Below are 144,163 nucleotides of genomic sequence, written 5' to 3'. Positions count from 1 at the left end.
CAATCAACAAACCTACAAAATAAATAAAACCATCCCAGAGGAATTTGTGAGAATAGAAGACTTTATCAAAGATCAGGACAACGGCAGGACATACAGGACAGACATGCAAGTTAAAATTTCATGACTGATGTCTCTATTTCTAGAAGTCTCTTGGCCACTTCTCAAACTTGGACTCCAATCTTCCACCACATTACCTCACTCTCTTCTCTATTTTCTTTCAATCCCACTCCAAAAATTCTGTTCATTTCTAATGCAGAAAAGGTCAGTTACGTCTTTTGTTTCTCTGGCTCTTACTAGTCCATGTTGTTAGGGGCTCATCTTCTACCACAAGAAGCAAGTGTTGCCTTGTTATACAGAAGCTTAGATCTGCTGCATAGGCTATTCTACAGCCCCAGTGAAAATGTCATTTCAAAGTTTATTGACAAACTATTTATTTAGTGCCTCCTATGTGCCACAAGTTTAAAGGCACTAAGATGTTCATATAACATTTTTAATAATGCAAAACTGGCAAAACTGAAATTTCCAACCAGAGGGGAATGGGTGAATTCATTATGATTTAGTTACTCACTCAAGTAGTGTAGTCAGTAGGGATAACAAAATTTAACTCACATTGTAATTTGTATGTCCAAAAAGCTATAATTGCTTTATTTAACCTCTAACTCCTCTAGTCTTACTGCAGTGATTAGTGGGGGAAAGACTAACTCACTGTCCAATCTGATTTAAAGCTTAATCTGCATTGATAATTTAGGTAGTATCCAGTCTCCTTGGAAAAAGAGTTACATTTCTCACATAGTTCTGCTTCCCTTGCATTTCTCATTAAGATGGCATCTGGGTATATGGCAGCATCCTACACATCCTTTTGATAGCAGTAATGAGGAGGTACCCTTAAGCATGGCCTTGGCTTCCTCCTCTGGTCTCTGAAGCTGACCCAAGACTGCTCTGCATCTTGCTGACATTTATTGATGCAGATTGATGCTCGTTTAGGTCAATCCCACCTTGGCTTGGCCAAGCTTCTGTGTTCTCTGTGGCTGAATAGGCCCTACCTCAGCTTCTGATGGCTGAACACCATAAGAAGTTGTCATAGACCCTGGCCTACAGTCCACCCCCAGGCTTCGCTGCTGGGTTACTTTGTTCTACCACAACAAAGCATTACAGGCTCACTGGCTTTCAACTCAGTATGGACACTGAGAATGTCCATCTGGGAATGGAGAGGTGTTCCAGAAAGTGCCAACTAGACCCTTCTCCCCTCCAGTTTGACCACACAGCTCCTCTTCTTAATCATCCAGAGCTGCCTTACTATGCACAGAAGTCTCCCCCCAAGATCCCAAACATAAGTGGCAGGAATAAGGGTGGAACATTCCTGGAGGTTCTTTGCTCCCTCTAGTTATAAAACATGCAGCAATGTGGGACCTACATTTAATCTTTTCATTTCTCTCCCTTCCCCTCTCCTCTCTGTCCCACCTTCCTCCGAGACAGGAAAAGAGTGAGCTTTTATTTTGATTCCTCTTGTCATAAATATACCCCTGCATATACTGAGCAGCAAGCCTCCTGCTTTGCTGTTGAGGACAGGAAGAGCATCTTCTCCACAGTACGGGAGAACTCCACAGTCTGGGTCATCCTGGCTTGGTTGCAATGTGCAAGAGAGGGCATCGGCCCAAGGAATAGCAAGTCTTCTCTTCTGCAGTGTAATTCTATTTGCTTGTCAGAAACTAAACAGCACCTCAGTCTTACTCTGGACATGATTCCCATGCCAAACAGGATGATATCTTGGCCAAGCTGAAAAGATGAAGTACGCAGAAAGACAAAAGAGAAGCCTATGTTAATAATTAAAATTTTATCTCTCTTATAGAGTAACCATTTAAAAATAAGCTTATGAATTTCTTAATAATATAGAAAATGCATATATTAGAATGCTATTAGAAAGAAAGCAAGATAAAAAGTTATGGGAAAAATAAAATCACAACTACATTAAAATGTATACACAGGAAAGGTTGAAAGATACCAATATGTTAACAGTGGTGGTCTCTGAGCAGCCAGACTATGATTCTTAACTTCTCTATTTTCTCGATTTTTCAAAAATTTTATAAGGAGGATATATTGCTGCTGTGATGAGAACAAATTTAAATTTTTTTACTTGTAAATAAAAGGCTTTTAAATAGTAAGTTTAAACAAATATTTTTCCTGCAATTTATTCACTCATTCAACAAACATTTATTGAACACCTGCCATATTCCAGCTACTATTCTAAGCGCTGTGGATTATGGGTTCAAAGAAGAGAGAGTCCCTGCTCTTGTGGAGTTTTACATTCTAAGAGGAAAAGGGGAGGATGATGGCGATGTCAAAATTAGACCAGTCCAAGGTTAAATGAATCATGGAACATCAACAAAGGGACTGTTATGCAGAGAGTAGTGTATACTATAGTATACTGTATTTTTTTGTTAGAGCCGTCAATTCAATTCCAACTCCTAGGGACCCTGTGGACAGCAGAGGGGAACCTGCCCGCTCTTTTTGCACCATCCCCACACCTTCCGGTGCTGTATCAGACACGCTCCACTAGTAGTCATAGGGTTTCCATGGCCAGAAGTGAGTGGTCAGGTCCTTCTTCCTAGTCTGTCTTAGTCTGGAAGCTCTACTGAAACCTGTCCACCGTGGGTAACCCTGCTGGTATTTGAAATACTGGTGGCAAAGCTTTCAGCATCACAGCCATATGCAGCCACCACAGTATGACAACCAAAAGATGGGTGGTGTGGTTCCCTGACTGGAACGGACTCCAGGTGGCAGCCGTGAGAGCACTAAATCTTAACCACTAGACCACCAGGGCTGGCTATAGTATACTGTATACTTTATAATATAAGACACTATATTATAATACATATAATTATATTACATATAATATAATTAAGCAATGATACAAAGAAATTTTCAAAATATAGTCTTTAGAACAGTGTACATAGCACGTTGCACACATGCATACTTGTTTAGGTGTATCTCTTTCTGGAGGAACATTAGAAGCTGTTAACAATGGTTGCCTTGGGGAGGGGTCCCTTGGGAATTAGAGGACAGAGGTAGGAGGCGGATTTACTTGGTATGTTTGAATTATTTAATAGGTACTTATATTGCCTATTTTTAAAAAAGAATAATTTAACCTACGTTTTAGAAAATCCTCTCTGTCTATATGAACCAAGCAGTTTGTTCCATCTCTTTGGAACATTTAAAGATAATTTTGACTATCGTATCACTCAGTTCTATTTACGTTATTGCTATGAAAAGTGTCAATTTTCATAGAATGCTGTATTTAGAGGCTATTGCATATGCATGTAGTCTCCCAAGGCAAAAAACTTTTAGACTCTTAAATTATCTTTGTCTGCATATTTTTATTCAACAATCTGCTTAGTAAGCTAAAAAGTTCTCGGTGAGGGAAAGTCATCTCGAAGGGCTTGAAAAACAAGCTTTGAGTAGGAGGGGCTCTGCAGGGCATGAAGTCTAAGCCTCAAAGCGAGAAACCCCTTAACGCGTGGACTTCTATTCTTTATGTGAATTCCACAGAAGCTCACTCTCTCATCAGGCCACCCGCCCTGTCTGGGGACAGCTCAAGTTATCATAAAGGCCCTTCAGACATTAGCCAGAAGTCTACAATTGCCAACTGAGTTTTTTCTGATACCTGGAATATCCACCCCTCTGGCACCCCTCTTTCAGAATTCTACCAGTTTTTCTGGATGCATGTCACATGTCACCACTTCTGAATGTTGTGTCCCCAGTCATAGTCTGCCTCGGGTTTATCACTGATAATCACCCCTGCTAGACAGCCCCCTCGCCCAAGGAAAGATCTGTGCTTCCTTCTTCTTTGAAGCTCCTTTTGTAACTGGCCCACCGTAGGTGATCAATATTTGTTCACTGGCTCAAGAGCTCTCTAGTTCCAATTGCCCTCTAAGCCCCGAAAGTACTTAAGCGAATGGCTCAGCAGCGCAGAAGAGAAGGTAGCCAGGATGTGGTAGGACCATCCCGACTGCAAGGATGAAAGGGGAGTGTGACAGACAGGAAAACGGTGATACGCTTCTGATCCTTACAAGGCTGGGCAGCTTGCTTGAGCATCTCCAGCAGGCGAGCCAAGTGGAACAGTTTCCTGTGGCGGCCTGCACAACGGGTGCTGCATTTAATGTTCTTCAGCTGTGCGACAGGACCGACAACTATGATCCTGCCTTCATCCTTATCTAATCATTTTATGGGGCATTAAGCTGCCTTTGGCTGAACCGGTTGCCAGCTGCAACAACACTCCAGGAAAGGACACGGCCCCCTCTCATGATAAAGCGCATTACACTAACAGAACCCGTCTATATGTAGCTCTGATCAAGACCTTATGTAACTGAGGCTCATCCTCCTCTCAGGGGCTGGAACTGCACCCACTCGCTGGAGGCAACTGCTTTTTGAAGACGCCTGTGCTGTGCTAAAGCATTGTTAGGTTTTTCAATAAAGTTGGTGAGTCTTTTTCCCTTGGCAAGGTAACTTCCACAGTCTCAAGGTGAAATGCAGACAACTCCTTGTATAACTTTAGGGCCAAGTTTTCCATATTTGTAAATGGTAATGACCCTGGTTTTACTACAAACAGTGGTTACCTTGTTTGCGGGGTCAGCCTCCATCTGTGGGAAGACACAGAGCCCTCTGGTAACCCGAAGGCATCTCAGACATGCCTTTGCTTGAAAGGATAATTGCTGCGTGCCTCTCTTCGTTCTCGCCCTCCGCTCCAGGGGCTTCGCTTTGCTGCCAGCATATGTTCGGTCTGCAGCTCCTGGCAGCTGCTACTCAGGGCAGTAGGATTCCAGCAGGTGAGGAATGTATATTATGCAAACCATGGCAACCAGAAACACCAACATCTCCTGTACCCCCTCAAAACCAATGGTACAGCTTTTGCAACAAAGTGCATGTAATAGAAGTGTCCGTGTCCTCGGAATGAGCTGAAACTTGAAAGAGGGAGGCAGGGTGGTGAAGTGGCTGTAACATTGGGACGGCAGCCAGCCTGGGTTTGGATCCTGGTTCTAAGCCTCACTAATTGTTTTACCTTGAGCAAGTTGTGGAAGCTCTCTGTTGCCTCAGTTTCCTTGTTTGTAAAATGAGGAAACTATCTCAAAAGGCAGTTATGGGGATTAAATGAGTTAATACAAGTAAAGTGCTTAGAATTGTGCCTGGCACAGAATGAGCCCTCACTACCTGTTAGCTTGTCTGGAAGGCGATCTCATCCACGCCTGAGCAGTTATTTGTAAACCCACGATGCCCAAAGTTCTAACTCCAGAGCAGACTTCTCTTGAGCGGCTGCTGAAACTTCTCCCCCTGGCTGTCTCCAAGGCTCCTCAAACTCAGCACATCCAACAGGAAACTCATGATTGCTCCCCACCAACCCAGGTTCTCCCCTGCACTCTCTGCCTTGGAGAACAGCACACCATTCACCCCGGAGACCCCTGCCTCTCCCTCGGCCTCCACACCCACCTAATCTGAAATTTCATCCAGGCTCTCACCTAGGCCATGCCAGCCCCTCCCCACTGGTCTTCCCTCATCCTCACTCAACCCTCTCCAACCTGTTCTCCATGCAGCAGCCAGAGCAATCCTCTGATAAATCAGAAAGCTGCTCCTGTCACCTACACACACACACACACACACACACACACACACACGTCTGCACTGCCTAAAATCCTTCAGCATCTCCCCATTGGCTCTTAGCATGAAAGCTAAAATCCTTACAAAGCCTTGTAAGGTCTGGCCCAGCCTGGTCTTGTGCTGCTGTCTTCTTGCTCTTTGAGCTTCTTTCAGGCCCTTGAACACAACATGTGCCATCCTAGCCCAGGGCCATTGTACCTGCAGTTTCCCTTTATGTAATTAACTCCTGCTCATACTTCAAACTACAGCTCAGGTACTTTCCTGGACCCCTGGTTAAAGTCAGACTTCTTTGCCTTACATTCTCAAGGAACCACCTGCCTTTCTGGCCGTGCTTGTTAGATATACAATTAGATAAATATTAGTATGATTATTTGAATAGTGTCTCTCTTCCTAATAGACTGAAAACTCCATGAGACCAGGGACTTAGGATAGTAACCAGCCCATGGAAGGTGCTCAGTAAGTATTTTTAGAATTAGCCAGTAGGAGAGTAAAATTGTTTAGCGCTTCCCCATACATTACCTAGTTTAACCCTCAAGCAGACCTCTGAAGTTGTGTGAGTGTCCTGTTTTAGCAGATAGGGACACTTAGGCTGAGAAACTAGGTGATCTGTTCAAGGTCATGCAGAGAGCAAACAGAGGAACTTAAATCCGAGTATTCAGACAGTAGAAGAAAGACCTCTTTCCACAAATTTTGGACAGCTTCCCTTAAACAGTCCTTTTTCCTAGTCCAGAATCTTCAGTTAGAGAGCTACTCACATCTGCACTGAGATGCTGAGCTGGTCTAAACCAGAGGCCCCATGTACCTCAAATCATGGCTGTCCTTCTGACAGCTCCATCTTGCTTGCATGTCCTGGCCCTGAGAGGGAGAGAGCTCTTGCCTGAAGAAGGCGGGGCCTTTGATAATCCTGACATAACTGCCCAAGTGTCTGAGGCTCCCCGTGTGCCCCCGCTCCCCATGCTCCAGTGTGGGAAGAAGGGATAAGCTGCATGTATTCATTTCCTATTTCTGCTGTAAGAGATTACCATAAACAAAGGTAATTTGAGGCAGGGAATTTGTTACACAGGTGACAAAAGAGGCTAATTGGCCAGCTTGGGGACAGGGCGACATCCAGAGGTTAGCAGCAGCAGGAAACCATTGCTCCCCCTAAACCATAAGGACTAAGGGAGCAGCAGACTTACCAGAGCCCAGGGACCCCAGTCACCTTGAGAGTGGAGGGGTAGGGAGGACAATGGGCCCCAAAGGTGTCAATGTTCTAATCTGCAAAACCTGTAAAGATGTCCCCTTACATGGCAGAAGGGACTTTGCAGATGCGATTAGGTTAGGGAATCTTCCGATGGAGAGATTAGGCTAGATTATTTGGGTGAACCCAATGCCATCACCCCTTATAAGAGGGAGGCAGGGGGATCAGACTCAGAGAAAGCAACGTGACAACGGAAGCAGAGATTGGAACGATGTGGCCACAAATCAAGGAACGCTGGCAGCCACTCGAGACTGGAAAAGGAAAGCAAACGAGTTCCCCCGCGAGCCTCCAGAAAGAATGCAGCCTTTGCCCACACCTTGACTCCAGTTGCATAAGACTTGTTATTTCGGATTTCTCACCTCCAGAACTGTAAGACAGTAAATTGTGTTGTTTAAATAACTAAGTTTATGGTAATTTCTTACAGCAGAAATAGGAAACGAATACACTCAGTGTATCCCTTCTTCCCACATGTCAATCTTCTAACGAGCTGAACCCGACAAGAAGTCAAGTGACAGAGAAACCAGGGAAATGCTGCCTGCTGGAGAAGGACAAGAATAGGAATGGGGTTGGGGGGACACGCCAAGGACCGCTGCAATCACTTGACCACCCCCGTGGGAAGCTTGTGCTAGGATGTACATCTGAAACTCATTCTTCTGACTCTCACTTTAAGATGCTACGTACATAAATCTTCCTAAATTTGTTCTAATCTAAGTGGAAAAAAGACTGCAGCAAGAGGAACAAGTGTATAATAAAAACAAGGCTTATTCTCTCCTGATTTATTCAAATTCCTCATTAATCATTGGAACCAAGGAATGACGTTTGGTCAAGGAGTAATTTCCATGAGATGGTCTAGTAACTTTATGGACTCCATTTGATTTTTCTTATTTTATTAGCATGTAAATCAAAACAGATGACATCACTTCATGTTAACTGCACAAGTAACACAATACAATCCATCAAATGAAAGTATTCCATAAAAAAATGAGCACTACTCGGGTTATCACGTGTGCAAGCTGCTGCCCACTGCTCCCTTCTCTGAGTCATTCCCCCGATGTGACTTGGCAGCCTGTCTCCATCAGCTCTGTGGTTGAAAAAAAAATGGGTCATTGCACTGCGACAAAAGGACATTCACTGAAAATACAGCAATTAAGGAAAGTTTGAGCTCCAATAGTCTCAAATGCCCAAAGGAAGCTTGTACTTGCAGTGTGTAGGTGCCAGAAGCAGACGGACTGACAAAGCAACACAGCCCTGCCAGCAGCCCCCCAGGGACGTGTTTAAGAATTCAATCAGACAGGAGGAAGTGAGGCTGAAAGCCAGTGATGGAGGGGACATGAAGCCTTGGAAAAAGGGTGTTTTCTACATTACTAGCATTTAATTGAAACATTCTGGAACCGTCAGCCCCAGAACCTAAAAATAGGGCGTCATAACAAAAGACTCAACAGTAGAGTTTTCATTTATGGAATTTTATTTTTGCCTAAGTGATATGGAAATAGATAGGGCTCATATTATGGAAAGTCAAGTTGTCACTGGTTTCACGTGTGCACCTGCACACACACACACAAAGTTGGAAGAGTTCATAAATGAAACTAACTAGCCAAAAATTAATAGTTGTCGGAGCTGGGTGATGGGCACACAAGTTGTATTGGTCTTTGCTTAGTCTTTGTGAGTGTCTTAAAATTTCTATTAAAAAAGGGAAAAACACAGTGTTGATTTCATCGGCTACAGAAGATTTTTCATAGTTATTCTTCCTGCACCCACCTCATTACATAAAAATTTTCACCAAACGTTGCCACGTCACTAAGACGTGGGAGCCAGAGGCACTGCAGATATTGCCAAGCCCTCTGATTCTCTCCCGGCTTGCGTGGAAAGCAGAAGCCTGCTCCAGCAGAGGAAGGGCAGCGCGCAGGCTCGGGTCCTGGGAAATGAGTGGGCAGCAGGCTGAAGGGGGTGAAAAACCAGGGCAGGAGAAGCCCCTTCACTGAAATGCCCTGTGAAGGTCCACACTCTGGGACCAGCTCACCTGTACTAGAGGGCCACCAGGACCCCAAGGACACTTAGACACTAATTCAAGTTCAATTCACAAAGCAGTTATTGAACACCCATCATGAGCCAGATCTGGGCGCTAAGTACCAAACATATCAAGATGAATTAAACGCTGCCATCTGCAATCGCTCAAGTTTAATTGTCCTCAAAAGTTGAAGAATGTTGACTAAATAGTCCGCAGTCAGTCATCTTAGCAGTGTCAAGCTAATGAAGAAAAATCTTAAAAGACAAATTCTCCAAATGTTGCTGCTCAGCCTCACCTTCACCTCCGTGCAAAGCAGGTGAGTTAATGATACGCCAGCTTCATTTCTTAGCAACTATTTTTAAAAAACAAGTGAAACTTTGCTTTTCTAGAGAGTACTAAAATGGTCAAGATATACACTGTTGATGGGCTGACTAATTTTCAGTGTTCCTAGTACATAACAACAAAGTGGAACACAGTGAGAAAGAAAATCATGCCAATCCCATTTTGGAACAAGTGTCTGAAAAATCACAAGGGTCATTAGCTCCAGTCTTGCTTGGTTCTGTCTCTGTGGGGAATGGGGCATGGAGGAAATAAGCCAGGACTGATAATGGACAGTGCAGTGTCTTATCCTCCTAAAGCCATGCTCCCTTCCCCCTTCTTTTCCTTCTTAACAGCTGGCCCAAAGAGCCTAAACTTAGCAAGGGCGAGGTGTAGGAAACTAGATAGTGCATTCTACAGTTGGATAGGAAATACTGGGCTCAATGTGTTTAAGGTTAAGATTAATTCCTCACTTCCTCTGAATCTATTTTAAAAACAGAGCAAAGGATGGCAAATGCTTTCTTCTAACGAAACGACAGATGATCAAAGGATGAACATGATCCCTGTGTCAAACCCTCCTACTGCTGTGGCCCTTTGCCTACAGAATTAAAAAAAACGTATTTTATCGCTGCGGTTAAAGCTTGGGTGCTTGTGTTTATTGAGAAAATTCAGTAGTGGCAACAGCCAGAAATATAGTGAATCGTGATTGGCTGGATTGACACGAGCCAGCAGAACAAAGGAAAAATTTAGTGGTATTGTTCTTAAACTTCTACTTCACAGCAATAAACAAAGACCACAAGGCTCTCTCTTTCTCTCTCTCAAGTCTGTGAGATTTGGTGTCTGAAAGCAGAAATCTGCCCGCTGTCAAGGTGGAGAATCCATTTTTCTGATTTGTAGTAACAATCCTAATTAATGTTGGCTCGTTATTATTCCCCATACTCTGTAAACAAGAGCTCTCCTTCTGCATAGCCACTCATTAGGGCTGATTTAATTGAATTTCAGGAGGAAAAGGATGACTGCCTTGGGAAGCAAAGGACTGAAGGCTCCTGAAAGAGCAGGATTTCACAAGTGACATACAAGCTACACTGTGTCAGACACACGCAGAGGAAGAATGAGAGCTGACCCTCTCCCTTCCTCTTTTTTCTCCAGAGGGGTTTAGTTGCTCATCACTAATTGTTTTCGCCACAGTCTGTCTTTGCCTTGTTCCTCTGAGGTTGTCATTTTTTATGTCCCTCAAGCTATGGCCTCCTTTGAGTTTTTCAAGACCCCATCTATCCAGGAGAAATGCTGCTCAACCTACCATCCTTTAAGTATGAAGAAAATCAGCTCAAAAATTGGCAGGCCAGAAGATTCTATTGATTCCAAATTCTGTTGTTCTTTGAAAAAGCACTTTTTAATTCTGGATGGAACCTGATCTTTCTTTGAATAGGGTGTCATTATCAAGACCATTCAATGGTTCATTCGCTTATTCTACAAATACTTCTTGAGTTCCTAATATGTGTCAGGCTCAGTTTTGGACAGTGGGGCTTAGTGTTGAACAAGACACAAAAGCTGCCTGGTCTCAGGGAGTTTATACCCCAATACAGGGAGACAGACAATAAACATGAAATCAAATAAATGAAGAGGAGGATGGTGCCACATAGAAAATGCAATTAGAACTGCCAGGTGAGTCACTTGGATTGGGTGTTCAAGGAAGACTCTCTTAGGAGGTGCCATCTGAGCTGAGAGGTGGATGATATGAAGGACTCACCCATGTGGAAATGGAAGCAGAACATTCCAGGTGAGGGCACAAGAAGCACAAAGGCTACAAAGGAAGTTGAGGGAGCAGCAAGCAGGCCAGGGAGGCTGGAGCACAGGGAGTAGTGACAAGGATGGGCTGCCATGGAACGGGTAATGCCAAATCCCACAGGGCCTTCTGTGTAGACCATAGCAAGGATTTGGTTTGGGTTTCATCCTCAGTACAATGGGAGAGCAGTAGTCTGGGCGGGCCTTAAATGGGAGAGTGACATGATAGGGTTGGAATTTTTAATTTTCTGGCTGCCATGTGCAGAACGTGTTGGAGAAAGAGGAAGAGTAGAAGTAATGAAGCCAGTTAGGAAGCTGTTAAAACACACACAGGAAATAAAGATAATAATATAAGAATAACAATTAGCAAGTTTTAGTGCTGACTGTATGCCAGGCTTTGTGCTAAGCCCTTTGCGTGTATTTTCTCATGTATGTCTCCTAAAACTCCTCGGAGAAGTTACGAGAGATTAAGTAACTTGTCCAAGGTCACCAGCAGTAGATTTAGATTCAACTCAGGTAATCTGACTCTCACATTCACATGCCCTGGAACCTCAGCGATGAATGCTATGTGAACCCTGGAAAGATATCCATTTGACCATACACACCCCCTTTTATACATCTGACAAGGTCCTGAAATTAGAAATGATTTGTTCTGATAATTCTGATTTAATTATTATTATATTGTGTGTCTTTGTGGATAGGTATATAATTAAATAATTTACACACTTTTCTGCCTAGGGACAGCTTTAGCTTTGAGTGTTTCCCCAAGTGACTTGATTTCCTCAAAGCCTCTCAGCCATTTTTTTAGCCCAATCAGTGGCTTAATAATCTCCACCTGGGTAGCACCAGGACAGCAGTGCCCACTTTGGCGTGTCCCCCATGTATTCCTGGGGTTCCCTGAGGACAGTACACACACTCTACAATCCCGCCGGGGCTCATTGGTCACCTCTGCTGGACAACCGCACTCCAAAAAGTGCCTGTCCCAGCGCTCTCAGATCCCCTGCTGTTCGCTCCCTCACCTGGTTCCCTAAGCTGGGCCCCATCGCCTTCCGTAGCTACCAGGACCTCAACCCAATCTGAGGGTGCCCAGCTCCCAGCAACATTACCTGGCCAGCCTCACTAAGAGGAGACCCAGACTCTCGCCACCTGGGAAGGCCGTCCACCTCCCAAGAAGATGGGAGTTATCCAACGTAGAAATCCTTACCATCTGAGTCCAAAGCATTTGCCTTTGCTTTATAGCACTAACTTCTGGGTTTTCCCAGGAATAATCAGTGAATATTTATCCTAAAATTATGTGACTATTGTGTGATGGGAAACAAGCAGGTGGGCTCCTCTGGGAGTGAGCTGTCCCTTCCATACCTGGAAAATGTTGGCAACCTTAAATATGGCTCTCTCCCCAAAAACCACTTTAAGTTCCCTATTAGCAGACATTCTGCCCGATTTACAAGAGAAAAATCCAAAAATACGATCCAATTAGCAAACACTGGCAAAATAAATTATGGTATAGCCTTGCAAGAAAATATTAGGAACCATTTAAAAAATTGTCACAGAAGAATACATAACAACACCAAAAGATGTTTATGACGTGTTGGAAAGTGTAAAAAGCAAGTTACAAAAAAGTAATATATATCCTTTATAGGTATATGGATTTCTGGTCATTTTTATTAAGATTTTATTGTCAACATTGTCTAACATTTTATAATGAAAATGCTTTATTTATAATATGTAAAAAATCAATAAAAGTTTTTTTTTTTTAATTCACAAAAAAGCCTCAGCCAATACACTGAAATCACCAAAAAGCTGAAGGAAAACTGACAGACAGGAACTGCTATCCACGTGGGACTTGACAGTGCTTGGGCTACTGCTGGTCAATACAAATGCAATGATGGGAGGCACAAATAGGACCATCTATGTTCTTTAAATTGTCCCAATAGACACATTTAAAAAGCAAAGCGAAACAAGTGATCTTAGTTTTAATGATTTCTTTTAGCCAGCATATCCAAAGTATTATCTTATTTCAATATGAAATCACTATAAAAATATTGAGACATTTTATATTCTTTCCTGTGAAGACTTGGAAAACATTTACCCCTACAGCACATTTCAAGTGTTTGATCGGCACCTGTGGCCGGTGACTACCATTTGTTTGTGGGAGCAGCGAGGAGACGGGAGGGGGCTGCAGGACGAGCCTCAGAGAAAGAGAGGGTTTCCCAAGCAAGTACCAGAGAAAAGGCGCAAAGGGGAGCTAAGAGAATGCTCCTGTTGCCTTCCGACTCTTTGGTTTGGGGGGCCTGGGAGAAAGAGCAAGCTTTCTTTTAGATTCCTGCCCTTGGGGGAGAGCTGGGTTTCAGTTAAGGTGAGGAAGTGGAGGAAACATCTGTGACAAACAAGTGTGTGAGGGGGCGGAGGGTTTACAGCAGCCGAGTGGGGAGTGCAGAGGACACGCTGGGAAGATTGGCAGAACGCACAGCAGTGGGAGGATGAGTCAGGGGCTAAAATGCACAAAACAACACTGGAATGAGTACAAGCAAGGATGCGTGTCCAGAGGGCTTGCATTTTGGGTCATGGCCAGGTCTAACAGGGATGTGAAGCAGGAGGGTTATGGGGCCTGTGGTTCCAAGCAGAACTTTGGCCAACAGGTCTCTCTCTGCCCTGGTGGAGGAGGACTCCGGTGCTGGGGAAGCCTCTGCCGCCAGTTCCCAGTGCGCTGTCACTGACCTGCCTCCTGTCCGCCGGCGTCAGGACAACACACATAACATACACCCTTGAAATGGTCAAAGGTCCCAAAGAGCTCTGTAGATATAAGCTAAGAACTTTGAAGTGAGTTTTTAGGTCTAATCCCTCAAAACATTCTAGATCTTCCTCCTCTCTAGCCCTATATCGATGAATAATTTCATCACAGGGAAAACCTAATCTTAATTTGGAAAATATTACCAACTAAAAAATGGTAACAGAGAGCAATGGGATAAAATGGAGCTAGACACTGGCCAGATTTTTCTACTTCTCTAAAACATGATCTATATACTTGACAGCTTAAATTACTTTAGCAATTTTCCCAATAAATTCAGGAACTCACACAGTGGTTATTAAGGTAATCCTGGTATATAGCAAGTGCTCAACAAACATTTGAAAGAGGAACGAAGTAAATTTGCCTATGTCCTATCCCTGATTGCATCAACTGACTGCACTGGTTATTGGAGGCTACTGCCACTTTCTTCAGGCAGGTTATGGGAAAAAAGTCCAAGTCAAATAAATACCACGTTTGTATTTGTTGGCAAACTCCAGTGGAGAACGTTGTTCATTACATGGTTTGACTTTCCTTGTAAGATCCCACAGAGAAGTGTTAGAAATTGACTCTCAAAATCTGTAAGTTTTTTTAGGAACTGATATTTTTCTTCCTTCATGATCAGAAAAGCCTCGGAGTAAAGGAATTCTCATGTTTCTTCCTTCGTGATGGTGAGAACTTCTATTTATACAGTTTCTCTTTTTGCTCTGGACACCAGGAAACTCAGCAAAATCTGATGTTCAATCAGAAGGTCATATCATATTGGTTACCCTGGTAATCCATGCTCCTAATTTTTCTTTCTAATACATAATTATATGCACACATGCATGCAAGCCCACACCTTTGTAGAAAAGAGATGGGACACAACTGTAAATTTTTTAAGTTCATTGCTGCACAACGGAGAGCTGACCCTGAGGCCCAGCTTGCCAGACACCAGCTGGGTGACCTTAAGTAGTTCATTTACCTTCTCCAACTTTCACCTTCCTCATCTACAAAAGAGTCATATCGTCTCTCCCTTACAAAATTTTGAAGCTTAAATTAGATAGCATATATGAAAATAAGTAACAGATGGTGCTGCATCTCCCAATACTCTTCTCATTCTATCCTGGCCGTTTGCCCCCACCTGGTTACACTCTAGAACCAGATTCAGCAGGTGCCACTCCAGAACTACAAAACCAGAATCTGAGGGTTTTGACTTAGGCATGTGGAACTTTTCATACATTTTCCTTAAACAAGCACCAGAATTCAGTGTTTGCCCAGAAAAGGTGGTCACCTAGAAGCCTCTTGATACACACTATGTGGGCAAAAACCCTACAACTAAATGAATAATAGCTGCTCTGGCTCTTTTCAGGACTTCTGGAAAAATGGGTATCTTCTATTTCAGTCTCCCTCTTGGGTGAACGAGGCTCTGAGAGCTGTGGCCCCACAGAGGTGTGAGGAGTGAGCTCTGGCTACTAGGTATCATTTCCCCAGGGAAGACTCTCATCCCCCTCCCTCACCGCCCCCTCCAGCATAAAGTAAGTGCCCCTTCTAAGTGCTCACCTGCACCCTGTGCAAGTTTCTGTCAGATAGGAACTCCTTCAGACAGGAACGTGTGTCTTAACGCATCTTAGAATCCCTAACACGTGTTACAGGTGTTCAATGCGTGATAGAGAAATCACTCCCTTCCTTCCATCTCTCCGTTTCTTTTTCCTTTGTCTTAGAATATTGATTTATACTCTTCGTGTTATTTTGGGATGGGATTAGGGGATGGTCCAAAACAGAGGGTGAGATCTTTGCTGAGAATTTTACAAAATGATAATTAGGAAGAAGCTAGATAAGCCCACTATGAGCTAGCCAGCCTTGAAGGTCTAGTGGTTAAGATCTGGTGCTCTCACCATTGCAGCCCGAGGGTCGTTCCAGTAAGGGAACCGCACCACCCGTCTGTTGTGGTTGTCACACTGTGGCGGCTGTGTGTTGCTGTGATGCTGAAAGCTATGCCACTGGTAATTCAAATGCCAGCAGGGTCACCCGTGGTGGACAGGTTTCAGCAGAGCTTCCAGACTAAGACAGACTAGGAAAAAGGACCTGGCCACCCATTTCCTAAAAAATTGGCTATGAAAACATTATGAAGAACCGGGAGCGTTGTCTGATACAGCGCCAGAAGATGAGAGGATGGTGCAAAAAGATCGACTTGGCAGGGTTCTGCTCTGCTGTACACGGCATCGCTGGGAGTCGGAATTGACTGAAGGGCGCTAACAACACTATGTGCTAGGAAATACGCTAAGCAGCCTCACCCGCATATCTCACCTAATCCTTCCAGTCCTTTGTTCCTGAATGCTCTCGTGACAGCACGCACACATCAACCCCCGCAACGACCTCAAGTCAAAAACTTGACTGAATAGGGGAGTAAATTAATTACACATTACAGGGATACCAAAGTAGGTTTTTAAAATAGGATGACACCCATTCTGCTGATCCCTAATCCCAAGAAGGCAAATCTAACATCAGAAATCAAGAGCCCATTATTTGTATCTGGATCATCCACCCTTGAGCAATAGGTCAAAGAATTAAGATAATTATATACTTTCTAGTTAATTATCTGAGATGAAACATCCTATAGATGTGTAAATTGTCGGTGGAGCTGCACTTGGTACAAGCTGTCACAGGAATCTGTTACAAATTTCCCCCCTGCTCAGACCATATAGCAGAGCATGTGGGACTAGACTCCCCACACACCACTGCCGGCTCTGCTCACAGCCCTTCTGCTACCGTTAGCCTCAGCCCAACTCTCAGCCTGCACTTGGGCTTCCATCTGTCCATTCTTTCAGTGTGGGTCTCTGTCCCTTGCTCTTATGTCACACCATAGGCTCAACCTCACCTTTATTATGGCTATCGTAGCGCCCCTGCAAATTAAGGGTAGTGGGTTAAAATGTGACGGGGGTGGGGAGAACACCTCCTGCATATTTACATGTGAACAAAATACATTCTATACCTTCCCTTCCAATTAGATCTGCTGTCAAGTTTTTGCCCAGAGCAAATGAGGCAGACATTTCTGACTGCCTCCTTAACGTATTCCCACCGCCCTCTCTTGGGCTAGCAGAATGTCCATGCAGCCGTGGGCTCAGGGATGTAACACAGTACTGGCCTATAAGAGGAAGTCTGCTGGAGGCTTCAAGGAAAGGTTTCCTCCTAATGAAAAGAGGCTCATGGAGAAGAACTCTCTCTTCTGTCTTTGGACATTGTCGTGTGAAGACATGATGCTTATAGCTGCTGCAGCCATTTTGTGCCCATGAGAGGAAAACCAAGAAATACGAAAAAAAAAAAAAAAGTTTATGTAGAACCCATTAACCAATACTTGTGCTATGTGAGAAAATTAATTCTTTACTGGTTAAGTCACTTTTAGTTAGATATTCTGTCACTTCCAGCCAAAAGCATTCTCATTGACTCAATGGAAAAGCCAAGAACTTCTAGTTTATTATTCACACTAAGGGGCTAGAGAGAAGATAAGGCTTAAGCAATAGGAATACATGTCTAATTAGGACATTTCTGGTCTCATGGCAGGTAGAAGAGTTGTTTGAGGACGAAAGCCATCCTTAGACCAGGATCCTCCAAAGAGCTTGTAGAAATGGTCAAAAACATGCCAAAACAGTAACTATGACCAGCCTCTATCTGGCAAACTCAGCATCTTAAAACCCAGTACAATATTGAAAAACCAGGTTCACGTGCCTTACAACAAGTTTTTAGTTGGGAAAGGATTCCATCCCATATGCATCAATTATATTTGAACCTTATTCCTCTCGGGTATGGAAATCATGACAGACTACAGAATCCTAAAATTTTAGAGTTGGAAAAAAGTTGGAGATCATCTATAACAAACATTTTGTTTTAAAGATGGGGAAACAAATTGCCTGACCCATTTCCTACAGATAATTACTGAGATCATTAAAACCAACAAAATCCTCACGTTTTAGTATGAGGCAGAATTTCTTCAATAATTTGAAAGCATCCCCTTTAAACAAGACAGTTTATTTCTACCAGGTACTTGGCATGTAGAACTCTCTTTATAAATATTTGTTGAATTATGTGGAAAGAATGAACTCACACAAAAGAAAAATAATCTGGCTTCTCTACTCTCTTGAGATGTTGTCATGTGAAAGAGACCCTGGGTTGCTGTCCTAGGCTGCCATGTTTCTGAATTAGTGTCAGAATAAAATTATTCCTTCAAATCACTCATCCAGAATGAATAAACTAAGTTTGCATTTAGGCATAGTTTTCTCCTTTCCCTCTAATATCTTACAAACACGTGAGCATACGTTTATTAACTGTACGTAGAATGTTGTCTTCCTATATCTATTTTACCAATTACTTACACCTCCACTCACTGGGGGATCTAGTGCCCTTCTCTCCCCTTAATTCTAAAATGAAATGTTTTTGTGGCAGTCTTTAAGTCAAATTCAGCTGTTTATTTCACCCTGGGAAACTGATAAGAGAACAACCCCACCCTCAACTCTATTTCCTGCCTCCTTCTCTGGGCTTTTCCCAAGGAGCTGCCTGCCCTCAGGAGTCAAAAGTCTCAACAGCTGAAGGAAAGGCAAAGCCTAAATAAAGTTTTCAGACTTCCTAACAAGCAACATGGGCAGAGTTCAAAAGAACTGCATTTGTATTTTGGCAAGGTATCCCCCTCAATATCCCCCAGATTGGTTCCAGGACCCCTTCGGATACCAAAACCTGCAGATGCTCAAGTCCATTATATAAAACAGCATAGTATTTGCATATAACCCACGCACATCCTCCCATATACTTTAAATCATCTCTAGGTTACTTATAATACCTAATACAATGTAAATGCTATGTAAATCATTGTTATACTGTATTGTTTAGGGAATAATGACAAGAAAGAAAAGTCCATACACGTTCAGTAAAGGCGCAACCATCCCAGGCCTTTCCGTCCGCGGATGTGGAACGCGCGGATACAGAGGGCAGACTGTACATACACACTAAACAGTTGGAACGAATTTGAGAAGTTTTCTGATCCTACAGTTGATAGATTTGGAACCAAGATAACTTATAAAGGGTAGAAAACCTAGAATTATCACCGACCTTTTAGCGAGCACAAACTTTGTGCTTGGGAAGTCACCACCCTGGGGTAATCGCAAGAGTATAAGGATGTGAGAAAATAAGGCTGGAGGGCAAACATCTTAGGGAGAGGTAACATGCTGATTTAAATGTATACGCAGATCAAATATGAACAAGGTTATTCCTGAACTCTAGTTCGGATAGTAGGGACAGAAGAAAGCCCAGGCTGGGAGAAAGGATGTGTAGACGCTAAGAAGTGAAGAAATGAACAGCAGAAACAGGATCTGAAATAAAGGAGTGCTCCCTTCAGCCCCCTCCCAGTTTTTTACCTGTGCACAGAATTGAACATGACGCTTCTCAGGGATTTCAGAACAGGAGCTGGAGGAGTAGACAACGTGTTCCCTCCAAAAATGTGGTCCCTCCCTTCTCTCTCTAGGCAGCAAAACAAAAGCATTTGAATCCATCTCTAGCACATAGTTATTAGCCAAAATTTGGAGGTGTTTCTTTGAAGGAGATGTGCAAATGGAATATGCGAAGACTGTTGTGGTTAATAAAGAGTATATCTGGTCTCTGTCTCTGGTTCCTAGCACAGAGCTTCAAAAACCCTTGAGTTTTCTCAGTGTTATGGGCTAAATTGTGTAACCCCCAAATCCATAGGTTGAAATCCTAACCCCCATTACCTCAGAATGTGACTGTATTTGGAGATAGGGTCTTTAAAGAGGTACTAAAGTTCAATGAGATCTTAGGGTTGGCCCTAATCCAATATGACTTGTGTTCTCACAAGAAGAGGTGATGAGGACACCAGCACACAAAGGGGGAAGACCATGTGAAGACACAGGGAGAAGAGGGCCAGCTACAAGCCAAGGAGAGAAGCCTGAGAAAAAACTAACCTTGCTGACACCTTGATCTTGGACTACTACCCTCCAGAACTGTGAGAAGATAAATTTGTTTTTTAAGCTCCCCAGTGTATGGTACTTTGTTATGGCAGCCTCAGCACACTAACTCACTGAGTAATAGATGTGTCTTTCTAATGAGGTGACTCCTGGCGGGTGCTAGATCCCTTCGGGATAGGGGCTGGCTACTAGAAAGACCAATTACATGATTAAAGGGTTTAAACTTTGGGCAGCTGGACCACCAGGGAGGGCAGGAGTGCTGGAGATTAAGTTCAAGCGTGTGGCCCATGATTTAATCAATCATGCCTAGACAATGAAACCTCCATAAAAACTCTGGACCCAGGCTAGGAGGAGCTTCGTGGTTAGTAACATATTGGTATTCTGGGAGGTGATGTGCCAGGACACGGTGAGGAGAGGACCACGCTTCCCCAGACCTCGCCCCCGTGTGTCTTCCATTTGGCCGTTCCTGATCTGAATCTCTTATAATGAAACTGTGTGCTAAGTATAATGCTTTTAGTGAGTTCACTGAGTCCTTCTAGCAAACTATTGAACCTGAGGGAGTCATAGGGACCCCCCAATTTATGACTGGTCTTCAGAAATGGGGGTGGCCCCTGAGACTCGTGGTATTTTTATGATAGTACCTAAAATTTTATGATAGTACTGAGATCACTTTTCTTTCTAGAACAGGCATACTTCTGCTGAACATTTATGTTGGGAAACAAAAGATTCAAACTCTAATGTTTATCGTTGGTTTTTAAAAATAAAATAAGAACACAAAAACAAAAAAGGATGAGGGTTTTTAAACTAATTAAAGCCAGAAGTTACGCCAAAAAGAAGAGAGATTGCCTGAGACAAAAAAAGATGTAGATTACTTTGTAAAATATGTTAAATAACAAGGCTGGTAGAATTTTCCTGTAATCATTAGTTAAATTGAAGTCTAAAGTCTTGAAATGGAAAGAGAGTCTAGAGTTTGAGAATAGACTTTGATAAAGAATAGAAATGGATTTACATTTAGAAACACAAACCATTTTATTAGAATAATGACCACAAGAATTCTCACTTAGACACAGGATGCAGCCCCTCTGTGAATCTTCCTCTGAACCAGAAGTGGAGAAAACCAGGAAGAGAGTGGGAGAATACCCACCAGTTCTAGCTCCCAATATTTTCTTGAGCAATAGGCTTTGCTCATCCAAACAACCCAAATTGCTGGTAACAGCAACAATCTGACTTACTACTTGCCAAAGTCTCTAACTTTGAGATTTTGGTGGAATTTAAATTTTTGAGTGAAAGTTGTATGAGTTTGGGAAATGATGTGTTGCTATTTGAAATGGAAGAGTTAGAGTAAAAATTCCAATGCTTTCTTTAATTGAAAACTATACTTTCATCATTCCTACGATGGGCATTGGGTAGTTCTAATAAAGTCAAAAATTCTTAGAGATAGTGGAGAAGAGCACCCATGATTCCATCAGCAAGGAAATGTGTAAGTGGATATTAAGTTAAATTATGTCCAAATTCTTTTTTCTGGGAAAGCAACAGAGCAGCCAGAAACTGGCACAAGTGTGGTACAAATGTGACAGGATAGAAAACATCAACCCCAAAGCAATTGCTCCTTTCGTCTCCTAGCACACAAACGTTGCTGTAGCAAGTTGGAATGAGATTTGACCCCAAATAAAAGGAGAATTAAGTGATTTTTTCCAGGAAACTAGTTAAGAAATTTAAAAGAATGTGGAGGCTATGGTTATTGAAACAAAATCTAGTCAAAGTCAATTATGTGTTTAAAAGAGAACAGCGATTGTTTCCAGATGTTCTAGTGGCTAAGAAAGCCACGGTCTACAGTGACCTGAAGCTCGTCAGAAAAACAAAAGGGAACATCCATAATACAATGAGGTGTCCTTCAACTCCAGCCATAATTTGATGAGTCTCAAGAAACAGAGGAAATGTACATAAATTGCCACTTTTTTATGGAATTGAATAAAAATCAATTATTTGTAATTTACATTAAAATGGGTTGGCGAAAAAGAAAATCAAGTATATATGCATATGTTGCTCAGTCTAGATTGTGGGTATATGGGTATTCACTGAACAATTCTTTCTACTTTTCTGTGTGTTGAAAATTTTTTATAATAAAAAGTCTAAAAATCAGTTAATCAAACAAGAAGTATTTTAAAACAAACTGTATAAAGGCTAAATAATTCAAATATCCCATTAGTTAGTGTCAAAAAGAACCAAATGTCATTAAGACTTTTCCTAAAACTTGGTTAAAAGGCACTAATAAAGACTGCTTTCTATCTTAGGCTTATTGTAAGAGTTTATACATTTTTATTACATGATAAGAACTGAGAGCCCTGGGAAATAAGAGAAGTGAACAAATTTTCATTGCGGTGAATTAAACATAAAGATGTCTTTGCGTTTGTGTTTACACCAAAGAGATATACAGTGTTTGTCAATGAAAAGAATGAGATTCTGAAACCAACAGGTATGTGCCCAGCTCTGTGGAGGATGAATGCCCCCAGGGGATTTATACTTGGGCAAGAAAATGAGACTTACACACAAAATAATTGGAAACTATATAAAATACAGAGCTAATTAAATACAATTGTGGATTAAAATCTATTACAGATATACAAATGTAGGGCATATCTGGTAAACAGAATAATGTTCTCCCAAAGATGTCCACGTCTTAATTCCCAGAACCTGAGACTACGTTCCCTTCCATGGCAAAAGAGACTTTGTAGATGTGATTGAATTAAGTATTTTGAGATGGAGAGATTATCCTAGATTATTCTGGTGGGCCCGCTGTAATCACAATGGTCCTTATAAGATGGCAGAAAGACAGTCAGAGATGTGACAAAGAAGCAGCAGTTGGAATGGTGTGGGGCAACAAGCCAAAGAATGTGGGCAGCCTCTAGAAACTAGAAAAGGGAAACAAAAGGATTCTTTCCCAGAATCTCTGCAAGGAACACAGCCTGGCTGACTCATTTTAGATTTCTAACTTCCAGAACTGTAAAATAAAAGATTTCAGGCCAGCCTGGTGGCGCAGTGGCTGGGTGTGCATGTTTCACTTCAGCAGCCTGGGGTTCGCCGGTTCGGATCCCGGGTGCGGACATGGCTCCACTTGGCAAAAGCCATGCTGTGGTAGGCATCCCATATATAAAGTAGAGGAAGATGGGCACGGATGTTAGCTCAGGGCCAGTCTTCCTCAGCAAAAAGTGGAGTATTGGCGGCAGACGTTAGCTCAGGGCTAATCTTCCTTAAAAAAAAAAAAAGAAAGAAAGATTTCTATTGTTTTAAGCCACTAAACTTGTGGCAATTTGTTACGGCAGCAATAGAAAACTCATACACCATATTATAAATGGGGGTGCTGTAGTAGTCAGGAAGGACAGAGACCAATATTTATTAAATAGAGAGACCTTCATGGGGGAGATGAGACATGTGAAATGCTTGGAAGGCTATGTCAGTTGGCGATTGCCTTTGTCTCCATGTAACAGAAAGCTGTTACAGTGATGTAAACAAATACAGCCACTTATTCTTTTCACACCAAAGAGTCTGAGAGTGGGCAAGCCAGACTGGTACAGTGACTCTACCATGTCAAGTCTTTGGGCTCCTTTTAACTTTAGCTTTCTCCATCCTTAGTGTGTGGCTTTCAGCCTTATGGTTGCTTCATAGCCACAAGATGGCTGCTCCATCTCCAGCCTAACATCTTCATCCCAGATAAGAAGAAAGCAACAAAGATGAAAAAGTGGTAACTGATTCAGGAAAGCAAAAATTTTCTGGAAATCTCCAGCAGATAAGCCAGAACTGTGTCTGGTAACCATTCCCAGCCCCAAAGAAAGCTGGCAAAGTGTAAATTAATGTCCTAAACAAAACCAGGATTCTGCTATTAATGAAGAAGAGGAGAATGAAGAAGAAAAGTTTAAAGTAGAAACATCTGCTTTAAACTTTGTGGGAGTAAGAATTGAATCTTTATTATGTTAAGCCTCTGAGATTCGGTGATTTGTTTGACACAGCAGCTAGTATTTCTTACCCGACATAATACCACTATATAACTTCAAATCTAAGGATTTATAATATTTTAACAAAAAAAAATTGGAGGGGGTGCTATATTTCAAAGCACAGGGAATAGGGAACAGGCCAAGAAAACAGGGAATTTTAATGGAGTGCAGTAAACACAGTCTGAGACTTGTAAAGAGGGAACTCATAACCCAATATTGGAAGGGCTTATCTTATTAATAAAAAGCAAATACACAAGAAAGGAGATAGAGAAATGGCAACACTCCAGAGTAAGTCAGAAAAGCCCTGTCTGAGAATCTAGGATTCTGATAATACATGCAAATGAGAAAGTATTGAGTTGGGGCTAGAAAGAGAAGGAATGCAAATTAAACGTCTGTGGGCATGCTCCATAGAGCACCGAGCTAGATGAAAGTCACTGCTTCCCTAACAGAGATTAAAATTCAGGGTGGAGTTCAATTGTATTAACGACAACAGCTTCTAAAAGTCCCCTTCTGCTGAAATTCAAGTATCAGACTCAGTCTTTACTTGCCCTGCTGGAATTTTCATTTCTTGGAAGACACAGGAAGCCACAAGGGGAACTGATGGTCCAGACCTAATTCTGAGAAATAAGGGAAATGTGGTTGGTGATTGGATATGACAGCAAGTGACCATGTCATTTCCGAGTCTGTTACAGGGAAGGAGAGGAAGGCTTTGGACTGTGGGACATGCACCACAGGCTTGAGAAAATAGGATATTTGATTCTTTTAGAGAAAAGATCGAGACTACCAGAGATCCTGAAGAGGAATTTGGCACAAGAGGGTTCAGATATCTTTAAATTATGAAATTCTAGTTATATAGTCCTGAATGTCCTGCCCTTTGTGGGAGAAAATGGAGAGACGTTTAACAAAATCAATGAGATTCCATAAGAGCTCTTTGATTAGCTCAGACTTAAAACTATGCATTTGAAAAACAAAAAAGGATAGACATATAAGCATAAAACCTGGAGTAAATACATACAAGTATAGACTTTGTGAGGCTAGAAATGACACCTGTTTTCCTTAATTCTGTATCTGTAAAAATTGTGTCAGAAAGTCTAAAAAGCTCCATAACTAGTCCATAAACTCTAAGGGCAATTAATGCTGGGGAAATATTGTGTAACTTAATGGATGGTAGAGAGGAGACACCTCCACTTCTGCTTCCATATTTTCCATCATTAAGAACGGTCTTCAGGGACTGGCCTGGTGGTGCAGCAGTTAAGTTCACACATTCTGCTTTAGTGGCTTGGGGTTTGCTAGTTTGGATCCTGGGTGGCGACCTACACACCACTTATCAAGCCAAGCTGTGGCAGGCATCCCCCATATAAAGTGGAGGAAGGTGGTCACGGATGTTAGCTCAGGGCCAGTCTTCCTCAGCAAAAAGAGGAGGGTTGGCAGCAGATGTTAGCTCAGGGCTAATCTTGCTAAGAAAAAAAAAAAGATCTTCAAATATTTAAATTAGGATAAGCAAGTTAAATATTGTAATGAAGGGGAATGATGCTTAAAGTAAATGAGAAGACAGCAGGAAGTCATCCAGATGTTTTTCAATACGTTTAATTCAAAAACAATTCAAGAGGACAGATTGGGAACATGTTTGGCTTCCTTTCTCCTAGATCCCATTGAAACAGAATAAAGATATACGAATGTAACCCAAATAAATGCCTAGGCCCTAAATTACAGCCTCAACATTGTGTCTTCTTCAAAGAAAAAAATTCTGACATATAAGTAAGATAATGGGGAGTACATTATTAACTAATGGCAAACATCTGTAATATCCTCTTTTTCAATCACCTCTCTTCTCTATCTTCTCCATCTACAGCAGCATCTGTCCCTAATGCTCTCAATCTCCCATTTCCCTCTCTGTCCCTACCTCACTTCTCCACATGTGTGTGCGTCTCAACTTTCCCAATTACCTACTCCCTCGGGTTGTTGTCTCTCCTCCATTCTCTACACTCTTCCTATAATATCTCCTCACAATAAGTGGCAGCTGGAACATCTGTTCTTCCCTATGAGCTGTGTCAGGTCACTCCAGAATTTCTGGAAGATCTAGTGTCTCTCCACTTTTCTCCTCAAAGAAGGAAATGTGTAGAGCTCCCTAGGAAGTGTAATTTTCTCACACTCACAAATTTTCAAATCTTTTTGGAGAATTTCTAATGAATAAAATCCTCATTACCTAAAAATAGAATAAATCTATAGATGTGATAAAGTAAGACAAGGTGGCATCAGACAAATATTTTTGGCAGAGTCTTTGATGGAAATTGAGTTGAATCATACTGACGGCTAGAGTTGGAAAAAAAAATTAATGGGCAAACAAACAAAAATCCCAGAAGCCTAAAATACCAGAGGCAGCGGAAGTAGAGGCAAAGCCATTCTTCTTTACAAAACTAAGAGTGGTCCAGCTCAAGGCTGGCCAGTCGAGAATGAAGCATTGGCTCTGGAACAGAAATCAGATAAGAAGATTATGAGATGCACCACTGTCCCTGTCAGGTAAAAGCAAACTGCTCTGCTGGTCTTTGCTGCTCAGTTTAGAGAAACAAAGTATTTTCCAGATCAATAGCTGCATACTAGGTGTGAGGGGCTGTGTTGCTTGATTCTAGCAAAGAAAAAATATTAGGAACCATAGATGAAATTAAACTCGCCACTTGATTACGTTTATGATAGTCTACTCTCACTGGATAATGATCCATCTGTCTTCTGCACAGGCCAAACAGAAAAGACAAAGAAGTAATAGGAATCACCACCCATGCGTCTTTCAAGTCTTTGATGGTAGCATTAATCTCTACAGTTCCCCTAGGGATTTGATATTGCTTTTGGTTCACAAATTTGTCTTTTCTACTATAATAAACCTTAAACTATACATCAAAGTGAATATTTTGCTAGTTTCTTAATATGTCTACTATCCATTCAGGTCCTGGGGAAATAATCACAAGATAGATCTGTGGCCCCATTGCGCCTACTGTGATAGAGACTTGGGGCAAAACTCCATTTAACCTGCATTAGTCAAGAATGGTCTATGTTATGCAACAATAATAAATCACCTCAAATATTGGTGCCTTACAAAGACAAAGCATAATTTCTTATTCATGTTACATGCCATCACTCATTGGGGAAGGCTCTATCTCACATTGTCTTCACTCCAGGACCCAGGCTGGTAGCTACTATCTGAAGCATTGCCTATCTTGTGGGAGAAGGAAAAGAAACATGGCAAAACGTTAAAAAATGTGTCTCAAATCTTTTGCCCAGAACTGACATATGTCTCTCTTGCCTGCATTTCATCAAACAAAGCAAATCACACGTCACTGCTGAGTCCAACATGGCATAATATAATCCCGCCATCTTGAAGGCACTGCAGGGAAAGAAAATGGAGTATTTGGCAAATAGTAATAAAATCTACGACATCATCTGATCTGCATGGACTTCCACCCTGAGTGGTGGACCACAGTGGCATTTTGGAACCCTAGGAAGCAGTGTTAGCTCAGAGGCAGCGTACAGTAATCCTGGAAAAGTCTTGGAATGTCTCTGTAGAAGTTTACAGTATACAGGTGTAACGATGTCACAGGATTCTTCCTCCAGGAGATGGGCCTTCCCATCCAGTAAACAGGTTCCAGATTTGAGAACTAGCTCAGGTCTGGAAATAGGGTGAACAGCATTAACCCTCCATTGTGATTAGAGTCAAGCCTCTACTCAAAGACTTAGAACTTTTCTATTTTATATATAAAGTAAAACGTTGTCACATAAAAGTAAAGCTGCCCAGTCAGTCTTAGGGATATCATAATCAATTAGCCATCTTCAAAAATGCCTGTGGATTAAACCATTCTAAATATCACTATTCAGTCTCACCTTGTCTTAGCAGTATCTCCTGCCACTTAGCCTGTCACTCTGAAATCCATCATCCACATTGATATCAAAGCATGCATGTCTATGGCAGCATCTTCAGCTGTCATCTTCAACCTTCAAAGATAGACACTAGACAGCTTTCCAAGAAAGCTGGTGCTCCCCTGACTAACAATGTCCTTCCTCAAGTTTTGATAAAGGTAGTATCCTCTGAGAAGATGTATTAGTTTTCTAGGGCTATCATAACAAAATACTACAGACTGGGGCCGGCCCCTTGGCCAAGTGGTTACGTTCACGTGCTCCACTTCAGCGGTCCAGGGTTTCGCTGGTTAGGATCCTGGGCGCAGACATGGCGCCACTCATCAAGCCATTCTGAGGCAGCATCCCACATGCCACAACTAGAGGGACCCACAACTAAAAATATACAACTATGTGCCAGGGGGCTTTGGGGAGAAAAAGGAAAAATTTTAAAAAATCTAAAAAAAAAAAATACCACAGACTGGATGATGTAAATAACAGAAATTTATTTTTGCACAGTTCTGGAGGCTGGAAGTCCAAGATCAAGGTGTTGGCAGGGTTGGTTTCTCCAGAGGCCTCTCTCCTTGGCTTGCAGAGGGTCGCCACATGCTGTGACGAGGTACTGCCTTTCCTCTGTGCCTGGTGTCTCTTCTTCTTCTTATGAGGACATTAGTCATGTTGGATTAGGGCCCCACCCTTATGACCTCTTTTAACCTTAATTGCCTCTTTAAAGGCCCCATCTCCAAACCCAGACACATTAGGACTTAGTGCTTCAACATTTGATTTTGGGGGGGACCCAGTTCAGTCCATGACACACTCTTTCCTAACATGTCATAACTTTCACATAGCAGACCTCGTGAGGCAGTGAATTCACTTGTTTTGCAATTCTTCAATGTGCAAGATCAAACTTTTGGTCTGGTTTTTTGCTTACAATAGTCTTGTAAGTCTAAAAGATAACATTTTATTTTGGGGCAGTCGCAGAATCTCCTTGGTTTTCTGAGAATATCTTAAGCAGACATTTTCCAACCCTGAGGTCACCGTTTTTTTCTCTCCAGTGCACTCAGAAATATCCAGTCTACTCCTACACTCCCTGTAGTCCTCACTCCAACAATACCCACATATTGTAGCAACCACTTGATTTCCCAAAACGGTACCTTTACTATTAGGTACCTCATTCTATGCAAGTACAGGTAATAACTTATCTATTTTGCCATTAATTAATATCACTACTAAGTAGGTCATCACTAATTCAAATCTTAGCAACCTCAATAACAAGCCTAAATTCCTATTTTTGAAGTCTTCTTCTTAGAGCCACTCTTGGTGAATGTTCAGTGAGAAAATAATCTATTATAGGTAGTCCAAGCAGGAAATGATCTCATGTAGTGATCTCATATTGTTGAAAGCGCTGGAGGGGTGGGAGGGAGCTGCCCAGCAATCAGGAAACCACATAAATCTGCTGGTAAAGCTACAGCTGCTAGGCGTAATAGTGAAATGTGAGAAAGCCACTGGAGAAGCTCATGTTATCTGTCACTATTTCTGAAAGAAGAAGAATAAACACTATCTCACTTCCTCCTTTCAAATCTCACTTGAGTACCTTTCATTGGCCTACTCTAAAAAAAAGAACTTTGCTAGCAAAGAATTCTGGGAAATGTAGTTCCCAGGCTTCTAGCTTCTATCATACAGAGGGAGACCGTGAAAGGCACTGAATGCCAGCAAACATGTACCTGGCACACATCTCTTTCTGGAAGCTTTTGGAGGATATGCTCCACAAAAATGAATGACTAAACCAAAAAGAAGGTCATGACATCCTAGAAACTGAGAATTCAGGAAAGAAGAGAGGCAAAAGAATTTTCCAGGATGATGGAAACAGGAAGTCCTAGGATGACAGCTGTGTGGAGCAGCCAGCCCAGATTAGATCAGGAGGATGTAGGAATTTAAGAAAGAACTTCAAGAAAAACAATTGGAACTGATAGAACAGTTTTACTATATTCAGAGGATTTCTACAGTTCTGTTGGAGAGGTAAGCAAGAATTAGGTATAGATATAGGTACATAAAAATCTAAAGAAACTTAAAAAGCAAGGTAATAATTAACTCCAGGAAAAACTTTTTAAAGTACACTACTTGGTTTAATGAACAATGTTTATATTCATAACATTATAAACACTAAATATTAGCATAATTAAAATTGTATTATAGTTATATTAGAAGGAAAGGAAGGAAGAAAAATCAAGGTGGTTATTTAAAAAGTTAAATTCTTACTTTCTGTGATAAGAGGTATAGGTTAGTTTTAAAATAGATCTATAAATAGTAATATGATCATATTAATTTTAGAGTTGGCGGTAAATATTAGAAGAAATAGCTAAAAGATGTAAAAGTGGTTGATTCTAGGCAGTAATTAGTGGGGGTGGGGAGGGATAAAAAGGAGTCTGCCATTTTTCGTTATGAACCTTGTAGAACTATTTGACTATTAAAACTGTATACAAGCACTAGTTAGTTATAAAATACAATAACTCTTTTTAAAAGACTGAATGGAAGATAAGGAAATGGAGATACAAGTTGCAGCCCAGTGCTTCTCTAGCTTTAACATACACAGAAATCACCTGGGGATCTTGAAGTGCAAAGGCTGCCTCAGTAGACCCGGGTAGAATCTGAGAGTCTGCATTTCTCTCAAGCCACTTGTCCATGGGCCAAGTCTTGAGTAACAAAATTATATGCTCTTCTTTGTCTTAGGGGAAGGGAGAGATAGAGAAAGAATTAGAGGGATACCAAGGGCAAAAGTGAGGTTTTAATTGTGAGAGGTTCTATTATACCCCATTCTCACCACCCTATCTTTTCTGTCTGAAAATCTACTCATTCTTTAAGAACTTAATCATATATCGTCTCCTCTGCGAAACTTCCCTAATCTTTTGCCCCTACCCAGTCCCAAGTGAAATATAATTATTTCCCAGTTTGGGGGCTCCCAGAAAAATCGACACGTGTAAAAGCATTTGTCTCATTGTGTTGTTGTGGTTGGTATCTTGCCTTCTTCCCCCACTAAGGTGTGGGAACATAAATCATGATTTTCCTCCCAAACCTGTGTAATCCTTATATTTAGCATAGGTGTTAGAAACGTTAAAGTTTAAATAAATGCTTAGCAGAAATAAATCACTAATGAATTAACATAGCACCAATTTATAGTCACTAGAAGTGTTTGGAAGACAGATCCATGCTCATTGGCAACATCATGGAAGAGATTATTTTATTTTGTAGGAAACTGATGACCCTATAAATCCCCTCCTAAGATTCTGTGATTCTATGCCCTGGATGTTATGAAATAATAAGAAGAAGAATATAAGAAATAATATTTCCAAGGGAGATATGTTATCATGCTTTCATTCATTTATTTTGGGGAATATTTTAAGCTTTTAACATATCTGGGTACAGTTGACAACCTAAGTAACAGAAAAAAACATCCTTTAATATGGTAGAAATAAGCTTAGGAAACTACACAAGGTTTTAACTGTTAAGGTCACTTTGATAAGATTCAGATTCCACAAACAAAAGTGACTTCAACTTGGCAGCTTCCACACCCTAAATTATAGGACTGAAAAAAGAGTCAACACTCATTCTAATTAGGGTGATAACCAGCTGTTAGCAATGAGCAAATGGGCCCAGAGAGGCTACTCTGCCTGTGCAATTTTTAAATAGCAGGAAGTTCATTCAACTGATAAGGAAAGGGCAATAAGAGACTGACACATTTTTCCAGCTGGTCCTGGGAGCTGAGACTTGCCAGATGTATCATTCCAGATCCTGGGCTTAAGGCTACAGATGTCTGCTGAGGCACGAGCCAATTATCATAACTAGAAAAAAAATAATTAAAAAATAAAGGATCGCAAAGGGAAGGAGCTGGGACAGCTAATGGTCTGTCATCTGTCAAAATTTGGGCTTCAATTTGTAGCCTAAAGTCTGGAAGGGAAATTACAGATCAGTTGTCAGTGGTTCCCATGCCTGGATACACATTAGAATCACCTGGATGCTTCAAAAAAATTACTGATGCTTAAGTCCCACAAACAGGGACTCTCATTTAATAGACCCTGGCTGGGGTCTAGGTCTCAGGGTCATTAATTTGCTCAAGATGACTCAGTTTTTAGTTAGTTACAGGCCAGAGGTGATCATTGTCAGCATCCGGGTCTGCATATGCTTTCTCCCATCCAGCTTCTGTAGCAGCCACCCCCTGATACGCTGCAGATGCAATGGATAAACAGCCTGGCTCAGCATTTCTAGAACATCTTTCATGGTGAGATCAAAAGCATATTCAAACCGTGTGTGGCTCAGTCCAACTGGAGAGACCATGTCAAAAGAGCCTTGTTTCTATCAGGTAGAATCTTGTCCATTCCTCTTTACTCACACCACAGGCCAATCTTGCAGAAGCCAGGAAGTTCTGAGTAAGGTCTGGGCAAAGAAATAAAAATTCTCTAATTCCCTATTGGTCCGCTTCACCCTGGAACCAAACAGCCGTCGTCTGCTTGCTGAGTGTGCATGCCCACACACACACACACTCACATGCACTGTAACTCACACTCAGCTGTAACGACACAGCTCTCTCAACCCATTGGCAGCTGCCCCTAAAATCCAGAATGATTTTATCATGGATGTGGCGGCACTTTCCTTAAAATGTCAATACTTAACTCCATCTAACCCTGATAAATACCTTGATCTATATTATAAATAAAGAAATCTAGCTGGCCATAATTTTTAAAGATATTCCAAATGGACAAAACCGCACCGTGCTAATCATGACTCATCACGTTACCGTCACTGTGGCGTGGAACCTGCCCTCCCGCTGCAGAGGGAAGTACGGCGCCCTTCCCCCACCTCCACCTGGGGATTGTCCGGCACTCAGCGGGGCAGTCTGTGGGCTCTCCTCAATTCCTTCCCGTTTCTCAGAGATCCCTGTTCTTTGTTGCCAGATGTTCCAACATCATGAAAACTATTTCGCGCATTTTGTTCCATTTTTTAATCATTTCAGGCAAGAGTTAAATATAGTCCCTCTTATTTTATCTTGACCTGCAGTAGAGGCTTAGAATACAGTTTTACTTAAAAAGAGCAAATATTACATTTATCATCTTTAGAACTTGATGAAGAGAAAATAAAATTGTTTCCTCACTACATTCTCAGCGGAAAATGATTCGGAAGCTGTTCTCTTCAGCTTCCACCGCATGTGCTGACTGCCGGATTTCCTCAGCTTTAAGACGAGGCAACTGTAAGACACATCATTGATTTTAAAGTAATTTTAGAGGATTTGGTGAGAACTTACTACATTGAATGTACACGCCAATCATAAGGTGCATCTTGATTTCAGAAATACTAACTTGTGAAAAACTACCATAAAATTGAAGAAACGTAGTGATTTCCCTTTAACCTTGAATTTTTGATACTAGGACAGCCCTTCTCTCATTGCAAATACACTCTGGAAGGCCAAAGCGCTACTGATGTGGAAAACTGACAGGACAGGACCCTGGGGTCCAAAAGTCCTAACTGGTGGCTAGATTGGTCTGAGTATTTCAGTCACGTTGTCAATAAAAGAAACTGCTGTGGAACTTCCTAAGATCCTAATCAGCACATGTAACATCGTTTGAAGGGAAAAATTGTTTTTGGGCTGAGACAGCAACCTTCTTCCCCCATCCTCCCAAACTCTCTCAGTTGCTTAGGTGGCAGGAAGGGAATTCATGACACCAAGAGAGCAATTCTTCCCCGCCCACTGGATTAGTGGTTCTCAAACTTCAGTATGCATCAGGACTTCCTGGAGGGCATGTTATCAAACACATTGTTGGACTCCACTCCAGGATTTCAGATGTGGCAAGTCTGAGGTGGGGCCCTGATATTAGCATTTCTAACCAGTTCCCAGGTGATGCTGATGCAGCTGGTCCCCCACACTTTGAGAACTAGTGCTCTGGAGCTTTGTTGGCCACAGGCCACACAGCATGCAAGAGGAAGAGAACCCAGTGTCTGAGGAACATCACTTCCTCTTCTAGATTGAGTGGTAAGCACGGGCTTACCTTCGTAGATAGTACAGGGCACTTAGAAGTCAAATGTTCCCAATTGGAAGAATCTTCATCCTTAGGGACACATGATCGTCTATCCTATAGTTTTGACACATTTTATCTGTGTTGCGCTTTAAGGAAAAAAAAGAATGAGTTTAAGGTTGCTATTTTCCATTATAATACTGCAGAGGAAAATACGTAAGTTGCTTTTACCCAAGAAGAGAAGATGCTAAGCCAATTTTATTTATTTGCTTATTTATTCTCTTTCAATTCTGTCATCCTGTCATTCAATAATCAATACGAGTGGTGAAAATGGAAACTGTTGACTCCTGGAAGCTGGGGGTGTTTTTACTATTACCTATTGTTGATGACGATTTTAACACAATCTCATACAGTAGCAGACAATCCCGCCAGACGTCTCCAACTGCTAAATTGTGGGAGGCTCAGAACCCACACGTCTCCCTCAACTCCTCGCTGCAGAGCTGCTGTCTGCTTGGCCTTCCAGCATCAGACGGCTTCTGGCACCTCATCCATTCAGCCAAGGAGAAGGAGGTCAAAAAAACCACATGTGCAAAATTCACGAAGATCTCGTTTGCTTTTTAGTATATTAAAAAAAATTATTGACCCAGTAAAAAGGTCTAGAATTTAAGCCTTCTCCTGGTTTGGGAGCTTTTTTGAGATAAGTCGTTTTTATACTATGATGTGTCTTATAAACATCTGGGGAGTGGGAGCTGGGAATGTGTATTTAAAAAAATTTTTTTTATTAATAGACTTCATTTCTTAGAACAGTTTTAGACTACAGAAAATTAAGGCAATAGTACAGAGAGTTACCATATATATGTGCTCCTATTAACATCTTACATTAGTGTGGTAGATATTTGTTACAATTAAGGAACTGATATTCATATTATTATTAACTAATGTCTGTAGTTTATTCAGATTTCCTTAATTTTTACTTCTTCTGTTCCAGGATGCCATACATGTAGTTGTCATGTCTCCTTAGCCTCCTCTGGGCTGTGACAGTTTCTCAGACTTGTTTTTGATGCCCTTGACAGCTTCGAGGGGTGCTGTCAGGTATTTTGTAGGAAGGTCCTCTGTTGGCATTTGTCTGAGATTCTTCTCATGATTAGACTGGAGTTATGAGTTCTGGGGAGGGGGATCATGGAGGTGAAGTTCCATTTTCATCACAGTGTATTAAAAGTACATAGTATCTACACGATTTATGATTGTTGTTGACCTTGATCATCTGGCTTAAATAGTGTCTGCCAGTTTTCTCCACCATAAAGTTACGCTTTTCCTCCCCTCTCCATACTGCTCTCTTTGGAAGGAAGTCACTATGCACAGCCCACACATCAGGAGGATTCCTACATAAGCCCTCCTTTAGGATGGAGAATCTACACAATTTACTTGGAGTTTTTCTGGATGGGAGATTTGTCTCTTTTCCCTAGTTTATTAATTTATTCAATCATTTATTTATGTTAGTGCGCACTCATGGACATTTATTTTATACTTTGGGTTATACTCTAAAGCTACTTTATTCTATTGCTCAAAATGTTCCAGCTTTGGCCATTGGGAGCTCTTTCAACTGGCTCCTGTGCACCTTTGACCTACCCCGTTCGTGTGTGTGTGTGTATGTACATATCTATAAATAATTCTATAGTAAACATCTGTATGAATATTAGCATGTGTTTTTACCAAAGCCTCCAATTCCAATCCATGACTGCATGGATCATTCTCTCCTTTATCTGAAACCTCCCACTCCAACGGGAAGAAACTTGGCTCCCTCCTTCTAACATTCATTTACTCAACTGTTCGATTCCAGCATACATGTACAGCAATATCAGAATTGTTAATGCTTACCTCCAGGAGAAACAACGTTTTTAACTAGGGTTCAGTTCTTATGTGCACTCCCTTTTGCCTTTGGTCTTACAGACCCCACTCATTTCCAGAGTTACTTAGGTCAGTACCTTTTCTCTCACCCTTCCAGTGAGGGTGTTTCATATGTTTATAATACAGTTAGATTCTCCTTTCACAGCCTACATTCTTTCCTGGGACCCCCCTGACCTCTTAAATGACTTTTTAAAATTTGCAAACATTAAGGTTCACTGTTTGTGTTGTAAAGCTATAACAGGCTTTGACAAATGCATAATATCATGTATAAATCATTACAGTATCATACAGAATAGTTTCACTGCCCTAAAAATACCTATGCTACACCTGTTCACCCTATCCCCCCACTCCCCAATCCGATCTTTTTACTGTCTGCATAGTTCTGCCCTCTCTAGAATGTCATATAAGTGGAATCAAATAGTATGTAGCCTTTTCAGACTGGCTTCTTTCACTTAGCAATATATATTTAAGGTTCCTCCATGTCTTTTCAAGGCTTGACAGCTCATTTCTTTTTATTACTGAGTAATATTCCATTGTATGGACATACCACAGTTTGTTTATCCATTCACTTATTAAAAGACATCTTGGTTGCTTCCAGTTTTGGCAATTATAATTAAAGCTGCCATAAGTAGTTGTGTGCAGATTTGTGTGTGGATATAAGTTTTCAACTCAGTTGAGTAAATACTAGATTGCCAACTCGTATGGTAAGACTGCATTTTGCTTAGTAAGAAACTGCCAAATGGTCTTCCAAAGTGGCTGCGCCTTTTGCACTCCCACCAGCAATGAATGAGTGTCCCTGTTGCTCTGCATCCTCACCAGCATTTGGTGTTGTCAGTTTACTTGAATTTTAACAATTGTGATAGTCACATAACGATATTTCATTGTTGTCTTAATTTGCAAGTCCCTAATGACAAACTATTTTGAGCATCTTTTCACATGCTTCTTTGCCATCTGCATATCTTCTGTGATAGCGTCTGAGAATGTGTATTTTTTAACAAGCCGTCTAAGTAATTGTGATGAAGACCAAAGTTAGAGGGCCATCATTCCATACCCAAGATTTGCCACTCACCTTTACTTAGCTGCTTGTCCCCCATGACAGTCATCCTAGATAACACCAGGCACATTTTTCCTCTTGCCTGATTTCAGAGCTAAACATTTTTTGTCTTTGAAATTTCACCGCTTACCTGTTCTTTGACAATCTATTTGAATAGAAGAGTGATCTACTCCCAAAGGCCTGAGATGGAGGTGAACTGGAGGACACTGCTGCCTGAGGGTCGGCTCTTGGTTTCTGCCTGCAGCTTAGAGTCACACTAATTTCTATATTTTGATGAATTTGTGCCCAGAGAAGTGTGATTCTATGAGCCATGGTCACTGGTCCACTTGTCCAGGATCTCCCCAGGTGGGACTATCTGGTGCCATAGCTTTCACTTCACAGTTCAGATCCTTTTTCTGTAGAAATAAAGTTCTTTCATACAATAGAACATCTAAGTCCATTTGTAAACAGCGTGACACTCAATTTAGAATAAGGCTTAAGACTTAAGTAGAAATGAATAGTTTCCCACACTATCAACATCAATTCCTAAACAATGACCATTGAATCCAACACTGTTTCTATTTTTTAATTTAAGAAGAAACTTTCTACTTTCTCCTATGCTTCAGAAGTCTAAAGTCAGGGCCTGTGCAATCCAAACTTCCTGGAGACTCACCATTTCCTGCACTGCTCTCGGGAGCCTCAGAAAGTGTTATCTTTTTCACAGAGAAGGATCCTCGCCTCCTGACCTCTCCGCACCAGCAGCAGGCTGTCCTTACACCCGCCCAGACCCTCTCGGAGGTGATTAGTGGTTAGCCCCATATTTTCTATTTACACTCTTTAAAATGTCAAAACAGACAAATATAATAATAACCTGGTTCCCTTAGGCATTCCTAAACACCTGCAGGTATCACTAACTGCCTTCTCCTTGCACCCTCAAAAAGGGAGGGTTTGCATCCTGGGGGACCAAGTAGCTTGCAGTTCCGGGCAGCGGTGAGAGTTTTTGCATCTAATTGCTTACGATTATCTAATAATTAACTGAACTACCTCCTCCTAAAGTCATCTCTGGGTTGTCCTTTGTATTCCAGCATTTGACCAGTTATTCCTTAAAACCTTTTTTTTAAATCTTTCCAAAATTTTAAATGTGTTTACAGCAGGGCCATTTTTTGAGGGTTGTAATGTAGTTTCTTTACAACGTCTTAAAGAATCCACAAGTCAAAACGAAGTTATGTCTGCTGTCTCTCCCTGAGGAACATAGCCCGCCTTCATTCTGTATTTATTGTCGTCTGCCTTGGTTTTAGTGGGAATCCATTTGAATGGGGACTGTATTTGTCTATATGCTCTGCATTATGTATTCATTTTGGGCTCACTGTTAGAGACGTAAACCTGTCAAGTTATGGCAATTGGTTCCTCTTGGCTGCAGTGCTGACTTAAGCTATGACCTTCCTCGAGTTGCATAAATTTCTCTGTTTTTCAAGTTTCTCCTCCTGTGACAATAGTGACCTACTTAGATAGAAACACTGTGAGGATTAACTAATAGATTGTTCTGAAAATGTCAGGGACTATAAACATTGTTATTAATGTGTTAAGCTATAAACATATACATTGAAGGAAACCCCTGATTTTTAATTAAGAAAAAAACTGTCAGCTTGAATAGTTTAATGTAGTTACCTCTATTTCCCAAGTATAATGCTAGATTTAAAAAAAAAAAAAACGCTAACACTTTGTTTTGCCCAAGACAATGACCAATACACACCAAGAAATTTTTAGCAGTTTTTAAAAAAAAATTATCTTTTTTTTAAAATTTTTTTATTAATGTTATGATAGATTACAACCTTGTGAGATTTCAGTTGTACATTTTTGTTAGTCATGTTGTGGGTACACCACTTCCCCCTTTGTGCCCTCCCCCCACCCCCCCTTTTCCCTGGTAACCACCGATCAGATCTCCTTATCAATATACTAACTTCCACCTATGAGTGGAGTCATATAGAGTTCGTCTTTCTCCGACTGGCTTATTTCGCTTAACATAATACCCTCGAGGTCCATCCACGTTGTTGTGAATGGGCCAATTTTGTCTTTTTTTATGGCTGAGTAGTATTCCATTGTGTATATATACCACATCTTCTTTATCCAATCATCAGTTTCTGGGCATGTAGGCTGGTTCCACGTCTTGGCTATTGTAAATAATGCTGCGATGAACATACGGGTGCAATGGACTCTTGATATTTCTGAGATCAGGTTCTTAGGATAGATACCCAGTAATGGGATGGCTGGGTCATAGGGTATTTCTATTTTTAACTTTTTGAGAAATCTCCATACTGTTTTCCATAGTGGCTGTACCAGTTTGCATTCCCACCAACAGTGTATGAGGGTTCCTTTTTCTCCACATCCTCTCCAACATTTGTCCCTCTTGGTTTTGGATGTTTTTGCCAATCTAACGGGTGTAAGGTGATATCTTAGTGTAGTTTTGATTTGCATTTCCCTGATGATTAGCGATGATGAACATCTTTTCATGTGTCTATTGGCCATATTCATATCTTCTTTTGAGAAATGTCTGTTCATGTCCTCTGCCCATTTTTTGATCGGGTTGTTTGTTTTTTTGTTGCTAATCAGTGTGAGTTCTTTGTATATTATGGAGATTAACCCTTTGTCAGATAAGTGGCTTGTAAATATTTTTTCCCAATTAGTGAGCTGGTTTTTTGTTTCAATCCTGTTTTCCCTTGCCTTGAAGAAGCTCTTTAGTCTGATGAAGTCCCATTTGTTTATTCTTTCTATTGTTTCCCTCAACTGAGGAGTTACAGTGTCCGAAAAGATTCTTTTGAAACTGATGTCAAAGAGTGTACTGCCTGTATTCTCTTCCAAAAGACTTATTGTCTCAGGCCTAATCTTTAGGTCTTTGATCCATTTTGAGTTTAAGGTGTGTGGTGAAAAAGAATGGTCAATTTTCAATCTTTTGCATGTGGCTGTCCAGTTTTCCCAGCACCATTTGTTGAAGAGACTTTCTTTTCTCCATTGTAGGCCCTCTGCTCCTTTGTCGAAGATTAGCTGTCCATAGATGTGTGGTTTTATCTCTGGGCTTTCAATTCTGTTCCATTGATCTGTGGACCTGTTTTTGTACCAGTACCATGCTGTTTTGATCACTGTAGCTTTGTAGTATGTTTTGAAATCGGGGATTGTGATGCCTCCCGTTTTGTTCTTTTTTCTCAGGATTGCTTTAGCAATTCAGGGTCTTTTCTTGCCCCATATGAATTTTAGGATTCTTTGTTCAATTTCTGTGAAGAATGTTCTTGGGATTCTGATTGGGATAGCATTGAATCTGTATATTGCTTTAGGTAGTATGGACATTTTAACTATGTTTATTCTTCCAATCCATGTGCAAGGAATGTCTTTCCATCTCTTTATGTCATCGTCAATTTCTTTCAAGAAAGTCTTGTAGTTTTCATTGTATAGATCCTTCACTTCCTTGGTTAAGTTTATCCCGAGGTATTTTATTCTTTTCGTTGCGATTGTGAATGGGATTGAGTTCTTGAGTTCTTTTTCTGTTAGTTCATTGTTAGTGTATAGAAATGCTACTGATTTATGCACGTTAATTTTATACCCTGCTACTTTGCTGTAGTTGTTGATTATTTCTAATAGTTTTTCTATGGATTCTTTGGGGTTTTCTATATATAAGATCATGTCGTCTGCAAACAGCGAGAGATTTACTTCTTCATTACCTATTTGGATTCCTTTTATTTCTTTTTCCTGCCGAATTGCTCTGGCCAACACCTCCAGTACTATGTTGAATAGGAGTGGTGAAAGTGGGCACCCTTGTCTTGTTCCTGTCCTCAGCGGGATGGCTTTCAGTTTTTGTCCATTGAGTATGATGTTGGCTGTGGGTCTATCATATATGGCCTTTATTATGTTGAGGTACTTTCCTTCTATACCCATTTTACTGAGGGTTTTTATCATAAATGGGTGTTGGATCTTGTCGAATGCTTTCTCTGCATCTATTGAGATGATCATGTGGTTTTTGTTTTTCATTTTGTTGATGTAGTGTATCACGTTGATTGACTTGCGGATGTTGAACCATCCCTGTGTCCCTGGTATAAATCCCACTTGATCACGGTGTATAATCTTTTTGATGTATTGCTGTATTCGGTTTGCCAAAATTTTGTTGAGGATTTTTGCATCTATGTTCATCAGTGATATCGGCCTGTAGTTCTCCTTCTTTGTGTTGTCCTTGTCAGGTTTGGGGATCAGAGTGATGTTGGCTTCATACAATGTGTTAGGGAGTTCTCCATCTTTCTCCATTTTCTGGAACAGTTTGAGGAGAATAGGTATTAAGTCTTCTTTGAATGTTTGGTAGAATTCTCCAGAGAAGCCGTCTGGTCCTGGACTCTTATTTTTGGGGAGGTTTTTGATTACTGTTTCTATTTCCTTACTTGTGATTGGCCTATTCAGATTCTCCATTTCTTCCTGATTCAGTTTGGGGAGATTGTAGGAGTCTAGGAATTTGTCCATTTCTTCCAGGTTGTTCAATTTGTTGGCATATAGTTTTTCATAGTATTCTCTTATGATCTCTTGTATTTCATTGGTATCTGTTGTGATTTCTCCTCTGTCATTCCTAATTTTATTAACTTGCGATTTCTCTCTTCTTTTCTTGGTGAGTCTGGCTAGGGGTTTGTCAATTTTGTTAATTCTTTCGAAGAACCAACTCTTTGTTTCATTGATCCTTTCTATTGTCTTTTTTGTTTCAATATCGTTTATTTCTGCTCTTATTTTTATTATTTCCCTCCTTCTACTGACTCTGGGCTTTGTTTGTTCTTCCTTTTCTAGTTCTGTTAGGTGTCGTTTGAGGTTGCTTATGTGAGCTTTTTCTTGTTTAGTGAGGTGAGCCTGTATTGCGATGAATTTCCCTCTTAGGACTGCTTTTGCTGCATCCCAAATGATTTGGTATGTCGTGTTCTCATTTTCATTAGTCTCCAGATAAAATTTGATTTCTTCTTTAATTTCCTCAATGATCCATTGTTTGTTGAGAAGCGTGTTGTTTAGTCTCCACATTTTTGCACCTTTCTCTGCTTTTTTCTTGTAGTTGATTTCTAGTTTAATAGCATTATGATCAGAAAAGATGCTTGCTATTATTTCAACTCTCTTGTATTTATTGATGTTTGCTTTGGTTCCCAAAATATGGTCAATCCTTGAGAATGTTCCATGTGCACTTGAGAAGAATGTGTAACCTGCTGTTTTTGGATGAAGTGTTCTATATATATCTATTAAGTCCATCTGGTCTAATTTTTCATTTAATTCTATTATTTCCTTGTTGATTTTCTGTCTGGATGTTCTGTCCATTGGTGTTAATGGTGTGTTGAGGTCCCCTACTATTATTGTATTGTTGTTGATGTCTTCTTTTAGTTCTATTAAGAGTTGCTTTACAAATTTTGGTGCTCCTGTGTTGGGTGTGTATATATTTATAAGTGTTATGTCTTCTTGGTGTAGAGTCCCTTTTATCATTATATACTGTCCCTCTTTGTCTTTCTTTATCTGTTTTGCTTTGAAATCTACCTTGTCTGATATTAGTATAGCGACACCTGCCTTCTTTTGTTCATTATTAGCTTGGAGTATTGTTCTCCATCCCTTCACTCTGAGTCTGTGTTTGTCTTTGGGGCTGAGGTGTGTTTCCTGGAGGCAGCATATTGTTGGATCTTGTTCTTTGATCCATCCTGCCACTCTGTGTCTTTTGATTGGGGAGTTCAATCCATTTACATTTAGAGTGATTATTGAGATGTGGGGGCCTACCACTACCATTTTGTGTCTTGTTTTCTGGTTTTCTTCAATTTCCTTTGTTTCTCGTCCCATGGTTTAATCTGTTCTGATGTAGAGCTGCTACTCTCTGTTGTTGTCCTTCTACTTATCTCCTCTGCTCTTGGTTTTGTAGCCCCTTTCCTTTTTTGGATCTTTCAGGAATGAGGGTTTTCCTGAGGATTTCCTGTAGAGGAGGTTTTGTGGCAATGAACTCCCTTAATTTTTGTTTATCTGGGAAAGTTTTTATTTCTCCATCGTATTTGAAGGAAATTTTCGCTGGGTAGAGAATTCTCGGCTGTAGATTTTTGTCCTTCAGATTTTTGAATATATCATTCCACTCTCTTCTAGCCTGTAAAGTTTCTGCTGAGAAATCTGCTGATAGCCTGATGGGGGTTCCTTTGTAGGTTAGTTTCTTTTGCCTGGCTGTCCTTAGTATTTTCTCCTTGTCGTTGACTTTTGCTAGCTTCACTACTATATGCCGTGGGGTTGGTCTTCTTGCATTGATAAAGTTTGGAGATCTATTGGCTTCTGTCACCTGAAGATCCATCTCTCTCACCAGATTTGGGAAGTTCTCAGCCATTATTTCTTCGAATAGGCTTTCTGCCCCTTTCTCCTTCTCTTCTCCCTCTAGTATACCTATAATCCTTATGTTGCATCTCCTAATTGTGTCTGATAATTCTCGGAGAGTTTCTTCATTTCTTTTTAGTCTTGCTTCTCTCTCCTCCTCTGCCTGCAGCAATTCTATATTGCCATCTTCCAAATTGCTAATTCTTTCCTCCATATTATCGGCCCTACTGTTCAGAGCATCTAGATTTTTCTTAATCTCCTCTATTGTGTTCTTCATTTCCAATATTTCTGTTTGGTTCTTCTTTATCGTATCAAACTCTTTTGTGACATAGCTCCTGAACTCGTTGAGTTGTCGGTCAGAATTCTCTCTTAACTCATTGAGTATTTTAATGATGGCTGTTTTGAAGTTATCATCATTTAGGTTATATATCTCATTTTCTTTGGGATTGTTTTCTGTGTATTTGTTACTTTCTTTCTGTTCTGGAGATTTAATGTATTTTTTCATATTGCTTGATGTTGTTGATTTGTGCCTCCGCATGGAGATAGAGTTTAGTTGCTCCTTTCACTTGTTTCAGCTGCTGCGGTGGGGGAGCAGCTGTTTATACTGCACCAACCAGGAACCCTGTCTGCAGTTGCTAACTGGGCCTGGGCCCCTCCTCGTAGTCACAGTGGTCCTTTGGATTCCCTCTTCTGCCATGGGGGCTGTCACAGGGGGGCTTCAGGCTGCTGGTGCCTACTGTTGCAGCCTACCTAGATGTGCTCCCTCCTTGGGGTCTGCAACGGTGTTATGGGCTTTTCCAGCGGCCAGGGGTGGGATCACTTATATTTGTCGCTCCGTTGCTGTCGGCACCCACAGAATCTCACTTGTCCTCTATGGGTCGCAGGAGAGCTATTGGCATCTTCTACAGTCTGTGGTTAGTTCACCTAGCTATGCTGCTTTTGCCCTGGGGTCTTCCAGCCTTGTGGCTGCCGGCTGGGTGCCTTCTACTGGTGCTGTGCAGAGGCTTTCCCTAAGGCTGCTGTGAGCCTGTAGGGTTTCCCCTAGGCTACGGAGCTGGGTCTCTGGAACTCCTCCCAGCCCCAGTCCTCTCCGAGATCTCCGGCAATCCCTAGTCCCACGGGGCGGGCAACGGCAGCTGGGGGTCACCCCACCCTCTGGGAGTCTCTCCGGGACTCTCCCGGAGCCGTGAATGCTGGGCGTGGCCCCTCTGCTAATGGCAGACAGAGAGTTTTGTCTGCTGCCTGGGCGGAACTCCAGAGCTTCCCCTCCAGGTCGCAGAGCCGGCCTTTGAAACTTCCCCCAGCCCCAGTCCTCTCCGAGATCTCCGGCAATCCCTAGCCCCACCGTGCCGGCAGTGGCAGCCGGGAGACCTCCGTACCCTCAGCGACTCTCTCTGGGACCCTCCGGGCGCTGCGAACACCAGGCGGGGTCTCCCCGCCAATGGCGGGGAGAGACTCTCCCCGCAGGCCCAGGTGTGCAACTCCAAAGTTTCCCTCTGCGTTTAGGACTAATTGCAGGGGGTTTAGGTAGGGTTCTGGTCACCTGTTTCCACCGTCGCTCCTCTGTTGTGTGCTCGCTCCTGCCCTAGATGTGTGTAGATCTTCTGGGGGCGTCCATTGGAAGAAAGCCGCTTGCGGGTACTAGGCTGCTCGGTCCAGGTCAGAGAGTTTTCACCTATTTCCACATCCTCCTGGAGGAAAGTCTATCCGCCTTCCGATGTATAGTCGCGTGGGTATCTCAGACGTCCTGAGATGCTGTCTGGATATCCTTTGTTAAGCGATAAGTGTCCAAATAATCGTAGACTCGAAGGGGGAGAGACAAAGAGGACTACTCATGGCACCATCTTGGATCCCCCCTCTAAAAAAAAAATTATCTTTAATGTTCACATCGAAGAATCTTCTAGAATCTAAGACTAGGAAGAAATCATGAAGGTCATGATATCAAGCCTCCCACCTAGAGCAGGGCCATAATGTTATTAAACCGTTTAAAGATCTCGTCCTCCAGCATCTTAGTAAACTCTAGAAGAGAGCCACACTTCATATGGCAACCCTTTCAAGTGTAAGGGAAGCTAATCGTTAGAAATGTCTTCCTTTTCACCGAGATGAAATCTTCCTTTGAATCCCTACTCTCTGTTCTGCCTTCTAGAGCTAAACACAGCAAATCTAATACTCTTCCACCGGACAGCCTTTCAACTCTTTCATGATGGTTGTCAGAGCCACCCAAAAGTTTTTCTCCTGCTGGTTCCCAGTTCCATCTTTCACTCCTAATGTGACACAGTTTCCTCAACTCAGCCTCCTTCCTGTTTGCCCTCTCAAGACAGGCCCCAGTTTCTTGTGGTACTTTTATATGTAGTGCCAAGGACTGATGACAACTCTAGAAGTAGCCTCCAGTGGGAAATAACGCTGGGGCCTGCCTCCCTTCCTGTCCTCCTTCCAGCGGCACCAGCGCCCAGCTGCAGGCCATGATAAGATGCTCTGCACCTGAGCTCTGTTTCACTTCCTGCCCGCCCGCCAAGGGCTTCAGCTGAAGACAATCAGAGCTCCCCAGATCCGGGATCCCTACTGTACATCCTGCCCCCTGGGTGCCAAATGCAGGTGCCATTCAGCACCCACCCCCCACCTCCAGCTCCTGGCGGTCCCCATCAGCTTCAGCACTGAAACCTCTTTATGCCCAGGGACTCATTGCTCATCAGTGATTCGCCAGCTGGACTGCACATTGGAAATCCCTGGGGGACTTTACAGAACACTGATGCTGCTACCCTACCCACAGAGATTCTGATAGAATTGGACATGCATAAAACTTAGGCACGGTACTTCTTAAAATCTCCCCAGGGGATTCTAGTGTTCAGCCAAGGTTAAAAACCACTGAGGAAATATGAGTCCTTCCTAAAGCTGCTCCTTTCCATGTGAAGATGTTTTATCTCCCCGGCTGCACTTATCACTGAGTCAGTAGGTGACTACTACTTCCTCTAGTCATGCTCCACCAATAAATACTCCAAGGTCATTATTGTAGGCACATACTATTGAATGTTGAATGAACAAATAACCCCATGTTCCTTTGAGACCCACACTCTCTGAGAATGACAACGTCTTCTCTTCTTCATCCCTGTAATATGCCAATTTCTTGTCTACTCCCTCATATTCATCATAAACTTTGGATTATCATCTTTCTCACCTTTTTGTCATTATCTGCTAGAGGATCAATGCCCATATAGATCTTATTTCTACATCTTGGCCTCCACTTCCTTGATCTCAACTCCAGTGACTTCATCTCCCCTCCCTTGCAGTCCCCCACTCCAAGTCCACACTCAGACCTTGGCATCATTTAGAATAGCTCCCCCTCTGAAATTTTAAATCCTGCTATCCTATCCCAACCATTCTCTGTCCGCTTCTCAAACTCTTTTTTCCTCCTATTCCAATTCTCTCTTTTCTTTCACAGTCAAGCTGCAAAAACAGTATAGTTTTCACTCACCAATACCCATTTCACTACCTGCCATCAACTCCCCCACTCACTTTACTCTAGCTTCTCACCCCAATGTGTCACAATGTGTCACAGAAACTGCTCTTTCTAGGGATGCTTCTAAGTCTTCATTCACTTGAATGCTTCACAGCATTTGGTACTTCTCTCTCGAAACCATTTCTTCCCTCAGTTTCTAGAACAACACTCTCCTGGCTCGCCTGTTGCTTCACTGACCAGGACCTAAGGTGTCCTTTGCAGGCTCTCGTTCTCCTCTCAGACTCAAACATTGCAGGTCCATAAGGCTCCAGTCTGGTCTCTGAATCACTTGAAACCCTTTTAATCATGCTCGTCAATTCAACTACTACTTTTACAGAGATGACTCCCAAAATTAAATCCCAGCCTAGATGCATTTCCTAATATGTGAATTGAATTTCAATTTACTACATATCTCCAAAAGAATATCCCACAGTCTTCCCAAATTCAGAATATTCAAAGCAGAACTCATCATTGTCTCTCCACTACCGCAGAGTTCTAAAGCCAAAAGGAACTGCAGAGTCTGTCTGGTTCAATCTCCAATCCTACAGCTTCAAGAACTCTCTGAGAATACAAGGATTACAGCACAAGAGGCTCCTGCGGTCCATTCAACTCATCATAATCCTGGGAAGAGCCTTTCAGGAAAGTACACCCCAAACCAATCTCTCGCCCAGGTTCCTTATCTTAGCATATGGCACTCAGTTGCCAATGGCAAAAAACAGGGGAATCCTGTTAGTTTTACCCTTCTCTCTTAATTCCACATCCAAGCAATCGCCAAGTTCTATTAATTCTGCCTCCCAAAGTTCTCTCATATTCATCCTCTTCAGCGTTTCATTCAAAAATATTTATTGGGGGGGCCAGCCCTGTGGCCCAGTGGTTAAGTTCGCATGCTCCACTTCAGTGGCCCAGGGTTCGCAGGTTCGGATCCTGGGTGCGGACCTATGCACCACTCATCAAGCCATGCTGTGGCAGCATCCCACACAGAAGAACTAGAGTGACTTACAACTAGGATATACAACTATGTACTGGGGCTTTTGGGAGAAACAAAAAATTATTGAGCACCTATTATCTTCCAGGCACTGTTCTAGACTCTGAAAACACATTGGTAAATAAGAAAGTCACAGCCTTGCCCTCATCATCTTCATCCTCGATATCAGTCAGAGTTCAGTGAGAAAAGCAGAACAACTCAGGTGATTAAAAACCCTGTTGCAGGGATTTTACCATATGCAATTTGGGGAGCCGGTTAAAGAGTTTATGTAGTTGCTCCTTCTTCATTTGGTGCTGGCCTGAAGTCAGCAGGGCAGGCAGTCAGGAAGGAACAATGGACAGGAAGAGGGGCGAACAAGGACAAACTGGAACCCACAACGGCAAGTTGGAGCACAAGAGGACAAAAGGAAATACTCATCAGTCTCCCATCCTCTCTGAGCCTTCACCCTTTGTCCAGAATCTAAGCCACAGCTGGCCCAGAAGTTGGAGGAGCTGAAGGAGGAGATCAGCAGTAGGTGGAGTAGCTGCAGGCCAGGCTGCTGCCTCATGCCAAAAAGGTGAACCAGCAGATTCCCGACTATGTGTGCGAGTTGTTATAACAGCTAAACACGGCTGCTGTTTCACTTCCCTTTCCAAATCCTGTGAAAACTTCTCTTGGGGCCAATCTTAACTGAGAGCCACACAAGGAAGGGAATTCTGGGAAGTCTAATTCCAGTTGAGCTGAGCTGACCCAGTACAAAGCCGCTACATTATAATTGTGTGGCTCTTCCCACCTCCCATCTGTCCCATTCTAATCCATCCCTCTCAGTGTCTCCAGGAGATGCTTCTCACGTGCATCTCCAACCATGTTGCTGCCCAACTGCACAATTCCCGTCTCAAATTCCCCACTGCCTCCCCATCAGCAACGGCAGAAAATCTAAACTCTTTTGCATAATGTATAAGTTGAGATTAGGTGTGTTTGCAAGAGACAGAAAACTCAACATAATAGCTGTTTAAACAGTATAGAAATTTATTTCTCGCTCAGATAGAAATCTGGGTGGGTGGTCTGGGGCTGTAAGGTTTTCCATGGCACTAGGAATCCAGACTTTCTATCTTGTTCTGCATGGTTGACATTATGTGCTTTCCAGAATTTAGATGGAGAAAGTGACAAAGACAAAACAAACAAACAGAAAGGATGCTCTCTTGCTGCATTGTCTTTAAGGGCCTAAGGGCGGACTCCTTAGAGCTGCCATGTGACACCCTGTTTACAGAACTTAGTCATCTTGCCACACAGCTTCAAGGGAGCTTGGGAATTGTAGTCTTTAATCTGAGCATCTAGGTGCCCAGCTAACACGTCTATTCTAATTGAAGAAGGAAGAAAACAAATATGGGAGGACAATTAACAGTCTCTCCTACATGTGACATACAGGACCCCTCCTCACCTGTTCCTGCCTAGTAACCTCATTTCCTGCCCATCCACCCTTCATATTTTATTTTATTTATTTTTGTTTTTAATTTTTTTTGAGGAAGATTAGCCCTGAGCTAACGTCTGCTACCAATCCTACTCTTTTGGCTGAGGAAGAATGACCCTGAGCTAACATCCGTGCCCATCTTCCTCTACTTTATATGTGGGACACTTGCCACAGCATGGCCTGACAAGTGGTGCAGAAGTCCACACCCGGGATCTGAACCGGCGAACCCCAGGCAGTTGAAGCAGAACATGCAAACTTAATTGCCTCACCACCTGCCAGCCCCCTCCAACCTTCATATTTTAATAGCAAACTAAAATACTTGATGTTTCACCCAACACTCCACGAGCTATTATAATTTCATAACTTTGCATATGCTGTCGCTTTGCCTGGAATTCCCTCCTCCACTTGCCTCCTGGGCAAACACCTATTTATCCACCAAGAGCTCATTGGCTATCTGCCCTGGGTGTTGCATCTCCTTACACATCTCCTGCCTTTTGAACAAATATCCATTAAAATAATTACATCTTCATATGACAATTGTTTGTTGCCACATCTGTCTTTCTTTTGTCTAAGTTCCTTAAGTATGGGGACTGTCTTTTTAGTCCTGAATCCCAACATTGGAGTGTCCGATGCCTACTATGTAGGAAATGTTTGCAGAATGGAGACTTGCAGAGCACAAAGAGATGGGTATTTTATTCAGTCCACATGCTATATTTCTCATTAATGCAGTCTAAAGTTGCTGGGGGCAGCAGCCAGCCACAGGCTTCTATGGTTGTGGAATTGCGACATTGCTGTGACTGTTTACTAAAGAGAGATCAAGGCAGAGGCTTCCCGACAGAAAAAGAGCTTGCCTGAGGAGAGAAGTAACTGCTTCTTTTTCTCTTAAACACAGTATTGAGGGCAAGCACAGATGGTTCCCTAACTCTGCCTGTACCTTTGGGGAAAAAAGACAAAATGTCACAAGCCTAGAGCCAAAGCACTACAGGATGCATAAGAAGGTTAGAAGAGGGTCCCGGGAGACAAACTGAAAGCCAAAATGACAAACACACTATCACTAAATCATAGTGTTCTTCTTAAGGCTACAATCTGATGGGGGAGATAGCCAGCCCTACCCCCAGTGGTAAATACTTCCTGGCCTCTCCAGAGCATCTCCACAAGAACAGGAGGCCCTTTGAGATGCAACTTTGTCCCCACGCTCACCCCACCGTATTTGCTATTCTTTTGAAAAGTTAAAGTCTCTTCCTTTGACACACAAATACTCAGAGCATTAGGGAAAACCTTTCCTGGCAATTATTAGTATTACAGCTGTCATTATGTTTTGCTGAAAAGCAAATATTAAAAATATATTCCATAAAAGATATTTTTGAGAGAAAGCTGTTAACTAAACTGTGCTATCTAGTTTGTTACTCAGGGATTGAAGTAGCCGTGTGTGAACAATTCTAAGCCTTGATTGCATTCTTTTATGGACCATTTAAAAGAAAAGCCACAGGAGAATGTCTCCTGAATTGTTTCGGATGACTACTGACAGCCCTTTGCAAAGCCCCACATGCTGCTGGTGTTGGAGTAACCTGTAATGCCTGTTTACCCAGCAAATCCCACTTCAAGGAAATCATCCTAAGGAAATGATCAGTGATGCACACAAAGACGCTCGTAAAAGCATATTCATCTCACCACTGTTCACGATAGTGAAAAACTGGAAATAAATGTCTCATCCTACAGGATCAGCAAAGCATATGTGCAACCATGAAAAATGGCACAAGAGAAGAATATTTATTGTCATGGGAAAATGTTCGTGAAGTTAAGTAGAAACATGAAGGTTGTAAAAGAGAATATTCAGTGTGATCCAAATTTTGTTGTAAAATGAGTTATTATATCGTATATTACAAGATCCTTTGGCTGGGCATGTGCTGGCCCAGGCTCAGGAAGATTGCAGATTTATACGATGTCCCTCCAAAAATATCCATTTGTGTTAGAGCTTGAGAATTACTCCGACCACAATCTTTATGTGCCCGTAAATTAAGAAGGAAAGAGTAAAGACTTCTGGAAGACCCTATTTCCTTCCTTTTGATATGCAAAATTTTTGAAATCATCTGATGGATTGGGAGTGAGAGGGTCTGAGTTTGAACCTTAGGAAAGGGTAGTGAGAATCCTAAAAGCAACTTACCATGTAGGTGGAAGGAATCAAGAGCAGTGACCTGGTCTTGGCACCAAGGTCTAAGGATCCGAATAGCAGCCTCTATCTTGGAACTCTCCCCAATTCAGCTACCCTGGAAGTGGACTCCTATTAGAAGAGCTTTAACCCTTGGGGCCCAGGGTGTATTTCTGTGAGACACAAAAGATGAGGCAGAGAGAAGACAAGTAGGCCCTCATCTCAGGAGGTACCACTGCAGTCATCTGTCCAGCGGTGGTGGATAATGGAGCAGGGCAATGGGGCCGGGAGGAATGGGGGAGCCAGCTGGCCAGATGGCTGCAGGGCTGCCAGGGCCTCCAGAAGCTGGCAGTGACTACCCAGCTTGTCCCAGTGGTAGGGGTAAGAGCCACTTCACTCCAGAAACAAGATTCGCTGGGGCACAAACAACCTTGCTTGGAGGCTTCCCTCCACCATCACCCAACTCTCACTTAGTTGAGCTATCACAGAAGGAGCTATCCCTGCGAGAGTGAGATTCAGATCTCCGGATCAGTAGGCAACACCAACATTCCTTCTCTGCCAACTTCAGAGTTCTCAGCTGGTATAAACTAGTGCCAGGGCCAATGGTAGCTTCACGGGGCTGTCTGAGTTCCTACGCTCCCTGCAAGTAATAGAAGGATCGGGACAATTTTTAGGTACAAATTAGCCCCCACAGTAATTCCGGAAATACTATGGAAGAAAAAGTCTGAGAAAAGCTGGACTTTTGCTAATTTTGCTAATAGGATCTGGGAGTCATTACCATTTGAGGTATCAATGTGAGGACAACTGCGGGAGAGCATTGTTTAGAATGGTGACGAATCTTTGTCCAGAATACGCTGCCCCTGTAGACTAAGTAGTCTGTCTAGAACAAGAATTATTGGATGTTTGGGAGAATTGTGTGTACTTTTAGTGTACAAGAAAAAGTGTAAACTCTCAGAGGTGACTGGCGGACTCCAGTGAAAATGAAATTAGAGTATTACAAACTGCTTTCATATGTGTACTTATAAGAGGTTCAAGAGAAACAAGGAGGAAATTTAGCTCGATTAGAAAAATAGAAGAGATTTTGTACTCTGGAGGGCTTAACTGTGACAAATGACCATAATTTTGAAATCATCCTGATGACCATCTAAACCCCTCCCTTTGCAAGCTTTGTACGGATTGGGATTCCACACCCGACTCCAAACGCCTCCCTCTACTTCGGGTATGTGAGGGTGGGATCTCCTGAAGGAGGGGTGGGGATAAGGACAAGAGGGTTGCACAGCAAAAGCATGCTGGATTGGAGATGGCCGTGTGAGGGGTGGTTCACCAACAGAGTACGCCTGGCCCATCTGATGTACTTGCCTGATCCTCTAGGTAAGAGGCTGGGGAGCTTTTGGATATTCTCACCCTTGTCATGAGTGCAGATTCTGCCAAAAGACAGAAACAGCTTCCTCTCCTGAAGCTTTCACAACTGGCACACCTTGTTTAAATCTTGAAAACTTTTGATTTAAAAACTGTTCAATCCCCAGAGAATGGAAGAAGAGACTGAGGAGGAAGATACAAACAAGGAGTAAGGTTATGTCCTTCCTGAGTAAGAGAATCTGTTTTGAGGACACCAGCAGAAAACAGAGATGTAAGAACCTTGACCTGGGGCTAGCCCGGTGGCACAGCAGTTAAGTGCCCACATTCTGCTGTGGCAGCCCGGGGTTCGCCGGTTCGGATCCCAGTGCGGACATGGCACCAAGTAGCAAGCCATAATGTGTTAGGTGTCCCACATATAAAACAGAGGAAGATGGGCACGGATGTTAGCTCAGGGCCAGCCTTCCTCAGAAAAAAATGGAGGATTGGCAGATGTTAGCTCAGGGCTAATCTTCCTCAGAAAAAAAAAAAAAAAACCTTGACCCTGAAAATAACACCATGGAAAGAGCGCCCTGCCACACGTTAACATCTGGTTAGAGCCAGTAATTAATGACATCAATATCTCAAGGGTGATCTTACTCTTTATTGTCCAAATCAGGATAACTTGAGCATGAAAGGGGATCTTATTAATATTTATACCCGAATAATGGGCATAAAACCAAGACTATCTTAGACCAACCAAAATGTGTGGTTATCTAATGGTTTCTAAGTCCTATAGTCCATATGCTTCTTTTGAGTTATTGCAGAAAATCAAGGCAAAATTTAGATGTAATATGAACTACCGCATTCTGAATAGATGCACCAAAATAAATCTGTGTACCAAAGCCACACGTCCAGAATACTCCAGACTAAATGCAAGGAAGCCAGTTTTTTTCAGTGATTTTTTTAAAAGAAGTGAATATTATCAAATACATAGGACTAATCAGGATAAAAAAAGAATGATGGTATTCTTCTATCTCCTAAGGGTCCAATTTAAAAGAATGACCCAAGGGATCTTGGAGCTACTGCTATTTTCTAGAAATTAATGGTAAAACATTAGTGGCATACATTATGTGAAAGTTTGTTTATATGACCTAATTTTATTTGGCAAGACCTTGGAGGATCATGAACATAATTGCTCTCCATCTGGAAGATATAGCTTTACAGTTACATCTTGACAAATATCAACTCTGCTAGGTCCTTAGTTTAGAATCATGTAGGACATCAAGAATTGCAGCCATGATTAAAATCTCTCTGCCATTGCTGTCAGCCCAGGTCCATCAATGGTAGAGGATTAAAAACCTTCTTCAGGTTCAGGGGTCTGAGTCACAGTGATTAGGTCAGAAATGTGACACTTAAGCAGAAAGGCAAACATGAAAGGGACAGCCCATGGGCAGGAACTCCGAGAGGAACCCTGTTGCCCCAGACCTCCTGGAAGCACCGTGGGGAAAGATTTGTGAGCATGCATTCAAGGCCTTGGCAAACTTCTAAATCGAAGTTCATGAGCTGGCATTTGGTGACATCCCCTCCCCTAAATCTTTTGTTTTGCACCCTTGCACTATCTCTGAGGGTTAGGAGCTGTGCTTTGTCCAGATAATGCAAAGGAGAAGAAGGCCAAGGTTTTCGCCAACTAGTCTATCCAAGATTGAAACTCAATAGGCTTATCATAAATTAACTTTCTTGCTGTCAAAGCACGAGTACAGGAATGTGTTTATGGAGAGCTCCTCTGGGTGTGGAATGATAATCCCCTAATGTATGAGCTTATCACCAGTGTCAGACTAGATATTATTGGGAGATGGCAGAGCACACTTCAGGTAGAAGTTGAAAAAGCTGCTTTTACAAACATAAAGGGAAGGGAGAGTCCTAAATTTGCTTTAGGACTCAGCTAAGAATGTACAACACCACAGTCAAGGAAGTGACTCTCTCCACTTCATGTTAGACAAGATGAACTGTTGCCTCATCAAGGACACGTGAGGGGTGTCAGCACAACAAAGCATGGACACAGGAAGATAGACGGACAGCAGCTGGAGACAGCCACAGCAGCAGGGAAGCGCCCGCCCAGGGCTTGCTGGTCAACTGTAGCCCAAGCAGCAGACATACCCTGGGAAGTTAGATCCAGAGCAGCAGAAGAAAATAGCATAGGAAATGCTATAGACTGAATGTTAGTATCCTCCCAAAATTCGTATGCTGAAACCTAACCGCTAGTGCGATGGTATTTGGGGGTGGAGCCTTTCGGGGGTGATTAGGTCATGAGGGCTTGGAATAGGATTAGTGGCCTTATAAAAGAGACACCAGAGAGCTCTCTTGTCCCTTCTGCCATGTGAGGACACTGCGAAAAGACAACTGTCCAGGAACCAGGAAGTGGGATCTCATCAGACACTGAACCTGCCAGCACCTTGATCTTGGACTGCTGAGGTCCCCAAACCGTGAGAAATAAATTTCTGTTGTTTACAAGCTGCCCAGTCTACAGGACATTGTTATAGTAGCCAGAACAAACTAGATGGGGGACGAGACAACAGAGCTCGCTAGGTCCTCCAGCACCTATGAGGCGTTCCAAGGGCTCCATAAAGAGATGTAAGCCTCTTTCAAACACAGAAAGAGCAAGAGGTGTAAATTTTAAAGTATTGTTCTGATGTGGCTTGTTAAGTACAGGTCGCAGAATTAAGACACTCTTTCTTTCCTTTTCCTCCAACTTGTGTAATTTTATGAATAATGTTTTTAGTTACAGTTATATTCAAAAAAATTCTGTTTTGATTATAGTACTTGTTTTTTTATCTCCTATTGCCAAAATGAAGTCAGAATACAAAATGATGTGTGCACTGTTATTACAACTATCTAAAAATATGCAAGTGTAAGAACAAAGACTACAAGGTAAGATACACAGAAAGAAAGAATTGTTTTTAAAAACTTAGAGACATGATATTTAAAACCAAAATTTGTCTTTATATATTTCTAGTCATGATAATTCTTAGTCACTGATATTTTAGAACAAGTTTTATCCAGAAACCTTTTATCAAAGCAGTTTAGCAATAAATAAGGTTACTTTTCTCCATAAAAATGTCATATTTGGCAATTAATTATATACTAATAGCTCGGCGAGTCCCCCCCATTCTCTCAATGTTGGATGCTCATTTCTAACGTGTTCAGAAGTAGGATGTGCACCTGAGTGAAGAAGCAATGGTTCTTAAAGGAAAAGAAACCTTTCTCTTAGAACATTATCTCTTGATAGATATCTGTTGAATGTTGTAACTATTGATAGTTACAAAAGTTTTATCCAGAAATGGGTTTTAAAAATGTAACTCAGAGTTCGTTGATTATTAAACCAAAAGGTAAAGCAATGGCCCTCGTCTCCTATCTCCTAGCCCAGCACGATTACAAACCCCTCCACTGCTTTGAAGCACAGACAAACCCTCTGCTCTTAAACAATCCGAGAGCGGAAACATTCTTATTCCAAAAGCTGTATACATTCCTCACTGGACCGTGCCAAACCTAGCAAGCAAATACTACAGAGGAAGTTCTTGTGCCTTTCACAGTGAGAGGTTTCTAAAAATGGGACACATCCATTCAACCCAAGTAGACTAACTCAACTGAGAACGAATGAACAATTTTGAGTATCAGCATACTGAGACATATGGGAAATCCTCCAGAGATGGTGAGCTGGCAGGAAGACTTTCCTAGGAAATGCATCTGTTTTTAATATTAGGAACCCAGGGCACTGATCTAATGAGAAGCAACTTACGTCATTCCTTGCTTTAGCAAATAACAAGGCCCAAAGGTTGAGTCAACAAATGGAACTCCAAGGAATTGTCTTACTTCAGTGCAAGGTCAGGGCCTGAAGACAACAAGCCATCAGCTGGATGTTGCACTTGGAAGTCTAGCATGTAAGCCAGCATGAGTCTCAATTCCCTTGCCAAATAGTTAGTCTGGATTCTTCTGCATCCGTTTGAATGTCAGATTCAGGAGTTTCCAAAAAATCAAGAATTTAAGACAAAATAAGTTAATTGATAAAATAATTGTATTTCATTGTATTCGATGCCTGTCACAAACATTTGACCTTAAGGAAATGAGAGAACATTCCTGCAGGAAGAGAATGCAAAACTGAAGTGAAATCAAAGCTGTTTTCAGGGATAGGGAGTGGCAAGGCCCACTCTAGATGAGCAGTGACCCAGAGAGGCAGCTAGAAGGATGAGGGAACCAAAATATTTTTATGTTTATGTATAAATTAATCCTAAACCACCACTCTGTCTGAATCCTCTCTCTTTCTTCCCTCCCACCCACTGCACCACACACCCACCAATGTAAAAAGGGACAGTGGAAGGAAGTTAGGAATTAATCTTTATTACACTAAATGCCAGAAATTATAATAAGTGCTTCATGCATGTATACAAAAAAATATTTTAAAGCATGTTCTAAATATGAGGCATGGTGCCAGATCCTGTGAATAAGACACAATCACTGGCCTCAAAAAGCTTACACAGGAAGACAGATTGGTAAATATGCATACAATACAATTAATGGTTGCTTTCTTGGAAGCGTATACAAACTATGGTGGGAGCACAGAGGAAAAGAGTACTTGCCCTTGGGAAGTCAGGAAAGACTTCTCAAGGGAAGCAGTATTTGAATTGTTATTTAAACAGCAAGTAGGAGTTTTTACAGGTGGACAGTATTTATCAACATTCTTGAACTTACTCCTTAAAACCCTGTGGAGAGTATTTTTATCATCCCCATTCTTCAGGTGAGGGAACTGAAACTCAAAGACATTGTCTAAGGTCACCTAACTAGTAGGTTGCAGAGCCGGGATGTGAGGCCAAATCCATCTGACTTCAAAATCCACATTACTTCCACTAGGGGGATTACTTCTTTCTCTCCAAAAATATGTGTTCAATCATATGGTTTTGTTTTTGTATTTTCTTTTCTCTTTTATAATTGCTCTTGATGTTCATTTTGATCTAATTTTACTTTACAAAGGACAAAAAAAGGGATGATCATGAAGAGATATGTGGTGTGGTTAATCCAAGCTTATATATCCTAAAGATAACCCTGGACCCAACCTAGGAATGGTCTGGAATGAAATATCCCACCCTACAAAACCAAGATATCTGATGGTGTCAACGAAAGCTTTACTTAACTCCCTTTCTGTACCTGGAGACTCTCATGCCTGAAAGTTGACTTCATACAACTATTGCCTACAAATCAAAGAAAGTGTAGGACATAAACTGCAGCCAGAAAATTTTTTCCTACTTCCCAAAAAATCAGCTATTCCAATCTCCTCTTACATCATGAGGTTCATAAAACAAGATCCTTAATATAACAAGTTAAAAAAATAAAAAAGAGGCAGTGGTGACCTCTGTTCAGTTGTCTCAGTAACTGTTCACTAACTTCCACTGTGGGGCTAATGTTGGCTTGATAGTATCTGAAAGTAATTTTTCCAAACCCCAAAACTCTTTAGGATTTCTTTCTCACACAGATCAGGAACTATTCTAGTGACCTCTTATTTTGGAAAATTAAACTAACCAAACATGCAAGAGTCAAGTATGATCCTAAATTATCAAACAACTGTTAAAATAATGAATGCCAAGTCTTGATCACATGGGTGTTATTAAAACTTCTGCCAAAGAATTTCTTTAAAATGTCTTACTGTAGTATGCATTTTGTTTGTCCTTAATGTGAAAACTCAATATGCGAAAAATAAAGAGAACTCTTTCCTGTTCATTTATCCAGGACAGGTGACTATGTGTTAACGTGGGAAGCCAGAGGCAAGAACAGAGACGACACAGCTAACCTAATGCTGGAATTTCTTCACCTCCTCCTCCTTCTTTTCTATCTCTTCCTCTTCTCCTTCTTCTCTTCCTCGTCCCTTTCCCTTTCCCCTTCATCTGTATGCTCCTCCTCCTTCTTCTTTTTCTGATTTTAATTCTAGCTGCCACAGAAGTTAAGATTAACATCATCTTGGAGAGAGGACTCCAGTAGTATGGCTCAGTAATCTTGGCCAAAAAGTTTTCCCTCTTGATTCTAAACTCAAGAATGAGTTCTGATCTGGAAATATCCCTGCCTACCCTGACTCCTCCACCCATGCCTATCTCCACCCGGATAAGAATCCTAGAGTCCATCAATCCCATCCCCAAATAAATAGGGAGAATACTGGCAAATGGTTACTTTCCCCAACCCACCATAAGCCTCCCAGCCACTTCAAAGCACCATGATTCCATCAGAAATAGGGTGTATGAATGACCAGCTAATGTATCCCTTAATTTCCTGGTAAGACTCTCTACAAGAGATAACCAAGATTCTCACCAATAATGGCTGCTCTTTGCTAACACGAAGCCTCTACTACTCCTTCAACCTCAGCTGCCCATGCCAAACCCCCTTGTCAAGTCTAGTCTAGCCTAGCTATAGTACCTATAAGTATAGATATATCAAGTAGAGTATGGATAACCCATGACACCCATCTCGTTCTCAGACACCCTCTAGTCAATTCTCAGTTCTCATACCCTAAGAGCACACACACTCTGTTGAGTCTCCTCCACACCCACTCAAACTCTCAAACTTTTTCATTACTTTCTCACTTAACTCCCACAACCCATCTTCCTCACGACACTTTTTTAACTCTCCATTGCAACATCCACACCATTTCCTTTCTACCATCTTCCCCAAACTTTTTCTCCTAGGATACTCATGCTGCACTACATTCTACCCCTCCTCCTTGCTTTTATTTAGCGATGCCCAGGATCATCGACCCCCCATCTTATACTGAGGACTTCAGAATCTTGTTATCCTCATGAATAACTTTGACCCCCGTGTGATCATCCATTCAACAATTTAGACTCAAAATATATTAATATTCTGGATTGTAACAACTTTCATTCATACCTCACTTCAATAACTCACTCTGAAAAATAAGATTATTCTAGATAAACATTTGACTCTGAAGCTCTAGCAAAAATAAAGTGAATGTTCCTAGCCTATCTCCAGCCTGTCTTTTACAGGAACTGAATGGGGCACAAAGTGACAGAACAATTATTGAAAGAGTCAGGATCGTGGCCTCAAAAATAATCTCTCTTCCATTAAACTGCATAAATAATCACTTCAAGAAGAGTCCCCCCCCCTCACCAAAACAATTGAATCAGTCACCAAAGTCCTGCCAACCTTATCTCCTAAATATTCCTTTGTTTCCTTTGCTCACTATCCCTACTTCCACAAAATCCAGTTAAGACCTCATTATCTTCTCACCTACACTATGTTAATAATCTCCTAATTTCTCTCTTACTTCTACTTTGTCCCCTCAGATCTGTTCTCCAAGTAGCCAAGAGCATGGTGTATTGAAATTGTAAACTGACCATGTCAGCTTCCTGCTTCAGTCCTGTTCTGAAGAGCCTAAACCTTGCCCCAAGATGACGAAAAGAATTAAGAAGTATAAGTAATAGCAGGAAAAAGTTATCATTACTTTCAGATGTCATAATCGTCTATCAAGAAAATAAAATCAACTGAAGAATTATCATAACTAATAAGAGAAGTCAAAAATGTGACCAGTTACAAGCATAAAATGTGAAATTAATAGCTTTCTTATGTACTAGTAATAGCCAGATAGAAAAAACTAAGAATGAAAAGGAGGCACCATCAACACTAATAAAATAGATTATAAAATGCCTAGAAATAAATTTAAAAAGAAAATTGCGGGGGCTGACCCTGTGGCCGAGTGGTGAAGTGCTCCGCTGCAGGCGGCCCGGTGTTTCGTTGGTTCGAATCCTGGGCACAGACATGGCACTGCTCATCAAACCACGCTGAGGCAGCGTCCCACATGCCACAACTAGAAGGACCTACAACAAAGAATATACTACTATGTACGGGGGGGCTTTGGGGAGAAAAAGGAAAAAAAAAAATAAAATCTTTAAAAAAAAAGAAAATTGCGTAAAGTTTATGAGAAAATAAAAACATAAAACTTGACTAAAAAACATAAAGGAAGACTCAAAAAAATGGAGATTCAAGCCATGCTCCTGGATAGAGAGCTCTGATATCATAGCAATATCAACTACCCCCAAATCCACCTCTAAATTTAGTGTAATTCCGTCACAACCCCAATGGAATAGAAGGTGGTGTTGTAGAGATTGCTAGTTTTCTACCCCAATACACATTCTTCAAACTCTCTTTCTTAGTAAGAAAGCTTCCACATTTAGGCTGGGCACCTGGCCACATAGAACAAATAGTATATTTCCAGGTTTCATGACAGTTGGGTATAGTCATGGGATCAAGTTTTGCCAATAAGATGATAGTATAAATGTTGTGTGACAGCTACTAGAAAATCCTCTTAGAAGGCAGCTGGCATGTTCCATTTTCATCCTGATTCCCACTTACTTCTTCTTCCAGATGTTATGGCTAGCAGCCATTTTAGACAATGAGATAGAAGCCAAATGTTGAGGATGGTGAAGCAACAGAATAGAAAATACTAGTGTCCTATTAATCATGGACCCACCATAGTCTACCTGGACCAAGTTTTGTTTGCACAGAGAGAAATACACTTTTTTCTAGTTTAAGCCACTCTTGGCTTTGGGTTTTCAGCTGAACCTGGTTCTAATCAGTAGCATGAACAAGAAGAGTTAATGCATGAGAACAGCCGAGAAATTTTTGACAAAGATGAACGGAAGAAGATTTGTCATCTCAGATGTTAAAATACCTTCCAAAGCTCTGGTAATTAAACAGAGTGGCATTGACACAGGAATAGAGAAAAGCTCAATAGAACAGAATTTGGAGCCTAGAAACAGACCCATGTAGATATATATATACGGATGTAGTATATGACAAAGTAAATATCTCCAAGTAGTAGGAGAGAAAAAAATAATCCAACGGGAAAATAAATAAATATCATTAAATCCCAACCTCACATCATACACAAGAATTTACTCCAGATAGATTAAAAAAACAACCTAAATGTAAAAGTAAATGACTATAAGAAAATATAGAAAAATAGTTAAAACTGTGAGAGGGACAGGGCTCTTTCAACAAAACACGAAAACCAGAAGTCATAAAAAGAGATAAATTGATTTCACTACATAATTTTGAAAATTCTGTATAGTAAAAAAGATACTATAGAAAAAGTTAAGACAAATGACAGACCTGAAGTAAAGAGTTAGAACATGTTCAATAAACAAAGAGTTAATATCCATAATTTATGAGTGACTTATTTGGAACTAGGGTGGTTGCAAATGTAATTAGTTAGTTAAATATAATTAGTTAAGACTGGGGTAGGGTGGGTCCCTGATCCAATGTGATTGGTGGCCTTATAAGAAGAGGAGAGAGGGGCTAGCTCGGTGGTGCAGCGGTTAAGTTCACACATTCCACTTTGGGGGCCCGGGGTTTGCCGGTTCAGATCCTGGGTACTGCTTGGCAAAAGCCATGCTGTGGTAGGCGTCTCACATATAAAGTAGAGGAAGATGGGCATGGCTGTTAGCTCAGAGCCAGTCTTCCTCAGCAAAAAGAGGAGGATTAGCAGTAGTTAGCTCAGGGCTAATCTTCCTCAAAAAAAAAAAAAGAAGAAGAAGAAAGAGACAGAGAGAGAACGCCACGTCACCACAGAGGCAGAGATTGGAGGGATGCAGCCACAAACCAAAAAACATCGAGGATTGAAGCCACTACCAGAAGCTAGGAAGAAGCAAGGATTCCCCTCTGTATCTCAAAAGGCACAGGGCTCTGCTGAAACCTTGACTTCAGCCTGCTCGCCTCCAGAACTGCAAGACAACAAATTTCTGATGCTTTCAAGCCACCCAGTTTGTAATACTTTATGACTACAGCCTTAGGAAACTAATAGAGCCTATCTTCAGAAACCCATAGTCTAACAAGAAACAAACAAGCAAATATTTACAACGTGGAATGATAAGACCAAAACATAAAATTATGTACAACATTCAAGGGTAGTAACAAATAGTGGTTAACTGTGCTGAAGATCTAAATTGGGGAGAATTCAGGTAAGGCTTCAGATACGGTGATGTTGATTTTGGGCACGAACGATAGCTATATGAAAGCCAGTGATAAAGGTGGGGCTGGGGAACGAGAGAATATTCTTCTAGGCACAGGAACCAGCCTGTGCAAAGCCTGGAAGTTGGGAAACGGCATTGTGGGTACAAGAGTTGCAAGTAATTCACTACTGCTGATGCCAGTGCAAGTAGAATGGGGAGAGAAAATATTGACCAAAAGAAAAAAAACTGCAAGAAGCAAGAATCCGATCCTGCAGCACCTTGTATGCCTTGCTGGAATTTGTCCATTCCATCATGGGAAGTGCTAGAGTTTTGAAGGGAATAATAATCAGATTAGAAAAGTCACTCTGTGGGGCAAAGTGAAGAAGGAATTGGGACAGAACCTGGAGTGTCACAAGCCCAACAGAAAGACAGATTGATAGGGTGACTTTTTTCTATGCCTCATGATGCCCTCTCTTTCCACCCACACCTTCCACCCCTCACCTCCTACTCCCAGTCCTCAGTGGACCACCATACACCGGGTTTTTATGCGGAAAGGGGCTTACTCATTTTTCTCTGTGGCTCTGGTTACAATGAAGACTAATTGGTGTAAATGTAATAGAAATACAAAAACAAAAATTTCTCTCATTTTAAAGAGCTTTATAATTATTATAGCATTTTCCCAAATATGCTCTCAGATCACTTCTATGAAGAGAGGGAAAATGTTCCATGGTCAAATGTTTGGAAAATTCTGGGTTAAACAAACTAGAAAATTTCCCCCTCTTGATTTTTGCAGTGCTCTTAATAGACTGATTTATATGTGGATCCCCAAGAGGGGGCAATTTTGTAAAATGTTTCCCTAATGTTTTTGACCTCAGAACCTTTTTCTGCAAATTATCACATTTTGGGAAATGTCAAGTTGAGTTGGAATTTTCTAATGAGATCGTGATCCCCCCTTGCAGGCATGTTTTGTGAGAGATCAGCACTCTTAAGGATGATTTAAAAGATTTCTCCACTGAGAGGATGTTAGATTAAACTACTTCTTGAGTTGAAAGTCACTTTCAACTCAACATGCCATTATTCTGTGGCTACTGATGATTTCCTCATGCCTGAAATCTGAGGAAATCGTTAATATTTCATTTTATTATTGATTTTTTTAAAAGGGGAGGAAGATTTACCCATTAATTAAATGGTAAGCATAATTGGAAAATGATGATTGGCTTTCTTTTTCCTTCAACCAACATAAGGTCATTCACTCCCAGGATCAGACTACAAAAGCTTTCTTAGTTAAGAAACCCAATCTCTTCACCCCTGGAGAGTTACCCAGCTCCACTCCATGCCCAACTGTGTGACTTCTTTCAGACACGTGCCCGTGAGACTCGTAGTAATTTAAGCTACTCCTGATTTTTTGTAGGGAAAATGAGAATCAAATATTTTACTGTCTCAAAGGAATGCTGTCAACAATAATGTGAGAAGGGCTGGAAGGGGACAAAGACAGTCACTGTCTAAGGGCATGGTGGGAGGACATACCTGCTGTCACCAGAATAACCAGAGAGGCTATGTGGAACAGAATCATTTAGAACTGAGGATGAGGAGCAAGAAGAAAGGGCAGAAAGAAATCAACGAAGAAAAATAATTTCTTAGCTGACTGAAGAACCTGCTGCTCTAACACAATTCCTGTCAGCCCAACAGAGGCTTCCGACCTTGACACTCTTCCCACTTAACTCAGATCTGAGTTACATAAATACCTCTGATTGGCAAAACCTAAATTACAAGCAGAGCCTTAAGAGACTTAAAAATGTGATTTTTAGCTTTCTAGACTCTGCTGTTCAGGAAGGCATTACAACGGACATACAATGGACATTACAAGAAGGACATTACAACGGACATAGAAAAGGCCAAAAAAACTACAGTATCTGTCACACCACACACAGATACAATACTTAGAGAAAGCAGGTATTTTTGAAAGGAAACAAAATACAAAATAGAGTCAAGTGGAGTTCAATGAGAAGATGTAATGTACTTCAGGAAGCTCCTGGTGGTCCACTTACCCTACCAGTCATTAATAGCCAGTCACACCTAAGTTGAATCTGAGTAAGGATGGAAGATATATAGCATACATCCTGCCACTTCTCCTTCCCAATCCTGTGGCAGACGTTAATAATCAATCACATCACTTTTGTGCTAAACCTAGACTCAATTTCAGATTCCTTTTTAGAACAATGAATCAGGGAGCTAGTAACATCAATTAGAATTAACAGGCAAGTTGGAAATTGTCATCCTTCATTCACAGTCTTTATAATATTTTACTTTTAAAAATTTAGGAGTTTCTTGTCTGTCAGCTGTTACCACAAAAATGATATGCAAGATACAAACAAACAAACAAAAACTCTCCAAAATTCAGTGGTGTAAAGCAACACTCATTTATTATTGTTAATGCATCTGCATGTTGACTGGGGTAGCCAGGGCAGCTCTGCCCCACATGTCCCTCATCCTCCTTGGAGCAATGGACTAGTCCAGGCATGTTCTTCTCATGGTGATGACAGGCCACAAGAGGGGCTGTGGAAATGCATAGCTTAGGTTTGGAACTGGCACATTATCCCTTCTGTGTACATGCCATTAGTAAGAACAAATCACAAAGCTGAGCCCAAAGTTAAGGGGTAGGGAAATATGTTTCAGCCACAATGAGGCCATGACAAGGGTGTGGAAGCAAGGAGCAGTAAAGAATTGGGTACAATAATTCAATCGAACACAAGCCCTCATCAAGGATCATTGTCAGCTTCTGATAAAATTGAGTGAAATCTCTAATTTTCCTTGCCAACAACCTTAAAAAAACTTTGCCCTAGTTTGTAAGACATTGGCCTTTGTCAATGAAGAATGTAGATCCACATAGAAGTGCACTTTGAGATAAACATGAAATCTGCTGGTTTTGGAAGTGGTACCCTTGGAACTCTAAGCCAGCACATTAGAACTGTGGCAAGAGTGGTAGTCACATCAAAGTGGTTGAGCCAAGGGCCATAGGTATTGGGAGCAGCTCTGTTTGCTCCCAGCGAGGCACTCACCGTAATGATACTGGCTCAGCACAAGGTTGACAGAAGGGAAGCCATATTGTAGAAAAGAAACCATGTTATAACTTGAAATGACTTCTGATTAACTAGCACAGACACGCTCCATAGATTTTATGGCCCCTCCCAGCTGCGAGAAGATGATAACTTTGCTCTTTTGAGTTCTCTAGGAATGTGATGACTCCCAGGCAGAGAGCCTATGCTGATAGCCATCATCAATGATGACTGAAAGATCAGGGTTTAGGGCATTGTTCTGGTCTGTGATGCATATCCAGTAAAACGAAGGACTATCAGGAACTAAGACTAGATATCTGTTCCTACCTGGAGACCAACTGCCTCCTCAACCTGGAGACCAGCCCTGTGTATAATTGGCCAGTAGTCTTTGTTCTGTAAGACGGTTCTTTTGGACATTAGTCGGCCATCTTCCGCCTTGCTAGCAAGCTGTAATGAAGAAACCCTTTCTTTCCTACCACCTTGCCTCTTGACGAATGGCATGTCTTGTGGCGGGCAGACGACCCACCTTGGGCAGTAACAATAATGTCAGAGGCATGTGGCAACAGTCACTTTCATTTGAAGGCACCAATTTGCTCCATTACTTAGTGCTATTTATGAAGGAGATCAATATGTTTAAATTTGTGATTTTGATAGCCCTGAAAAGCAAATATAGCTTAATGGTAATAATAAGTACTAGAGTGTATCTATCTATCTATCTATCTATCTATCTATCTATCTATATGGTGCTGTCAATTCTTGGTTTATTAATGGTATGACTAAAAGAATTGCTAAAAAAATGTTTTAACCATATAATATTAGGAAAATATACCATTTTAACTATAAATCTTCACAACATGAAAAGCAACTGTATAATTTGATGTTATATATTGTATTTAGAATCACTGTTTTGGCACCAGTTAAAAGAAAAGTATGAATACATTTGCTGGATCCACCAATGCTATAAACGCCTTAAATAATTTTTCTAGCAAAAAAGTTAAATTTCAAATCACTTGGTGTTCCCAATGCCTTTCAACACAGCTTACTCTTAGTACCTCCATTGAAGATTTTTCTTTCCTCTCTCTTCCCTCATGCTCACATCTATAATCACTGAAGATCATGAAGGGTGGGGAGGAGGGAGGGAAAAAATGTTGGTTTAAAAAACTAGATGGCGAATCCTTCTAAGAGAAAATGATCTTTTATTTATAACATCTTGATTGGCCTTTGGTTGTAGAAAGATATCCCGTAAGAAGGGTGCAGGATGGGCCAGGAGTGAAGAGAAGAATTAAATTGCTCAATGTAATAAGGAAGAAGTTTTTGTGGAGAGGAGGCGGGGCAGTCTGAGAACAAAGTAGAAACTGAGGGAGGAGATAAAAGAAGATGGAGAGAGAGATCAGAGAACAGATGGCTATGCAGTAATCCAGAGTTGTGGGCATAGTTGATCTTGAAGCACAGGGATAGCTAATGTTCTATTTTAAATTGTTTGCTTGGCTCTGATGTAATATCACACAAACCTGACATCAACTTCCAAATCATCAGTAAAAGTCTACAATATATTTTGTAGAAATCAGAAAAAGGAACTGTTCCCTTTAGGTTAACCAAGAGCAAAGAGGAAGGAATATCCATGAGAAGTGAAAGAGAGAGAAGAATTTGGTGCAAGTGGAAAATGTGAGCAAGAGGTGACCGGGAGAAACGCAGACAGGGTTGCCGGATAAAATACACGACGCCCACTTAGATTTTAATTTCAGATAACAAAATTTTTTGGTATAAGTATATGTCAAATATACCCTGGGATTAGTGTTGTTATTTTCTAAATCTAGCAACCCTAAATGCAAGCCTCCTCACCCAAGAATCCTCAGATCTATTGTAGCAAGCATCTGTTTCTCTTTTTAATTTGAGATGAGGTTTCAAACCAGTTTTATCTAAATTCATTAAACATCTTCCCCACCCTCCAGCAGACAGGAGGACCTGAGGAATTCCAGATAAGTGAATGATTCATTTGCCTACTAATTTACCTTGTTACTAGCTAATAATCAGTACTAACCCAGTCTTCTATTTCCCATGTCTTTTGGTGTGGTCATGGCACTTTAAAATGGGGACTTTTAGGGGCCAGCCCCAGTGGCCCAGTGGGTAAGTTCAGCACGCTCCACTTCAGTGACCTAGGTTTGGTTCCCAAGCATGGACATACTCCACTTGTCTGTCAGTGGCATGCTGTGGCAGTGGCTCACATACAAAAAAAATTTTACAAAGAGGAAGATTGGCAGCAGACATTAGCTCAGGGTGAATCTTCCTCAGCAAAAATTTAGTTAATTAATTAAATGGACACTTTAGTCCCAGTGACTGTTGCCTCCTGTGCTACAGAAAGGATAAAAAGTAAAGACTAGAAGTAGGCATTATGAACAGATTTTCTGTCTTTATGGACAGATTAGATACTCTGAACAACTCTCCGAATTGAATCAACTAAAACGCAGGATAAAACGTTCCTTAAAATATTTTAAATGCATCACTGAGCTGGCACAGAGGAATCTTTAGAGTCTGAAAGTGAAATGAGAGTAGGAATTCTGAATGGGAAGCAAGTATGGAACTCTGCATGGAGGGTTTGTGCTAAATCCTGGAGGCATGTTTAGTAAAACTGCACAGTGCACAGTGGAAGGTAAATCCCAGATACCACCCAAGGGAGGGCATCAGATGGAATACCCCTCACAAAGCCGAGATGGCAAAAGGTTACACCCTCAAAACAAAAGTACTGAAAAACAAACCCCTCCACGCAGAAAGGGGGCATCTGCCTCCACCTTGATGCTGAGAGGAAGGGGAAGAAATACTCCCTTTGCGATGTCATAACCTCAGAGGGCTCCCATGGGTTCACAGCCTAAATTCACAGCATCTCTGTGGTTCAAAAATTCAAGCAGAGAATTTAAAGTGGCCCCAGGGGACTTTCTGAAAAAGAATGATGGCCACAGTGTGGAGTTATTGAATCTCTCCCAAACTCATTCTGAAACCAAACCAAACAACCTAAAAATGCTGGCAAATGCTCACCACCAAAAGAAGACCCCACCCCGGGGGAAACCTGGGAAGCAGGCCTGAGAACAACTGGTGACACTGAAAGGAGCCCTCACAGGCTTCAAGTCTTGGTGCAAAAACTACACATGCAGATGGGCGAGGATCAACAATGTTACAGTAGTCTCAGCCCTTCGAGTCTCAGAGACATTCATTATGTTTCCCACCAGTGCCTCCCCCTGGCAAACCCACCAGAAGCCGGCTGGCATGGGAACCTGTGAAACAAGGCCTTAGGTGTCAGCTTCCTACACTACAGAGCAAAGCAGGGGAGGCGCAAAGAATAGGGCCACAAGCAAACAGGCAAACGATCAGCACAGCCATGTTTTTCCTTACCACCGTGATCACGGCTGCACTTGTCAAGGAGTGACTGAGGAGCAGGGCCTCTGCCGACCTACACAGACGTGGAAAGCTGTGTTAAGCCAACTGAGGTTTTGAAATTGTTGGTACTGCAGCACAGCCTACACTTACCTTGACAGGCACAGAAATTGGTATCAGAAGGGGACTCTGCTAATAACAAAAAGTTCTCAATAGGTTACACTGGATTAGTGGGCAGTTGGTCAGCAGCAGCGAAACCAATCAGAGGCCAGAAGGGCAATTTATTGTATACAGTGGGGAGCATTTGGTACAACTGTCACTACTGTGACCTGGAAGGCAGATCATATATCTAGTGAATTTATAACCCTAGGGGAAAAGTTCAGAAAACAAAATGTTAGTTTTATGTTTTGGTTATGACTGGCTGCATTCAACAAGGTGTCACAGGGAAGAAAGGAGCTCAGAGGAGATTTGACCAGTTTGCAGAACGGGGTGAAAGAGAAGAGAGTCCATGAATTCAGGGACCTGTTCAGGGCAGGAGGCAACCACCTCTCAAATCTAAACAGTGAAAGGTAACGTTGAAGAAGCTTTGGCACAACAAAGGCCAATTAAAACTCAGCTTTGGGGCAAGTATCTGGTCAAGGCATGGAGATCTGAATTCAGAGATTAATACCTTCAAAATGATAACAATGGCCGAGAGTAGAGGTTGAACTAGCAGTGTGGTAACCAATAAATCTTTTCATTGGAAAAAAGGCTCAGTGTAAAGACATTGTGTCCATCAGGGATTTGGGACTTCTTTTTAAACATAGATACTAAGAAGGGGATATGATGAACAACTTTTTGTAAATACCAGATGAAACATATTAATCTCAAGGAGGAAGAAAGTCCTTACCAACAATAACTGAAGATATAGAGAATCTGAACATTTCTGTAGCCATTAAGTAAACTTAACATTTAAAAACTTTCCCACAAAGAAAGACCCAGAGAACTTCATAGGCAAACTCTACCAAACCCTCAAGTGAAAAATAGCTCTGATCTTACATAAACTCTTCCAGAGAACACAAAAAGAAGAAATATTCCCCACCCTGTACTCTCAGGCTACCGTAATTCCACACTCAACCCAAAGACAGCACAAGAAAGGAAACTGATCACCTAAGTCAAGCTCTACTCATGAACACAAATGTAAATATTCTAAGAAAAATGTTATAACCTTGAATCCCAAAAGGTATAAAATGATAATGTAACGTGATTAAGCTGATTTTCCTTCTCAACAATGAAAGTTTGGTTTAAAATTAAACATCAATTAATCTCAATGATTATTTCAATAGATATAAGAAAAGCATTCAATAAAATTCAATATCCATTCATGATAAAAAAAAAACTTAAGAAACTAGAAATAGGAAGTCTCTAACTTATTCAAGGGTATCTAAAAATAACTGATAACAAACCATACTTAAATATACTGCTTATAGCATTTCACTTCAGGCACCGTCTGGCACAAGACACGGATGTCTACTTACCACTGCTTCTATTTAACATTGTTCTAGAGATCTTAGCCTGTACAATAGGACAAGAAAAATATTTTTAAAAAAAGAATTCAAAAAGGGTAAATATGTCAATATTTGCATATAATGACAGTCTACATATAAATCCAAAAACAGCTACAATTGTTAGAGTTGGCAACAGAGGTTAAGCAGTTGCTGTTTACAAAACTCACACAAAAATGTCAATTGCATTGTTCTACACCCTCAACAATCAGCCAGAAATCATATTTTTTAAAAGACACATTTTAAGATACTTCTTAGAAAAAGATACATTAGCTGGGGAAAAAAACTAACAAAAGATGTAAAACCTTTTACAGAAAAAATAAAACTTTATCGCAAGACTGTGAAACACTTAAACAAGTGGAGAGATATGCCATATTCTTGGATAAAAAGATTTAATATCATAATGAAGTTAATTCTCACCATAGTGACCTTTAGATTCACTTACATACTTTTCAGATTTCCAAAATATTGTTCAGAGAAACATGAAAAAAGAAAACAACTAGGAAGAAAATAGGCAACATAAATTTCAGGGAAGTTACCTTTGAGTGGGGCTGAGAAGGGAAATAAGTTGGGGAGGGGTTCACAGGAGGTTTTAGCAATTCTCTGCTTCTGAGGTTTTAGTAATGTTCTGTTCCTTAAACTGAGACATAGCTATGTAGGTATCTGTTTTATTATTTTTCATTAAACTGTACATTCACATTTTCTACGCTTTTCACTATATGTTTCAAAATAGAGATTTAAAAAATAAAAATATTAGTAAATAATTTACCCAAATCGTTCACTAGCCTACAGTCCTCTAGAAAATTCCTGGTAATGTTAACTCGTTAGACTTTGTAAGTAGCTAGAGAGTCGGCACTAGGTCTTGCTCTTCGTCCCATTTTCCATTGTCTAGTACAGTACCTGGGATAGAAAAATTGTTCCATAAATATTTTTTTAATGAGTGAATAAGCAAAGCCATGTTAATTCTCTATAATGGCATGCGTCCATGCCAAAGCCATGTTAATTCTCTATAATGGCATGCGTCCATGCCAAAGCCAATTATTCTCATCCTCAGCACTATGCTTCGTGTTCATGTATCTCTAAGCCCTGCTGGTGTTCCTATTATTTCCTGCCCACTGTCTACTGGATTTCCTCTCTGCTGAAATGCTTGACTCACTTCCTCATATAAGTTTAATGAAGTTGTCAGCAAAGCTCTATCTCATCAGACGGCCTGGCTTGTATTTCACTTAAGATCTTATTAGCACGCCTAATTCTACTTCCAGATAACAGTTAATTAAACTACCAGTTCTGTGAGTACGGCCCAGAATCACTCTTGGTATTTAATTTGCATTTACACACGGAGGGAAATTGGGCAACCAATCTCTTTCCTGGGACTTGAGTAGCATGGCAACAGCACCTGGGGCTTTGTTGGGGTCGATGAAGAAGGAACTGAGGCAGTAGACCGAGCACTGTAGAATCCTGGGCTCAGACAGCAGCAGCAGCAGCGACAGGCACCAAACTCCTGGGCCCGCCCTGAGACCCAGGCCTCTGGGCTCAGGCCCCATGCAAAGCTGTCATTGCACAGATTATTTCTCCCCAGAAGGTTACTGCATTTTTAAAAAGAGATTTATGGCACCCTCCATACTTCCCAGGGGCTCATGCTTATGAGTGGCTTTGGGATGGAGAGTCTTCCCATGACCTTGACAGAACAGCACCAAGCACCTCGGGGATTTCCATGCCGTTTTGGGAGAAATTGGGGGCCTGGGAAAGATGAGGCAAAGTTGACACACATCCAGACTAGCCCACTGTCAGGCAGCCACAGAGACCACCTGACTCTATCAGAGGCTCTTCCACCTGCTCCCCTCCCACCCACCCCTCCAGGGTCCAAGGCTGCACAAGTAAATTGAGCTCCTTCCATAAGCCCAGAACTCCCCAGGGAAGATATGCAGATTAAACTCCAAATGTGATTCTGGGCTAATTAGATATACAGACATAACAAATTCAGGGTAAGAAAATAAACTTAGTAGAATTGTAGTTCTTAGGTACCAATTGCTTCCCAAGCTGATTTATGCCAGAATCATGAAGTTGAGGCCACTGCTTGCTTCCAACAACATGTCCTTCTCTAAACAGCACCAGCTGTTTACGGCCCTGGTGACAGAATTCAGGTGACATCATTTTGCCTGGCAATCCATGCTGCCTTCTGGACTCTGAAGAAGTGTAACACTGAGCATGTCATGTAGCCTCTCTCAGCCTCCCTTTTCTCATTTGTAGAATGAGGATCACACGGTCCTCCTTCTGGGGATGTTCAGCAGGTTAATGATATGACATATATAATAATATACACAAGATGAGTTGCACAGAGTAGGTACCCCACAAACTGTAGCTACCTGTATAAATATTGTCATTATTAGTCCGTTTCCCTCTCACACTGCCTTCTGGCCTTCCTGAGATGCTCTCTCCTCTCCTTCCCAGACATGCTTGATGAGTCTAAAGCATTGACTCTGAGGTCAGAATGTCCTGGGTTCCAATAGTGACTCTGCCAATTAATAGGGGTACAACTTTAAACAAGTCACTTACCTTCTTGAAACCCATTGGAATAATAATAGCACCAACCTCAAAAAATCCTTATCAGATAATTCATGGAAATCAGTTCAGTTTTCAGTAAACAATAGCCATTACTATTACTTCCTCAATTTCTCAACTCAAATTCCTAGTACCCCAATGCAGATTACCTTAATTTATACTAAGAAATACATTATTAACAGCTTGAACCCTAAGAACAAGTTATTTGTCAACAAAGAAAAATTCCTAATTAGTGGGATCATTGGAAAGCTACTTTTGAACAGGAAGACCTCCCCGCCTCTTTGGTCCCTCTCTCCACACCCACACGCTTTAGAGCATGGCCTATGAACAGCTCCTGACTTCTGAGAGGAGCTGAGCTCTGCTCTGAACCCTCGGGAACCACAAAGAGTGTTCCTGTTCATATGCCAAAAGAGTAGAACAGCGTGGGGTTATTAAGCAATTATTTCCTTGATGGATCCTCTCTTCAACTTCTTTTCTGGGGCAGGTGCTCCTTCTTCTCTTGACTTGTCAATTTAACATCTCTCATTAAAGATGCTTCTGTAACCCAGAATCACTATGAGTGTAACTTGCGGATCTCCCTGGGGACACATAAGGGAGTTGCCAGGACTCACTTTGCACGGTGTCCCTGTGCCTTGCGGGAAGGGGGGTGTGGGAGGGTGTCTGAGGCTGTTTGAGGGCAGGCTGATGTGGTTGAGCAGCAACATGACTCTTATAGCACTTTTCCTTCATAGTAAAATTCCTTCACGTTTGCAGTGAACTAATCGGGGGATGATATGTTTACTGACTCCTCCCGCTACACACGTACACACGCTGAATGTCACCTCCATGACGTGGGATTCGGTCACCACAACATACCCAGCACCCAGCGCTATATTGTCCACCTAGTATGCACTTAATAAATATCTGTTAAATAAATGAGCAAATTTAAAGTTTCCTGTGGAAGGAGATTCTTCATGCTCCTCTCTCCTTAGGAATAAGTTCTATTGTTGGGTTAGGACTTTAGGGGCCAATAGTTCAGAACCATGGAGAGACGGGGGAAAAGGCATCAGACAGCTTTATCACTGATGTAACAGGGTTGAAGCATGTGGCCTAGACCGTAACTACCTAACACCCCCAGAGTGAGCAGACTTACTAGCGCCCACCCCTCATCCCAGCTGAGCAATCAGAGGCGTCCCTCACTGGGTCAGGCCACAGGGTATACGGCAGAAAGCAGATCAAAATGAGCCTGTTCTGTGGAGAGGTGGCTCCAAAAGACAGTGAAAAGTGAAGGGGGCTGGCTGAGCCCCACGCGTTCAGCTCCTCCCAAAGTCCCTCAAATAAGTTTCCTCCTCCCACCCCCCACGCACGAGGAGGAATGAGCCAAGCAACTGATTCAGAACAAGGCCAGAGGCATCATTTCATACAGGAAAGACCAGCCTCCATCAGATCAGCAATCAGTTGGCGAGGGTCCTGTCAGCCCCAGACTGGGGTCATGATGCTGAGCCTACAAAGGGCCAACCCAACTCACTGTGACTGGTGACCAAGAGAGGGCCCTCCAGACCGGGCCTGGGCTGCCCCATCAGGAGACAAAGAGGATGAGGTTTTCAGGTTGTGAACCAGGCTGATGGCTTCCACAGTGCCATCAGCGACAGAAAGGCACACACACACACAGCATTAACGCAGCTCCTAGGGCCCTGTCTAGCCAACTTCAGAAGTGTCCCCAGGTTCCCATGTAAGTGGCAATGAAGCCACTCACTGGAGCAGGCAAAAGAATGGCCACATCCTGAAGGTCAAACGACAGCTTAGGCTTGTCTGGAAAGGGGTCTCTTATCAAAGGTCACTGAAGGGTGGGGAGGGAGCAGCGCAGGTCCTACATACTTCCCAGCAGTGATTACTCACCTTCCGCTTGTGGCACCTCCCTCATTTCCCTCCTTTCCTTCTGGCACCTGGTCTCCCCACCCAAAGTTCCCAGGGCTCTTGTACATCCTTTCCTCTGGCTTCCCAGAGCCCATCTGACCTGCTCTCCCTGAAGTGTCCCCCAAATCACAAATAAAGTCTTCATTTTTCCCGTCATTATTCCCATCCCCAAAACTCGATCTCCCTCAGGAGAGCTAAGTCAGATATCAGGAAGAAAACATCCCATTGAATTAGTTCACACAAAGCTCCCCATTTTTGTCCAAAACACAACTTAGTAGAATTTTACCAGAAGGTGTGTCCCCTTGCTGCCTCTGCAGGGGATCACCTCTGAATGTAATACCTGGAAAGCTGCAGCAAGTTGCAATCCCAGGGGAAACCAGCCTTGGGCTGAAACTGATACTGAAGATAGCAGAACAGAAGGTGAGAGGATGGATCCTCAATGACATAATCGAGCTGATGACTGTAACATGCCTGGAGCCTGCCCTGTTCTCCCTACAGACTTCTCCTTATGTAATATAGTAACTTCTCATTGTTTAAGGCCCAGGAGTAGCAGGAAATGAGGGAGTCAAGCAAGCTCAGGATCAGATTCTGTCTTTATTTAAAATTTTGATGTTTTACTCATTGTGGATTTTTTACATTAACGTTGATTTTTTAAAACATTACATTAAAATGGTATTAATCTTAATTACTGAGTTTTCTGGTGCTCCACCCCCCTCCCCCAATTTGCACCCAAGATGAGTCCCTCAGTTGCCTCACCGCTAGTCTGGTCCTGCTAATTTCAGCTGCAATTTTTGTTACTTGTAGCCAAAATCATCCTTAAGCTGAAAAAAGAAAATGGAGAGTTTGATGAAAGCTGTTAGGGACATTGGTCATCCATATGGGATAAATGTTAAAGTGAGATCCAGACTTCAGATGGGCCTGAGGAAGAGCCTATGCACTAACCCTACGCTGTAGGAAGGAGGAAGGAGGGAGAGCAGGCGCATGGAGGTGAGTTACTGAGCTGGCCACAGCTTTGCAACCTACACAGCTCATTGCTTCGTCTGACAGGACGTCTCCAAAAGGCCATAGGAAACCACTTGGAACACTGTGGGAGGAGGACAGGCAAGCCATCTAAATTCTGGCTTTCCCCTTCCCCTCTTCTCTTTCTTGGCAGAAGTCCACGTTCTGGGGCTTTGACTTTCTCACACTTCCTTGTTCTGTTCCCCTCCAGACAGCCACTGAAGCCCAAGGCTCCACAGGTCCCATCTGACCAGAGTGCAGGTGTGATGGACTCCCCTTGTCAGTCATTGTAGCGCAAAGGGCTCCCTAGTCTACAGCATCCGTGGCCGTGGCTTTATGACCATGAGAACAAAGTGAGCCATTGCCAGGGTCACTCTGGCTACAAAGCAGGGCAAGTGGCCAGGATCCAGGCAGAGACAGGCAGATCTGGGATGCCACATAAACTGACTGTGCTACAGATCCCCACCTCCCATTTTACACATAAATATTTTGGGGGGCATCAAAGACCTAAATATTTTTTATTTAGATAAATATTTTTTATTTATATTATAGAACAATAAACTATAAAACTACTAGAAGAAATAAAAGAGGATATCTTTATTATTTGGAAATAGGAAAGGCTTTCTTAAACAAAACACAAAAAAGCAAAATCATAAGAAAAAGCCTTATCAATTTAATTGTACTAAGAATTAAGCTTTGTATAAAAAGTGGTTCTCAACTGGGAGCAATTATGCTCCCCAGGGGACATTTGGCATTACCTGGAGACATTTTTGTCTGCCCAAACTCAGGAGGAGAGGTGGGTAACTATTGGCATCTAATGTATTGAGGACAGGGTTACTGGTAAACATCCTACTGTGTGCAGGACAGCCCCCACAACAAAGAATTAACCAGCGCAATATGTCAATAGTGCCAAGGTTGAGAAACCCAACCAAAAACAAGATTAACAGATAAGTTAAAGACAGGGAAAAGTTGCTTGGCAAATATACCCCTGATAAAACATTAGAGTCTACTCTAATCTGATTAGAGAAAATTACAAATCAATAATAAAAAAATTCAACAGAAAAATAACATAGCATTTCTCATCCTCTCGGTTGGTAAATTTTTTTGGTGGGGGGAGGTGAGGAAGATTCGCCCTGAGCTAAAATCTGTGACAGTCTTCCTCTAGTTTGTATGTGGGATGTCTCCACAGCATGGCTGATGAGTTTGCAGCCACACCCAGGATGCAAACCCATGAACTCAGGCTGCCAAAGCAGAGCAGGCCAAACTTTAATCACTCGGCTACAGGGCTGGCCCCATAAAATTTTTTTAAATCCAATAATATCAAGTGATAATGAGAATACAGGAAAAGGAGACTGTCATATACTACTGGCAACCATGTATATAGGTACAACTGCCCAGTACAGGAAATTATTTGACAGAATTTTTAAAATTTGAAATGCTATATTCCACCAATGGAACGTCAGCAAGAGTGAGGTGTGCCCCTTTTAGGCGTGTTCCTTTCAGCACTGGGTGTGAGCTCCTCTGTGCATTTCCTCTCTTCCTGACATGGAATTTGGGGCTACCTTTGACCTAGCTTCACCCATGCTGACAAGGCTAAAACAGAAGGATGTTCTAAGATTGGGAATACGGACAGACCCACCCTCCTACCAGAACTGTCCACGTTGGGACTATTATGTGAAAGAATATAAATGTCTCTTTCTTTAATCAACTATATTTGGGGGCCTCTTTGCTGAAGTAGCTTGTTTTTACTCTAACTAATAAATACAATGTAGGTGTGCACAGTATGTGTAAAAGCATAGAGAAAGATCTGGAAGACGACACACAAAATTCATCGTAGTTTCCTCTGGGCTGGGGGATAGGTTTGGGGTCAGTGGTCAAAGGACACTGTCTGTGATGTTTTTCATTTAAATAAGAGAAGGTATTGACACACTGTGAGTTTTTAAAAATATCTTTCTGAAACAATTGACTGAGATGATGTTGCCAAAGCACATTCAACAAATGGTAGCTACTGTTGGTAAGAGGCAGGCACAAGGTAAGTAAGAGCAAATACTTCGCTCTCAGGAGACCCGCGTCTGCAGGCATGTTCCCAAGTCGGCTGCCGGAACTTGGGCAAGTTGCTTTGTCTCTGAGGCTAAGTTTCTTCATGTATAAAATAAGGACAATAATAGTTCCCTCACGCAGCTGTTGGGAGGAATAAAGGAAGTAAAGTAGGTAAAATTCTTAGAATGGTGCCTGGCCTTTGGAAGCACTTGATAAACGGACGCTCTCGTTACTAGTATTAGTATTAGTATCAGTATTATGGTCTGTTTAAAAAGCAAAAGCTCTCTATTCTACTAGAAACATTTGTGAACATAAAAATGAAAGGGCTATATAGCTGGCAAAGAAGGAAAGAATGAAACAAAATTCAGTTCCATTTAATGTGCATATCTTGAGCGCCTTCTCCAAGCTAGACACTAAGATAGAAAAATGAGTCAGACCTAGTCCCCTGCCCTCAAGAAGCTCAGAGTGTAATCGTGGAGATAGATGAACTAAACCTGTAAATATGAGAAGAGTAGGACAATGAAATTGGAAATGCCTTCTACAGTAGGTTGGGGAGGTTGGAATAGGAAGGCTTTCAAAGTGAAGATGATATTAAGTATGGATAGAAGTTCCAGAGGCAGAAAAAGTTGGGACAAGGGCAGTAGAGGCAAGCAGAAGACATGTGCAAAGGGATGAAACAGGGAACCACCACTGTTGGCTGGGATCTAGACAACAAAGTAGGAGAGGTGAGAGAGAACACTCTACAGGCACCAGAGGCCAAACAGGAAGGGCCTTGAACGCCATGTTGAAGAACCTGGCAGCTGTGTGGAGGGTGGGAGTGAAGGGAGCATGGCTGGGAAGCAGGAGAAACAGGAGGGGGCTATTGTGAAGTTAGAGCAATGAGGGTAGCAAGAGCAAAGGGGACTAGAAAAGAGGCTATTTCAGTGACAAAATCCAAAATTATAGATGACACATCAGACATGGAGGAAGAGAAAAAGGGAGGAGCTGAGGATGGCTGCCAGGTTTCTAGTGATGTGACTGATTGTACCTCTGAAATCCAAAGGTCAGCAGGTGGCGGAGAGAGCTGTGCATGGTCTATTCATAAGTTCCATGTAAGGACAAGCCAATTCCTGTGCTACCAGTTCTGATGGTGTGAACACTTGGGTGGCATTGCCAGATCCCGTTGAGTGACACTTATGGGCAGGATTAGGAATAAGTGAGAGGAGGGAAAAGGCAACTGCTGACCTCTACTCTCCATAGAACCCTGGAAGATGGCATCCACCTCATGGCCAGCGATCAAGAGCTTACACATGCCCCAGAATGGCCCTACTCACATCTCACTCAGCCGGGTCTTTCACGAGCGTTTGTATTGTCCTTTAACCCTCATAGGCTGCAAGTGTTGCCGTGATGACAGACGGAAATGCGTTATCCTATATTAGAGTCCCTGGTATCTGTGTGCTTAATTTTTAATATTTGCAATTAAATCATGAGGAAATAATTATGCAAACCATAATTTCACCATCCACAGGGAAATGATTAGTTTATTATCCTTGAGAGGTTTGTACCAGGGCATCTAAATCTTTAGATAAGGAGCTAATTTAATTTTGGCTCCCCTTCTGCTAAGATTTCATACTCTGGGGTAATATACACAAAAATGAGAAAGCATGTGAGGTCTCTAGGTCAAGGAAATTAGCATGATTATCAATAAATAGAAATTTGGCTGTTTCACCTCTTAAGTCTCCAACCTTCTTTCTCACGTGCTATCTCATTTCCTCTGAAAGATAATATAAAGCAAAATTTCCAAAAACAAAGTACCTCAGTGATAGTTGAGGCAAATTTTATTTTAGGAAAAGTCTTATTTTTATATGTATATATTACCAAACTTGTAACACTTTGAATCGTAGACTGTTATGGCTGAAGGAGACCATTCCACCAGGCTTCACTCATTTTTGGTGAAACAAAGCCTCAGAGCAGATCAAAGCTTGGGGCAACTCACACGCTTGGTTGGCAGCAGAGCAAGGACTGGAACGCATGTTTTTTAATCCTCGATCCAACTCTCTCTTCTCCACCCCACACTATTTCCCTTACTGTCATCTATTCATTCTTTAAAAATTCAAGTTTCAGATTCAAAACTAAACACCACACCTAAATTTTAATTTCTAGTCCAACCCATCTTCCTTATTCTAGGTCTGCCTACTGGCTTTAACCTCTCCTCTCCGCCAGTCTTTCTAAAGTTCATAAACCTACCACCCTCAAAGAAAAGAAAATAGCTCCCCTTTGATCCTGCCTCTCCCTCAAGGGACCCGCTCCACCCCGCCCCTCGATAGCCCAACTTTCTGAAAGAACGCCTGCCTGCACCCACCTCTCTCCTCCCCTATTCATCCCTCAGCCCACTGCCATCTGGAGCCGCTGCTGCCACTCCAGGGAATTCTGCTCCCTAAAGTCACTAAGATCTCAGACCTGGCAAAGCCCAAGGACCTTGTTCTTGCTGGACATCCCTGCTGCATGTGATGGAGTTGCCATTCCCTCCTTTGTGGGACTCTCTCACCCTGGGCTTCTGTGATCCCCGCCTTCGGTGCTTCTTTCCTGCTCCATTTCCCTAACTGGCGCTCTGCTTCTATGAGGCAGCAGGGCCGTGAGCACGGGTGAGTTGATCTGCCAAGGGGCGGAAGAGAGGGACAACCATCCCTAGCTGTGTCTTCTCTCAACATCCTGTGTCCACCACCCCTACGCAGTAACCTTGTCTTTCCTTCCTTCATTTATTCATTTGGCAAATATTTATCAAGCACCAGCCATGTGCCAAACAAGATACTTGACCCTGGGGATGTGGGTATGAAAGATGAGAGTGTAGCCCCTCTGCCTTCAGTCTGTACCTACCTCCAATTCGCTCCCCTCCAGCCCACCCATCTTCTCAAAAGATTTAGCAGGCCCTTCTGATTAAACCCTCCAATACTTCTCTTTTTAAACCCAGCTCCTTGGCATGGCATCGAGTTGGTTTGAATCTGCCTAGTGACTCTCCCCAGTGAACACCCCCGTCACACAGAACGACTTTGCAATTTCCCCAAACACACACACCCTTTTGTGCCTCTTTCCCCTTAGGAATGCTGTCCTCTCTCTCCAGAAAACTCTTTACCTGTCTTCTTTGTGTGGAAAAATTCTCCTCATCTTTCACCTTCAAAGACTGAGCAAAAATTTCATCTCCCCAATGACACCTTGTCAACACCCTCTCTGTTGTTCCCATAGTACATTGAACAAACTCATGTTATAGCACTTACTACTGTCTATTGAAATTGTTGTTTTTTCATGTCAGTCTTTCCAATAGACCGTGAGCTCTGAGAACAAAAAATATATATTATTTGTTTTTACGTACACCTAATGCCTAGCAAAGTCTCTGGTGTAGAGTTAAAAGCACCAACACAAACCTGGTGAATTAATTTCTCTGTTTTCAGTGGTACCGTGAATACCTAGTGCTTGTGCTTCGCGTCCACATCTAATACGTCCTGGGTTGATTTCATGTTCTTTACAATTGTCTACATCTCACTACTTCTTTTTGTTCTATTTATGTACTTCAAGTGGAAAAGGCAAAACCTGACCTCTTTTCTTATCCCTCAGGCTCCTCTTCTTTATTGAGTTGAATCCAAAAATATTAAACCACAAAAAAGACTTTTGGTTTGAGCCCCTCCTCCTGTAGACAGCAACGAGGACAGATTTCCTTTCACTGGATTTGATTTATTCCTTCATAATGGAATAAAAATTAACTTCATGGAAACAGTACATACAGCCAGAGGTAATTCAACGGCTAATGAATGAGATATTACATAACAAAACAGCTTAATTGGCTATTCTTGATTTAAAAGGCACAGCCTCTGTGTTTTACAATGTTTAATTTCCTTTCATTCATTCTAATTTTGTCATTGGGTAGTAATTACCACATGTCCCTCTTTGAAAACCGTGCCTTCCCCTCATCCTACTCCTGCCCTTGTAAATGAACCACGCCCACCCACACTAGACTTCATTGGGATTGAATTAAAAAGTCACCACACTAAAAAGCAGGTCATCACCGGCCTCCAGGGTGCTCCCAGGCCCCTGCTACTCACCCATCCCATTGTTTCTCCCACTTAGTTGCCAAGTTCCTCCACACTCATGTTTGGGGTTTGTACCGTGGCCCCCATACTTTCTTAGTAACATGGACGCATGGTTCAGTTCCTCTGGGATGGAACTTGCCAGATCTGCCTTCTTGTTCCCCCCCTGTGACAACCACCAAGCAGTGCCCTGCCTTGGGCCACAGAGAAGTCCCCCAGGGAGCACAAGCTTCCGGGAATCCCTCCTGCTGACGGGACGGAGACTGACAGGCATCAACACCGCGCGCAGCCCCATTTCTATTCGCCATCCCCACGCGTTTTAACCTCTCCCCCTCATCAGCCTCTCTCAAACCTTAGCCTCCTAAAGCCTACCCCCACCCCGGCCTCTCCCACCCTCCCCTTTCCTACTAAAGCCTCTCTCTCCCATGAGGACACCCCTTGCCTTCCGCAGAATGGGAGGTGGGATATGTGTGCTCTGCACTGTCCACTTCAACTTCTAGACCATTCCCCCTACATGCGCCTTTGTGTTAAACTCCTGCCCCACCGACGGTCCTGCCATCTGACCGTTTATTCTCCTGTTATCAACATTTTTTCCCCCAATTTCCTGGTCACTTGCTCTCATGCATTAAAGAGTTTAGGTAGCTGGGTCACTAGAAATTGTTATCACCCCAAACTGTTTCTCTACCAGATTTATGACTCAACATCTCTCTCTGGCCCTCCCTCTCTCCTCCCTATTTATTTGCCAATCCTTCCCACCACCTCGTTCTTCAACTTCTTTAGGACCTGTGGGCCATTAACCCACACTCTTCCCAGGGCAGCAGTCTCCTCCTTCCACCTTACTCTTCTCGGATTCCGGGTTCTAACTTCAGAAGTTTCCTCTCCAGTATTAGCGATTTCCCTTCCTGTCCGTGTTTTCATAGCACCTGCCCAGGTAAACCCCAGGTGAATCAAGCTATCTGCTGTCTCTCTGCTACATCTGGGATGTTAAAGACTGCTGGAGAAAATCAAGCATGATAGGGCAGCACTTTCTTTCCTGTCACTCACTTCTTTTCTTCCTCTCTTTCCCCTGGAGACCTCCGTGGAGTGAAAGCCAAGGGTCCATTCTCAGTCCTCACCTTACCTGATGTGGCTTCCCACACACCCCGTGTTTCAGGTTTTCCTCCCACCTCGTGCTGCTCCTTCTCGTCACCTCTCCTGCTTGCCCCTCCTCTCTCTGACCTCTTCCTAGAGAGGTACACCAGGCTTCAGTCTTCATTGCTTATCTTCACCTCTATCTATACTCACTCCTTAGATAATCATCTCATCTCCTGGCTTTAAATACCACCTAGAGGCTGATGACTCCCAACTGTAGATGTCTAGCCTGGACCTCTCCCTTGAATTCCAGAAATGCCCAGGATAACTCATAGGCATCTCAAATTTCATATGCCCCAAACCCAATTCTCCACCTCCCCATTCAGCCTACCGTTTTTGGTATTCATGCAGTCTTCCCATGTGGATAAAAGGCAACTCATCATTCTATCTTTCTTGGGTCAAAAACTTAAAGTCATCCTTGACTCAACAATTTTTTTTTAAACCACTATCTAATCTGTCAACAAATCCTGTCAGCTCTCTGTCCAGGTCTCCTCTGTGTGGGAGGGTGCTGGAGAACATTGCCCTTTATTTATAGTCCTTTCATCTCAACCATTAATAACATCATTTATATGCAATGGTCAGAAGGAAACCAGCTTGCAATGGTTCTCAACCTTGGCTGCACATTGGAATCACCTGGAGGTGAGGGGGCTTTAAAAAGTCTGGTGCCTATGTCCCACCCCCAGAGATTCTTATTTAATTGGTCTGGGGTATGACCTGAGATTTTTAAAAGCCACTCCTGGCCGCCACCCAGGTGGTTCTAAAGTGCGGCCAAGTTTTAAAGCCCCTGTGTTAGGGCTTACAACAAAAAGAGAGAGAGATCCAGTGAAAATCATTAGTATTAATTAATGTTTAAATGTCAAGTAGATTTCAGAAGCAGTATCACACACTAAAAACAATATCCTTCAAGTTAAAATAAATAATAATAATAATTAAAACTGGGAAACTATATCAATAAGCTCTCTCCTAATTTCAATCTTTATTTCTATAATCTTTTCTTTCTCATTTTTATAAGTATCTTTTTTATTAGTTTTAAATATTGATCACTTGATGAGAAAATTCTACCACTGGCTAACAATTGGCCAGAATTTCACCAGATCTCAGCTCTGGATCCTCTCTGTGTTTTCTTTTCAAGTATAGACATTGTTCTGTGAATTTTGAGGGAAATCAGCTGAAAAGCTCATCCAGTGTTAGGCAGGGGTGAGGAATTTAACAAGGCCAGTTTTACCATCATGATTTTCTCTTTTAATTCTCGAGCATCTTCCTCCGAAGGCATTCAGGCTGTGGCACAGTCTTTCCGTGGAGTGACTAGTTTGCAGGTGTTTAATGATAAGTTAACAAACAAGGGGAAAGAGACAACTGAGATGTTTAAAAAATGATAGCTAAAAACCGCTCAAGGAGTAGAGGGTGAGAGGAAGGAGGGATGAAGAGGCAAAGGAGGTGAGGGCCAGGCAGCTCCTCTCGGTTCCTATTGTCCCAGGAGTTGGGATGCAGGGGAGCAGCTGGTGGGCCTGTGAGGGGTTCTGATGATCACATCAGAACCTAACATTTCTCTCCCCCAACCTAATTTCTATTTTTCTCTGACTGAAATTTATAAGTTTGTTAGGCTCTGTGCAGCAAAGTGTTTGCCGTCTTACTTTCTCTAGGAAATTCCCTATGGATGTCATAATTTTAGTATATTGAATACATATTTACATTTATGCATTTGCATAACATTGACAAAAAATTAGCATAAAAAACAAAACCCGTTGACTGGAATTAAAGTCTATTCCAGATTAATCCAAAAATACAGCTTGAGTTGTCTGATTTTCCTATTAAATTCTTCCTCTGATGCTTATTATTCCAGGGATATACCAGAGCAAGCTTGTCTTCACCTAAATCCTAAATTGTATTTCTGTTAAAACATGTCAACCAGAGCGCCGCGCAAATCAATGAAAACAACTTCTTGTCAAAAAATCCCTCAGAAAATGCAATAAACTCAATTTTGTATGTTTATTTTTACACTTATTTTACCACCCTTGTACTTCAAGCTTGAATTATGAGTACGCTTCTCAACATATTTTAAGCAAATGAAAAAACATTCATCTCACTACAAAAACAAATATCCCAAAATATCTTCTATGGTCACAGTTTTCATATCTGAACACTTAAGTATAACTCTGTATATGACCAGTAATGCTTGTTTTTTCAATCATTTCTAATTTGACTTGTAAAACTATTTCTATTTCTGAAACATTGTCTAAAAAAATAAGAACAAGCCTTTCTCTTCAGTGCTACACATAAAGGAGCTTCTTTGTCACCTTCTCTCCTGGAATGGTGACAGGCCGACCCTACCTTCACTCCTCTGAACAAGGTACTGATGGTTTGCGCAATAAATCTAAATCGGGCCGGAGGCAGACGGGTGATTTTCCAGATGGAGGCAGAGGGAGAAAGAGCTAAGAGGCTCTGCATTGCTCAACCGGCGCCTGCAGTCACAGAGCTGGGAGAAGTCTGCCACCTGGTGGAGGATGGAGGCCATGGCCAGTTACCTGCAATGGCAGTTTGGTGCCAGGACCCCATGGGCATCAGGAACTGCTTCTACAAATGGAGTCCTGGGCAGAAGCTTCCATTCGGGACATGGTGCATTGTCAAGGGAACACCCAACAACAACGACAAACAATGTCAACCCCCAGACACAAAATGTTCTTTCCTAGAATGAAAATCACAGAACACTGCCCTATACATATAAAGTGCCTCTTCATAAAGTACTGTTTTATTTAACAAATCCCATCTCATTTCTACAGTGATTACCAATGTACTTGGTGTGCCTTTTCCTACGCAACGGCAAAAACACAAGAAGGGATGTACACTTATTCTTCATTAGAATGATTAAAGTTGTACTTTTAAAATTTCTGTAGACAATATTTTTCATCTGTTCAGATCCGTGCAATAATCTATCTCAGCTTATGGCTGCTTTCAAAAGCGCTTGACATGTCAAGTAAGGTTAAGGAATTTGGAACTGGAGCCCAGGTCAGGCCATGCAGGTATATTTGTGGTCTCTTCTTTTGATTTCACTTGTCGCATTATTCCAGTTTGCTTTATGTTTAAAAAAATTGTTTTTAATTTATATTAAAGTCACGCATGTACAGGCATCTGTTTGAGGTCATCAGTCCCCTGTTCCACCCCTTCCCACGTCTAGTCCTGTTCCCTGGAGGTAACTACTTGTAGGTCTGTTGGCTGCTTCTTTTGGTATTTTCTTCCATAATCTCTAAATAAAATGCTTCCGCAGCTATTTCCAGATCTGGTGGTGGTGGACTGCCTCAGTTTGGGTTCCCTCAGAGGCAGATCATTAGACAAGGATCCAAGGGCAGGATGGGGAAGGAAGATGAAGCAGGGAAGGCAGCCAGAAAAGGGCACATCATTAAACCAGCTGCCCAGTGGGGGCACCTGGAGCCAGACCCCCGTGCAGAAATGGGAGGCAGTGGAAAACGGAGACCAGGGTCACTGGTTTAGGGCTGCTCCTATCACATGGGCAGACAAGAGTGCTCCAGCGGCAGGAGAAACTCTGAAGCAATAAAATGCAGAAGCTGGCAACTGGACACAGAGCCACTGGGTGCAGCCATGGTCAGGGTCAGGTGTCTGTGCAGGGCCCTGGTGGCACCTGCTACAGCCATCTTGATGAGCGAGTCACTAGCACACCTCTGCCCCTTCCCATCCTCCCAATGCCACTAGTTTGAGGCCTTCTTTGGAAACCTTTGTGACTTTAAGGGATGTACTAACAGCTTTCTTTTTTGTTCCATGCATGATAGGCTGTATTAAGATACTGACTCTAAGACGAAGACTTTAGGACGCCCCCATACACATGCATATACACACAGCCCCGCTTCCCTTTAGCCTCTCCTCCCCTCTTCTCTCAATTGCTGATTATATTTGCTTTCTCACTTACGTTATTCTATAGCCGTACTTAAGTCCTGGGTGTTCAGCATATAGTTTGATTCTAAACGCACACTGATGGGACTGCACAGCATTTTTCATGGCAGAGCTAATGTTCACTGTAATCACATTTCTTTTGTATTTGAGCTTTTCAATTTTTCCTGAAGCTTCCGACTGCCTTTTAATTCTCCTGTACTTCTTGCCTTTATTTCACATTAACATTTTTTCCTAATCTCTCCTACCCATCAGGGCTCAGGTGTCCTGTTGCGCCCCCTTTCCTCCGTGGAGTTTCTGTATGGGGCCCTCCCTCATGCTGCTCCAACCTGGAGTCCCTCCCTTGTGTCTCTGGTCATCCTGGGACTTCCCGACACTGCTTCCCCAGGTTGGAGCCACTGTTGCCTGTATCGCGTTCCTGCTTGTTTCTTGGTATGCTTACTCTCGGTTTTGCTTGAATATAGCCTAAGTGTGTGCGGGAATCATAGAGTGTGCGAAGTAAATTTCTTTTCTCTTCGGAAATTTATTTTTCTTCTCTTTAGCTTAGTAAACAGTTTGATTGCTTCTAGTTCTAGATCAAACATCACATTTCTACTTTCTAGGGACACCGTTGCAAAATCTGATGCATGTTGATTCTTAGTCCTTTACAGATGTCCTGTTCCCCCCTCCACCTCAGAAGCTTTTAAGATTGTTTCTCTTCATCCTTAGTGTTCTGAACTTCGCAATGGTGGGTCTAGATCTGTGTCTTTTTGTATTTATTGTGCTGGGCAGTATCTGCCAAAGGTGCTTCCAGAAGCAGAGGAAGGAGAAGAAATACCCTGGCTTCTCCAGTCTCCGCCCTCCAGTCTCCTGCCAGTGCCTCCCATTGGCCAGATCCAGCTGGAAGCAGCAGACCCGGGAGCCTGGGAAACAGCCTGGCGGAGCTGGCCCCTGGGAATACAGAGCAGGCAGTGGAAGGGCAAGGAATGGATCTGAGGGCAGACGAGCCCAGGACCAGCACAATTAAGATGACAAAATGTCATAAACAGTATAGTCTCATTTTGCTTTTCATGGTTTTAAAGATTATACAAGTAAGACATACTAGCTGTAGAAATTCAGACAATATGTAGGTCTACATTAAAAAGTGAAAGTCCTCATGCCTACCCCACACGATGACTCCCACCCGGGAGAATAACACCGCTACGTGTGTTTCAATAGAAACCCTTATCTATGCATTTTTATAAACACAAACTTTATAAACACATGTGTATGCGAGGGCTGTTAGCAATACAGTCTCATTGTTTCTTTTCTATCTTTTTTTTTTTTTTTTGAGGAAGATTAGCCCTGAGCTAACAGCTGCTGCCAATCCTCCTCTTTTTTGCTGAGGAAGACTGGTCCTGAGCTAACATCCGTGCCTATCTTCCTCTACTTTATATGTGGGACACCTGCCACAGCATGGCTTGACAAGCAGTGTGCAGGTCGGCACCCAGGATCCGAACCCGTGAACCCCGGGCTGCTGAAGTGGAACATGGGAACTTAACTCCTGCGCCACCAGGCCAGCCCCTCACTGTTTCCTTTACATCCTTTTGCTCAGTTCTATTAGGCTGGTTAAGTTCTCATGTTTCCTTTGTTTTCTTTGAACAGATTAGAAATTATACAGCTATTTCCAGTCTTCTGGTTTAGACTCAAGTATTTCAGTAAATATTCTATACCAAAAAATGATGACTGTGTCTCCATTACCTAGCCTAAGAAACTGCACATCACAACAGTGTTGAAGTACCCATAATACCCCCAATCATAACCCTCTCCGACCCAGCAGTAACCACTAACATGAATTTTGCTTTTCTTAAAACTATATTTTAAAGTATATATTATTTTTAAATAGTGTATTGGTAACTAATTGTGCTGGTTTCCTTTTAACTTTACGTGAAAAGTGACATATCACAAGTATTCTTCTGCAACTTGCATTTTTCACTCAACAAATGGATTTTTGTTAGATTCATAATATTGCTATGAAACTACAAAACTTTACTGAGAGAAATTTTAAAAATTAATAAGTGGAGAGATATATGTTCTTCATGGGTCAAAAGATGTCATTTCTCCCAAATTAATCTATAGACTCAGTGTAACCCCAATCAAATTTCCAACAGGCTTTTTTGTAGATATTGACAAGCTGATTCCAAAATTGATATGGAAATACAAAGGAGCCAGAATAGCTAAAACAACTTTGAAAAAGAATAAAGCTGGATGATTTACAGTATGTGATTTCAAGACTTTTGAAGCCACAGTAATCAAGACAGTGTGGCATTGACCTAAAATACAGAAATAGATCAATGGAACAGAATAGAGTCCAGCAAGAGACCCGCATATGGACTTGACTGATTTTCAACAAAGGTGCAAAGGTGGTTCAGTAGAGAAAGGACAGTCCGTCCAACAAACAGTAGAACAACTGAACATCCATCTGTAAAAGCTTGAACTTCAACCCACACCTTGCGCAATATCCAAAAATGAACTCAAAATGGATCATAAACCTAAGGCCTTAAACTACAAAACTTCTAAGAGAAAACATAGGAAAAAATTTTTGTGACCTTAGTTTAAGCAAAAGTTTCTTAGATACAATACAATAATTCATAAAGAACAAATTGATAAATCAGATCACAGCAAAATTTAAAACTTCTCTTCAAAGACACAGCTAAGAGGATGAAAAGACAAGCACCAGACTGGGAGAAAATACTTGCAAAGTATATACCTGATAAAGGACTCTCATACGGAATACATAAAGAACACTCGCTACTCCACAATAAGCAAACAACCCCCCAAAATGGTGAAAAGATCTGAAAAGACGCTTTACCAGATGAAACTGTCAGCAAGGATACAGAGACTCCCCCCAAATAGAGGCACCATTCTATTGCCTGGAGAAAAATGTCGTCTCTCAGAAGGAGCATATAGTATTTGGATTAAAACTTACGAGTCTAGAGTATAAACTTTGGACCCAACAGCTGAGGTGAACGTGGCCCTGCTTTGGCTGTAGATCACCTTAATCTGAATCAACTGAAAATGAACAGTCTTATCTGGTACTATGTGAAAAGTTAATACAAGATGGACAGGCCATGGTGTTGAAAATCAAATCGAAAACTGGATGGTAACAGTTTATACTCATAGGGCTGCCATGGGGAAAGCTCCCGTGACCAGCACCTGCGAAGCCTTGCTGTGTGGGCCAGGTGTCATTCTCTCACTGGTCCTGTGCTATTGCCAAAACAGGCAAAAACCAGTCTTCCTATTTCACTTTGCATTGGATAACAGACCAAATATAAGGAGCTACTTAAAGAGTTTTGTAATTCCTCTGTTCTCAGTCAGTAAGACAAAGGGTAGAATATAGCAGGAAACCCTTGGAAAATGCATCTTTGGGCTGAGGCTCTTGGCCATTTGCTGTGTGACTATCCATCCATTCGAGAAGGGCTGAGCTTGAGTCTACTAGTGTTTCCACTCCCTGCACTATTCATTTCCCAAGACATAATTTATACAAGCTCAAAAAGGGAAGGCATGAAATGGGCTGCAAAATTCATAAATCAATCCTCTCTCTCTCTCTCTCTTAGAAATTATGTATGTTTGATAGTTGGATTATCTGTATTAGTGAGTAGAGAACCATATTTATGGTCCTTGGTGCCCCAAATGGGAAAATCTGTAATTGAATAACATCATGAGCAATTATCACAGTTATAAATAAGGGCGTCAAGTTCACTTCTCACCTTCAAGGCACGTCCACAGAGCTGTAGTGAACCAGCCTCTCAGGGTCCTTCTGCCCGGCCCTCCTGACCAAGGGGAGCTCCACTATTGGGAATTCTAAAAAGGGGAGGGAAATACCTCACCAGCAGTCACCATCTGATTATGAATTAATAGTACCATCTGACGATTAATAGTACACATTTTTTAATAGAAAAAATAGAACTTTCCTGAGTAAACTTCTGGATCAACGTATGTCTCTTGATGTTCCAAATCTTTCTGCCCATTACCTTCTAAGAAGAACGAGTGAATTCTTAAGACGTGACAAAGAGAGGAGAGTCTTCCGTAATCTCTGATCAGAACTCCCTACAACAACAGCCATACGTTTTACTACTCAAAGAAAACAAACATATAAAGTAGCAAAATTTTTCAAACTACAGCAAAATTCTTGAATTGTCTACTGACTGTTTCCTTCCCTTAATATAGTTTGATTACCTTGTGGAAGATTTTCCCATCTCTCTCCAGAGGGGACATCTTTACAAAGAGGAAAGTGAGAAAGGAACAAAATCAGAGAAGAACAAAATCACAAATGGATGGACTTTAAAACTTCTTCCTCACCTTGACTTTTCTTCCAGAATCTTCTACTTTAAGAGTCTCAAGCACTTGACTCATTAATATTACCTAGCATTCTACACTTGCACTTTGTCAGCCATGTCTTCTGGGAGCTTACTCTCATATTCCCCAAATCATCCAAAATCTAATCAGACTTAGAAACAGTTCTAGACTCCAAGGTATCATCCTTCTTTTCCACATTACAACTATTTTTACTCTATCCTCTACTTCCCATCTCTTCCCAAGTCCTTGAAAATTGTCCATCTCAGTTATATTGTTGACTTTTCAATCTGGACACTGTCCACTGGACTGTCCGGCTGTGAAACTACACTGCCACATATTAAAAGGTTTTTGGGATTCAGAGATTCAATAGGTGGACAATGTGTTGTTTATGTTAAAACAAACAACCCCCACGTGCGCAGAGCCCACTGCTCTGTGGCACAATAAGGAATAGGCTCACTCCTGACACACACAGAACCAAGGGACAGGAGGCAGTGTGAGAGCCTATGGCAGGATAACTGAGTGAAATACTAATTTGTATTTATTCCTCCGATATGTTCTCTTTCATCCCATTTCAGATGAGGAGCTGGGCCTTTATCATTTCCTCTGTCAGTGATATTTAAAACTGGAAGACAGAAGTCACTTTCAATCAAAGACTCTTCTGTCTTTTGCAAACATCTAAATTACCTGCAGAGAGGATGCCAGGGGTCCCAGGGGGAAGAGGAGAGGGGCGCTTTTAAGAGCAAAGATCAAAAGGGGTGAGCCCAGAGGCTGGGAAGAAGACCAAGTGTAGTGGGTCCCAATGTCAACAGAGATTCACCTTTGACTCCTCACCCCTTCAGAAGAGAAAGCCCCGACCCCAGAAACAGATGCCCCATGTCTTCCAAACTACTCCCATGCCAAGCAAGGCACAGCCTCTGGATTCAAGGGACCATGCAGGCTGGAACAAAGGGCCTCTTAGCAGAAACCTGTGGACTATGACAGAGTCCAGAGGGGCCAAGACCCAAGGCTATTGGTACAACACTGAATGGTATAGGAGCTTCCAGCTGGACTTAAGCAGATTTAAAGAAAATTAGGAAATGTCATGTTTTTTACACATCCCAGTTGGTACACTAAGATTCATGTGGCAGCTCCTGTGGGAGGTGAGTGACGCATATTTGCTGCTGACATTGATTATGTGCTGGAATTTAGGATAATTCATCCAGAGCCCGTGGTCGTGACTGTGTTGTAAAATGGGTGTAAAGAGTTGAGTGTGAACTCTTGGAAAACATGGCTGATGAGTGAATACCAAGGGTCTGTGATAAACTCAGATTTGAATGAGTATTTTAGAATCTTTTAAAACCCTGGGCCAGACCAGCACCTCTTTCAAGAGCAAAAAAATACAAATCACTTCTTTGTTACTGTTATCTTGACTTTGTGGAAGTGAATTCAAAACAGGACAGTATCAACTAACAAAAAACAAATACATAAAAGGACTGTTTCCAATATTGAAAGATTTGTATAAATTTAAAACAGAGAAACAAATTAACAAAGCCTGGGCAGATACACAGTGGTCAGAGAAGGAAGTGAGGACAACTGTAGCCTTGTTAATTTGCTGGGATTAAAGTTCTCTGTAGTTCTTAGAAAAGTATCTGGAAAGATTTTAAGTTCTCTAAGTTAATTTCTCTTTTTAAAAATTAAAATTCTTCCTGGAGAGGGAGAGGCATAGAGTAGCCAACAGACACGCCACCTGGGGAAGCGGCCCATATGCTGAGACAGCAGCAGGGAAAACTATCCTGCGAGTGTTGGAAACGACAGTTACGGGAAACTGCGGGGGCTTTCCAACAACATTTGCAAGGCTGAAACTCCCACCCCCAGGGGAGAGACATTGGAACCTTGGTTAGGAAACACCACCAAGAAACTACCGCTACTGGAGACGGAGACGGAGAAGCGCTTGGTTGACCCGGCTCCCTCTCTGGCTTCACGGCTCACTACCCGCACTCTTGCTCACCTCGCTCCAGCCACACTGGCCTCCTGGCTGGTCCCTCCGCCTGCAGCCTTTACCTGCATTCCCTCTGCCTGGAATGCCCTTCCCAGACATCAGTATGGCCCATTCCCATCCCCCCTTCAGGTCTTTACTCAAATAGCACCTTCTCAGCAAGGCCTTCCCCCAAACGGCAACCCCAGCTCCAGCACTGCCTTCTGCACTCATCCCATCTGACATGTGACATATTTTACTTTGTTGTCTGTCTCTCCCCACTAGATAATCTCCATGAGGAAAGGTACTGACTCTTTTGCTCAATGCTGTGTCCCCAGCCCCTAAGTGTCTGGCACACACTAGGTGTTTAATAAATACCTACTGAAAGAACAAATAAGTGCATAAATGCTTATGGAATAAATCTCCAAGTGTCTGCACTTTCACAGCAAATAATGCTATGGTGGCCGTGGCCGAGCATCTGGGTATAGGGCGTGGGGCCCACTGACAAGCAGAGAACACACACATCTGCTTAAAAAAAACCAAACAAACCTCCTAACAGCCGCCAGAGGGCTGTGAGCAGGCGTCTTCAACTGACTGTGATGAGAGGGCAGCAGGGGGTCCAGGCCCAGGGAGCTTGGACTCAGCACAGCTCCGTCCTGCATGGAAGGGAGGCCAATGGAACACTGCGGGGCGTGCCCTCCCGGGGAGGGGTCTGGATGACTTGTGTCCACTCCACGCTTCTCCCAACGAGGGGCTAAGGCAAAGGCGGGAGAGGGGGCTCGCTGGTCGCTCCCCTCCACAAATATCATTACTCCTCTGATGCTCTTCTCGAAAATGAATTCCACAAGAAGAAAAGGGCTGGCAAAATTCCTACTTGGCGATAGGGAAACCGTGCGACATTTTTACACATGTGACCTGATGTAAAGCTCGAAGAACAAAGCAGTATAAAATATGATCCCTGCTCGCAGGAAGCTTCTTCTCTTGATGTGAACACAAGACTAAGAGGCAAGAAATGAATCTGGCAGCATTTTTCTAACAAGGGGTCCCTGAGGGCAGAGGGGGGCAGAGGATATGTTATTCCTGGAATCTGGGTGGCATTTGAGTTGGATTATAGAATTTCTTTGCAGTCTTATGTTTTACTTTATTTATTTTTTGTTTTATTTCATTTTTTAAAATCAAGTTTTGTACAGACTTATAATTTGCATTGTAAAAATTTTTTTAATGACTTACCAGTAAACTTACTTAGCGTCTGTCTCCCACACCTTCAAGGTAAACTGACATTCCACCAAGATGTGCCGAGAAATCCTGCGATTGTGGATCCTCCTTGGCATGGTGAACCCCTAGAGGTGGAACCCTAATTGGTAAATGTGGAATTGGGGTATCCCAAAAACCATCATCTTATACCAAAATGTGTGATACAGACAACAACCGCTGTGACTGTTCAGGAAAGGCCAAAACATCTGGAAAAACTCCATGGAGCCAAATAGGAAAAGTATTATTCTAACCGCAGCCACTGATATAAGCTCCAGGACACAGACATTTTTTTGTCTTAGTTACACTATTTTTTGAAAATGAGGAAACAAGTCATTTTAAAAACAAATACATATATGTTTTTTAATAGAAATGGAAAGTAAATACGCAGTAATGCCAGAGATAAACTATCTTCAACTCTGGGCTTTTTTCAAAAGATACAAGATCATTTTTTCAAAAGATAGAAGAGCATAGGTAAATCACATTCATACTTGAGAAATGTTAAATAGCAGACAATTTAAATTCATAAGGAACAATGACTATTTTTCAGTAGCTTAAAATTTGTTATTCATTCCACAATTTCTATGAGTAAAAAAACAGCTAATCATGTACCTTAATATTGTCATCTACATGTTACTCAAAAGTACAAGCAAACCTGAAGATAGAGTCCCATGCTTGTCATGCCTATTATAAAAGCACTGAGACATTTATCTGGCAAAACTAATACAATGGAAACTACATTTTAGAATACGTTTCACAAACAAAAGTCCAACATTCCTCTTTGGTTCAGAAAATATAAGAGGTAGGTTCGAATAAAGTAAATGCCTATTATGTCACTACATTTTCATTAAAATTTTGGCAATTTATACCAGAAATTACTAGAAATCAAACACATGTTTAGGAACTAAATTAAAAAGTGACAAGAATAACTTCAACTAATAAATGCTTTTCTAAGTCCTAATGACTTAATCAGAAAAAATAGTTAACTCAGAAAAAGATAGTTGACTACAAAAATGGCTTTAGTAAAATAAAAACATGCTATAATAATATAAATTAAGTCTTCTATATCATAACATATTCCTAAAACTTGGGGCAAGAGAGAACATCAATGTATATGTTTATAAATTGGGCCTTTCATTTGAATATAGGTACCTAATATACAAGATTAATATATACTACTGTGAATATGTACTATTCTTCTAAGTTTGTGCTGCCCAAATTAAGAATTGCAGGTTCAAAGAAATTCAACAGTAAGGACGAAATGAGAATGTCATTCACCCATGATCAGCCCACTTCATGCAATTAAGAAATTTCAGATTACCAAGAAGGGTCCCCAGAAGCTTTCCTGATTAAAACAGAATCTGATTCAAGTAGGAAACAAAGGACAAAGAAAAGAGAGATGCTCATCAGAAGCTAATATAAAGAAAAGGGTTTTGTTTCCTGGTGCTTTTCAAAGCAACGACAGAATAAACAATCTTTCAAATAAGTTGCCTTGTATTGATAATTTAACAGTAATATACTGATGATCAGTATGTCATCCCAGGAAGCAAATAACAGTGTAAGGAAAGTGGGAAAGGGCCAGCTGAAATAAATACTATTTCATCACTTCTCCTGACACAAAAATGATATGAATGGACTGCAGTATTCTCATGCCTTGAAATTCTGCCACTTATGTTCACTTTTATTCAGCTTAAAGAAAGATAACAATACAAACACTATACTACTTATTGGTTGCTGTAAGGCATGTTTTCATGCAATGATTTTCTACTAATGGTTCTACAAGGAAATTTTAAGAAATCTATAAAGACATTCAAAACATATAAAACAACTTAAGTTTCAAGGTTTTCTGATCATTTTGCTTTTAAGAAAACGACATTTGAGAATAAAGGAAGTGGCATAAATTTGAACCAACCAAAATAAAGATTACAATTTATAATTCTACCACACAAAACAAATTTAATGCAAGTAAGTACATTTTTCAGATGTAGGACTCAGTGCAGAGATTTGTAGAAAAGGACTAGTAAGAAAAGATAAAATATAACTTTGTGGCCTTTTCAAAATTGTATAAGCTTATCAAAACTATGATTTTCAACATTTCTGTTTATATAAAATTGAGCCCAAACATTTGAAGTGATCATTGAGATGCTCTTCCCTTCTGTGAAAAAAATACGACTCCTTTTGCCATAGATTTGTTGTAATTCTAGGAGAAAAAGTCACTCCAGAGATTGCTGGAAATTTCAACAATCATGCTAAAGCCAAAAATTCAACATGTCATTTCTGGGTTATTCCTAAAGTTTGTTTCATATTTTCATAAACCACATAACTGATGCCCACAGCAGGGAGCACCTTCATGAAGTTTGGGGTGATGCCTCGGTAAAGACCTGGGATTCCTTCTTTGGAAATTATGCGGCGAAAGAGACCAACCATGTTGAGCTGTGGGCTTCCTCCTAACATGGCTAGAAGATAAAAACAGAAACAAGACTACTTTAATATTCCAGCACGTTGTGTTATTATTACTATACACAATTATGATTCAGAATGATATTCTAGAACACAATGAAAAGATAAAATTTACTCCAAGGGGCCCAAGAAATGCCCCCTTTATATAATTCTCCCTGTATAGAACCTAATAGTGAGTGCTCTGATTGTAATAATGATGGTAATAACATTTATTTATTGAGTGATTACTATGTGCTAGATATTGGGTTAATTACTTTATATACCAGTCCTGCAAGGTAAGTATTATTATACCCATTTATTTATTTATTTATTTATTGAGGAAGATTAGCCCTGAGATAACTGCTGTCAATCCTCCTCTTTTTGCTGAGGAAGACTGGCCCTGAGCTAACATCCGTGCCCATCTTCCTCTACTTTATATGTGGGATGCCTACCACAGCATGGCGTGCCGAGTGGTGCCATGTCCGGACCCGGGATCCGAACCAGTGAACGCCAGGCCGAACTGCTGCGCCACTGGACCAGCCCCTATTATACCCATTTTATAAACGGGGAACTGGAGGCTTAGAAAGATTGAGAAACTTGTTCTAAGATACTTAGGTAGCAAGTGGGAGAGCTGAGAGCTGATGGTCTTTCTGACTCCAAAACTCATGCACTTTCTACCACCTGACATGGCCGCCGCCACCCCGTCCTCATTAACCAAAGTGCTGAAGAGAGAATGGTTCAATCTTAGGAAGTAAGAGGAGTATGGGGAGATTAGGGAAAATATGGGGTCCCTAGGCCTTGAAAATAATCCCAATAGGCAGGAAAGAGAGAGGGAAAGCCCACGCTGTTGACACAACAAAGACAAGGGTGGGAACATGCATGTGCCATGGGGATACCACTGGTTGCTGCATGTGATGATTACACAGAGGATACCAAGTGGCTGGAGCTGGGCAAGGCAGGGGTGGAGAAACGAAGACAGAGCAAAAAAACAAAGTGGGGATTACTAAAGGCTTTGAAATTCCCACTAAGAACTTTGGAATTTATTCTGAAGACACTGAAAAGTCACAAAGATTTCTGAACAGGAGTAAAATGATCAGACCCTGACCTTAGAAACAACCATGCTACCAGCCATGTGGGGACTGGACTAGAGCTGGCAGACAGCAGGGGAAGACTGGTTCCGCGATGGTTTGAATCAGATCGCCTGGGTCTGAAGTCTAGCTCCACTATCTACCAAACATACAACCTCACAAAGTTACTCAATCTCTTTTTGCCCTAGTTACTCATCTGCAAAATGGGGATAAAATTAGTCTCACCCTCCAAAAATGGTTGCGACGTTTAAATAAGAGAATACCCACGAAACGTTTAGTTTACCACTTTGCATTTTTCTCTCCAGCTACATAATCTTCTTTCAGCTCCTCAAATACACCACATTTTCTCCTGCCTCAGTGCCTTCACATATGCTTTTCCCGGGGCTAGAATGTTCTTTCTACGTCCCCTCCACCCCTGCCACCTTTGCCCAGCTAACTCCCACTTGTTTTGCAGGCTCACCTTAAACGACAATGTTCTCTGCCTACCAAGTTAGGTTAGAGCCCCTTGCTCTATGCTCCCCTAACAAAGGGGAGGTGGGTTAATGAGGTTGTTTACTTGCTGAATGTGTGTCTTCTCCACTCCACAACGGCAGGGACCAATCTGACTTGTGGACTGCTCTAACCCCAGCACCTGGCAGAGGGTCCAGCACCTGACAATGGCTCAGGAAGTATTCGTTAATTAAGGATTGACTGCCTGGGTGAGGCAGGAGTGGTTGGTACTTGGACGAGAGGTTGGGGATAGAGCTGAAGAGGCCCAGGGTGTACTATTTAAAGAAATAACAGTGGATATGGTTGGCCAGGGAAAGAGCAATAAAGAAAAGAAAGGCACAACATGCACACTTCAATGTAGCAATAAAAGCCAGCAAATCATAATAAAAGAGAATAATCAATGAGATGGCAGAAGAGTCAGGAGGGTTCAGTGTAGTCAAAGCCAAGGGAGGACACAGTGTCACAAGGGGGGGTGATTGTAGGTCAAAAGTTGTAGGGTTAAACAATAATAAACAATTCCAGGGGCCAGCCCAGTGGTGCAGCAGTTAAGTGCACACGTTCCGCTTCTCGGCAGCCCAGGGTTTGCCGGTTCAGATCCTGGGTGCAGACATGGCACCACTTGACACACCATGCTGTGGTAGGCATCCCACATATCAAGTAGAGGAAGATGGGCACGGATGTTAGCTCAGGGCCAGGCTTCCTCAGCAAAAACAGGAGGATTGGTGGTAGATGTTAGCTCAGGGCTGATCTTCCTCAACAAAAAAAAAAAAAGAAAATTTCCAGCCACCATTTACCAAGAACCTGACAAATGCCAGGTGCTTTACACATATTGTTGCTAATTCTTACAACACTGCACAGCTTTCATTCCCATTTACAGATGAGAAAACAAAAACCCAAAGCGGTTTGGGGCAAGAATCTGAACACAAATCCACCTAGATACTAAAGTTTATATGCTCTTAAAACATGTATTCTCAACAAACAAAAACAACGTACTCTGGTGATGCATAAAGCACAGATATACATCCAGTACACGTGCAGTGAATCTGTGGTTAAAAATTTCATTAAAACAGAGCATTTAGGAAAGAATTTGTCAGATGGTTCCATAGGGAGGCAATAATGAAAAACAGGTTGAGAAACACTATCTTGAAACTACACTCCGCCATCTCAGTGGAACTCGAAGTTCCAAAAACAAGTCCCTGACGCAGTACTATTTATCAGCATGATTCCTTCATCAAAAACTCACCTTGAGCCTGCATGCGCGTTCGCACCAGAGCCAGGGGGTAGCTGGCCAGCTGCCCACAGGTGCTCGACAAGGCACCACATCCCAGCAACACCATCACTCCAGGGTTTACAGAGTCTTTGGCGAAATTATCCAGCCAATGGGACTTCAAGAGCTGCCAGAGAAACAGAAAAGAAGAAAAATAATGAGCTAACTTTACAAGTGCTTTCAATCAACGTGAAGACTTTCACAGCGACTCTCATCCTTATGAGGGGACCATTTCTGCACGATCGGGGGGCACACTGCCAGGAGCAGCAGCCACCGTAGAGGCAGCGGCCTGCAGAGAGGAAGGGAAGCTGCTGGGGATTCAGAACACGTGAGGTTTGCACTCGCTGCTCATCTTCTTCTAAATAAATAACAGCACGCCAAATGTAGGCTCTAAAGAACATTTCCTAGCCGGTACTGATAAAAATAACACAATACGACTGATCGCATCTAATTTTGTACTTTACACATATGTAATTTCATTTAGTCCTTTTACAAAGCTCTGAGGTGGAGCTATTCTTTTGATTTCAGAAATGAGGAAAATGAGTCTCAGGGAGATTTTTAAACAAGCGTGCAATAAAGTGTACTGATCCCCAGGCCATGCTTTTTACCCTATTATCCTAGGTCCCTGTATTTCCATTAGAAGGCAATGATTGAGAGAAATTAGATAAAATATAAATGCTAATATATTTTTAAATATAAAATATTTTAAGTTAAAATTATATGCTAATATGTGGGAAAAATTACATTTTGTATGGTAGCCAAGCATACTAATACACCACCCAGAGCAAACTACACATTCAGTGCAATCTCTATGCAAATCACACTGACATTTCTGAAGAAACAGAGAAAACCATCCTAAAATTCACATGGAATGTCAAGGGACTCTGACTAATCTTGGAAAAGAAGAACAAAGTTGGAGGCCTCACGCTTCCTGATTTCAATATACACTGCAAAGCAACAGTAATCAAGATGGTGTGATGGGGGCCAGCCCCGTGGCTGAGTGGTTAAGTTCGTGTGCTCCACTTCAGTGGCCCAGGGTTTCGCTGGTTTGGATCCTGGGCATGGACATGGCACCACTCATCGGGCCACGCTGAGGTGGCGTCCCACACAGCACAACCAGAGGCACTCACAATCAGAGTATACAACTATGTACCGAGGGGAGGGGGAGCTTTGGAGAGAAAAAGAAAGATTAGCAACAGATGTTAGCTCAGGTGCCAATCCTTAAAAAAAAAAAGAAAGAAAGAAAAGAAAGTTGCTAAGAGACTAGATCCTAAAATTTCTCATCACAAGGAAAAAAAAATTTAACAAAAAAAGATCATGTGTTACTGGCATAAAGACAGATAAACAGATGAAGGAAATAAACTAGAGAGCCCCCAAATAAACTCTTGAATATATGGCCAAATGATCTTCAACAATGGTCCTGGGCAAACTGGATATCCACATGCAAAAGAATAAAGCTGGACCCTTACTTTACACCTTATACAAAAATTAACTCAAAATGGAAAGACCTAAACATAAGATCTAACACTATAAAACTCCTAGGAGAAAACATAGGCTAAAAGCTTCAGGATACTGGATTTGGCAATGATTTCTTGGATATGATACCAAAAACAGGCAACCAAAGTGAAAAATAGACAAACTTCAACTTAAAAACTTCTGTGTAGCAAAGGAAACAATCAACAGAGTGAAAAGGCAACCTACAGAATGGGAGAATATATTTTCACACCATATATCTGATATGAGATTAATATCCAAAATATATAAAGAATTCCTACAACTCAATGACAACCATAAAAAAATAAATAACCCTATTACAAAATGGGCAAAGAATTTGGATAGACATTTCTCCAAAGAAGATATATAAATGGACAACAAGCATATGAAAAGATGCCCCTCACTTATCATCAGAGAAACGCAAATCAAAAGCACAATGAGATATTGCCTCACACCTGTTAGGACGGCCACTACTGAAAAAAAGAAAAGAAACAAAAAACAGAAACAAGTGTTAGCAAGGATGTAGAGAAATTACTATTGGTGGAAATGAAAAAGGGTACAGCTGCTATGGAAAATGCTGTGACAGGTCCTCAGAGAGCTTAACACAGAATTACCATATGATCCATCAATTCTACCCCAGGCACAGTGTATACCCACAGGAACTGAAAGCAGACTCTCAGATACTTATATCCAATGTCTATTGCAGCATTATCCACAACAGCCAAAAGGTGGAAACAACCCAAGTGCCCATGAAAAGATGAACAGATAGGGGCCAGCCTGGTGGCACAGTGGTTAAGTTTGTGCGGTCTGCTTCAATGGCCCAGGGTTCATGGGTTCGGATCTCGGGTGTGGACCTACACACTGCTCATCAAGCCATGCTGTGGCAGTGTCCCACATACAACCTAGAGGAAGACTGGCACAGATGTTAGCTCAGGGACAATCCTCCTCAAGCAAAAAGAGGACTGGTAACAGATGTTAGCTCAGGGACAATCTTCCTCACCAAAAAAAAAAAAGATGAATAGATAAACAAAATGTGGTATATCTATACAACAGAATATTAGTCAACCATAAAAAGGAATGGTGTTCTGATACACGCTACAACATGGATGAACCCTGAAACCAATACGCCAGGTGAAATAAGCCAGACAAAAAAGGATAAATATTATATGATTCCACTTACATGAAATCACTAGAATAGGCAAATTCACTGAGACAGAAAGAGGATTAGAGGTTCCCAGCGGCTGGGAGGAGGGGAGAGTGGGGAGCTATTTTGTAATAGTTACAGAGTGTTCGTCTGGGGTAATGAAAACGCGTGGGAAATAGATAGTAATGACGGCTGTACAACAGCGTGAACGTAATTAACGTCCCTGAACTGCACTCTTGAAAATGCTTAAAATGGCAAATATTATGTTCTACATATTTTACCACAATTTTTAAATTATATTTTAACTTAAATTCCAAAAGCCATTGAATTGTACACTTTAAATGAGTAAAAGGTATGTGAATTATATGTTAATAAACCTGTTACAAAAAAAAAAAAGTAACGTCCTCTAAGAAAGCCTTCATTACACATCCCACCCCTCCACTCGGCTACAGGTTGAGTCCCCTCCCAACGCGCCCAGGCTTGCTTCTATCACGGCACCACACTCTGTGCTTTCGCTGTTTGCATGCCTATCTCCTCCACCACATCTTCAGTCTTTTAAAGGCAGAAACCAAGTCCTTCTGTCAATCTCTAGGTCCAGCATCTAACCCAGTGGCTTGCAAATAGTGTGCGCTCGACAAATGTTTGTCAGAGTCATAAATTATTAAATGGTTTAAACGGCACAGTGAATCTAAGGTTTGTAGTCTGAGCTGTCTCTTCAGTACAAGGGATGAATCTGTGCTACCCACATCAGTCTCTTGGCTTTATCAGATTTCAACAAATCAAAGAAAATGTGCCATTTTTGCTTATTGCCTCTCCCTTCAAAAAAATCCCTAGGGGCCCATCCAGTGGCACAGCAGTTAAGTTCGCACGTTCCGCTTTGGCAGCTGGGGGTTTGCCAGTTTGGATCCCGGATGCGATCCTACACACCACTTGTCAAGCCATGCTGTGGCAGGCATCCCACATATAAAGTAGAGGAAGATGGGCCCGGATGTTAGCTCAGGGCCAGTCTTCCTCAGCAAAAACAGGAGGATTGGCAGCAGATGTTAACTCAGGGCTAATCTTCCTCAAAAACACAAAAAATCCCTAGTACCATCTTCTAAGCTGAACAACTATATCTGAAGATGAGTCCACAGTCTTCATTAGTAAAAATAATTCACAGGGAAATCTAATACAAAAGTGACCACAAGAACATGGGAGAGTCTCATATCCAAGGTACTTGAAAAGAAAGATCAAATAACACATCCTTGCATATACTTTTGCTCACAGAATATTTCCTGGTATATGTGTACTTATTAAAAAGTCAAATTCTAACAATAAAAACTATTGAACTATATTTTCAGATTCAAAAGACTGCTACAAACTCACCTCATACACAGCAAGATCTATACCTGCATAAGGTATGATGCCTAATAAATTGGGAATATAACCTTTGTAAAAAGCTCCCACACCTTCATGTTTCAAAATCTTCTTAGCACAATCGAATATTCCAGAGTATTGTCCAGTTTTGCCTACAGCCAGCCTGGTCTTCATAACCTGGTTAAGAAAGAATATAACAAAATATTATTGTTCATATTAACTCTGTCATCACGGAATTCAAAAGAAGTAATTTTATAGAGAACAAATACCTAGTACATACTGTCACGCAAACGACTGTCTGATTTGTTGATGTGTTCTCCCTCACTTACTATCTCCATTGAGGAGCCAAGACGAGGGCCAAGAGGACCCATTTATGGCAAAGAGGATCTGAATGAGGGCAGTGGCAGAGGAAATAGAGAGAAGATAACCTATTGATGCCTTAACAAAATTGACTGGTGACCAGTTAGATGCAGAGGGTGAGGGAAATGGCAGTGTAAAGGATGATTCCAGTCTTTCTAGCTTGGAACAGAGGATGGGGGCAGCAGGGACGTGGGAAAGTGAAGCTATTTACTGAGATGGAGAATAGAAGAGGAAGACTAGGTATTGAATTAGGACATTTTTTTGAGGGGTGGGTGGAGTAATATGAACAATCATATTAAGATGCTTCAAGGAGGGGCTGGCCCAGTGGTGTAGCAATTAAGTGTGCACGTTCCACTTCGGCAGCCTGGGGTTTGCCAGTTTGGATGCCAGGTGTGGACATGGCACTGCTTGGCAAGCCATGCTGTGGTAGGCGTCCTACATAGAAAGCAGAGGAAGATGGGCATGGATGCTAGCTCAGGGCCAGTCTTCCTCAGCAAAAAAAAAAAAAAAAAAAGATGCTTCAAGGAAAGCTTTATTAATATGCATACCACAAAGGTGAAAATTAAGAGTTTACGTCTTGCTTAGGTCTTATCAGTTATTGCAAAATCCTTTGTCATATCAATAAAGACCAATCACACCTACAATAATAACTTTGTTCTAAAGCAGGAATTGGCAAATTTTTTCTGCAAAGGCCAGATAGTAAACATTTTCGTCTTTCCAGGCCTAAAATATCAGGTCTCTGTTGCATATTCTTTTTGGGGGGATTTTTTTTTCTAACCACCTCTTTAAAATGCAAAAACCATTCTTAGCTCAAGGGCTGTACAAAATAGTCCACAGGTCCATGGTTTGCTGATTTGTGCTCTAATGGAAGGAAGTCTAGTTAGGACTACCATCACCTAATCAAATCCTGAAGTTCCATTAGGAAACTTATGATACAGAAACTCTTTGGAAATGAATGGGTGAATTCTGATCCACATTTGGCAGCCAGCCTCCAAGACGGCTTCCAAATACCCCAGCCTCCTTCTATCCACACCTATGTAGTTCCCTCCCACACTCTACCAGGAGTGACCAACAGGTTGCAGCAGAAGTGATCAAAGATTGCAGCTTCCATCTTGGGGCCTTTCTCTCTCTGATCACTCAGATGTGGAAACCAGCTACCATGTTGTGAGGAGACTCAAGCAGTTATGGAGAGGCCCATGTGACAAGGAATTGACGTCTCCAGCCAATAGCCAGGGAGGCCTGGCAACAAACACATGACTGAGCTTGGAAATAGATCCATCACCAGCTGAACCCAGAGGTGACCATAGCCCTGGTCAACACCTGGACTGTGGGCTGTCAGAAACCCTAAGCCAGAGGCAACCAGCTGAGCTACTCCAACTTCCTGACCCACAGAAACCATGCAATAACAAATGCTTGTTGTTTTAAACTGTTAACTTTGGGATCACCCGTTATACAGCAATAGATAATTAATACAAACACCTTTCATGCAGTCAGACTTCACAATGGTCCTTACCTCCATAGGATAAATAAAAGTCTGTGCCGTTGCTCCAGCCATGGAACCAGAAATAAATCTCTCAAAAGTTCCTATTTTCTGTCCTTCCTCAGTAAGCAGCTTCTTGTACTGTATAAATAAATTTTTAAATGCACATTAATACCTCTTATAGACTTAATTGTGTCCCCTTATAAGTTCATACGTTGAAGCTATAAATCCCAATGTGATGGTATTTGGGTGGGGCCTTTGGAAGGTAATTAGGGTTAGATAAGGTCATGAGGGTGGGGCCCTCATGACAGAATTAGCATCCTTATAAGAAGAGACACCAGAGAGCTTTCTCTCTCTCTCCCTCTTTGTGCCCCCACCCACTGCCACCACGCATGCACCAAGGAAAGGCCGTGTGAGCACAGAGCAAGAGGGCGGCCGTCTGCAAGTCAGGAAGAGAGCCCTCACCAGAAACCAAATGAGCCAGCGCTTTGATCTCGGAGTCCCCAGCTCCAGAACTTTGAGAAATTAATTTCTGTTATTTAAACCACCATTTTTTGGTATTTTGTTATGGCAGCGCGAGGTGACTAAGACAATACCAAAATACAAATAAGCTCCTAGAAATCAATTAATTGCCAATGTGATGATGTTTCTCAAAACGCATACACTGCATTAACACCTAGCAGAAAAGCAAGGCGTAAATGCTAACATCCAATTTATCGGCCAGTGGTTTCCAAGATCGCTTTCCACAGAACACAGACGTCTTCCACAGACGGGACCCAGTTGCTCCTTTGCTAAAACAGAATAATAGCATTCTTTCCCAGGTGTACAGAAAATACACAGTTAATAAAGTGTTGGCAATTTTTGGATATTTTCCCCATCATTATTTCTTTTTTTAAGATGAGTTTCTTTTCACCAGTACAAATAAAACTAACAAGTAAGTGACAAGAAAATATTAACAAAACAATTTATAAAAACAGTTTTTGTAGGTAATACATATAATTATACCAACAAGTCAAGCCCAGTGCCCACCTGGCCCACCAGAACCAAACCAACCGACACAGCTGATCAGGCCAAGGGTGGAATCTGACCCAAATGCAGCCAAAATATCGACAAGGCAGGAGGTCAACATCGCGGGCTCCACAGTCAGGCAGAACTGGGCTGGACCCCCAGAAACGTGTGGCCCGGGGCAAGTTCATGGACACGTCCAAGCTGCGGTTTCCTCATCTGTGATAACAGTGCCTATCTCCCCAGGTCGTTGAAAGGATTAAATCAGATAATACTTGTAACACACTGAGCACAGTGCTGGACTCACGGGAAATGTTCAGTAAATGTTACTGTTATTATTACTAACATACTACGTTTCTACTTGGAGAGAATAGCTCTGCCCAAACACCGACTATGGTAATAAGCCAGACAAACCAGATTCCTTCTCTTAGAAATGGCCAATTTTCTTCACCTCCTGTTTGCTTTAGCTCATTTCAGTATGGTTTCTCCTCTCATTACTTCACTGAAGTGTTTATACCAAGCTTTCCTATCTGTAGGTTGATAAATCCTAAAAGATATTTTTTCTTATCGTATTTACCATTTTTTCTTATCGTATTTGACCTTTCATGAAACCCTTTTCTTCCTCCGACTTCTAGGCCCTCACTCTCTGTGGATTTCCTCCTGTCCCGCTGGCTATTCCTTCTCAGTCTCCTTTGCAAGTTTCTCCTCTGCTTCTCCCGGGCATGTTCCCAGGATTCTTCCCATTCTATAAGGCTTCCTGAGCGGCCACTCCAGTGGCTCCAACACAATAACAACCTCTCTCTCAAAGATCTCTCCCCTAATTTTTAGATGATATATCCACTTGCCTACTGGACAACTCACTGTACATGACAGAGATAGCTCAAACTCAGCGCGTCCGAAATGGAACCTGTCATTTTACCCCAAAATCCATTCCTTTCATTGTTTTCTGTATGTATTTAGTTGCTCCAGTTAGGAACCAGAGTATCATCCTTGGTTCCTCTTTCTTTCTCACCGCCACATCCACTCAATGAATGAGTCTGTTAATTCTATTTCAAAATATTTTTCTGTCCATTGCCTTCTTCTCCAGTCCCTATGGCCACCACCTTACACTGGTGCTCACCATTGCTTACCTTAATGACTGAAATATTTCCTTTAATAGTCTTCCTGCCTCCAGTCTAGCCTCACTCACCTCCAATACATTCTCCACTCTTTTTCCAGGTTGATCTTTCTTAAATGTAAACGTACTCATTTCACTTCCCTACATAAGATGCTTCAATAGCCCCCTCACCATATTCAGGATAAAAATCTAGACTCCTATTACACTGGGCTCCTGCCTATCCGTCCAGCCTGCTTTCATCATTATCTTCCCAGAAATACATTCCACTACAATGTACAGTGAATGATGCTCTCCTGTGCCTACACTTCCGTCAACGTACTGCTGCTTCTGCTTGAAATACCCATCTTTCCCTTCATCTTAATGGGCCTGAGACTCAGGAAAGATCAGGCTCAAACTCCAGCTCTGGCAGTTCTGTGTTTTCACTCATTTAGTAAGGTTTTACTGGCACTTGGCAAGGTGCTGGGAATACAAACCTGAAAACAAATATTGCCTAAGGAAACTCACAGTCTCATTAAGGAGATAGCTAAGTACTGAGATAATCAGAATTCATTGTGAAAGTGTTATAACAGAGGGAAACAAAGGGAACTAGAACAATGAAGGTTTCCTGGAGGAAATAACTCCTGAGCAGTCTTGCAGGATGTCCGCCCCTATTGACATATACAAAGAGGAATGGGGGGTGTGTTCACTGGAGGGGGGTTGGAAGGATGACTGCTGCACTGTGGACATGTTGAGCTTGAGACACTCCCGGGATATGAAAGCAGAGATGCACAGATGAGCAGTACACAGGCGGATGTGTAGGTATAGGGATGAAGAGAACGATGTTAGAACAGAGGCAATTAGTGTTTATATGGCAGCTGAAACCATGGGAACATTGCACCACACTGCCACCCACTGCTATGCTATGGTGCCACTGCACTGCTACGGGAATGACAACCCAGATGGACCACAGCTTTATCCCATATGGATGTGGTTAAGAGAGCTACATACTAAGCTGAAAATATCCTTTTCTTGGATTTCTAAACTATTAGTTATTCAATGAACAAGACCTATCTGAATCCAGAAGTGAGCTAGCCAGGTACTGTGGGAAACTGGAGAATTTATATGGCATAATATCAATCCTGAAGTAATTTACAACTCATTGGGAAAACAATGGGTTTTCCATTATCCAATGGAAAATTGGCTATTCTGTAACTCAGTGCTCTAAGGAAGCTGGGCAGGGGAGGCGCTGGTTTTGGTTGGAGTGCTGGGAAAATGCTTCTCATGGGAAGCTGGTCTTAAGAGAGCCGGGAGGGATGAACAGATCTTCAGCAGGAGGGGAGAAAATGGACAGGCATAACAGCCCCCAGAGACCATAAGAACACTACAGCACACTGTGCAGAGAGCTTTCTCTTGATCTCTAAGAAAAGTTAGCAGGCAGAAATTAGAATACCGTGAAGAGGGCTCGGAAAGAAGGCTGACCAGATGGAAGCAGAGGACGCCTGCTGGTAGTGTCCAAGTTAAGAATTTGACAAGTAGCAAAAAGTGTAATGTACACATTTGCTTGCAATAACACAGACTTTCAAAAACACCAAACTTTCTGCAAATTGGAATAATGATTTTATACTTGACTATTTATTTATTTTAGGCTCTGGCTTCTGTATCATAAAATCCAATATGTGGTCAGTATCTACTGGCAGCTAAAATGCTAGCCCTTCTAGTCATGATTTGAATCCTCAAACATTCACAGAAGGAAGATATCCTTCCCAAACATAGGCTCTAATTCAAGCCCTGGAGGCTGGATTTTCCTCAACCTTTTTCTTTGCTTCTCTGTCTCCTGAGCCAAAGAAAAGGACACCACTAGACTCTGCAATCTTCTCAAGAGTGTTCTGTGGCTCAAGAACTAAACACTCTCCGAAATAATCAAAAGTCTATTTGAAATAATACAAAATATGAGGTGGAGCTAAATTTCAAGGTTCTTATGGTTGATGATAAACAATGATGGAAGAATTAATGGAAAAAATAATTTTGTGGATGCTCAAGTAGACAGTTCTGCTAATGACCATAAAGAGAAACCAAACTCGAAAACTCACTGCTGTGTTTCCTCTTAACACTAAGTCCCGCTGAAGCAGCATGCTAAACAATGTAATAGAGAAGTTAATTCAGAGGTAAATGCACTCATTCATTCACTCACTCATTCAATCAACAAACACTTACTGAGCACTTATCATATGCCAGGCTGTCTAAGTGCTGGAACACAAAAGAAGCCCAGCCCCTAAATCCACGGAGCTTTCACTCTAAAACCAAACTCAATTTTACAGCCACGTCAAATTACGCAAAGGACTTCAACCTAAAAATTTTCCTTCCAGACGTTAGAGCGGGATACTTTCATAAAACTTATGTTAGTGTTAGTGTTATGTTAGTGTGCAGCTTCTATTCTGAATTCAAAATGAATAAGATAAAATTCAAATTTTCCTTCAAGAGCTACTTAGAAAAGAACATAAAAGTCTTTCTTTACAAATAATAGGAAATTCAGAATCCCAGAATTTAGTCACGAGGAATTTCTGAGTTGATCTTGTCTAATCTCCTGTAAGAGAAATTCCTCATGGAGTATATGTGGTAAACGATCATGTATTAACACAAGAATCCCAAAAGCATGGAAGTTAATTGTTACTGAATCAGTGTAATTCCTCTTTGTTAATAAATTCCACAGGTGATAACAATTACCTGTTCGTATGCCCAGAACTTAACAGCTGTCTCAGGAGCAATTTTAATGACATTTGTACCATTTCCTCTCCAGAGGGAGCGGATACCTCCTTCTTTCACCATCTGTCGAAAGCCATCATATATGTTCATTTTGTGTGATTTTGAACCATGGACCTAAAAATAAAAGAAAAATGATATAAAATACTGGTAGCATGTTACTGTTACTATTTCTAAAGTAACCATACAAACCACTCTCTTTCCTTGAATACTGTTTATTACTGCAAGAAGATGTATTCAAAAATAAAATATAAAAGGTTGAGAAAATATATGATGATGGGAAGAATTATTACCACCATTTTAGAGGCCTGACTTTGAATCTAAAACTAAGAAAAATTTATATCCTCAGCATGGGAAAGCAGATAGAGAGGACATGATCAAAATTAAAATTATTATGAACACCATTCATAAGATGACATGAATCAAATTATGTACTAGGCTACAGAACACCCTTTGGAATGTGAACAGGTTTAGTTTAAGAAAAATAAGAAGATATGCTGCAGGGAATATATAATCCCTCCCCCCAAGAAGTAATACTGGTATGAAATATAAATGGGTCTGACAACAATTTGGATATTATGTACATCAGAGGCACAGACACTGGAATGCACACAGCCTGACACTAAAAATAAAAATTGCACCTTCTATGACTCATCTCAGGGTCTCTCCAGGCAATACGTTCATGACAACATGTAACAACCGCCTCACCCAGTCAGTACTGATGAATTACTTGGTTTATACCACAGATGTGACAGTTGTTTATACATAGCAGACCTTATGATTGCCTCTATATAAAAACTGATTAAATCTAATAGACCTAAATTAAAGAAATCAGCTATTCTTCTGATTGTTTCAGCTTACACAAGATCAATGACTACTATAAAAAAACAATAACAACAACACGGGGGGGCTGAAGACTAAATGCTGGCCATTCAGGCAGTACATGATTGAGCCACAATAAGAACTCTAGACGCCAAAGACAGGTGAGCTTCCCTGGTTGGTTTGCAACACTCTGTGCATATTGTCACACACTGATGCCAGCTAAGTAAGACATCGTGACTCCACGGGTAGAGGACAACAGACACTCTGCATTTGGTACTTCCCCAGACACGACCCTGTGATCTTCTTTCCTTGGCTGATATTAATCTGGATCTTTTCCCTGTGATAAACCATAACCATGAGTATAAAAGCTTCCAGTGAGTTCTGTGAGTCCTTCTACTGAATGGTTGAACTGGAAGGTAGTTTTAGGAACTCCCCGAACTTGCAGGAGCTGAAGTTCAGAGATATCCATTTTATTTTAAATAAACTTTACAATAAAATATGACAGAAGAAAAGATGAACGCTTACTCAAGCTCTCTCAAAGTCAATTTACTATTGTTCCTAAAGAAAAACACACACACTAGTTCTCTCTCCTGTTTCTTTAAAGCACCATCTTTACTCTTAAATATATTTTGAGATTTAGGGACATTCTGAATGGATGCTAGTTTAGAATATTGTCAGAAATCTTTTTTGTACAGAAATCTAAGGAGAAATGCAAAACGTGCTGACCATAGGTATAACAACACAACTTTCTAAAATATTTTAAGCAACTATTATATTCCAGTTTATCAGGACTTTTCACATATCTTACATCATTTAATTCTTTCACCCACCCTTATGAGATAGTCCCATTCCAGCATGAAGGACAACGAGCCCTCATGGCTTTCACGCAGTGTGAGAACCATGAGCTTTGGAGCCAAAGATACTCCATTTATCATCTAATTTGTTGTAAAGTTATTTAATTCTCTGAGCCTCATGTTCCCCACAGATAATATGAGGATAAAATACCCTCCTCAGCGGGGTGCTGTGAGGATTAAATGAGTTACTATAATAAGCATCAAATAAATATTAATTTCTTTCCTTTCTCTCTTTCTTTCCACTCTGACCAGCCAAGTGTACAGTGGTGGTAAGTAGAGAAGTCCGTCTATAAATCCAGGTCTTTTTCTGCTAACCTAAGCTTTGAATAATTTTTAAAATTACCTCCTTATTCCAAGATTCTAGATTTCAGAAATATCCCACTCTTGAGAAAGTACATAAAATAGAAGGAAAATACAAATTATCTAGGGAGACTACTACAATAATGGCTAGAGAATTTTTTTCCTAATTAAACATCTGAATGGTTACAGAAGGCCAAAGATTAAAAGTTCATCACACACATGGACCAACAATTTAAGGTTTGGTAGAAACTGAAATACCTACACGGACTGAATTTAGGGTTAAAAGCAATAAAATAGAGATTTGTTTTAAAGGTATGAAAGACTATTACTGAGAAATTTTACAATTTCTTTTTCAAAGCACCATATTTTTCACTGTTCAGAATATTTAGGACAAACTCAGACAGACGATCATGAGGTTCACCTGCATCATGACTTTCAGCCGGTCCAACGGGGCGGTGCTGGTCCGGGAGACAGCGCCAGCGACACCTCCTGCCAAAAGCTGCCTCCACCACTGTCCAGACTTTTTTTCATCTTCCGTGAATTCATCCGGAATAGTTAAACTATCTCCTATGTCAATACCCTGTTAAAATGGAAAAATGATCCCCATGCCCCTTTAATTAAAGATAGATCATTCCAGAAGGTTGGTTTGTTTCAAAGAAAAATCACATGTTGTTTTATAGTTAAGATCAGCTTCATTCCTTAGAAAGTATACTGAAAGAATCTGAGCATATAAGTGATTATAAATAGCCTATCACACTAAATGAAGTACAGTATCCGTTCACAAGAAATGAAAATTAACAGTAATTACAAATTTACAAAACCAACAATGACAACTTTCTTTCTTAATAGATTCAGAGTAACTTTTCTCCTTTTGATCTATGTCAGAATGAAAGGGCAGCATTTTACCAGATGTAGTGAATCCTTTTAGCTACAGAAAGAAATTAGTTTCTCAATTCTTCAAAGATACTCCCTTTATCTCAAAATTATATCCACGTTACAGTTTGTACCATGATATATGCTTTAAATATGTAAATAAAAATTAAATAAAAACTAAGTATGTGAATACCCCCAAAGTTATTTCTTATATAGATTGCCTATAAATTTTTTTTTTTTTTGAGGAAGATTAGCCCTGAGCTAACTATTGCCAATCCTCCTCTTTTTGCTGAGGAAGACTGACCCTGAGCTAACATCCGTGCCCATCTTCCTCTGCTTTATACGTGGGACGCCTACCACAGCATGGCTTTTGCCAAGCGGTGCCATGTCCGCACCCGGGATCCAAACCAGCGAACCCCGGGGCGCCAAGAAGCAGAACATGCACACTTAACCGCTGCACTACGGGCCGGCCCCTCTATAAATATTTTTCTAAATCTGACTTGTCATTTAAAACACATAATAGATTCTATATAAAAGTTAGCTAACAGGGAGGAGTTGTTTAAAATGATCCATCCTCCAATCTATTCTAAGCATTCCCATAGATCACAAATATAGCTTGAGAGAAACAAAGTTTTATAATGATAATATTTTTATAACTTTATTATTTAAATGATTCTGATGTAACATTTTATAGGTAAGAGTGTAGGGCTCAGGAGCTATACTATCATAGTAACTCTTTCTCTTCATTTTACTGTCAACGAAATAGATACATGATTGTAGCCTCAACTGTTACTATCGCCAAAGATACAGTAAGAATTTGATTATGTAAATGCAACTTCACATGAGTATAAAATTTATATGGGCAACTAAACTAACATAGTATTATTTTATACGCATAGTTGAAAAGACATTAATCACCAATAATTCTACAATGCTCCATGTAAGTTTAGGCATTGTTACTAGTGGCCCTGTGAAGTCTAGGCTTCATTTAATTGATATAAAATTTACTGAAATCCACAAATAAATAAAGAAGGCAAGCCCATTAGGAAAATAAAAATTCCCTCAAAGAGCTTTCCTTGGTTTCAGGAGCAGATTACACAATAAACTGAACTTCATTTATACCAGTGTACTTTAGCAGAATATTAATGAAGTTCCATTAAAATTTGAAAGTTTTGAGGAATACAAACAGACAGGTGTGAAAGGCTGAGCAGATAAGCTAAAGATTTTTAACCTTCAATGATTATTATTCTAAGTACCTCATGCCAGAGACAAATCCAGGCAATTGACTAAACAAGCAAAAGTTTTAGGAGGGGTCTTTGGCCATCATCAATGGCCAAGGAAAGAGACCCTCAGCAATCATGAGGTGCTGAGATGGGGCAATATAATATCAATACAAAGTGAAATTCTATGACTTCTACACTTCCCTATGGCAGCATACTTAAAGGCCAATAAAAGCTGGGCAGCTTATCTTTGTAAGATTTTTGGAAGACAGTACCTGTTCCAAGCTTTGAGAACAGCAAAAACAGGTACTATATCTGCAGTGTTCATGTAGTCTTGGGGTTTTCTAAGATACTCTGAATACACACCTAATACAATAAGCAGAACTCTACAAGTTAGGAGCTACTGGGACTTGGGCACCCTGGCCCCTAAGTGTTAGAGTGTTTTCGGATGATAACTATACCTATGGCTTACAGCTCCAAATAAGTATAAATTAATACAAAAAGCATACTTACAGTAGAATGTTTCCAGAAACGGATAATTTCCTCAATGTCTGTCACAGGATTAAATAAGAAATAGTCCCTCCATTCATTCCAGTCTACTGTCATCGTTCCATCAGCATCAATGCTGAAAATAAAAAGAAGCTGATTAAAGAACGAAACAAGGGGGCCAGTCCCCACAGCGTAGTGGCTAAGTTCAGTAGACTCCACTTCGGTGGCCCATGGCTCATGGGTTCAGATCCCAGGCGTGAACCTACACCACTTGTCAGCCATGCTGTGGCAACAACCCACATATAAAGTGGAGGAAAACTGGCAACAGAAGTTAGCACAGGGCTAATCTTTCTCAGGAAAAAAACAAAAAAAGAACAAAAAATTTATAAATAAAACTTACATTATCGGCCATTTTTCAGAATGACAGTTTCTTTTCCAACTTAATATTCTTATTAAATGAAAAAATCTCAATTTACAATAATAGTTTGTGGGAAATGGCAGCAAGCATTTGATGGTCAGTTAGATAATCATTTAGATAAAAATGGACCCCAGGGGCCAGCCCCATGGCCGAGTGGTTAAGTTCGCGTGCTCTGCTTTGGTGGCCCAGGGTTTCACCAGTTCGGATCCTGGGCATGAACACTGCACTGCTCATCAGGCCATGCTGAGGCAGCATCCCACATGGCACAACTAGAAGGACCCAACTAAAATATACAACTATGTACTAGGTGGATTTGGGGAGAAAAAGCAGGAAAAAAAAAAAAAGATTGGCAACAGTTTTTGGCTCAGGTGCCAATCTTTAAAAAAAAAAATGGACCCCAAAATTACACAGAGATCTCACTAAAGACTACTTTTGGCATGCTGTCAAACTCTAAGTCAACGAGCTATCAAACACAAAAGCTGGAAGATAAAATACTGGGAGGTAGTAATGAATGGATTTATGATGCATTTTTTCATGCACTGGCTCAGGAAGATTTTTCTTAATGTTCTGTTGTAACATTTGGATATGATTTTTGGAATATACTCAAAATCTGCTATCAACTTCCTTCTCCAACTTCCTGCAAGCTAAGAAAATCAGCAGTGATTATAAAAAAACCAAATTTGGCGATTGGGCCTTTTTTGAGTCTTAAGAAATCCTAGTACCTCATCTTTAACATTTAAAATTAATATACTGTAGACTTGAATATTTTTCATTAACTTTTTGCTTGTTTTACAAGTTACTTGGCAGTAGGGCCATTTGTATCTGTTTTTTCCTAAGATCAACTCTGAACCATGCCAGGATTCTGACTGTTTTGTTCCTGTCTGTATACCCAGCACCTGCAGTGGCTGGCACAAGCAAAGTGCTCATTTATTTGTTGAATTAACGAATGTCTCTGAAAAAACACTTCGGTGTCTCCACCAAATTTTATATTAATTCTATGATTTGTGTGAAAATAATGCATAAAGATGGCAGTCAAATCAAATGCAATTTTTAGATATTATCGTGTTTTCTAGTGCCACTTTTAATTTTGATCTGCATACGTGAAATCACACTTAAACTTTCATTTGTCCCAGCACACAGGTATTAACATTCCATATTTGCATGCAAGTCCTGTTTACTACTTATGTTTATAATATTATTCTGGGTTGCAGTAACTATCACTCTATTTTTACCAATATTTTCTATTATAATGCAACTATTTATTGTCTGACCCCACCGCCCAACCTCCCACACACACATGCATAAGCATCCTCCACAAGGCAAGGATTTTGTTGATTTTCTTCACTAATATGACCAAAGGGTCTAGAATAATGCCTGGCACAGATTAAATATTTATTTAATGAATAAATGAATTGCAAATTCTGTAGCTTAAAACCACAAAACACTTAGTATTGACAAACTTCTTAAGTAAGATAGTCTCACTATGGGTTTAAATTGCATTCCTCTTCTGAAGTTAAACTTCTCTTACCATATTCATTTGCTATTCATGCTTCCTCCTGTGTGAAGGTGTGTGCCTGTTGGTGTCTTTTCCCCCTTATTCTAATGGGTTGTGTGTCTTTTGCTTATATAAGTATAGTTCTTTATATAGTTAATTTTAATCCTTAAAGTTATAAATTAGCAAATACTTTGTCTTTGTCTTTTCACTTTGTTTATGGTGTCCATGAATAACAGATGTTCTTGATTTTAATATAGCTGAATTTATCAACCATTTCATTTATGGCTACTGCCTTTTGTGTGTGTTTTTTTTTAATTCTTCCCTACACTGAGATAAAGACATTTCCTTTTTTTACCCTAAAAGTATTATAATTTAACTTTCACATTTAGGTCGATCTTTGTGTATGGTGTGAGGCAGGTATCCAACTTCACTTTTGTCTGCATTAATAACCAGGTGCACCAGCCCTATTTATTACCTAGTCTCTCCTTCACCCAGTGATTTGCAAAGCCATTTCTCTTGTGTGTCTGTTTCTGGGATATCACGTTCTAAGTTTCAACTTGTCTCTTTGTGTAGCAATACCACTGTCTTAATTACAGCTTAATAACAACTCGATATCTGATAGGGCAGGTCGCCAACTTTGTACAGCTCTTCAAGAATGTCTTGATTATTCTTGGGCCTTTGCTCTTTGATAAAAATTTGAAGCTCAGCTTGACATCTTCCTCCAAAAAAACTGTAGGTTTTTTTTATTCAATGGCACTGAATCATTATCTTCAATTTGGAGAGAAGGTACATCTTTTCTGTACTGAGTCTTCTAATGAAATTTTTTAAGTTGCTCTTTTAAAAGTATTGATTGTGGTGTATTATGCTTTTTATACAGATAATTCAGTTTGCCAATATTTTCTTTAAAATATTTGGGGGCTGGCATGGTGGTGTAGTGGTTAAGTTCACGCGCTCCACTTCAGTGGCTCAGGGTTCACAGGTTCGGATCCCGGGTGGGGACCTGCACACCACTCATCAAGCCATGCTGTGGTGCCATCCCACATATAAAATAGAGGAAGATTGGTACAGACATTAGCTCAGGGCCAATCTTCCTCACCAAAAAAATATATACATTTACATTTATGTCACAAATGGTATTGGCTTGTAATTTTCCTCTTTCATTATTTGCCTTTGGTGTTATGATTATAATAACCTCACAGAATGGATTGGATAGTGTACTTCTGCACTCTACAAATATTTGTAAGTCTGTTCTTTGACAGTTTGTAAGAACCACCTGGTGCTAAAGTTTTCTTTATGGAAAATTGTTAATTTCTGATGCAATATCTTTGCTTGAGTACTACTGGCTATTTCTTCTTGATTTAGTTTTCATAAATTATATTTTTATAAAATCTTCTATTTCTATGTTTTCAAATTTATTGGCATAAAGTTATACAAAATATTTCATTATCTTTGAAACTTTTCTGATGTGTGTATCTGCAGTTGAACATCATTGATTTACATCTCATTTCTCTTTTTTCTTCATCAATCTCTCCAGAAGTTTGTCTTTTCCAGCAGCCAATGCTTGGCTTTGTTGATCCTATTACTGTATCTCTGCTTTCTATTTCCACCAATGTCCTAATTATCTCCCTTCCATCTTCTTTGAGGTTATTCTGGTTTCTCCCCTTAAATTAGCACTTTAATTTTCAGCCTTAATCCTTTTCTAATACAAGCCCTTGTCAGTGTTGCAACCCAATGTACACAACAGGATAGATGCGGAGAGGGCTGATGGCCACTCTGAGTTTATTATAACCAGCGTTTCAATACATACATAGCTTACAGCTGTTAAACATACACAGGTGTTCTGGATGAAGTAATTAGCGAATGCCAAGAATTCTTAGTGATTTCTCAAGGAGCCCTCCCTTGACCTCTGTTTTGATATTATCATGTTATTGCTGTGCTCATATATTTTTATCTCGGAGCAGGCAAGGTCTCTTAGGCAACAGTCCCGCCTGCTCCCGATATCGATATCGTTTCTCCATCTGTGCCCCCAGGCAGCCTCCGCCTGTCTTAGGTTGCCACCCACCCCCCCACCCCCACCCCCGGAGGTCTTACCCGTCATTGGCTAATCGGTCTTCTCACCTCTGGGTCACAGTTTGTTGGCAAGCTTTTTCCAGTGACTATTAACCCTTCCTGTGTCAGGGGTGGCTACAGCCCTAAGGCTATAACATTCCCCTGAAGTACCACCTTAGATATATCCAATTTTAATATGTGATATTTTCATTTTTTTCAAGTCAAAGTATCTTTGAATGTCCATGTATGATTTCATCTTGACTCATGAGATATTAAGAAGTGCATACTATTTTCAAAAACCATTGGAATTTTTAGAAATTATTCCTGTTACTGACTTCTCAGTTAACACACAGTGGACAAAGAAGGTAGTCTTTGTGATACCAATTCTTTGAAATGTGTTGAGCCTGGCTTTATGGCCTACTGCAAAATCAATTTTTATAAATTTTCTATAAGAACTTGAGAAAAAATTTTTTTCTAATTTTTTGGTGCAAGCTTCTGTTGTATGACCATTACCATCAGGCTTCATATTTATTTAAATCTCTGTCTTGACTATATTTTTTCCCTGCTTGTCCATCAAATACAGGAAGATGTATGTTAAAATCTCTCACTGCCATGATGGATTTGTCAACTTATCCCTGGAATTCTATCAATCAGCTTAAAACTTTTTTATGTCTTTGTGGTGAATTTGAAAATGTGATGACACTCTATTTTCATTAATGTGTTTTACCTTATTATCATATCTGATATTAATTTAGCTATCTCAGCAGTCTTTTAGTTAGCAGGATTTTTGTTTTACTTTTTCTTTCATCTGATAATCTGGGTTCTGACAAAATTTATGTTAATTTTTATTTTAACATACATTAAAAGTTCACCATAGTAGGGATCATAAAAAATTTAATATAGTTTCATGTCACTGTGAGGTTAATAACATTTTTCAATCAGTATATTCGGTCCCAAAAATATTAGTATGAAAATACTGATATTTATATGTACCCATCAGATTGTACACCCAACTGAGAAAGTCCTGTCTGATCAGAAGGCAATTACCTTCTAACTTACTCTTTTCCCACCTCACACCCCTGAGGAAAGATACTAACTTTATTTAACCCACCCCACTTGAGAATGGAGGGGAAGGGAAAATAGGACCTAATTACTGCAGGGCACATTTTGGTGAGGTTTTATTGTACTTGACCTTATTTCTCCCATCTTACCTTTCGCTTTCTGTTTATTGCATTCTTTCTTTGAATTTTTTTCCTTTCTTCTCTTTGTTGGATGGTCTGAATTTTGTGCTTGTTTATTTATTTTCTTATTCTATTTCTTCCCTCCCTGGTTATATACTCAATTCCTGTACTTTTAGTGGTTTACCTTGAAATTTGGTCACGTACATATAACAAAATCTAAAATTATTATTTGACCCCACTCTCCAAATAAGATAAGAATCTTAGAACTGTTTAAAACAAATTATCCTATTTAGACTTACATACTATTATTATCTAGTATTTCTGTTGTCCTTTTTCTTCAATCCCACAAATTGGTCATTAGTGTCATATTCATGGCTGTTTCCATTGGACCACTAAAAGAGCCCACAGACCACTAGCTAAGAGACAGACGACCAGTGGTTAGACGGCATCCTGAGAAACACCGCTTGACTCCTTCCCCGAATATGCTGTCGATATGCTTCCGGTCTGCACATGTCCTTTCCTCTACCTACAATGTCCTTCCTCCCGCCCTTTTACACTAGCATAACTTCTACTCATTCTTCAACACACTCTTCAAGATTTTCTGAGGGCACGCTATTGCAAAGTGCTGGGCATAAAATAAGATAAACATGGTCTGTGCCCTCAAAGCTTACAGCTTGGTGGGAAAAACAGCATTAAATATAGCAAGTAATACATTCATTGAGCATTTGCCAGGCATCATTCTAAGCACTTCACCTGTAAACTCATTGAATCCTTAAAACAAGCCTATGTTCTTCGTATCGTCTCCATTTTATTCACAGAAAGAGGCTAAGTATTTTGTCCTGGGTCACAGGGCCACTAGGCAGAGTTAAGTATTCCAACCCAGGCATCTAACTTCAGAAACTATACTTCTAACCACTAAGCTATAGAAATAAGCCCATGGTTACAATCCATAAGAGCCATGAAACAGAGAAACAAATTGTATAAATAAAGAATAACTGCTGTAAAGGATGGGAGAGGGCTAATTTAGATTGGGTGCTAGATCTCCTTGAGATGAGAACTAAAGGCTAATAAAGGATGGAGGAGGCCTTCAGTCCTTTAAGTATTCAAGTACAAGGATCCAAGTTGGAAAAGACTTTGGTGAATTCAAAGAATTGAAAGAAACATGGCTAGAGTATAGTCAATAAATTTCAACAACGCCTATCTTACCTTCTTTGAAGCTATAGAGAATGGCCAGTCACTAAGAGAGCAGGAGGTTGGAATAACAAGGGGAAACATTTGGAATAGTCACTGTGGGAACGGAAGACACAGGTGACCAGGAACAGAAATACACAAAGCTTCAACCCAAAGGTCCAGTTGAGAATAAAGGCTGTACATTTCAGGGGTACTAATCTGTACATTTTTCTTTTTCTCTAGAAATATTTAATAGCCCAAATGTTGGGGCAAAGAAAGCAACTGGTAGGATGCTTCAGGATTGGGGGAAAGCAAGAAGGAATCCGATCAAGAAGAGATGGATGGACTGGTGGAAATGAAGTGGCCAGAGATCTGTAAGTCAAAAAGCAAGTATAGTGGGAGCAAGGCAGTGTAAAATCTGGAAGAAGAAGGGTAAGATACAGCTGTTTAACACTTCCGAGGAGGAGCAGCCTCCAGTTATGATACAATCCTGAGAGGGAGTGGGCTGCAAAGCCAAATGGAGATGAAAGTCTCAGGTGTTGTGGAAGCCGAGGAACACTAAAGCTAAGGCAAAAGATGAGTCACCAGCTCAAACACTCAAGTTTCCTAGGACTTAGGATAAAGAGAAAATGACTGTGTGACAGGTGCCAAGGTCCTCAATAAACGTGGAGAAAGCACTAGAGATAAGAAAATGAGAGGAAAGAGGGATGGAGATGAAAGCCTAAAAGGAAAATGGATTTTTACTTGAGAGCAAAAGATAAAGATACATGCAGCACACATATTTGGGAGAGACTGTCTATTTCAGCTATGCCCCACCCATATCTTTGACTGAAAAAGTCAAACTAGAGGACTATATTTCAACCAAGGGACTCCCATCTCGTGCCCTGATGAGCTAGCCACAGCTGCTTCAGTCAGCACCTTTCAGGTCGCTCTCCCAGGAAGTCAGGTTTGGGACACCAAGAGGCAGTGAAACGGCAGCAAACAAGCCGACACTTGGAGTATATGAGTCACACTGAGGCTGAGCACTCAGGGGAAGGGCCACGATGTCCACTACTGAACACCCGAGTCACATTCTGCTTTTACAACAGGTGAGACAATAGAAAATATATAAATTGGTCTCGGTCCCCTGTTCCTGGCACAGAGCCCTTAAAGCCCTTGAAATTTCCTGGTGATATCTTGTTCTAATGTTTGTTTTTGACCTCCTCCCTGACACAGGGCTCCTAAAACCCTTGTAACTTCCTTAGTGATAAGAGCACAAGGAGCATCCTTTATTCAATGAGTCAACCCTGGGTGGGCTCCTGGATGGCTCCTGGATGGGGGTTGGTTACTAGAAAGATCAGGCCATGATTAGAAGCTTGGAATTTTCAGCCCCACCCCTCCACTTCTCCAGAGAGGGGAGAAGGGCTGGAAATGGAGTTAATGATTGATCACGCCTATGTAAGGAAGCCTCCATAAAAATCCCAATAGCATAGGTTTTGGGGAGCTTCCAGTTTGGCGAATACATTCACACCAGGAGGGTAACACATTCTAACTCCACAAAGACAGAAGCCTCTATACTCAGGACCCTCCCAGATGTCGCCCTATGTATCTTATCATCTGGGTATTTATCTGTCTCTTTTATCGGATCCCTTAATAAACTGGTAAATGTAAGTAAATGTTTCCCTGAGTTCCGTGAGCAGCTCTAGCAAATTAATCCAGTTCAAAGGGGGAGGGGCACGTGGGAACCTCCAATTTGCAGCCAAATCAGACAGAAGTTGTAGGTGACCTGGGGACCTATTACTTACGATTGGCATCTGAAGTGGGGTGGGGGGCAGTCTTGTGGGACTGAGCCTTTAACCTGTGGGATCTGACACTATCTCCAGGCAGACAGTGTTAGAATTGAGTTAAATTGTAGGACACCCAGCTGGTGTCGAAGAGAATTGCTTGTTGTGAGGAAAAAATCCCACACATTTGGTGACCAGAAGTACCAGAAGTGAAGTGTTCCCTGTGAGTAACAGGAGACACAAAGGAGGGGAAACTGAGGTTTTTCTAACACAAACCTATTCTGGTATTTTTACTGAAGAAATATAAATGCTGGTAATAATAATAATAGCCCAACAGTGCAAAAGGATACACAACTCATTGGCCATCAGGAAATACAAATTAAAACCATGATGAGACACCAGTGAATACTCACAAAGATAGTTAAAATCAAAAGATAGAAAGTAACAGATGTTGGGGAGGATGTCTCATATAGTGCTGCTAAGATTGTAAAATGGTGCAGCCACTTTGGAAAACTGTCTGGCACTTCCTCAAAATATTAAACATAGAGTTATCACATAATCCAGCAATTCCATCTCTAGGTGTACACCCAAGAGAATTGAAAACATATGTCACACAGAAACTTGGACAAAAATGTTCATAGCAGTATTATTCATAATTGCCAAAAAGTAGAGACAACCCAAATGCCCATCTATTGATGAATGGACAAACAAAATGCGGTACACACTTACAATGGAGTGTGACTTGGCCCAAAAAAGGAGTGAAGTACTGACACAGGTTACAACATGGATGACCCTGAAAACATCGTGCTAAGTGAAAACTTTTGGCCAGGCACAAAAGGCCACATACTGGATGGTTCTATTTTTATGAAATGTCCAGAACAGATAAATCCATAGAGAAAGAAAATAGATCAGCAGTTGCTGGGGGCTTGCAAGGGAGGAGTAAGGAATGACTGCTGATGGGTACAGGGTTACTTTTTGAGGTGATAAAAATGTTCGAAAATTATATAATGGTGGTGGTTGACAACTCTGTGAATATACTAAAACCCACTGAATTGTACTTCAAAAGAGTGAATTTTATGGTATGTGAATGATATGTCAATAAAGCTGTCATAAAATATTTATATATACAATTATATAGCTACTTTTAAATATCCATCGCTCTGCATTACCTATGGTCCATTGTGGAGCTTGGGCTTGGAATGTGCATTATTCCTAAATCTATCAAAATGAATACAGGAATATGATTTCTGCCCGGGAAGGACCAGAGAAAAACCCTCATTTTCCTGGAAGACTGTGACTTTAGAAGCAGAATATTACATGCCTCATATCTCACCGTCAAAATGCTGTTTATCTCCTTTTCATTTTTCAGCTTTTCATTTCCTCAGGAAAGCCTTTCTTACTCACCGTTAACGAAAGTAACATCATGCTCAGCTCTGAGACCTGGGGCCTTCCTACTGAGCAGCTGCTTATAGAAGAAATTCTAAACCGACAAGAAGGAAGAAAATGCTACTGGCACAAATACAAAAGAAGACAAGTTCAATAATAAAGCCATTAAGAAGAAACTCTTTAGACAATGAAGACTGAAAACACTCACAGGAATATTAATATAGGGGCTGGCTCCATGGCCGAGTGGTTAAGTTCACGTGCTCCGCTTCGGTGGCCCAGGGATTCACCGGTTCGGATCCTGGGCGCAGACATGGCACCGCTCATCAGGCCACACCGAGGGGGCATCCCACATGCCACAACTAGAAGGACCCACAACTAAAAATATACAACTATGTACTGGGGGGATTTGGGGAGAAAAAGCAGAGGAAAAAAAGGAAGATTGGCAACAGGTGTTAGCTCAGGTGCCAATCTTTTAAAAAAAAAAAAGAATATTAATATAATATAACAGCCCTTTTCTGTTTTCTGTTATCATAAAAAAAAATTAGTTCCTATGGTGTGTTTATAAGAAAAGAGTCTTTCAGAGATTATTGCTCTATTCAGTGAAATAAAACATTAAGTCTGCAGAGGTCTGACTTATTAAATAGTTGAACTGATGACCCTGGCAATAATGTTCGAATTGGCGTCTCTGTTTTCTGAAAGTCTGCATCAGTGTTTCTTTGTCAGTTAGCTAGGAGAGCTCTGGAATTTCCCTCTTACCTAGTCACATATGGGTTAAGTACTGTGATGAACCTGCTAGACTCCTTATTTTGAAACAATGAGTTCCACTATCATATTAAGAACCAAATGGGAAAAACAGCAGCACTAAAACTCTTAGTCTTTTTTTCTATAGATTTAAAACCTTCCTGCCATTCCACGGCCCCTTGAGGCCTCGCAAGAGAGTCCAATCTGAGCTTACATTTCCCATTCTTACACTTCAGACATATGTGTACATACAAAATGAAAAGGAAGAAAAAGAGAAGAAAGACATTGAATGTACGTACTGAGGAAAGGCGAGGCACAGAGAGCTATTCTAAGCCACACTTACGAACGTAGACCTCTAATGCAGGATATTAAAATGAAAGTCAATAAGATGAAGAGCTTACCTTTGAAGAATCAACTCTGCTTGTTGCTCAGAAATAGTCAGACCTAGTATCTGGAGAGACTGGACAATTTCGGAAGCATCAATTTTTCCTTCAAAAAAATAAAAAGAGCATAAACTCAGACTCAGAACTGGTAAGGACCTTAGAATTCATGAATTTTTCAAATCCCTCATTTTATAAGCGAAACTCTTGAACTAATTAGGCAAAATTCTGAACTTAGGTGTTCTAGATTTGCTTAAATACATGTTGCAACACCAAGTCAAAATTTAGCAAATACATTAAACAAGTATGTACACACTATGTCATTCAGAAATCCTAACAGTCGTGTAAGTAAATGATGATATTGCAGAGACTGAGAGCTTACGTGGCCTTACCAAGCAATGACATTAAGAAGCAGCAGAACTGAGAGTCAAAGCAAGATACTCTGACTTTGAGGTGAATTCAATTACACTAGGATCTATTAATTTTTAAAGCATGCATTTCTACATTTAAGTAAAGGACTAGGCATTTATTATGCATAACGATGCTGTGCACTGGGTTAAAAGGAAGTGGAAAATGACTAAATGGAGCCAAAGGGTGTGGACTATTCTTTTGAGGAAGCTGGCAATAAAAATAAAGACAGCAGGGATAGTAGGCTGATAGAAGAGGGAAAATTATTGTGAAAGAAATTAGAGCATGTTTGTAGACAGAAGAACCAGAAGGGAGGAAGAAAGAGAAAATATAAGCAATGACTGTCAGCCATGCTGGATTTCTCTCAAGAAGCTCACAGACTCATGAGGATCCAAAGACTAACATTCATGGAATAGGATGAAATAAAACAAAATAAGAGAGGGTCTGATGGCAAACCAGTATTAACAGCAAAGTTCTCCAGGAAAAGAAGAAGATAAAAACTATTGTTAGTGGTGAAAGGAAAGACTTCTTTTTTATTTATTTATTTATTTTTTTGCTGGGAAAGATTTGCCCTGAGCTAACATCTGTTGCCAATCTTCCTCTTTTTCTTTTTTTTTCTCCCCACAGCCCCAGTGCATAGTTGTATATCCTAGTTGTAACCTGTTCTAGTCCTTCTATGTGAGCTGCCACTACAACATGGCTACTGACAGACAAGTGGTGTGGTTCCACGCCTGCGCTGCCAAAGCGGAGTGTACTGAACTTTAACCACTAGGTCATCAGGGCTGGCTGAGGAAAGACTTCATTTAAGAGAAGGACTTTGAAGAAATTACAGGACTTGGAGAGAATTCTCCTGGGGAGAGGAAAGGAGCAGCATGAGATTCTGGACAACGTAAGGACAGTTAGAGGAATCTCTCTGTCAGCAATGAAATTCCTTAAATACCACTGTGAATACTCTCCTTTATAATTGCACCTTAAGGAAATACAGTCAGTTCTCATTATTCATGGTAGTTACATTCTTGAAGGTCACTGTTAACCCTGAATTACCAAATACTGAACCATTGTTCCTACGGGAAATACAGGGTTATGTTCCTGTGAGTCTCTGGTTAGAACATTTTCATTAACCAATCAACACAAAACCTCGTTCTGGGTGTGCTGCTGTTCAAGGACACCCTATTTAATATATATATTGTTGACTCATTAACAGTGAGCTCACAGCCAACAGCACCGCAATGCATGCCTGAATGAGGCTCATCTAACACACGTGTTGTCTCCCTAAGGCACATCACAGTCTTCCTGCACTTAGGAATGAGAGACAGCACTTTCGCGCAATGCTTGGGAGCCACTTTAAACATCAAAATCACCCCAAAAAAAGCACAAAAATGCAAAAAACATGGCACTAAGTATACTGCAGAAGGACACTTGTTAACAGTAGGAGAGCTCACACAAGAAACTGAGCAGCACAGAGCATAGCCTTGCTCTATCTCTGCTGGAAATGTGCTCGTCAAGCAAATGAAAGTTGTTGCTGCTCTGTACATGTCCATGAATGACCGCAAAAGTGCCGCGAGTATTGATTTGGGGTTGCTTTTGGGGTTAAATTTTAGCAAGAAGGCAAGTTCTCAGATACAGAACCCACAAATAATGAGGATGTGACTTTTTGCTTTTCTTTAAGGAAGTCTGATAAACAAAAATATGAACCTATAATGAGAAACTGTTTTAAAATATCCAAACAAGATAAATCACGGGGAAACTATGCATTTACTACAAATGTATCATTAAAATTTCATCTTTAATTATTTTCTCAGCTCATTTAGAACTTTCTGAAATGGACAAGTGATGTGTGCACAACCTATGTACTGGGATGAACAACCTCTACTTATCTGGCAGATGATCCTGAGGTGGCGCCATCTCCAGCTGCTGCCCGACCCAACACTATACAGACAGCCCCGTCCTGCAACTAAACTGTAGAGGGTTCCAGGTGGGATAAAAGTTTGCGGGGAGGAAGTTGATTGTAAGAACTGAGTTTTGCTAGAAGATTGGACTAAAGCTAGACTTGGGGCATAGAAAGTGAGGTTTACGGGAGGTAACGACGTTCCACCAGCACTACTTTCTGCTACAAACTCAGCTCTTCCTGGCTGAGAGTCACAGACTCGAAAGATCATCAAATCCATTCAAAGAGTTTAGTTGTTTGTTTGAATCTAGAAAGAGTTCAGTTGCCTTGACTCTAACTGAAGTGAACGTTCAGTATAAACCAGAGGCCAGCAAACTAGAACCCTCTGGCCAAATAAGGCCTGTTGCCTGCTTTCGTGAATAAAGTTTTATTGGAACACAACCATGCTCATTCATTTACATACAGCTGGTTTTTGTGCTACGGCGGTTGAGTTTTTGTGCTATGACAGCAGAGACGAGCTGCTGAAACTAAGACCATAGGGCCCACGAAGCTAAAATGTTTACTATCTGGCCTTTTGCAAAAAAAGTTTGCCCACCTGTGGTATAAGTCATATTTTCTCTCAATCTATTTACTTGTTTCTCCAATAACAAGTCTGTGAATGGAATGGCCTTGACCACTCATATGTGGGGAAGGGTTTGAGGCTGCATTACAATTGTTTAAAATAAATTCTCTCTTCCTATTAAAGGTTGCCTCTGCTGATAAGGGTTTTGTAATGCCCCCCTTCTCCTTCTGCGGCCGTCGCTTTCTGCTCTACACAATTGGACTCTCACTCCAAGCCATTAACCTAAATTGAGAAACCATAATCCCGATCAGAAGGAATATATTTAAATGTCTATCTGCTATTTTTTTTCCCTAATTTTCAGGATCAGAGAGTATCTTCTCTAAATTACTTCTTTCAAAAAGACTATGAAATGCAAGAGAATCTGAAAGTTTTTTAAATTTTAGAATATACAATTCTTATGCCTACACATGAACAAAAATAAATCTCTCTTGCCAAGGAAGGAAACATAATTATTTTTAACCCATAGCTTTAAGTCAAACCAGCATAATGTTCCATAGTTAATATTCTTTTTTTGTTGCTGAGAAAGATTAGCCCTGAGCTAACATATGTTGCCAATCTTCCTCTTTTTTCCTTCTTTTTTAGCTGAGGAAGATTAGCCCTGAGCTAACATCTGTGCCAATCTTTCTCCACTTTATATGTGGGTTACCACCACAGCATGGCTGAAAAGTGGTGTTGGTCCATGCCTAGGATCTGAACCCACGAACCTGGGCCACCAAAGCAGAGCATGCCAAAATTAACCACTATGCCATGGGGTCAGCTCCTCATAGCTAATATTTTACAAAAAGCCCTATTCACAGTTTATAATTCAGTGGGCAAAGCTGTCTATAAGTTTTCTTCATTAAAATATTCTATATAAAAATCACATTACTAAAAAAAGCAATTACTAACACTAGTAATAATTATCTAAAAAAAGAGAGACTAAACATACATTGCTTTAGATACTTGGAAGTATGAGAAGTGCTTCTTCACAGTTGGTGATGAATAGAAAATAAGACATACCATCATTATTTTTGTCCAAACTCTTAAATGCCAATTTCATTTTTTTCTCATGGTCTTTAAGGTACTTCATAAATTCTTCAAAATCCAGCTTCCCATCTTTGTTGATATCACCGGTAGTAAAAATTTTCTACAAAAAAAGAAAAAAAATAGAGATATTTTTATATGGGCTAAAACATAAATTATTTGCACATACACTTCAAGCAAATTGTCTGTTTTCCTATAAGATTTGCATTTGATAAATCCCAAGCCAGAAGACAAACATTTGACCCGGCATGAAATTTAAATATCTAAAATATTATTTTTCCCTTTGATTTGCAAAATTAAATAATCTTTTCCTGAAGATGACCTTTATAAAAAGCTGTCATATCAAACTACTGTCATATCAAAATCATCACTTTTGAGAAAGAAATAAAAATCACGGTATTTGATATTACATGTAAGCCCTCTCCCACTGCCACCCAAAACATAAATAAACCTTCTGCCTGTTAAGACACTTGCAATCACCCACTCAAAGCTTACAAATTCTATTGGTTTGATGGTCATGCTCTTCTGGGAAAATAATGCCTCATTGTGGCAGGATAGTATAATGGTCAGTCCTCCACGCTCTGGACTCAGAGAGAAAAAAGTCTGAAACTTACAAGGTGCAACAAAATTTATGGCTTAAAATGCATAATTAGAAAAGAAGGAAGGCTGGAAATAATGATGAATCATTGAAGCTTACCTTGATCTCAAGCAATTAGAAAAAAAAGTAAACAAAAAAAGGTTGAAGAAAAGAAATACAAAGTAAAAAGTAATAAAAAGAAAACAAATATACTATTGAGAGGATCAACAATATTAAAAGATGGCTCTTTGAAAAGGCCAATAAAACTGATAAATGCCTGAAACTGGCAAATAACCAATGTCAGAAAGTAATGATGAAAATCACTAGAGACAATAGATATTAAAGATGTTATGAACAACTTTATATCAAAAAATATGAAAATTGAAGGGCCAGCCCCATGGCCAAGTGGTTAAAGTTCCACACACTCTGCTTTGGCAGCCTGGGGTTCACAGGTTCAGATCCCAGGTGCAGACCTACTCCACTCATCAGCTGTGCTGTGGAGGCATCTCACATACAAAGTAGAGGAAGACTGGCACAGATGTTAGCTCTGGGCTAATCTTCCCTCAAGCAAAAAAAGAGGAGGATTGGCAACAGATGTTAGCTCAGAGCAACTCTTCCTCACACCCACATACACACACACACACACACACACTATATATATATATATATGTATATATACATGAAAATTGAGACAAAATAGACAAATGCCTGAAAAAAGAGAACTAACCAAAAATTGACACAAGTCAACAGAAAATCTGAGTAGTCCTATAAGTATCAAAAATTTTAATCGGTAATTTAAAGACATTCCCATGAAAGAAAATTATAAGCAATGTCATTAGTGAAATAGATGCAAAAATCCTAAATAAAATGGCAGCAAGACAAATCTAACAATATATAAAATGGATAATACTATATATGAAATGGACAATACTCTCTCTATATAAAATAATATATGGATATAACAATATATAAAATGGACAATATCATACATACATACACACACACACACACACACACACACATACATACATACAAGATGAATACATTCCACTAATGCCAGGTTAGGGTAACATTAAAAACAAAAAATCTTGTCATTTACTACATTAACAGAATAAAAGAGAAAATCATAGATCATCTTAATAAATATAGAAAAAACATTTGATGGATTCAACATCATTCATGATTAAAAACTCAGAGCAAACTAGGCATAGAGTGGTGCTTCCTTAATCTGATAAAGGGTATCTACAGAGAATTCTAGCCTTTTTAGTTTAAGCTAGAGTGAGAAGGATTATCTTATCTGCAACCTAAACAGCTTGATTCCAATACCATCAATTATTATTTACAGTTTTAAAAGCAAATACATTTGTGCTGTGACTGAAAAATAACTATTGCTATTTAATTACTTTCACAAATTAGACTGAGGATGATTTTCACCTGGAAATTATTTCCTGATTATTCAACACATATACTGAGATCTGCCTAATCCAAGAGAAAATGTCACAGCATTCTGGGGCCCCATTTATGTACTAAAGTTTCATCTAAGTAGTTTATATCTTGGTCAATGGAAATGTCAGTGAACACTTTCAAAACCACAAGTTACAAGGCATGACTGACCCTATCTTTGTATAGCTTGACTTTTTCACCCATATTTCTTTAACTTTTCTTATAGTAAATAAGGACTCCCAGAGTTACAATTGCCTAATGATTTCGATTTATAGTAATATGAAAGACTAGGACTTGACTTTTGAATTTTCTTGTGTCTTCCTACGTGGAAATAAATGAAGACCAATCAAATGAGAAAAGCAAAGGCTGAGCTTGCTACAGCAAGGGAGTCAGCCACTGTCCCTTGCGTTTTGGCAGAGGATGGGAAGCCTTATAACGGAAAAAAGGAGGCTTCAGATGTGCCCTGATGAAAGGCCGGTGGCCTGGGGAAGCTGTAGGTGAGCTAACTAGAAGAGGGGCACACTGTGTAATTGGTTAGGGGTCCATATTTGGCTTTCTCTGGTTGGTCCTAAGTTGGAAGTAGGACAAAAATTAGGGAAGCTGTCCGTTATTAATCAACTGCTAGCCATTTTGGGGCTGCCTGTTTCAGAAGTTATTGTTTAGCTTCCCAGATTGTCACTAGAGACAGCAATCTGGTTTCCTGTCAGTCCGACTTATAGCAGGCTAGTTTCCTGGGCTGTTTATGGTAGATAAGGTGTTGGTTTCCTGGGCAGCCTGCTGCAGGTTGTGGGTCAAAGTTCAGTTTTAAATATGGTTTAACCATTGTCCATTTGTATATTCAGTCTCTCACCTTTCAAGGTAAAAAAACAAAACAAAACCAGGGGCCAGCCTGGTGGCATCGTGGTTAATTAAGTTCGTGCACTCTGCTTTGGTGGCCCGGGGTTTGCCTGTTCGGATCCTGGGTGTGGACCCACACACTGCTCATCAAGCCATGCTGTGGCAGGCGTCCCACGTATAAAATAGAGGAAGATGGGCACTGCTGTTAGCTCAGGAACAATCTTCCTCAAGCAAAAAGAGGAAGCCTGGCAACAGACGTTGCCATCAACAGATGTTTCCTCACCAAAAAAAAATCAATTGAATTCTCAATCTATATAAATGAATTTTCTACTAAGGAAGCTGGAGACATGCGGGGGAAGATATCAGAACTTCCTAGAGATGTCACTGTCACCTGAGGAAAGGCCACATCAGTGTTCCCTAAAACATAAGGTTCCCTGCGGTTGGTGCAGGGCCCTCCAGAGAGGCCCCTTCCTCAGTTTTGATATGTGAGCCCTCATCAGTCATCACTGGGTATAAAAGGCCTTTATATGGTCACATCATCTCTTGCCAAAAACAAAAGACGCGTTTGCAAAAACTTTTGTTTTGATAAGGAAAAAATGTGTTTTAAAGGATTGAACTTGTTTATGCACAATCCAGAATTTCTTACGAAAGGTTAGTTTGTATCTAATAAACAAGTCATACTTGAAAATCTAAGTATAACCCAAGTACAAGAAAATCTAAGTATAATAAGCATGAAGGACATTTAGCTTTAAAAGGAAAAACACTTTTGGGGGGAATTTAAAAAACCAAGTGAACTTTACAGAGATAACGTTTTGGACTGTCCTGGTCCACATACAACATCCAAGCCAGGCCTTTGATGTTTCAAATGAGGAAACCAGGACACAGTGCTTGGCACATAGAAAATGTGCTAAAAATGTATACGATCAATTACCGAATGGATGATTACAATGAACACTCCTATACCTCACACAGCTAATAGGAAGAGAGTTACTAAATCCTAACATGACAGAACTCAACCAACAGTTTTTTGAGCACAAAGTACCAATTATCTGAAATGAATTCAACAGTCCTTACTCTCGTGGATCTCCCAGTCTCGTGGGTTAAACATCCAAAGGGCAAATATAATTGGAAAGTAAGAATTATATTCAATAATAACTTCCAAACAGAAAATAACTTGGAAATACAGTGACAGAAACATGTATGAGGCAACACATACTAAGAAGGAGCCTGTAACCTAGGCTTCTGGGAAAAAAGGATTTGCAAAGGAAATGATGCCCAAATTCAGTCTTTAAAAGTCTGATAATTAAGCCTTGTTACAAGGAAACATCAGCACTGGTGAAAACGCAAGAGGACAAGCCACTCAGACAGAATGTCCTCCTTCCAGGAATGGAAACCAAAATATAATATTAGAGAATTTCCCATTACTGCCCTACTCCCAAACACACATATAGTGATTATCTCAATTCCCCATAGTGGGGAAAGAGCACCTTTGGCCAAGATGCCCATCTAGGTTACTAATAACAGGTAAGTACACTGAACAAGGTGACCCCCAAAACAAGGTTGCAATCAACATCTTGAGTGCAATTTGAATTTGGAAGTTTTATTAGAGCCAGGGAGAAAACTAAGAAAAATGCTTGAGAAAAGTATTAACTGTGTTGAGTTATCCTGAATACAGTAACGTTGGTAACGGACTTGAAAACTCTAGTGAGGCCCAGGTCAAACTTGCAATTGCGTAAATTTGGCTTCATCCGTCTCTGCCCAAGTTGTCTCCAGGGCTCCCAGCACCAACATCTCTCTGACCAGAGCCCCACTGAGGCCCACCTTCACTGCCCCCTGGAGCTGAATGTTCCCTACATCCTGCAGGCATTCCTGAAGCTCAAGGATGTCCAGGGTCCCGTCTTCATCAAGGTCCAGGTACCAAAAGAGTCCTTTACAGAGGGCATCCATCTGGGATGTCTCTGGTGGCAGAGGTGGTCCTGCAGCCCCCATAAGTCTCTCAGAGGTGGAAATGAGAGGGAAGAAGGGGATATGCGCCCACCACACGTGCAGCTGGCAGAGACCTAAGATAGCAGCATCCTCTGAGGCACCAAAGACAAAGCCACTTGGCAGGTAGAGCGCAGGGAGGAGAGGGGGCATCACAACCGCCCCAGGGCAGAGGCAGGTGTTGCGCAGGAGGCTCAGCCTGGGAGCCTCAGGTGGGGGCCGGGCTGGGGAGCGGGGAGGCCATGGCATTTTGGCTGCACCCCCAGGTAAGCAGATCAGATGCCCTAGTCCCACCCCACTCCAGGAGGAGCCTAGAGGGGACAACTCATGCTCTTTCCCCAGAAACTTCTGGAAAGACCTCTGCACAGGACTGTCTCTAAAGGTAGAGCTTCTTTTTAGAGAAAAGTGCATAGGGGATGTTGGAACAGGGACTGTGGGGCCATCATGACTGGTGGTGAGGTCCAACATTTTTTTAAAGTTGTTTGGTCACACCTTTCGAAGAATTCTTCGAAGGTTGAAGCACTTAATTGTTGTAGTGAAGACTGGGAATTGGGAACCTAACGGAAATCTGCCCACTTGGGCCTTTCCTTCTGCACTCTCTCCCACCTCCATCCCCAGTTCCTTCTCTTCACCCAGCCTCTGCGGTGGCTCCACCAACACAGCTCTAACAGCCAGGGTCCCCGCTCTGTCCTTACAGATGTTGGCAGTGCACGTGGGAGGATAAGCTCAAAATGCACAGAAGTTAAGTCAGCTGGGATCCCAGAGAGAAGTGAGGAGATACTCATAAATGATGTCTGTGGCTTCTTCTTAACCCCATGCTAGGGAATATGCAAAGGGAGGCCACAGAGAGCTCTGGATTCCCTGTACATATACCCGTGGCTCCTCATCCTACTCCACTGGAAACCCGGAGGTATAGTTTCACAGTAAAAACTCTACTTTTTTATGTAATTTATTTTCCTAACTATAGAGTACTCTTTAATTAAAATTCATGTGGAGCAACAAGAAGTCTCATTCCTTGCTGGTGGGAATGCAAAAGGGTACAGCTACTTTGGAAGACAGTTTGGCAGTTTCTTACAAAACTAAACACACTCTTACCATACAATCTAGCAGTCATGTTCTTTGGTATTTACCCAAAAGAGTTGAAAATTTATGTCCACACAGAAACCTGCACACAGATGTTTACAGCAGCTTTATTCATCACTGCCAAAACTTGGAAACAACCAAGATGTCCTTCAGTAGATGAATGGATAAACTGTGGTACATCCAAACAATGGAATATTATTCAGCGCTAAAAAGAAATGAGTTATCAAGCCATGAAAAGACACGGAGGAAACTTAAGTGCAAGTTACTAAGTGAAAGAAGCCAATCTGAAAAGGCTACATACTATATGATTCTAGTTCTATGACATTCTGGAAAAGGCAGAACTGTGGAGACAATAAAAAGATCAGTGGTTGCCAGGGGGTTGGGGAAATGGATGGGAGAATGATTAGGTAGAGCACGATATGCCTATAAAAATAGGCCAAGGAGGGTTGACCCCCGTGGCTGAGTGGTTAAGTCCCCGCGCTCTGCTGCAGGTGGCCCAGTGTTTCATTGGTTCGAATCCTGGGCGTGGACATCGCACTGCTCATCAAACCACACTGAGGCAGCATCCCACATGCCACAACTAGAAGGACCCACAACAAAGAATATACAACTATGTACCAGGGGGCTTTGGGGAGAAAAAGGAAAAAAATAAAATCTTTGAAAAAAAAAATAGGCCAAGGATTTTTTAGGTCAGTGAAAATACTCTGTATGATACTGTAAAGATGAATACATATCATTGTACAACACCAAGAGAGAACACTAAGGTATACTATGGACTTTGGGTGATAACGATGTGTCAATGTAGGTTCATCAGTTGTAACAAATGCACCACTCTGGTGAGGGATGTTGATAACGCATATGTAGGGGAAGGGGCAATATGGGAAATCTCTATACCTTCCTCTTAATTTTGCTGTGAAACTAAAACTGCTCCAAAGAAATAAATTTTTTTTAAAAATTCACAAAGAAGATTTAATCAAGCCATGATCTGTTGGCTCTTGCTCTATTCAGTCATCATGTCAAGTACCGACAAACCAGAGAGGACCATCACGTGTCCTTAAAATGCCCACGGGGTTGCCTTCAGGAGGAGGTTGTGCCATGGTTAGTCATAAGTAATACGGTAGGCTTTGCGATAAACGTTTCCCCCAAGAGCTGTCGAGCAGTGGCAAACTCTAATTCTGTTTGACAAGACGTGCTGTGATCCAGTCAAGAACAAATTCTCCCACAAAAGAGAATTTTACAATCACAGGAGACAGTCCTTCCCTGTGCACTGCAGAGAACGCAAGTAGTCACAAAGAGTCATAGAAGACAGACATCCAGGCAGGGCATAGAGTCTATAGGACCAAGTAGAAAAGACAGAAGTCATGGCCAGCGTAACAAGAAAGACAGATAGCATTTTACAGAACTGATATGAGAGAGCAAAACAGAGTTGATAGTTCACAGTGAAAGAGGTCCGGGAGTGGGCCCATGACCATGGGATCCCCTGGCAATATCACATACCCCTGAAAGCACAGCTGAAGTATCACCTAGGAGGAAATATTTGGCAAAGATGGGTTGCCACCCTTGGCAAGAACCATGAGTCCAAGAATCAAGAGGTGGAAGCAGGAGTGGTTCCCTTACTATTACTCCCAGTGGGAGACGTTTTGCTTCCTGTGCCCACAATTCTGGGCTCTGCAGGGTTAGTTTCTGGTACCCAAACAGGATACACTCTTGCCAGAGAACACAGCAAGGGTCCCATTGAACTACAACTGCCACCTGGACATTTGGAACTCCTTGTGTCCAGGGACCAAGAAGAAAGAAAAGAAGTCACGATCCTTATAGGTGTAAATCGGCTCTGATCAGCACGTGTAGGCTGCTTTTACCCAGGGAGACAAAGAGGTATATGAATGGCACTCAGGGGATCCACACGGATGCTGCCCACTACTCCCTCGCCCAGTTATAACTCTGAATGGGCACATGCAGCACCCCTGGCCTGAGAAGCTCAGACCCCTCATGAATGAAGGTGTGAGTCACACCACCAGGTAAGTCACAAAGGCCTGCAGAGATTATAGCTGAGTGCGAGTGGAATTTAAAACGAACAGCCAGTAAAGGAAATAATGAGTACCATCTGTAACCAGCTGAAGCAGTGGGGGCTGTAGTCTGTCCCACTGACCTCCCTCAGGAAGAGAGGCTGAGGACCATGAAGGAGCACTCCCCAAATGTACGCAGAGAAGCAGATCTGTGTGGCACAAGGTGTGGTCTGTGGTGCCCAGGTTAGATCGCCCTTCAAGATAACCCCACCCGCTGTGGGAGCAGAGTTGACTGAAAGCCTACCCTGCCACACCTTTGGACCTTTGGACCCGCTGCAGCACTCACACCAAGTCCACACTTGCCTAGGCTGCTCCAACCAAGGACCAGCCACTGCAGGGTACTAGCCCTGGGCCGCCGGATGCAGGACTCCACTAACAGACAGCATTTCCTCAGTGACGCCCCATTAGCCTAGCAGAGACTTTCTAAGAACTATGCTCTGATCTGAGGTTCTTCCTAAACCAGTCCTTCCTGCTTGCACTCTGCTCACAGGGATTAAGCTTGCATCATGGTCTAAAGATGCTCTCGATTTACTCTTGTTCCCTCTCCCTTACCCTTACAGACATTTCCCTCAATAAATCTTTTACACACCCTTCCCATCTTGGTTTCTGCTCCTTGGAGGACCAGAACTGACACAGTTAGTGCCAGGAGTGGTCCAAGACAAGAGGCGGTGACATGGGGTTTGGGAACTGGTTTGCTCACTGCCCAGCAGGCAAAGAGCCCTGTGGGCAAGGATAATGCCTTGTACAAGGCAGGAGCCCAAAAGCTGAAGATTTTCCAGTGGTGACCTGGCAAAATGACCCTGGTTACTGCAATGACTCAGGCATTTGAAAAATATGGGAGAAACTATGCTATAAGGGTAGGCAAGCAAGCATAATGATAAAAGGAGCAATCCAACAGGAAGATACAACAGGCTAAATTTGAATACACCAATAATATAATCTCAAAATGTAAGAGGGCAAAATTGACAATTATAAAGAAAAGTTGGCAAATCTACAATCATAAATTGCGCAGTCTTTCAGTAGGGATTGTAATAATAGTGTTAGGTAATTAAAGGCTAACAGTTAACTGATTGCTTATTAGGTACCAGGCATTCTTCTAAGTACTTTACATATTTTAATTCATTTATTCTTCATAATAACCCTTTGAGGCAGGTAGTCATGTTACCTCTGTCCCAGATGAGGAAACTGAGGCTAGAGAGATTAAGAAAATTGCCCAAAGTTAACTAGTAAATAGCAGAACAAAGATTTAAACCCAGGCAGTTTTGACTAGATTTTTCTTATTTTCTTACAAGCCAATCTATGCGTGTAAAAAGATGTTTGTTTGGCAAAACTACAGAAGCAACAAAAAGATCAGTGGGAGGAGGGGGCGATGAGGCAGAGCACAGAGGATTCTTAGGGCAAGGAAAACAGGCTGTGTGATACCATCATGGTGGATGGATGCCATTATACATTTGTCCAAACCCATAGAATGTACAACACCAAGAGTGAACCCTACGGTAAACTGTGGACTGTGGGTGATTATGATGTGTCAATGTAGGTTCATCCTTGGTAAAAAATGTACCATTCTGGTGAGTGATGTTGACAATGAGGGAGGCTAGGCATGTGATGTGTAGGGACAGAGGGTATATGGGAAACCTCTGTACCTTCCTCTTAATTTTGTTATAAACCTAAAACTGCTCTAAAAGAAAAATAAAGGTATTTTTTAAGTGTTTATCTTATTTTATCCAGCATTTCTAGATATCTTGCAACAGGTGGATTTTTTATTATCTTATCCTACATATGCTGGAACTAGAAGCACTAACAACTGCTTTACAATTAAATTTTGCCCTTTTTCTCTTTGTTTCAAAGGAGCCCACACCTTGTTTAGGGTATTTCAAATCACAGTCCTGAATCTTTTTGAATTACTTTGCTTAGATGAATAAGACATGATCCCCTTCCTCAAGATGCTTGGTCTTAGTGGAGTGCACAGTCAACAAAGATAACAGTATTTGAAAATTCTAAGAGTAGTGACGTGTGAGACAGACAACCTACACACAGCAGGGTGTGATCAACTCGTCTACAGAAGGCGGCCTAGAAAGCCTCATCCCAAAGGAGGTGATATTTATCCAAAATAAAAACTAACTTCCTTTTTTCTCTAATCATAACATAGTGTACAATCATTTTATAAAATTAAAATACAAAAATTGTGAAGAAAAAACTGAAAAAGTGATTTAACTCCTACCATCCAGAAATAACCATTATTAACCTTTTACTGATGAATGTGCCAGTCAAAAAAGAGTACTGGCAATAGTTATTAATATCTGGCATGAGTACAGGGAGTGGTATTATCTATGCGTATATGTACGTATATATATAATATATTTTAGGTATATGTGTGAAATACATTTAGTGATAAATATATGCCATCCTGTTCAATGTGTTTGCAGACAGTTTTATACAACTTACTTTATAATTTTAATAAATTTTGGAAAACTAAAGACATTTTTCTATTCCTGATTTTTAGTTCTTCTCTCTTTATCTTAATCAATCTTGCCAGAGGTTTGTGTATTTTATTCATATTTTCCAAGAACCAACAAAAAAATATGGAAATTTAAAGCACATATTTAAATAATTCATGGCTCCAAGATGAAATCATATATGAAATTAGAAAATACTTAGAGTGAAATAACAACAAAATACAAACTTGTGGGAAGCAGCTAAAGAAGAGCTACTGTAGCTCAAAATTAGTGAATCAAGCATTCAACTCAAGGAATTAGAAAAAGACCCAATGAGGAAACCCAAAGAAAGTAGAAGGAAATAATGGAAGAAATTAATGGAAGAGAACTTTAAAAAGAGACATTCAGCAAAATATACCAAAGTTGGTTCATGCAAAGTACAAATACAATAGATAAACCTTTGGCAAGATTGAAGGGGGTGGGGAAGACAGATAGCAGGAATGAAACAGAGAACATAAATACAGATACAGTCAGAACTTATCAAATCGTAAGTGAATATTATGAAACCTTGACAAAATGGACACTTTCCTAAAAATTGTAACTTAGTAACTCTGACTCAAGAAGAAACAGTAAACTGAAGAGGCTGTAACTACCAGAGACATTGATGGGCAGTTAAAATAGAACTGTAGAACAGTTGTCGGCTATTCTAGTTACCTAATCACTTTCCGTCTTGGGACACGGAATGCCAAAATGTCCTCTGAGGTTTCAGTGGGGTTGGAGAGGTTCCAAATTTCTCCACCCCGCTAAGGGACCTCAACTTCAGGGACACACTTAAAATGACTCAGAGAAGCTGAAATTGCTCAGCGACGGGCTAACCCTTCAGATCAATTTATGTACTTAGGGCACTAAGAATGCCTTAAACAATGGAATGTCGTCTGTCCTCCTCAACAGGAAGTTGGGGGAAACATACGATGGGTTTTCAAACAGTTCTGAAACAGCAGACAAAACTAGCTGGTGTAACAAAGCAGCCTCGAAGAGATACAAAGTGTGAGCCTTGTTACAGAACTTGGGGCCCACTGAAGTCTGAAAGCTAAAAAACTGATTAAATGTTTGCAAAGGCTGAGAGCTAAAAAACTTGACTAAATGTTTGCAAAGGCGTAAAAAGGCAGGTAAAAGACCTGGAATGCATTCAGATCAAAAATATTGTGGGACAAGGTTTTCCATTGTTACGGTGGGTGGGCCAGAGTGTTCGCTGCACTAATTTTGTCTGGAAAAACACCGGTAGCCTTTCAGACCCCGACTCGCATCCGTTCCGGGGGTACCTGGCCGCGCGCCCCGTTCCTGAGCTTCTGAACCCCTTCGAGGGCTGGAAGCCACAGTTCCGCCTTCCTCCCGGCAGAGCCGGGGCCGCCCCCCTCGGTCCTGCCAGCGCCGAGTCCCCGCAGCCCTCCTGGCCCTCAGGCTGCGCCCAGCAGCGACCCACCTCCTCGGCGTCCTGGCCCAGGGGGATGCCCAGGCTCCTGAGCCCCTCCTGCAGCTCGCCGATGTCCACCACGCCGTCCCGGTTGTGGTCCAGCTTCTGGAAGAGGGTCTCGTAGCGCGTCGGCGGCTCGGCATCCTGGCAGGCCGCCGCGGGCAGCACGAAGCCCCGCAGCCAGCGCAGCATGGTCCCGGAGGCGCGGGGCGGCCCAGCCGAGGGGAGTCACCGGGGGTCCGAGCGCTGCGCGGGCGCGACGGGGACCTACCCGAGCCGGCTCGGCGCGCAGGGAGTGGCCGCTTGGCGGCTGCGGGGGAGGAGCGCGCCGGCGGCCTGCGCAGAGGCGGAGGGACGGGCCTGCGCTGCCCGGGGCCGGCAGGAAGTGAGAGGGCTGCGGCGGGGACCTGGGCAGGGAGTTCTGCTCGCTCCTGGGGTCCCGCGGTCAGGGATGCGGTAGGAGGAGGAAGCCCCCAGAGGTCGTGGGTTTCAGCATCAGCGTTTTAAGGGGTTAGGGGCGGAAGATTTGAAGCTCAAGCTACTTCAAGCCTCCCTTCCCTTCCGGCTTGGAGCCTTGGCGAACTGCCCAGAGGTGGTTCTCTGCATGGAAATTGGACCGTATCGGGCTTTGTCTAGCACAGATGTATGACTTTTTCGTGTGACTCCACCGACACTACAGTCTCTGGGCCTGTTTTCCATTCACAAAAATGAGGGAGTTGGGTGGTGGCACACCTGGGATGCGAATTCTGCTTTAAGACGCAGAGGCGTTAAATGTGAAAGCAATTAAAAAACAAAAGGAACACCTAAAACTAATACTGTTATATATCAGTTACATCTCAATAAAACCGGCGGAAAAAATAGGAGAAGTGTCTTTTGCGGAAAAAATCAATGTTCATCCAGTTGGGCAGTGGTAAAAAGAGGGATTACAGTACTTTGCTCTACAGCTCAGCACGATCTGCCAACAGCACTTAGGACCTCAGGCCCCTCCCTCTCAAGATGGGTGCAGTAAGGGCTTGGGGTTTATTGCCCAGGTGAGACGGAACTTCTTACTGCATAACATGAGACAGGGGAAGGAACATTGGACTTAGAAAATAGCAGGGTCCTAATCCTTCAGCTGGGTAAACTTGGAGATGTGGCATGGCCTCTCTAAGTAGCCTCTCATCAGTAAAATGAGAGTATAAATATCTGTCTCATAACAAGGTTGTATACTGTATGTGAAAGGTCTTAATACTCTCAAGTGCCAATCAACTGAGATATCATTAAATGCAGTAATTCTATGCTCATCCACAGCTGCTGAATAGAAACTATCATTGTATTCCTATTATCCGCAGGAGATACAACTCTGTGCTTGTCAGGAAGGCTCTTCCCACATCTTCTGAATCACTAAACGGTGGCCAGTTTTTCCAACAAAATCCAGGAACTCAGACCCTGTATCTACCTCCTCTCATATCACACATCTAAGACTTTTTGTGAATCTAGAGTTTGTAAATTGAGGACTGTCTGTTTAGTAAAATAATTTTGAACTTATTCGTTGGCTTATATTCCTTCCAATTTCCAGTCTTGTTAAGCGTTATCCTCTTCCTTTGGAAAGGCCTTCAAATGTCATCAAATTTTCTATCTGTCCTCAAAAACCTTTCTTCAACCCCTACTGTAGATATCCTCTACTTAAAGAGAAGCTGCTTGAAATAGTCATCCCAAACTTAAATGTTTTTATTTTCCTCTTTTTTTTTTTTTTTTTTTTGTGGAGGAATTACCTGTCAAAATTTTGATGGAGAAAACTTAAGTTCACACCAAAACTTGTACAAGAATGTTTGTAGCAGTTTTATTCATAACTGCCAAAACCAGGAAACAAGCAAAATGTTCTTAAATGGGTGAATGAATAAGCAACGTGTGTTGCATTCATACAGTGGAAGAGTAGTCAGCAATAAGAAGGAATGAACTACTGACACATACAACCATACGTTATACAACATTCTGGAAAAGGCAAAACTATAGGGACAGAAAACGGATCAGAGGTTGCCAGGGGCTGGGGGGCGGGGTGGGGTGTTGACTGCGTAAGAGCATAAGGGAGCTTTTGAGGGTGATGGAACTGCTCTGTGTTTTGATTGTGGTGATGGCTGCACAACTGTATGAGGATGTTAAAATGCACAGCACTGGACACTAGAAAGGTTTCATTTTACTCTGTGGAAACAACCCTCCTTCCTTCCTGCCTCCCTTCCTGCCTCCCTTCCTTCCTTCCTTTCTTCCTCTCCCTTCCTCCTTTCTTCCCTCCCTTCCTATTCTCTCCCTTCCTCCCTTCCTTCCTTCCTTCCTCCCGTCCTGAATCACCAGTGAAAAGCCATTAGGCAGGCTTGAAGAAAGCTGCCCAGCAGGGGTCAAAGCTCAAAGAAAGAAGCTGGCTGAGCGGGGTAGCAGCCTATTGGGTTGGGAGATTGGTTGCATACAAGGGGATTGAGCAAATAAATAACTACATTGAGGATAACGAAAACTAGGCTTCTTGCTGTCAGAGCATGAGTCACAAATATGCAAAGGGGAAAGCTAGAATGAACCCTATAGCATTGGCTTTGAATTAGTGGTATTGGTGTGTAGTCATGGTTTTAAATATTTTCAGCTATAGAAGTATAAAGGGGTCTCTGTCCTCATGGGGCATACAGTTTACTCAGGGGAACAGAAAATAACTTAACTTCCAAGGTTCTGTAGCTAGAAGAAATTTGCATCATATAAATAATAAAACTAAGAATCTATGAAACAATAAAAAATTGCTCCTCTAACGTTCATTTTAAAAATTAT

At 41.4% G+C, this 144,163-nt stretch overlaps 1 protein-coding gene across 1 annotated transcript; it reads right to left on the bottom strand.

Annotated features, from left to right (window-relative positions):
• Positions 1-94,751: 94,751 nt before the first annotated feature.
• SLC25A24 (solute carrier family 25 member 24) lies at positions 94,752-141,967 on the bottom strand. The gene is made up of 10 exons (XM_001492743.5): positions 141,383-141,967; positions 129,452-129,578; positions 125,556-125,643; positions 114,976-115,087; positions 112,791-112,949; positions 110,358-110,510; positions 105,566-105,673; positions 103,702-103,869; positions 99,675-99,825; positions 94,752-96,871 (listed from the first exon to the last, which is right to left on the bottom strand). The coding sequence occupies exons 1-10, from the start codon at positions 141,563-141,565 to the stop codon at positions 96,687-96,689; spliced, it is 1,434 nt and encodes a 477-aa protein (XP_001492793.2). The 5' UTR covers positions 141,566-141,967; the 3' UTR covers positions 94,752-96,686.
• Between the last annotated feature and the right edge of the window lie 2,196 nt (positions 141,968-144,163).

The sequence above is a fragment of the Equus caballus genome, chromosome 5 (assembly GCF_041296265.1).
Source record: "Equus caballus isolate H_3958 breed thoroughbred chromosome 5, TB-T2T, whole genome shotgun sequence".
Classification (NCBI taxonomy): domain Eukaryota; kingdom Metazoa; phylum Chordata; class Mammalia; order Perissodactyla; family Equidae; genus Equus; species Equus caballus.
This window is presented reverse-complemented; position numbering and strand designations above follow the sequence as displayed.

Excerpts from the sequence above, each read along its gene's own strand:
- SLC25A24 (XM_001492743.5), bottom strand. The coding sequence starts at position 141,565 with ATGCTGCGCTGGCTGCGGGGCTTCGTGCTGCCCGCGGCGGCCTGCCAG. Across the intron at positions 110,511-112,790 it reads GGCTGAAAGTCATGATGCAG|GTCCATGGTTCAAAATCACA; the intron begins GTGAACCTCATG and ends TTTTATTTTTAG. Across the intron at positions 96,872-99,674 it reads AACGCGCATGCAGGCTCAAG|CCATGTTAGGAGGAAGCCCA; the intron begins GTGAGTTTTTGA and ends TTTATCTTCTAG.